This window comes from Leucopleurus acutus, assembly GCF_964270905.1.
Source record: "Leucopleurus acutus genome assembly, chromosome: 16".
NCBI lineage: Eukaryota > Metazoa > Chordata > Mammalia > Artiodactyla > Delphinidae > Leucopleurus > Leucopleurus acutus.
In genome coordinates this window covers 63,665,282-63,808,037 of record NC_139158.1, presented here as the reverse complement: position 1 = coordinate 63,808,037, position 142,756 = coordinate 63,665,282, and the positions used below count along the sequence as shown (strand labels likewise).

At 45.5% G+C, this 142,756-nt stretch overlaps 4 protein-coding genes across 9 annotated transcripts in view; 2 read left to right on the top strand and 2 right to left on the bottom strand.

Annotated features, from left to right (window-relative positions):
• The window catches only part of MYH7B (myosin heavy chain 7B), a gene marked incomplete at its 5' end in the record, with an annotated part of 23,311 nt that extends 12,054 nt beyond the window's left edge, over positions 1–11,257 (bottom strand). The window contains 16 exons of one of the 2 annotated variants that reach the window (XM_082857483.1): positions 1–94; positions 187–366; positions 1,442–1,612; positions 1,795–1,944; positions 2,036–2,154; positions 2,456–2,594; positions 2,708–2,811; positions 3,483–3,581; positions 4,635–4,698; positions 4,833–4,946; positions 7,325–7,421; positions 8,498–8,525; positions 8,816–8,972; positions 9,479–9,622; positions 9,788–9,894; positions 11,149–11,257. The exon at positions 1–94 is cut by the window's left edge and continues 39 nt beyond it. In XM_082857483.1, the coding sequence (XP_082713609.1) occupies positions 1–94; positions 187–366; positions 1,442–1,612; positions 1,795–1,944; positions 2,036–2,154; positions 2,456–2,594; positions 2,708–2,811; positions 3,483–3,581; positions 4,635–4,698; positions 4,833–4,946; positions 7,325–7,421; positions 8,498–8,525; positions 8,816–8,972; positions 9,479–9,622; positions 9,788–9,894; positions 11,149–11,239 (1,858 nt within the window). The remainder of the gene's footprint in view (positions 95–186; positions 367–1,441; positions 1,613–1,794; positions 1,945–2,035; positions 2,155–2,455; positions 2,595–2,707; positions 2,812–3,482; positions 3,582–4,634; positions 4,699–4,832; positions 4,947–7,324; positions 7,422–8,497; positions 8,526–8,815; positions 8,973–9,478; positions 9,623–9,787; positions 9,895–11,148) is intronic. The other variant, XM_082857482.1, reaches the window with a different exon arrangement.
• An 18,034-nt stretch (positions 11,258–29,291) lies between these two features.
• Positions 29,292–62,733, top strand: GSS (glutathione synthetase). Of its 2 annotated transcripts, none has more exons than XM_082857484.1 (13): positions 29,292–29,360; positions 32,070–32,204; positions 47,287–47,432; positions 49,729–49,804; positions 50,106–50,245; positions 50,946–51,062; positions 54,416–54,496; positions 54,594–54,671; positions 56,177–56,243; positions 58,898–59,092; positions 59,579–59,660; positions 61,138–61,327; positions 62,217–62,733. In XM_082857484.1, exons 2-13 carry the CDS (start codon positions 32,076–32,078, stop codon positions 62,338–62,340), a joined length of 1,425 nt encoding a protein of 474 aa, XP_082713610.1. In that variant the 5' UTR covers positions 29,292–29,360; positions 32,070–32,075; the 3' UTR covers positions 62,341–62,733. The 2 variants fall into 2 exon arrangements, with proteins under 2 accessions (XP_082713610.1, XP_082713611.1); XM_082857485.1 differs by lacking the exon at positions 61,138–61,327 and adding an exon at positions 61,358–61,467 and having other exon boundaries at positions 62,217–62,294.
• A 512-nt stretch (positions 62,734–63,245) lies between these two features.
• Positions 63,246–110,715, bottom strand: ACSS2 (acyl-CoA synthetase short chain family member 2). 2 transcript variants are annotated; one of them, XM_082858210.1, is made up of 19 exons: positions 110,500–110,715; positions 104,325–104,520; positions 77,493–77,584; positions 77,171–77,274; positions 76,851–76,923; positions 76,494–76,569; positions 76,218–76,332; positions 75,394–75,432; positions 70,866–71,003; positions 69,364–69,534; positions 68,922–69,055; positions 68,592–68,724; positions 68,454–68,510; positions 68,178–68,258; positions 66,940–67,048; positions 65,415–65,483; positions 64,908–65,084; positions 64,250–64,324; positions 63,246–64,109 (listed from the first exon to the last, which is right to left on the bottom strand). In XM_082858210.1, exons 1-19 carry the CDS (start codon positions 110,675–110,677, stop codon positions 63,982–63,984), a joined length of 2,145 nt encoding a protein of 714 aa, XP_082714336.1. In that variant the 5' UTR covers positions 110,678–110,715; the 3' UTR covers positions 63,246–63,981. The 2 variants fall into 2 exon arrangements, with proteins under 2 accessions (XP_082714336.1, XP_082714337.1); XM_082858211.1 differs by lacking the exon at positions 75,394–75,432.
• A 3,179-nt stretch (positions 110,716–113,894) lies between these two features.
• Positions 113,895–136,089, top strand: GGT7 (gamma-glutamyltransferase 7; the record flags this gene model as incomplete). Of its 3 annotated transcripts, none has more annotated exons than XM_082857077.1 (15): positions 113,895–114,063; positions 120,185–120,420; positions 120,798–120,949; positions 122,200–122,317; positions 123,319–123,386; positions 123,602–123,675; positions 124,013–124,209; positions 126,133–126,220; positions 128,154–128,281; positions 128,452–128,540; positions 130,186–130,335; positions 130,461–130,578; positions 131,351–131,488; positions 132,654–132,753; positions 135,879–136,089. In XM_082857077.1, 15 exons carry the CDS (start codon positions 113,895–113,897, stop codon positions 136,040–136,042), a joined length of 1,989 nt encoding a protein of 662 aa, XP_082713203.1. In that variant the 3' UTR covers positions 136,043–136,089. The 3 variants fall into 3 exon arrangements, with proteins under 3 accessions (XP_082713203.1, XP_082713204.1, XP_082713202.1); XM_082857078.1 differs by having other exon boundaries at positions 122,200–122,329; XM_082857076.1 differs by having other exon boundaries at positions 122,155–122,317.
• Positions 136,090–142,756: the final 6,667 nt, after the last annotated feature.

Sequence of the window (142,756 nt, the reverse complement as noted above, 5' to 3'; positions counted from 1 at the left end):
AGAGCTTGTTCTGCGACTTTTGGAAGATGGGGACCACCGTCTCATTCAGTGGATCCTTGTTTTTTTCCAGCCAGCCCACGATGCTGTAAGGCACCTGCCAGAGACCAGACGGGGGCTGAACCGAGGTGGGGGAACCCAGAGGAGGGAGGAGAAAGGTCAAGAGCTGGGGTTTCAACAGGCACCTACCACGCCCGCGTAGTGGACCACCTCAAAGTGGGCCTGGTATTTGCGCTTCTTGTCAGGCCGTGGCTGCTGGAAATTGGACGACTTCCCCGCGTGGTTGTCATAGAGCTTGGCCTGGAAGCTGGCATCTGAGGCCTTGGGGAACATACACTCCTCCTCCAGAAGGGACAGGATGCCCAGTGGCTGGGGACAGGGTCTCCATCAAGCCAGCCCATCCAGGCTGGGCTGGATCCCCACTTCCTGGAGCCCCTCCCTCTGGGAGCTTTCCCAGACCCTCCAACCTCAGCCATCTGCCCTGAGGGACGAAGAACTGACCTGCACCCAGGAGCCCTGTCTTCTAAGAAAGAAAGTTTGTGGTTTGGCTTCCAATCCCTTTCTGCCCAACTTGCAGCTCTGAGTTGTTCTCTTTACTTATAAGAAGTGCGCAAACTCAAACCGGCATCCGTGGTCTCACACTCTCACACATGGTACAGTCAAAAAAGGCAGTTGAGTTCAAATTCTGGCTTCCTCACTTAGTAGCTATGGGGCCTTTAGACCTCTCTAAGCCTCAATTTCCTAACCTGCAAAATGGGGAAATGAATACTTTCATTGCTGTTATAACAGCAAAAGCTGTCAACCACCTAAATGTCCACTAGTAGGAGATTACAGAAATGCATGAAAATCATCTGCTGCGTGAACTACTGTGCCTTCTTCAACAAAGCACCATGCTCAAAATACACTCCCAGAGAAAAGGTAGGACGAGAAATGCGTCTGTGTTCATAAGAGAAAAGAGATGCCCAGGATAAAGGACTGGGAGGAAACAGGTTGTGGTAGGATTGGGGGACACATCTTTTCTCCTTTATTTCTGATTTTTCAAATTTTCTTTGATTTTTCTTTCTTTCTAGTCTTTGTACAATAGGGAAATGTATGTAATGTTTTATAGACAAATAAACAAACGCACCCTACCTTGCCCTGTAGTTCCGGACAGTTTTGAGGGTCCAAAGAAACTGTGGCTGCAACAGTGCTGGGTTGTACGCTCACACACACACACTGCTCACCAACACACAATCACACTCAATCTCCAATACACCTAGTCACACACATGCACACATTTCCATTCATACACACGTTACACACACATGTGCACAGCCACGCTCATACATGCACACACACATGCAGGCTTGCACACGCTCGCTCACACACAAGTGCACATTCATTTCCTCTCACCCACTGCTCCCATGCCTTCCCTTCCTTGCAGTGACCTGGCCCCGGGCCTCACCTTCTCGATGAGGTCAATGCAGGGCTGCAGGTCCAGGCCGAAGTCGATGAAGACCCAGTCGATGCCCTCCCGCTTGTACTCCTCCTGCTCGAGCACAAACATGTGCTGGTTGAAGAACTGCTGCAGCTTCTCGTTGGTGAAGTTGATACACAGCTGTTCAAAGCTGTTAAACTGTAGTGGGAGGCGCCCGGCTCAGCAGACCTCCTTGTAGATGGGGACAAGGAGACCCACAGAGAACAGGGGTGTGCGGGAGCTCACCCCACCTCCAGGCAGACACCCAGGGCTCCTGTCCCCACCCCCATGGTCCTCCACCCCAGAGAGAACAGAGGCTGGGGGTGTGGGCCTGCCTTCACCTCAAAGATCTCAAAACCGGCGATGTCCAGGACGCCGATGAAGAACTGACGGGGCAACTTGGTGTCCAGTGTCTGGTTGATCCGTGACACCAGCCACCGGAACAGCCGGTCATAGGTGGCCTTGGCCAGAGCCCCCACGGCAAACACCACCTGGAGGCGCGGGGAGGCTGCTCTGGGACCTGGCAAGGAGGGGACCCTGCCCCAGCTGTCCCCAGGTGGGCCCCGCCTGCCAGCCGCTCACCTGCTCCACGCTCTGACCCTTGGTCACATACTCGTTCCCCACACGCACTCGGGGGTGCAGAAGGCCTTTGAGGAGGTCCCCACTGCTGACCCCCATCAGGTAGGCAGCCTTGTCAGCACCTGGCGGGGCACATGGGTGAGATGAGGGGGAGGAGGCCAAGAACACGGGTACGTGGGAGCTCTACCGGCCTCGACGTAGGGTTATGAGAGGGAGGTTGGAAGAGGTTAAGTTCAGGGTCAGCGAACTGTACAGCTCAGGAGGGTGAGGGTCTGGAATTGAGAAGTCACGGTTTACAATCAGGGCCAGGTTAAGACTGAGGTCAAAGGCTGTGAACAAGGCTTAGGGTTAATGGTCATGGACTGGATGCTGGGATCAGGGTCAAGAGGATGACCAGGTCAGGCCAGGGTCAGGGCCCCTCACTCTCGGTGCCGTCGGCCTCGGCCTGCTCGTCCCGCTGCTTCTGCTTGAATTTCATGTTGCCGAAGTGCAGGAGAGCCCCCACGACCTTGTAGCAGGCACACTTCTCATCCACGCTGAAGCCCAGGATGTCCATGGCATGCTGGGGGTGGGGTGTGGAAGGCTCAGAGAAGTCTGGGCTCCTCCAGGGTTCAGCTGAGTGAAGGGCACTGGACCTGCTCCCCCAGGTTTCCTCCCCTCCCACCACAGACATACGTCAGTGGCCATGAGCTCCTCCCCGTCATTCATGTGGTCCACAGTGATGACGCCCTGGCTGCAGAAGTGGTAGTCATAGGGGTTCATAGACAGAAGCAGCATGTCTGGGGGTACACGGGGCGGAAAAGGACAGGTCGGCTGTGTTCACCCAGCTCTCCTCCGTCTCCCCATCCCAGCATGGCGGATCCTGGGAGCCAGCCCGGCAGGAGAGTGTAGGGCCCTCCCGAGACTTTGTAGCTTGAGTTTGTCTCCTCGACTCCCACACCCATGGCTTCTCTTTCTTTACAGTTCTGAGAAATGAGCCTCGGTCCCTACGTCTCACTCATCTTTTGACCATTCCGCAAGCCACCCCTATGGCCCAGACCCTGTGCTGGGTGCTGCGGCCCAGCGAGGACCAGATTCTGCCCTTGAGTGGCTTGCAAGAGAGGGGAGCTGGGCCTAGACAGAGCCATTGCTCCCCACTGGTGCTAGGTGGGGCCTCTCTAGTGTCAGGACAGCAGGAGAGACAACCTTGCCAGCGCAATGGTGCTAAGGGGCCCATTTCCTAGCATGAGGAGGAGAGGGCTCAGCAAGAACTGGAAGTCCCAGGAAGGGGGTGGGTGGATAGAAGGGGCTCTGGGCCTCCAGGAAAGAAGGGATGTCACAGACCCCAGAACAGTGGGGGAACAGGTAGCCCAGGGCCTGATCTGATGGGGGCCGGAACAGGGCTGGGCAGCCCAACTGCCACCCAGACCTGTGGGCTCTGATTCCCACCCCATCTGCTGCTGGCCCTCACCCTGCAGCTCTGGCTTCTTCCCCGAGAGGATCTGGTAGTAGACGTGGTAGCCTCGCTCACCAGGCAGCTGGAAGATCACCCTTGACTTCTCCAGGAGATCTGGGGAAAAGGGAGGTGCTGGCCTAGTTTCCTGAGTGGGTCACCCCACTATGGCTGAGGGGCAGGGAGGAGATGTCAGCAAGGGGCCGGGGTGTGTGTAGAGGTGCCGTGTCTGCACACATGCCCGCATGTGCTGAAGGGTGTCTCTCCATCAGCACACGTGTCACGGTGTGGGAATGCATATGTTTGTACATCTGTGTGTCTCTGTGTGTGGGTGTATTAACGTAGCTGTCTGTGTATGGGTCTTGATTTGTCTATTCTTTCATCTGTGCTTTCATTCCACCATCCACAGACCACACTCCTTTCCTCCAGAGCACTGCTGGTGTGTCAGTGTGTCCACCGAGCAGAGCCTCTGTGTGTTTGTGCATGGGTCGGTCGGGGCATGAATTATGACGTTCCCGCCTATCACCACCTGCCCATGCTTATCCATCAGCATCTGGCCATGCACCCCAAGATGGGGAGCAGTCAGCGTGGGGGCCCCTCTATGCATGCAGCCTGGGTACCTGGTGTCTATGCAGCAGGTCTGGGCCAGGTGGGATGGGCAATGACCCCAGAGAGGCATTTGGGGAGGCTTCCAGGAAGAATGGGGACTCGAGGTGTAGAGATGAGGCCACGGCAGGAGGGGCACAGGCCTGCCCTATCGAGCACCAGAGAGAAGACTGGGATGGTGGGTGAGGGGAAGGGCCCAGTCACAAGGAGCCTGACTGGCCAAATAAAGATTTGGGTCTCCATCTTAAGGCGATGGGATCTGGAAAAGGTTTTTAAGCAGGAATGCGATGTGGTCAGATTAGTCTCTAAGAAAAGATCACTCTGGCTGAAAGGAGATCCAGCAGAAGAATGGAGAATGGAAGACTACATGGGGGCTGGGGGAATGTTCCAGGTGAGAGGTGAGGTGGCCTGAGCTGGGCTGTAGCCAGGGGATGAAGAGAAGCGACTGGGATAGGTGGGAGCCCCAAGGACTTGATGACAGACACTCAGTCTGTCTGAGCGGAAAGACTCAGGCCTGGGCCTGTTTCCCCATCCTCACCCTCCCCCACCCTCTCCTAGACTCACAGCTGTCAATATCCGCGGATGCCAGCTTCCCAGAGGGACCAAAATGAATGCGGATGAACTTGCCCTGTGGGCAGAAAAGCAGCCTCAGTTGGGTGCCCAGCCAGCGCTGCCCTGTTCGTCCAAGGCTCCCACCACCTTGTGTCTCCCCACGACAGACCGGGCTCCACCCACACCCGGCTCTCCCACTGCAGCACTCACGAAGCGGGACGAGTTGTCGTTCCGCAGGGTCTTGGCATTGCCAAAAGCCTCCATGGCAGGGTTAGCCTCAATGATTTGATCCTCGATGGTGCCCTGGTGGTGGCGGGCCAAGGGCTCTGTCAGCCCGTGGTCCCGGGGTCTCGGCCCAGCCCAGACAACCTCTGGTTGGGAAGGGGAGGGGAGGGGGGGGTCCCCAGGACCTCATAATTGTTGCCTGCCCCACTCACACCAGCCCCATACCTACCCTGGTCTTCGTGGCCAGAAACTGCCGGGAGGAGAAGGAAGACAAGTTAGAGGCTGTGAGGTGTCACCAGGCGGGCGCGGGCAGTGGGTGGCTAGCGGGACAGTGAACGTTAGTCACCCAAATGTGTACCCCCCACCCCGACCCCTCATGCCCGACCCTCCAGGGACTGTTAGAAGGAGAAATGCTAGAAAGTAGAGCAAACATGGCCCTAGTCAGGGGCTTGAGGCAGGGGCTGCGTCTGGGGGTCTCCTATTCACAGCCCCCCCAAGCCCTGTCTCTGGCCTCCTCCATATCACTTCATTTCCCATGCCCCAGGAAGCGACCCTGCCCCAAGCCCTAGAGGTTCCTGACTACAGTCTACTCCCCTTTAGAGCCCAGCTCAAATGCCCCTTCCTCTAGGAAGGCTTCCCTGATGCTCTGAGGCTGGAAGAGACCTCTTCCTGCCCAAACCTTCTGACCCCTCCCCTCCCTCTATGACTTCCCTTCTTCACACTACTCCTCTGTACTGTGATGAGGTGCATTTTCATTGTACAGTTGTACACCAACTATTATTCAAAATAGTGCACCCTGTCGGGTGCACATTATTAGCCCTAATCTGCAAATGAGGAAACTAAGACTCAGAGCAAGAAAGTGATCTGCTCCAGATGGCACAGTAAGTCAGGGGCAGAGCAGACACTGAGCCCAGGCATCCTGCTCTCCACGATGCCCGAAGCCACCCATATGTCTCATCTAGAGGGACTTACTGAATGGAGGGGATCCTCCCCCCGTTGCTCTCCTAGCCTCATCCTTGTCTTCCCTCCTTTTCCCTTTCTTTCTCTTCCCTACCCTGGATCCCAGCAGACTGGGAAAAAAGGGAGAAAAAGGAAGGAATAGATTTTGGAGTGACAGGTGCCATGCCACCTGTCCCACGCCAGGGGACTGTGGTTATTATTCACTCACCTCCAGGGAGCCCAAGACTTAAAAATCCCCCTGAGGTATTGCTGGGGAGACGGAGGCAGGAGAGAACTGGCAGGAGCCCCTCCCCCGAGCTCCGCCCCACACATTCGTATCCAGGGCTTTTGAACACGGCTCTCTTTGGAGATGTGGTCAATTTGGGGGCCGAGGGGAGGGAGGTTGATAAGGCTCTTAAGCGCCAGCACCCATGGCCCCTGCGGGGGGCAGCCTTTCTCTCTACCTCCCCTGCCTGACAGCTCCTCCCAACCCCAACTCCACAATGCAGGGCTCCTTTCTGCCCAGGTGCCCCCTACCCCCGCCCCTCCCAGCTGCATCCCTGCCAGCTCCCTGCCCTCCATTCCTGTTCCTGGACCAATACCCGACTTTCTGTAGCATCCTCAGAGACACTTTGGGAGTTGGGAAAATGGGGTGGGGGGGAGGGAGGAAAGAGTACCAAAAAGTCAACAGCAAAAACAAAACAACCACCACCACACCAAAAAAACAAAACTGAAATAAAAAGAAAACACAAGAAAATCAACTGGGAAAATAGGAAGAGGCAAAAAGAAAAAAACTTTAAATGGAAAGAAGAAAGAAAAATGTCCCAGAACAAATGCAAGGCTCCACAGGACCAGGAGTAGGGGCTGTGCAGGAGGAGGCCTTGGGTTTCTGGAAAGAAAAGGCAACTCATTTTGGGGTACGGGAGCACACACAGAGCTCTGAACAGCTGGCCCTGGCGCTAGGAATGAAAGTTGTACCTCGAAAACAAAAACAAAACAAAAAACTGGTTCCCCCATTGTTTCAGAAAATTTCAAAAACCATAAAGAAATCATGGGGTGCAAAACTGCCCCTTAACCTTGGCTGTTGGGAATGCCAGGTGCCCTTGTCTCTGGCTGAACCTGCTTGTTTGATTAACAGCAGGTAACTGTATCTTTGGTGCATGAAAACTAAGAAAACAATTACTTCTTGGTAAAAGCAGCCTACCTGGTAAACTCTTTCAAAATATGAAGGTCATGATGAAAGGGAAAAGATACATAAAATGCTTAGGAATAGCAATGTGGTCCCACCCGCTGTGTTCCAGATGGGAACAGTGAGGCAAGCCTGGGACCACGTCATACAATGTGACAGAGAATGGCCACAGCCTCGCTGGTCGAGCCTTGCTCGGGCCAGAGTCTGCCACCAGGGTGGGAGGCTCAGGCAGGGCTGGAGGCTCTGGGGAATCAACTTTTTAAAAAGAAAAAAAGAAGAAAAAAAAAGGAGAAGAAAGAAAAGAAAAACAGAAGCAGCAGGGAGCAGCGCCCGCGTGGGCGAGTCTTACGGCCTTCTTGCCCAGCCCGTCTCCCAGGGCAGCGACGATGGCAAAGTACTGAATGACCCGCTTGGTGTTAACCGTCTTACCGGCCCCCGACTCTCCCCTTGGACGACACAAACATAAGTCACCAATGTCCATCTGACTACTCTAATTCCTCCCATCCCCCAACACCCTACCCCTCAAGCAGGGCCCCTCTGCCCTCCCCACACCCAGCTCCCAACTCAGGACCCACACCCCAACTCAAAACTCCTGAGATAAATTAGCCCTCAGAATTGTTTACAAAACAAGCGAACATAGACCATCCCAGTGAGATGAGAAAACACATTATGATGCCACTGTTTACTGAACACTAACTTACTGCCAGACACTGGGCCAAGTGCTTTACCTATATTGGCTCATTTAAGCCTCAGAAACCTGTAAGGCAGGCACCATTATCATCCGCTTTCGATAGATAAGGAAATGCGGCTCAGAGAAGTTATGTAGCTGTTTCTGCTGTGTGCCAGGTACAGACATTAACTCACTGACTCCTATAGCTCTGTGTGGTAGGTAAGTAGGATTGTTCTGCCTTTTCTGATGAGACTCAGAGGCCCAAGCACACCAGCAGGAAGTGGACCCGTGAGAACTTGAATACAGGTCTTTCTGGTTTCAAAGGTCTTGATCTTCACCAGCAGGCAGCACACACACACACACACACACACACACACACACACACACACACACACACACACACGAACGATGTCCATATTGGCTTGGCTGGATATAAACTTGGTATGTAAGAATTCTACCACTTACCAGTGAAAGCAAACAAAGGATTAGAAATAAGATTCAGAAATATGGAGACGGTAAGAAGGAGGAAAGGGGTCTCCCCACTCCCCTTGAGCGAGAATCAGAACTCCCAAAAGATCAAGGTGGGAGAAGATTCCAGGCCCTAGGGACAGAGGGTATCAGGGCTGGTGATCAGTCTGGTAGCCCCTTCCTGCCCACCACCCATAACACATCTGCCCAGAATAGGGGGCAAAGAAAATGCTCTAATTTAGTTTCACCTGGGACACTGACTCCAGGCGGTAAAACCCCTGCCCTAAGCACTTTGTATTCAACCTTGGGAAATGATTTTAGTTCCACTCTCTTCCTGCCAGATGGCCAGCATTTCCCACCCCATCCCCAGAGCCCCACACTCACGTGATCAGCATGGACTGGTTCTCTCGGTCTGGAAGAAAGGGGAGGAGATAGACAAGTTAGCCAAAGTGAGGGACCAGCCACAGGTGGAACACCTTGGTTATCCTTGGCGCTGGGGCAGCCCCTCCACCACCCAGGGCCAGAAACGGCAAGGACCAGGTGGGACCTTCAGACTTCAGGCCAGCTCCCACTTAGAGAGACAGAAGGATATGCTAGAGTGTCCAGCAGCATCAAAAGGAGGGCAGTGCAAGTGGAGGGAAGGGGGTCCTGGAGCCGGGGGAGGGGCCTCGGGTGGGGGAGAGGAGTCAAGGCGGCCCTTACTGCGCAGCATGTCATTGTAGGCGTTATCTGCCACCGCATATATGTGGGGCGGGGCCTCCGAGCGGCGCTTTCCCTTGTAAGCGGCTACCACGGAGGCTGTATAGATCGGGAGCCATTTGTAGGGGTTGATGGTGACACAGAAGAGGCCCGAGTATGTCTGAGGAGAGAGTGTATAGATAGGTTGTTGGAGGCCAAGTTCCCATCCCCAGGCTCTAGCCCTCGCAAAACTGTGACCCTTGCAAAATCCCCCAAGGAGCTGCTTAAGGTGCGATGCCACACCCTTTGTGGCCGCCCTAGCCCCGCCCTAGCCCTTACTCCTGCCCACAGCCCTGTGGCCCCTTCACAGCCCCATCGCCCAGCCTCTGTGCTGCTGCAGCTCCGCCCCTACACTGTCGTAGCCAAACCTCCAGCCCTACCTCTAGCCCCGCCCCAGCCAGTGGCCCCGCCTCCACAGGCCCATGACATCACCCTACCCTGCCTCTAGCCCTGCTCCCCCACTGCACACAGCCCCGCCCCCCATTGCACACAGCCCCGCCCCTTCCCCCCGTTCTGTCCCCACCAAGCTGTGCCTCTTGCCTTAGCCCCGCCCCTGCTACTATGGCCCCGCCCCCACCACACACAGCCCCCATCCCACCCGTGGCCCCTCCCCGGCCCATGGCTCACATAGATCATCCAGCGAGCATAACGCTGGCGCAGGTTGTGCAGTACGGCTGCCTCGTTGAGGTGCGTCATCATGGCCATGTCCTCCAGCAAGTCGAAGCGGGGCGGGTTCATGGGCTGCAGTTCAGCTTCACGAACCGTCAGCACCTGCCAGGAAGGTCGTATAGTGGGGTGACAGGTGGGCAGGAACAAACTGACCTCAGCCTCACTCCTGTACGCTCCCAGACACCCTTTCATCATCCAGAGCACACTGGCCAGGAGCTACACCCGGGAAGGCAGAGGAGCTAATTCCGGGAAAAGGGGGAGCCAAACCTTCTGGTCTTTGGTCTCCACGTTGACTCTGCCCCCAGTAGTCTCGGATTTGACCTCAGCCTCCACGTAAGCATCCTGTTCATCAGGTACCCAGACCCGCTTCTTCCCTGAGTTTTGGGGAGAGCATGGGGGTTTTGAGAAAGGCTGATGCACATCCAGGGGTTGGGGACCCGGCTGGGGTTCCCAGATCGTGTCTACACAGCTGTGCCCCTCCTAGGAGCCCCTCTGTCAGGATGCAGGAGTACCCAGAAAAGATCCTTCCAGACACAGACTCCCGGAAGGGCAGAGCTGGGAGGGTCCCTAGAGATCTCCTCAAAGGATCCCCTGACTGAGGTTACAGTCCCTCACAGCCCTGGATTACACACTTGGATTCAGATTCCTGCTTCTGTTTTATTTGCCCTGTGACCTCAGGAAAATCCCTCATTCTCTATGGGCCTGTCCCTCAAAGGTAAAACATTATGGGCATGTCCTTAGTTCCCATATGGAGCAGCCCTCAATATCAGGCACTTAATTCTCAGTGGGTTCTGCCTCCCCCATTTCACTGAAGACTCAAACCCAGGTCTTGTAAGTCTGTCTTATGCTCCTTCCTGCCTGGTCAGCTGGCCCCAGAGCTACAGGGAGCCCATATTTCATGGCAGTTAAAGGCACAGACTCAGGTGTCCTGCCACTTACTAGTCAAGTGCCTTAGTCAGGACCAGCTCCATAACTTGCAGGCCCCAGTGTTAAAATGCAGATCCTCTTGTTAAGAAATTATTTACAGTTTCAAGATGGTGATAACAGAGTGTTAAATCGAGCATGAGGCCCCTCTGTGGCTGCAGAGGTTGCACACCCACGAAGCTGGCCCTGGCCCTGGTCTCCATCTCCCCAGGTTGTTGAGATGATGCATGGAAAGTCATCTGCTCTGGGCCTGGCACACAATAAGCACTTGATACACATTGCCTATTGTTATTATTGTCCTATGAGCAAACTGGGTCATAAATAGTAGCCTTTATTCCTGTCCCTGATAAACAGAGGCTTTGGCTCTATGGAAAGCACTAAAAATAACTCCAGCACAGGTTTTATGGACATGTGGAGGCAGCCTGCACACATACCAATCACTCTCATCTCAGAAGCTTCAGGCTCCAGCCACAGACGGCAGCTCCAGGAGGTGGGTGATACTGTCCCATTTCACAGAGGAGCAAACCGAGGCTTGCTCACAGACATACAGTGATGTACACAGGCTCCCTGGGATTTTATCCTCAAGGCTAAAGCTTTCTGGCCAGAGTGCTCCTTCAGACCCGAGCTGAGTGCCCCCCTCCCCACTCCTGGTCTGAGTCCATAAGGGCTTCTCTGTAGCTGTGCCCCACTCTGCCCTCACTTACCATCCCACAGGACAGTGTGCACCTTCATCTGCTCCTGGTAGCCCTGGCGGAGGTAGCGGGCAGACTCCCCAAGTTCACTCACATCCATCATGGTAGTGGCACTGAGAGGTGGAGGATGAGATCTTAGAGGTTCAAGGCAATCCAAGGCAGCAGGCACTGGAAGATGGCAGTGACAGGGGAACTGAGGGACCAGGGGCCCCAAACTGGGGCATGATCGAAAAACCCACAAGACCTAATAGTAGGTGATTCCGTGGGGCTCCCCACTTCAGCCTCCCTGGTGAGGCAACACACACACACACACACACACACACACTCTCTCTCTCTCTCTCTCTCTCTCTCTCTCTCTAACACCAGAGTATCCTCTCCCACAGAAATGGAGAGACTTGTGCCAGCCCATAGGCACCCTCACCCATCAGCCTGTCTGCCCTCCCTTGGGCTCCAACTCCAGCCCTGATCACCCACCTCAGCACCACGGTGAGGGCTGGGAGCTGGGCTACCCCTTTTATTGCCACCGTCAAGGTCAGCGGAGGAGAGCTATGTCAGCAATCTCCACGTGTCACAGCCCCCCCTGCCTGGCCACAGGACACAAAAGGCAAATTCCCTTTTATCTCCACCAGCACGGCCCCTGGGCTATTTTTACCTCCCATTGTCAGGGGATCACAAAGGCAGATAGAGACACTCACTCCACTCAGAGGTTGAGATTCAGACCGACAGGGGCAGGGACAAGGCAGGGAGAGATTTGGGAAGACTGAGGTGCTGGGAGAGAGAAACTGAGTCACAGGGAGTCTGATACACCCAGAAAAAGGTCCACACCCCCAGAAGTGGAGAGCAAGGAGACTCAGGGAGGGCGACCACAAAATGTACTCTGGGACTATTTGGTCCAACCCTCTTTACACATCCAGAGAAACTGAGGCCCAGGGAAAGGAAAGCGCTAGCCAAACCTCACAGATAAACAGTGGCAGAGACCGACTCAAAAAGAGAAGCAGAGACACTAAGGCATCCCTCTCCAAGCACCTGGATGCTGTCTCTTCCCCACTTCCCCTCACCTCTATCCCTAGTTCTCTGAGGTCCCCTGGGGAAATTACACAAGAAGAAAACCAGACCTACGACCATAGGCATAAAGGAATAATTTAGCTGAAGAGGAAGCAAATTGAGGAAATTTAGACCAATCAGGAGCCCCCTTCATAATGACGTTTAAGATTCACAGGAAGCCAAGTTCCCACTCTTAGCCCCCTCCTGCACCCTACTCACATCAGGGGTTCGGGGTGCTGACACTCGGTCTGCCTTCAGAATGTGTCAAGGCACTTCCAGGCTCTACTTTTCTGTCACCCCATTCAGGGCCTGGTGACGCCACAGAATCTTGGAGTCAGAATATCAAAGGATCCTGGAACCTTCAACACTGGACACAAAGAGGTCCAGAGCCAGGATTCCAGCCAGACATTAGGCTGAGCTCACAAAGAGAAATCCTCTGCACCAACAGGTTACCAATTCCAAATATACAGACATATCTATATTCTATAGGAATACTTTCAAAGATACATTTTCAACCATAAATAGTTCAAAACAGGCAAAACTAACGAATGATGATAAAGTGAAAGATTGGTCCTTTGAGGGAAAGTAACAATGAGAGGAGGCACAAGAGAAGCTTCTGGAATGCAGGAAACACTCTATATACTGAGCTGGGCTGTGGTTACACAGGTGTGTTCACTTTGTAAAACTAATCGTGCTATATGCTTAAGATGTAGGCACTTCACAGTATGTATGTTACATGAAAACTTTGTTAAAAATGCATGGCCAAATTTGGCAATATCTATCAAAATTACAAATGCCCAGAACGTTTTAGTAATTAATCCTACAGATATTTCCCCATGTTACAAAATGATACAGGTGTCCTTTGGGTGGACAGTTAGATTGTTCTCTTTTTGCCATTACAATCAGGGCTGCGGTGAATATCCTTGTACAGTCTGATGAATTTTCACAAAGTAAACACACTCTGTTCAAGAACCCAAAATTACCAGCAACCCCATCAACCCTCTTTCAGTTATCACTCCCTCACCTACTATCCTGACTTCTAATATCACAGATGGTTTTGAAATTTATATGAATGGAGTCCTACATTATGTATTCCTTTCTTTTTCCTCTCCACATCATATTTGTGACAACATCATTCTGGTATTTTTTGTTTTGTTTTGTTTTGTTTTGTTTTGTTTTGTGGTACGCGGGCCTCTCACTGTTGTGGCCTCCCCCGTCGCGGAGCACAGGCTCTGGACATGCAGGCCCAGCGGCCATGGCTCATGGGCCCAGCCGCTCCGCGGCATGTGGGATCCTCCCGGACCGGGGCATGAACCCGCGTCCCCTGCATCGGCAGGCGGACTCTCAACCACTGCGCCACCAGGGAAGCCCCATCATTCTGTTTTAGTTATCTTCACAGAACTTAGATTGTTTCTTCCCTGCCTCCACCTCCCACCCACACCCACACCCAGTAAAGGGCAAGAGCTTGGTCTAGGCCCCCAGCACCTTGCAGAGTAGCTACACATAGTAGAAAGTCAATAAATATCTATGAAGTAAGAGAATGAAGCAAACTTGATTGATAGTTTAGATTACAGAGTTTTAATATCCATATGGGGTCAGAGGCTAAGGAGCTGGGCTTGAGCAATTTAGAAAGCCCAGAGGGTAGGGAAAACTCTGCTCCTGTTCAAAGATGCTCAGAAAGCAGGGCTTTGTGCCTAAGGCCCGAACAATAGAACTGGCCTGGAGAATCAGAATCTCTAACAAGCCTAGCCTATACCAAATATAATGGGGGTCTGAATTCTAGAATTACCTGCTCAGTGTAGAAACCTGGGGCTGAAAAACCAACCCAAAGAAGTGGGTCTAGAACTGCCCTGTAAGTTCGCTTCTACTACACCGGACACTCCTTCCTGCTGAGATGAGCTCACAGACAAACATGATAAAGCAGTGAGGAAACCCAAGATGCACCTGAGAGATGCAACAAATGCTACAATCTGCAAGGACTTAAGGTACCAACTTTAAACACCTGAAGAGCCATGCTGGAACAGAGGGAGCCTGTGTGATTTGTGTGGCCCCAAGAGCAGAACAACAGTGCAGTTACAAGGAAGCAGAGTTTGAAGATACACACAAAAAAGGACTTTTTCACACTTGGAGCCAATTAGCAATGGAAGAGGCTGCCTTGGAAGAAAGTGAGCCTGCCAAAAGCAAGGAAGAATCAAGTAGAGTCTGCACAGGGCTTGAGGCTTTGGACTGGATGACCTCTGAGGTCTACTCCAACCTCAGGACTCCAGGATTCCAGGATTTTAGACCCTCTGGAAGCTTTGTTTCTTAACAACCACCCTCTCAACCCAACAAATCCACCCACTGCGTAGCCAGTATAGACAGTCCAAAGTCTTTCTTCTTGCCTTCTCTTCCCAATGTTATAAGTACAGAGACAAGACATATATGCACCTCAGTTTCAGAATGCTGGGGTGTTAGAACCCAGGGTCATTAGAACTCTGAAGTGCTAGAATCCTGGCGCAAAAGACTTGAAGCAAATATGACAAAAGGTACAATGGTTTGTTATTATTTGTACTTCCCTGTATCTTTTACATTTGTCCCTCCTTTGGGTTTTTTGTTTGTTTGTTGTTGTTTTATTTTTATTTTTTAAGATTCTTTTGATGTGGACCATTTTTAGAGTCTTTCATTGAATTTGTTACAATATTGCTTCGTTTTATATCTTGGTTTTTTGTCTGCAAGGCATGTGGGATCTTAGCTCCCTGACCAGGGATCGAACCCACACCCCCTGCATTGGAAGGCAAAGTCTTAACCACTGGACCGCCAGGGAAGTCCCCTGTTGTTTTTTTAAATTAAAGACTCCTAGGGCATTAGGAATCAGGAGCATCAGGGCTGGAGGGCTGGAAGGGAAATCAGCTTAGCTAAGCACACCAAGACCCTGATGGGGACAGAGGGAAGCCCAGGCCAGACTCCAGGATCCCACTCCGAAGGCAAGCTCTCTACCCCCGCACATGAAAACTGGGAAAGGAGAAAGCAACTTCAGGCAGGACCAGCATGAGGGCAGCTGGGTCACCTGCAGCCTGGCCAGCAGTGTGTCCACCCTCCTGGGCTAGAGGGACTCTCCCTGGAAATCACTCAAAGAAACACCATCTTCAAGGGACTTAGGGTACTGACAGCCCCAGAAAAGGCTGTTGGGGAGGGCTGGACCTCAGGCTTTCTAGTCTGTGTCTCCAGGCCTCCAGAGCCAGGTGGCCCTGAATAGGTCTACCACTGCCCTCAAAAACTGATATGCTGTCCATCAGCCCCCACTTACACCAGGGAACCTTGGGCCTGGCTAGGAAGAGAGTTGGAGGGGAGAAGCAGGAGTCAGGGAAGAGAGTAAAGTGGCCAGAGATAGAGATTGGAAGTCTTAGTATGTAGGGGGCGAGAGCCAAGCTGGGCACCAGGGTCTAGGTGTCCCCGATTCCTCTCCACCAAAGACCTCAGATCGGCAGTTGCCAAGAGTCCTGGAACCCACAGCTTAGTAGCAGCCAGACTGATTAGGCAAAGACTGAAAGGGGCATAGGATCTCTGGCGTCTCCTCTTCCAGCCCAAAATGCCAGTAGAGGAGCTGAGCATTGGAGAAAGCAAGGGCAGGCAGGTAGGCAGAGAGGATGTAATTTGGGAGCCACCCCAGCCCCAAATATATCTGCCAACAATGCACCCCAGTGCCTGGAAGTCCTTCTTTGGATAAAGATATTGAAGGACTCTGTGAAGGAGGGAGGGACACATGAATTCAATTCAATATGCATCTGACAGCTTCTCTTATGTGTCCAGGATGGGAACACAACACTCATTGTCCAGAAAAAAAAGTGATGCTCAAGGAGGATGTCAGAATGGAGGAGTTTGAAGGTTAAAAGATCGTGGCACGTGCTATGAAGGCACCACGCAAAGTAGTGCTGTGGAGGGTAACGGGGGTGTAACTCTATTTAGGTTAGTCAGAGAGGGCCTCTCTGAAGAGGTGACATTTAAGGCAAGACCTGAAGGATAAGAGGGAGCCGGTTAGGTGAAGAGCTGGGGGAAGGATATTCCAACCAGGAGGAACAGTAAATACAAAAGCCGTGAGGCAGAGCATAGCTTGGTGTGTCTGAGGCCCTGTCACAGTGCTAGTGCCGCTGGGGTAGGAAGGTGGGGAAAGTTTTGCAAGGTGACGTTAGACAGGTAGGCAGGGGCTGGGTCACCGGGACTCTTGGAGGACTTTATTCCAAGTGCGAAGGGGAGCTGTTAGGGCAGGAGAGTAAGTGGTGAAGGTTAATAATGATCACTCTGGCTGCCATGTAGAGAATGGACTGGAAAGAGCAAGAGATGCCACAGGCAGACCAGTGAGCAGGCTGTGGCCATCCAGGGAGAGGCACTGAAGGTAGAGGACAGGGGACGGACAGCGTGAACCTGAACTCCAAGCCCAGAGCAGCCACACGGGCGTAAAGGGAGGTGAGGCTGGACGGAGCAGTTGGGACTGGATTGTGAAGGGCTTCAAAAGCCAGATTAGGATTTGGTTCTTTATCCTGCGGGAGCTGGGGAGCCATCAAAGACATTTTTATTTTATTTTTTTCATCAAAAAGCTTGGAGCAAGGGCATTTGACAGTGTGTTCAGATTTATGTGTTCACAAGAGCCCCATGACAGCTGGTGTGGAGGATGGACTGCAGGGGCGAGACCGGGGCAGGAAGACTTAGGAGGCGGCTGCCATAAGGGTCTAAATGCGAGGTGGTGAGGCCCAAAGAGGGGCCTCCACGCTGGCACCCCGGGGGGGTGCCCCTGCTCGTCCAAGGCTTGTCCCCCTCCTGGGGCCGTGGGCAGCTGCAGAGGGCCCGAGTGGGCCCCGGCTCTGATGCTTCAAGCAGAAAATAGGATGAGTGCAGCCAAAAGGCATCAGGGCTGTTTATCCGGTGGAGAGACGCCTCAGCATGGATTTATGGCTGAAAGGTTACTGGGGGGAGGGGATGGGGGGACCAGCTGTCCCCCATCCTCACAAAGGGCAAACAAAGGAGGTGACTATGGCCTCCACTGCAGCAAGAGGGAGAGAGGTTAGACACATGAGGAATATGTCCTGACAGGCATCAGAGGATGAAAGGGCCCTTCAGGGATCATGCAAACCAACTCTCTCATTGGGCAGCTGGGGAAACGGAGGCACAGAGGAAGAAGCAGGTCCATGCCCAAGGTCACATACTGAATTAAAGCTACAACTAGACACAGCAGCACAACGTCTTCCTTTCAAAGATCTCAGGAGTCTCCCAGAGCACTCCCCAAAGCATGTTCCTTCAACTGCCTCGGAAGGATCTGGGATGTGGCTCTCCCAGAAAGAAGTGTGCTTGTGTAGCCCTCCCAGAGCCCCAACCAGTCACTGGGTTTATGGCGTTTGGTGGGAGCCTCCTGTGTCTCTCAAGGGTCTTGGTCTTTCTGTGTTACCCTGTCTCTCTCTGCCCTCCGAGACTCTATTTCTTTGTCTTGGCCTCTGACTCAGTCTCTGTAGAGCTGAGCTAGGCTGGACCAATCTCCCACCCCCAGGGGGCCCTCACTGGTAAAGTACCCCCACGTAGACAACGCTTGGGCCCAGTGCCCAGGCTGGAACAGGTGACAGCAGCTGTGGATCTATCTATAGCTCCCTTGCCCTTCAATTGTTCCCAACATCAAACAATGGTTGGGCCCTGGATTAGAGGCACCCCCCAGCAGCCCTGCTGAAATGGATCCCGGGGGCAGGGGATGAGGCTTACGAGGGCCACACTGTGATCTCTCGTGTCTACTTCTGTCTGGATCTCCATTTTCCTACCTATAGCTCTGGGCTCTAAGGCCTTCCAGCTCAGAGGCTGAGTGAGTAAAGGACCAGTGGATAAGGGACAGGGTGTGTGTGAACAGCAGACGGTATACAGGCATGTGAGTGACACGTGGGTTTCCCTCCTCCTACCTTGGTTGACAGACACTCATGGGCACTGGGATGCCAGTTCCATGAGGGCAGAGACCTAGTCTTTTTTATTCTTTGCTGCAGACCAGCCTGAGCCTGGCCATGGCACATGTTCAATATATAGTACATCTCTGACCTTGGCCCTTAGGAAGAGCAAGGGTGTGCTGTGTAGTGGCATGACATAAGTGTGAGCAGCAGTACGGAGCAGTGATGAAGAATACGTTATCTAACGTCAGACTGCCTGAGACTGAATCCTGGCTCTGCCAATTCCCAGCCATGAAATCGTGGAAAATCATTTAACCTCTTAACAATGGAGATTCGTACAAAGTACCCACCACACAGGATTCTGATGAGCACTATATGGGTTAAAACATCCGAAGTGCTTAGAACAGTGCCTGGCACATAGCAGAGACTCATGATGTAACGTGGGTTTCCCTCATATTATATTATTATTTATATTATTGTTGTTACTTTCAAGATATCTCATTAAATGAAAAAAGGGAGGAGCAGAGAGGAATAGGTGGCTGGAGGCTAGGAAAGGGACAGACTGATATTTTTTCCTTGTGTATCCTTTTATACCTTTGAATTTTGAATCATGTGTATGTATTACCTATTTCTTAAGTGTTTGCTAAATGAATAAAGCTTCCAACATATCGACCCTTGAAAAAGCAAGCCCCTACTCTGTGCCAGAGGGGAGGGCCTGGAGGAGGGCGGGTCCTCAGGGTGTGGGCTCAGTGCCCTCAGCCCTGGGTCTGACTCCCTGGGACACCCTCTGTCCTCCAACCCAAAGGTGGACAAGATGTGTCCATGCGAAATCATCCCAGAGCAAATTGTAAGCCAGAAGGAAGGCTTCCCAGTTTCTAGGCCAAGCAGCAGGGGTGGAAGGGGCAGTGGAAAAAGGCTCCTGCCCTCTTCCCTGGCCCCAGCCCCCAACTCTTCAGCCCAAGCTATTCTTAGAACCCAGATAATGCCAGCAGTTGCTGCTGTTCATATCAGCTTCCAGAGCCACCGGGTCCTGAGAGGCTCAGTGCTGCCCCCACCCCCAGAACGCTGGCCTCTCTGCAAGGTATGGGCGTCCTGCTCTCTCTATCCACCGTATCCCGCAGGCCACTGCAGGTAGGTAAGAGGACTGGGTGGTGGGCCCCTCCAAGACTTCCCTTGCCAGGCAGCCGAGTAGAAATAGGAAGGGCTAAAGGACACCCTAGGGCATGGGCTGACCCCTGGAGGTCACCACCCAGATAGTCTGACCCGGCCTCAGCCTCCAAACTATGCTCAGAATATGAATGAAAGGGCTGGGGGCTCCGGACACGGGTTAGCCTGGGGACCTGGGGTGGGGGAGAGTGGAAACAGCAGCAGGAGGAAAGCCTGGGAGGGTCAGTGTATAGGGGAGGGAGGACGCTAAAAAAAAAGGAGGAAGAGATGGCAGAAGAGGGTCTGATAGCTCTGGCTCCAGAGTCAGACTGTCCAGCTCTGCCCCTTACTTGCTATGTGACCTTGACCTTTTCCTGTTGGAGCTTCAATTTCCATCATAAAATGAGCATAACCTTATTCCATTGGGTTGTTAAGCAGAGTCAAGGAAATAATGTATGTAAAGAGCTTAGCCTGTGCCTGATACCTACAAGCCCTATGTAAATGTCTGACGACATTACCGTTGACTGTTTGAGCAGGCAATGGTTCTTTTTTAGCTTTGCACCTGCAGGGACTAGGCTGGGCACATGTTAGGACTGCCTCTTGGAGTCCTTGCTCTGCCATTTACAAGCTAAGTGACCGCGAGTTAGTTACTTAACCTCTCTGAGCCTTGGGTCCTTCGCTGCAAAATGGATATACGAAGAGTACCTGCCTCATAATGTTGCTGAGAGATATAAATGAACCAGAGTGCTTAGCCCATGGTAAGAGATCAACAGTGTGAACACGCCAGCCCTGTGGTGATGTGTATGTTGGGGTAGTCTGGAGAGGAGGCCTTGGGTCTGCCACTCTGGGGATGGAATTTGAGGTAGTGCCCAGGGCAGCCAACATTCTGGAAGAGACATCCTTGTGGGCATACGTGGGAGGAAAGTCCCAGGGTCTTAAAAGACCACAGCCACCCCACTGCCAAAATCCTGTGCCAAAACCTTGGCCCTGCCTGGGGTCTCAGGATCAAGACAGGCTTGTCCCAGCCTCTGTCAGCATCCCGTTTTGTTGAGTTCAACAAACACTCTCTGATGCCACCCAGATTGGGACTGGTTGTAGGCTTGCTCCTAAGGAGGAGTCTGTCTGGTAGAGTGGAGACTGGGGGAAGAACTCTCAGAAGACCAATTAGAGGTAGAGTGGGACGGTGGGGTGAGGTTGTGTCTCTGCCCTTGTGATCATGGTCAGTCAGCTTGGTAGGTGAAGGGCAGAGAGAGGCTCAATGAGTTGGGATTGGAAACCAACCCAAACAGTCTACCCTGGGTATCTTGAGGTGTGCAGGGTGACCCTGCACTCTCCCACATCTCAGGTTATACTGCAAGCCTCTCTGCGAATCTGCACTTTGCTAACTTAAGGGTGAGAGGTCTCCCTGAGCACAGCCCTCAGTGTTTTTTTTTTTAATGGGTTGAAAATGTTGTTATTACAAATATCTCTATTTTCCTACCTAATTCTTTGGGCCTTAAATTTCATTTCCCAATCATTTTCCAATTGAAATTTTTCAGATAATTGTATAGTTACAATAATTTATAAGAAATAATACAGGACTTCCCTGGTGGCACAGTGGTTAAGAATCCACCTGCCAATGCAGGGGACACGGGTTCAAGCCCTGGTCCGGGAAGATCCCACATGCTGCGGAGCCACAAAGGCCATGCACCACAACTACTGAGCCTGTGCTCTAGAGCCTGAGAGCCACAGCTACTGAGCCCACACGCCACAACTACTGAAGCCCGTGCGCTTAGAGCCTGTGCTCCGCAACAAGAGAGGCCACCACAATGAGAAGCCCACGCACCACAACAGAAGAGTAGCCCCCGCTCGCCGCAGCTAGAGAAAGCCTGCGCACCGCAATGAAGACCCAATGCAGCCAAAAATAACTAAATAAAATAAATTTATAACAACAAAAGAAAACGTAAACTGGAATCACACTATATTAAAAAAAAAAAAAAAAAAAAGAACCATCTTCCCCAGGGGCCTCTCACTCTGCTCCCTGCTGCCTTCTCCATGCCAGGCCCAGTGGATATTGCGACTTGCGTTTCTCACCTACCCAAGCCTGGGCAAGCTTCTCCTTTCTTTGCTGTCCTGGGTTTAGCTGAGCCAGGCTAACAATACAGCACAGTGCTTAAGAGTTCTGGAGTCAGACTGCCTGGGTACAAACCTTCAGTTACTCTGCCCCTTTGATCCTCTGTTCCTCATCTATAAAGCAGGAGTAATAACAGCACCGACTCCACAGGGAATTAAATAATACCTATATAAAAAGAAAAAGGTACAATGCCTCGCATGTGTTCAATACACAATCCTTACTATTATTTTTCTTATTATGGTTATCATCACCCCCAAACTCAGTGAATAAATAAGGGAAATACAGGGACTTCCCTGGCAGTCCAGTGGTTAAGATTCTGAGCTTCCACTGAAGGGGGCACATGTCCGATCCCTGGTCAGGGAACAAAGATCCCCCATGCCGTGAGGTGCAGCCAAAAAATAATAAAAATTAAAAACAAACAAAACAAAAAACCAAGGGAAATACATCCCACCAATACAGAGACCATGAGAAGGTCCTCAAGAAAGGGTCATTCCTAAGACCGTGGGACCCCATTCTCATCATTACACAATTCCCTTCTGGCTTCTCTCTAGCTCCCTCCCTTCTCGGTGAAAGTGTGGGGAGATGGAAGGGCAAGACTATAGCCTCTCCCTGGGGTAAGGCTCCCATTGCTGGTTTCAAGGTGACAACTGCCTTTCCCCATATATATAGAGTTGTTGGTCTCACCCAGTGCTTCCTAGCTCCAGGGTCTCCCTACAAACAGCTGGCAGTCTAGGCCCAGAGCCCTGCCATCCTCCAGCCACAGGAAGCATAGAGGGTCATCTCCTCATCAAAGAGCTGAATCCATTCTACTTTCATGCCATCCACCCACCCATGCAAATATTTACTGAAAAATAAACTTTGCTATTAATCTGGGAAATCCTAATGAGATATCATTTCACACCCACTAGCCTGGCACAATCAAAAAAGCCCAACAATACTGAGTCTTGGTGAGGATGCCGAATAAGGGCAATTCTAATACATTGCTGGCAGGAGTGCAAATTTGTAAAACCACTTATGAGAGTAATTTTGTATTATCTAGTAAATCTGAATATGCCCATGACCTTCAACATACTGCACGAGGAGGCACATATTAGACTGTTTACCCTTTGTAACAGCAAAATAGTAGAGACAACCCCAAAGGATCATTCATAGGAGAAAAGTTAAATGAAATGTGGTATTTTTATGCAATGAAACCTATAGAGCAGTGAAAACAAATGAACTAGTTACTCTTATCAACAGGGATGAATCTGCCAGCATAAGGCTGAATGAGAAAATCAAACTGCACAAGAACACACGTTACCATGTAAAGTCCCCCAAACAGGAAAAACAGTATCATATATTTTTTTAGAAACACACACCTAGTAAAAGGACTAAAAATGCATACGACCTACCTCGCACCATGAATCAAAGACATAAATGTAACAGCAAAACCCATAAATCTCACAGAAGACAGGTGTGAGTCTTCATGATTTTGGATTAGGCAATGGTTTCGTAGATATGACACTCTAAACATAAGCAACCTAAGAAAAAAAATAGATGAATTAGATTACATCAAAATTAAAAACGTTTGTGCTTCAAAGGACACTATCAAGGGGTGGGATAGGGAGGGTGGGAGGGAGACGCAAGAGAGAGGGGACATGGGCATGTATGTATACATATAGCTGATTCACTTTGTTATACAGCAGCAACTAACACAACAATGTAAAGCAATTATACTCCAATAAAGATATTTTAAAACACCCCAATTTCTTCAATATAAAGAGGCTGCATAAAATATATAGATATTTACCAAAAAAAAAAGGACAACATCAAGAAACTGAAAAGAAAACCCACAGAATGGGAGAAAATATTTGCAAATCATATATCTGATAAGGGTCTGGTATCCAGAATATATAAAGAATTCTTAAAACTCAATAATATTTTTGCCCTTAAAATGGGTAAAAGGTTTTAATAGACATTTCCCCAAAGGATATATACAAATGGCCAATAAGCACACGAAAACACACTCAATATCATTAGTCATTAGGGAAATGCAAATTGAAACCATAATGAGATACCACTTCACACCCATTAGGATGGTCATAATCAAAGAGATAAGTGTTGGTGAAGATGTAAAAATTGAAACTCTCATACATTGCTGGTGGGAATGGAAAACAGTGCAGCCACTTTAGAAAACAGTCTGGCAGTTCCTCAAAAAGTTAAACATAGAGTTACCATATGACCCAGCAAGTCCACTTATATAACCAAGAGAATTGAAAACATATATCCACACAAAAACTTGTTCATAGCAGCATTATTTATAGCAAAGAGCAGAAACAACCCAAATGTCCACCAAGTGATGGATAAACAAAACGTGCTGTATTCACACAATGGAATACCATACCATAAAAAGGAATGAAATATTGATTCATACTACAACATGGATGAACCTTGAAAACATTATGGTAAGTGAAAGAAGCCAGACACAAAAGACCACATACAGGATTCCATTTATAGTAAATGTCCAGAATGGGCAAATCCATAGAGACTGAAAGCAGATTAGTGATTGCCGGGGCTGGAGACAGGGAGGAATGGGGGAGTGGTTGATAAGGAGTATGGGGTTCCTTTTGGGGGTGAAAATGTTCTAGAATTAGATAGTGGCGATGGTTGCACAATCTTGTGAACACACTAAATAAAAGCCACTAAACTGTACACTTAAGCAGGTTGAATTTTATGGTATATGAATAAAAAAATGGCATAGGGGCTTCCCTGGTGGCGCAGTGGTTGAGAGTCCGCCTGCCGATGCAGGGGACAAGGGTTCGTGCCCCGGTCCGGGAAGATCCCACATGCCGCGGAGCGGCTGGGCCCGTGAGCCACAGCCGCTGAGCCTGCGCGTCCGGAGCCTGTGCTCCACAATGGGAGAGGCCACCACAGTGAGAGGCCCACATACCGCAAAAAAAAGAAAAAAAAATGGCATAGAATAATAAACACCAAATTCAGGAGACTCTTAACTTCGCCAGGGGTTGGGGAGGTGCAGTTGTAGAGGGGCACACAGGGGGCCTTCAGCTATATTAGCAGTTTTTATTTCACAAGTGGGGTGGTGGGTATATGGTTGTCTGTTATACTAACATTTATACTTTTCTCAATGTTTTTATAATAAATAAAATTTAAAAGCATTTACTGAGTGTCAAGTAGGACCAGGCACTGGGCTACCTGGGTGGTATAATGGTGAGTAAAAGTGGATCTCACCCTTCCCAAAAGGTAGATAAAGATAAGTAGTGGGACTTCCCTGGTGGTCCAGTGATTAAGAAGCTGTCTTGAGGGTGTCCCTGGTGGCGCAGTGGTTAAGAATCCGCCTGCCAATGCAGGGGACACGGGTTCGAGCCCTGGTCCAGGAGGATCCCACATGCCGCGGAGCAACTAAGCCTGTGTGCCACAACTACTGAGCCTGTGCTCTAGAGCCCGCGAGCCACAACTACTGAGCCCATGTGCCACAACTACTGAAGCCCACGTGCCTAGAGCCCATGCTCCACAACAAGAGAAGACACCACAATGAGAAGCCCGCGCACCGCAACGAAGACCCAACACAGCCAAAAATAAATAAATTAAAAAAAAATCTGTCTTGCAATGCAGGGGATGCCAGTTCAATCCCTGGTCAGGGAACTAAGATCCCACATGCCACAGAGCAACTAAGCCCTCGTGCTGCAAATACTGAGCCCACATGCCACAACTACAAAGCCCATTCCCTCTGGAGCCCGCAAGCCACAACTAGAGAGCCCATGCACCACAACTAGTGAGCCCACACGCTCTGGAGCTCCCGAGCCACAACTATAAAGAAGCCCGTGCACCACAACGAACAGCCCGAGCACTGCAATGAAAGATCCCGTGTGCCGCAACTAAGACCCAATGCAGCCAATAAATAAATAAATAAATAATTTTTTAGAAAAACAATGGATAAGTAGTAAGCGGAAAAGAGGGGCTATAAGTAAGTCATCGCTCCTTTCTGGGCTCCTGTTTCCTCATGGATGAAATGAGAGCTGGACTAGAAGCTTGTTGATAGAAAGTCTCTGAGGATCCTGGGTGCTGAGGAGTGTATCCCCTTTATCAGCTTCAAGAATTCATCATGCACGATGAGCACACAAGCCCTAGAGTCAGTCCTGGTGCCATCAATCACCCCAAGTGGGCCTAAGGTAAAGTCCAACTGAGTCTGTTTCTTCTCAGTAAAATAGAGACAGTAACTTCTCCCTCCCAGGATTACTGGGGCATGTAAATGAGATAACACATGTAAAGTGTCCGGGACAGGCCTGGCACACAGTAAATCCTCAACACATGGAAGAGCCCTCCCTTTGATTCCAAAGGCATTTCCTGAGCAGCATGGCTGGGCCAGGCCTGTGGTAGGTAGGGGCTGGAAGACACAGGAATTCCACTCTGAACGACCAAGCAGTGGCCCCCAGTCAGGCGTGGAGACAGCCTCATAATTCCAGGCAGAGTGATGTCATTGCTAAAAAGAGACAGCAGCCACGTGCACAAATGCAGACCTCCGTGCAATGCAGACCCTGGGACTACACAGGTGTCCCAGTCAAGAGGCCCAGTCTAGGCTTGGCCAGAGGCCCTTACAGGGGGAAAGGCAACATACAAAGAGATTGGCCTCCATTCACACTGCAGTGCAGCCCTCCTTGCCTTTTCCTTAAACTAATTTAGACTCAAATGTTCCCACAAACCCAACAGAGTTTGCAGTGGATTCAGAAGTCAGCTTTGGGAAGCCTGAGCTCGTGGCACATCCCAAGGTACGTGTGTAGGTGCACAATGGCTAAGACTGTAAAGCTGCGTGATCTTCGGCAAGTCAGGGCATTTCTTCAAGCCTCCAAGTCCCCAGCTGTAAAATGGACATGATAACAGTACTCACCTCATAGGTTTGTGGTGAAAGTGAGACAACAACTGTAAAGCCAGCAGCCAAGTACCCGGCACTTAACGAGCAGATCAAATAAAGATTAGTCATTGTTAGAAAAAAACCAAAACACAGATTCCATTTTGAAAGTGAGGGAAGTGGGATTCAGAGAGGTGAGAAGTCTTGCCCATAGTCACACTGATAGTTTGTGGAGTCAGGATTTGAACTCAGGTCGGAGACATGAAAGGCTCAAGACATCATAAACTCGCTCTGCTCCAAAATCTTCAGCAGGTTCCCTGATGTCCACTAAAGGGAACCTATCCTTGCCATGGAGGGAGGAACCAGCAAAGGCTTGAGGCCAGAAGGACCTCGGGCAAGTTCCCTAATCCTGGGTTCCTTGATCTGGGATCCCTGAGTAGGCCTGAAGAGGTCTCTGAATTCCTCCACATGGTCTGCTAAAAGTTTGTGTCTAATGGAGATTCTCAAAGGAGCCTATGGCCTCAAAAGTAACAAACGACTGCCTTGACCTCACTTCCCATGTTTTCTTATCACCCAATGGAGATATAGTACCCACCTGGAAAGGCTGTGAGGGGATCAAATGAGATAGTTTATGAGAAGCACCTGAAACATCCCAAGCTTTCACTTAATGTTGGTTTTCTTCCCTTCCTCCCTCCCCAGCTTATTTCCATCAGTTGGCAAATATTATTGAGTATCTACTATTCCAGGTGCTAGGGGTAAAGTGGTGACCAAGACAGATATTGCCCCTGTTTTCATGGAGCTCACATTCTAGTGGAGGGAAACACATAAAATTAATAATTTCAGATACTAGTAAGTGCTATGTAGAAAATACACAGGAAAATGTGACACAGGCTGATCAGGTGGGGATGTCATCTGAGAAGGAAACATCTGAATGACAAGAAGGAGCCACTTATGCCAAGATTTAAAGGAAAAGCATCTGAGCAGAGGGAGCAAGAAAGGCAAAGACTTGCTGGAAACATCTTTGGCCAAGAGCCCCTCACTTCCAGTCCCACCACAAACTGGATCCCCTTGAACAAGTCACATAACTTCTGAGGCTCAACTGCCACATCTACAAAATGGGAATGAAAATACCTTACCTGCCACAATGTGAGAGGACACAACCAAAGGGGTGTTAAGGTCTGGGATCCTCCCCAAATCTCACAAATAGGCACATGATACACGTCATTCGGCACCCATCTTGGAAGAGGAGAACCTGCACAGAGAACCCTGCGTCATGATTTTTTAATTTCATGCTGCCCTAGAAATAGCTTCCTTTGTTCCTTGTTAGCCCGGTGGACTTTTTCTGGCACCTGGGGCCTATTATAGTAACTGCTGCTTCAGACTCTCCCTTAGGTACAAAAGCAGACAAAAGAGAGACATCATGAAATCACAGTTGTGGCAATAAACAGACCACCTATCCCTTCCTTCCCACCAACAAGATTGGAAAGCTCAGTCTGTCCTGTAGGTAATGTACATACTTTATTATTTTTTTTAATATTTATGTATTTATTTATTTTGGCTGCACTGGATCTTAGTTGCAGCACGTGGGATCTTCGTTGTGGCATGTGGGCTTCTTAGTTGAGGCATGCATGCAGGAGGATCTAGTTCCCCAACCAGGGATCCAGCCTGGTTCGCCTGCATTGGGAGCAAGCAGTCTTACCCACTGGACCACCAGGGAAGTCCCACATACTTTATTTAAGGAGTTGGAACCATCCTGTACCCTGGATTGGGCCGCTGATTTATAATCAGTCGGAGTTCTCTCTCCTAAATATCTCTTTAATCTGTCCCCTTCTCTCCATCTTCTCGGCCCCGCCTCATCATCACACACCTTAACTACCTCTGAGATCTCTCTCTGGCCTTGGTCTCCCCACTTACAAACCATTTGCCATGCTGTAACCAGAACCTAACACACCATGTCTCCCTCTTCCTTAATATCCTTAGACAACTCATTGGACAAATGCTAAACTTCTTAACCTAGCATCCAAGGCTCCCTCCCCAAGACTGAGCTCCTAAAAGCCTGCTCCAACCCCCAGACCCTCCTCAGTATCTACACCAAACTCCTCATTGTCTCTAAAACAAGACTAGCCACATTCAGGATTATTTGCCTTTGCTGTTTCTGCTCCTGCTACTTGGTACACTAGCCCCTTTCCTGCCTCTAACCTCAACCCCTACTTCCTTCACTGTTTACACACGCTTACCTGTCCTTCAAGACCCCAAAAGCCTTCCCTACTTCCCCAGAAAAACACTGTTTACCTGTCTACCTTTTTAATCAGAGGTGAAAGCCGGGGCTCTGTCTTATTCATGGTTAATTCCCCAGAGCCCAGACTGATAAATTCAGTTTAATTAAAATTCATATCAGGTGCTTCAGACTGAGAAGAATCCTATCACAATCCAGAAAGAAGGCACAGTTAAAGAACTGGGGAGCTGCCAAGGGGTGAGATGGAGGTAGGGATAAAAAAAACCTGCATTAAAAAAAAAAAAAACTGCACCAGATCCTGATGCGAGTGATATTGGACATTTTGTGAAACACTGGATCACCCTCAAACGTTCCTAACTTTAAAACTGCTGGAAAAATGAAATTACTTTCCTTTTGCCATTAAGGCTTTTCCTGCAGCTGTCCCAGGGTTGGAGAAATCAGGTGTTCTTTTCTGGGACCCAGCTGGGTTCCAACACTGGTTCAGCCTTTAACGTGTTATGGGACCCTGCGCTGGGCTCTGTCTCTGTCTCTGGGCCTCTATTACCACACCCACTACCACCAACTGTGTGTCCCCAAGGTAGTGACTGTCCCATTCTGAGTATCAGTTTCCCCATCTTGCGTCGGAAGTCAGCAGTTGCGACGCCCTACGAGCTTTAGCTTTTCAAACCCGTAGCTCCCGGCTGCCCCAACACGACTCCTCCCTTTCTTCCCAAGGTGCTGTTCCAAAGCTGTCCTCACACGGACCGCCCCTTCCCAGCCACCGTCCAGCTCCGCTGCTCTTTAAGCCCTGCCTGGGGTGGGGTGGGGGGCGGATTGTGTGGGGGGTGGTGGTGGTGGGAGGGGACGCGCAAGCGCGTTGGATCACATCGAGGCCCCGCCCCCTGAAGCTCCGGTGAAGGCGCGAGGGGGTCTGAGTACAGAGAGCGGCGGGACGACGAACGAGTAGGTTGGGGCACGGCAACGGCGGCCGGCAAGGGTCACGTTTCTTCGGGAGGAAGGCCATGAGGGAGGGGTCTGTCAGCGATTGGAGCCCCGGAGACCAGGAGATGTCGCAGCTCATACCCATGGCAGGGACCTAGAAGCTGGTGTCCAGTGAGGGGGTGGGGTTGGTGCTTCTCGATTGCAGATTTCCTAGATCTCCTGACTCCAGATTGTGCTGGTGTCGGGCGCTCGGTGCCGGTGAGACTAGAGCCGGAGTTTTTTTTTTTTTTAAACAACAAAAGTGGAAGCGATTGGAACCAAACTTTGCCTCTGGTGGGAGCGAGCGGGCCGTGAGGTGGGGCAGGCCTGGGCAGGAGACCGTGTTGTTGCCCCGGGCCTCACGCAGGCATTGGCCTCGCGCTTGGCTTTTAAGTCCGACCGGGGTTTTCTTGTGGGCGTGTTAAGGCTTTTGGTGATCTGGCTCCAGTATGTCATTCATTCATCATTCTTTCATTTAACATTCATTGAATACTGTAGTAGGCGCTGGAGCTAGAGAAGTGATCAAGACACACTATTCCCAATGATACAGGGGAAATTAATGGGTCGTAGAAAGAAGCCCTGGGCGGGGAACAGGGACGGCTTCTGAAACTAAGTCGTGAGCGGTGGGGATTGTCCCAAAGAGAGACGACAGCAAATGCCAAGGCCTGGAAGCGGGAGACTAGCCGGTGTGTCCTGAAGATACATCACTCCGAATCTGTTTCGTGCCTAGGGAAGAGATGGTGGTAGCCGGAACCACGCCTCCTAACGGTGAAGGTGGAGAGAAATTAAGGAATTCAGAGTACTGTATACTGAGATAGAATCCACAGGATTTGGGGAGAATGGGGTGTAGGAAAGACGTATGTACAAGGCTTGGGTGCCTGGGTCGGGTTCATCAAGAGTAGGAGCAGATTTATGGGGAGACAACAACACATTCTATTCTGGTTCTATGGAGACGCTCAGTAAGCAGTTGGATATTCTCCGTTGAAGGTCAGGAAAAGCACTGCAGTGAAGTTATAGATTCGAGTGTCATCAGCAAAACAGAAATAAAGCCACAAGAAGGATTGAGACTGTAGAATGAGAAAAACAAAGGGCCCAATTAGCACTTCTCATAGTAATTATTTTTGTCTTATCTTTCTCTGCGTCCTCAGTCAGGGTCCTGGCATTAGATGCCAATCAGTAAAAACCCAACAGCAGGGGGAGATAATAGAATCCCAGAGTTGTGAAGAGATGGGGGCTAATGGAGGGTTCCATTGCTCTAATGTCAGAGTCACAGGTTCTAGTCTTGGCTCTGCCACCAGGCTGCTGGTTGACCTCTGACAAGTCTTCTACCTGTAAAGTAGGTACAGCCAAAAAAAGAAGCTCCCATGTATAGAGCTTCAAACACTGCTAAGGAACTACACACAGGTTTCTTTTTTTTCCATTTAATCCACATGGTGACCTTATTTATAAAGGAAGTAATTATTATGGATTCAAACCCAGGTCTGACTGACCTCAGAGCTTTGTTCTCTACTACGACTGACCTCATCTATGTCTCACCTGACAGGGTTGTTGTCAGGACCCTCTTGAAATCACATGCTCATTCTTTCAAAACATTGTGCTGAGGCCGACAGACTATCATTATTGGTCTAGCACCAGTTCTGTCATGGGGAGTGGGGGATGGAGCTGACTGTGACGGAGGTTACTTGTCATTCTCCAGCTCTCTTCCTGGGACCACTGAGCTGGGCAGCCATGTTCTCATGACTGGTGTTTCCAGATTTTTATCCAGATTTTCTTACACCCCTGGGGCCTGCTGCAAAATCAGTGAGTGTCAAAGTGTGAGTTGGTTCACCCTGTGTGTCTCTGGCAGCCAGTTGGACTCCTCCTATTACATTGGGCACTTGGGTTTCAATTATTTCTATCCTGCTAATATGATTTCTCAAGAATATTTTCTGTCTTTTGGTTCTATGATGATAGCTGTCCATACAAGGAAGGTAATCATTTCCTGCTAGTGAGTTTGCCTCTGGTTAGCATGAGGGAGGAGTTCACCTTATTTGCATTTAATAGTATTCCACAAAGAGCTCCTTTTCCCCACTCCCACATAATTTATTTGAAACCTGCCGACATGGGTTGTTGGAGCTAGAAGGGAAATTAATAATATATTGCAGCAGTTCCCGTCCCAGGAAAATTTATTAAAAATACAGAGCTTCAGCCCTTCCCTCCCCTCAGACCTCTTGAATCAGAATCTCCAGTAGGGCCCAGGAATCTGTATTCTTTTCCAAGCTCTCCAGAATATTCAGCCGGTTTGGAAACCATGGTCTACCCCAGACCCCTTGTTTCACAGGTAGAGAACCTGCAGCTCTGAGAGGAGAAAGAACTTGCCACGATCACATATGTTTTTAGTGCCTCTTTCTCCAATGGAAAGCATTGGGCTGGGAGTCCAGAGACCCGAGTTCAAGTCCAGGTTTTACTAGTCATTACCTTGGGCAAGTCATTTCATCTCTCTGAGCCTCTGCTTCCTTACTGTGAGAATAAGGTCATCATTGGATTAGGACTCAAAAGAAGGAGTGTCAGTGGAAATGCTTTGTTAAGCTTTCCATTTTGTGCTCATGGAAATTGTTAAGAACTGCCAGCCAGTGTTCGCTCCCCCGTACCACACTGCCAGTTGCGGGGCCCCAGGCCATCTGTCAGCCCTTCTCTCTCCTTCTGTTGCAGGTCGGGATGGCCACCGGCTGGGGGAGCCTCTTGCAGGATGAACAGCAGCTGGAGGAGCTAGCAAGGCAGGCTGTGGACCGGGCCCTGGCGGAGGGAGTGTTGCTGAGGACCTCACAAGAGCCCAGCTCCTCGGAGGTAAGCCCCTGACCCCTCCTCACAGCACTGACCACACTGCTTGGATCCTACTAGGCCCCTGCCAGGCTGGAGGCAGCTCCTTTGGATTATCTTTTTTTTTCAATAACTAAAATTGATCTCTAGAAGTATGTAAAGTTAAAAAGCACCATGCTAGAGTAGTCAAATTTAAGCCTGGGGCTTGACGTGTGACTTAGGCAAGTTACATAGCCTCTCTCAGCTACAGTTTCTTCAAATATAAAAAGGAATAATAATGGGGACTACCTCATGGAGTTGGTAAGAGAATTAGAAGGTAATTCATGTGAAGCACCTTGCCCAGTAAACTGTAATTTTTTAAGGGCCCCTAGTCACACTGCCTTCCCTGTAATTAGTTTGTGGTATATCCTTCCAGGTCTTTCTCTGTGCATTTACATACATATATATGTATATAAAGAAATATAGTTGACCCTTGAACAGTGCTGTGGTTAGGGGTGCCAGCCTTCTGCGCAGTTGAAAATCTGCATATAACTTATAGTCGGCCCTCCATATGTGCGGTTCCTCTGTATCAGAGGTTCAGCATCCGTGGATTCAACCAGCCTCAGATTGCGTAGTACTGTAGTATCCACTATTGAAAAACATCTGCGTATAAGTGGACTTGTGCAGTTCAAACCCATGTTGTTCCAGGGTCAACTGTATATAGTTTTTAAAAGACAAATTGGATGATATATATTATGCTGTGATATATTTTTGCTTTCTTTTCATTTAACAGTCTGTCTTGAACTCTTTCCAACTCCCTCCATAAAGGTCAGCTTCATTCTGATGCATAGGATTCCAAGTGTGAATGGATCACAGTTTAGCTTTCCTCTACTGATGGCTATTCTGGTAATTTCTAACGTTTTATGACTACAAATAGCCCTACAGGGAACGTCCACGTACATGCCTGTTTGGGCACCTGTATGTTTCTCTAGGGTTGATACATAAAAGTAGAACTGCTTAGTCTAAACAACATCTTTAAAAAATCTCATCCTTTAAAAAAGAAAAACTTTTAATTTGGTGACTAAGTAAGACATTTTCAGGCTTCAAAATTCAAAGGGTATAAGAGTTTACAGTTTAACCCTCCCTTCCACATTCCCTAGCCACTCAGTTCTCCCTCCCTGAAGGCAACCGTGTTTCAGTATTCTTATTTATTCTTTTAGTTAGTTTACTCATAACAAGAAAATACGTATATATTCCTTTTCCCCATTTTTTACACAAAGAAGCATATTAGACAAGCTCTTCTAGCCTTAACATATACCTTATGATTATCCACATTAGTAACTAAGCCACATACTTTTTTTTTAAAACCAATTTGTAGATTTATTTATTTATGGCTGCTTTGGGTCTTCGTTGCTGCACGCAGGCTTTCTCTAGTTGCTGTGACTGGGGGCTACTCTTCGTTGTGGCACGCGGGCTTCTCATTATGGTGGCTTCTCTTGTTGCGGAGCATGGGCTCTAGGCGCGTGGGCTTCAGTAGTTGTGATACACAGGCTCAGTAGTTGTGGCTTGCGGGCTCTAGAGCACAGGCCCGGTAGTTGTAGTGCACGGGCTTAGTTGCTCTGCGGCATGTGGGATGTGGGATCCTCCCGGACCAGGGGTCGAACCCGTGTCCCCTGCATTGGCAGGTGGATTCTTAACCACTGCGCCACCAGGGAAGTCCCAAGCCACATACTTTTTTTACCAAGCCACATGCTCTTTTGTCTCTGTGTGCCCAGAACCTAGTTAAGGGCCTGATAGAGAGTCCAAATTCAATAACTTTACTGAGGCCCAAGTGAATAAGAATGGCTGTCACCTAAGGTAGGCTGATACTATAAAAAGTCTGCCTCTGGCTTTGGGAATATAATTGCATGGTTTGTGAACTTCAGATTTTGTGAACTTCTTGTGTGAACCCATGATGAAGTACCTTCCACTCCGAGATTTTATTTCTTCTGTTAATCAATAGGTATTGTGTGCAGGTCCAACAGCTGGTCCTTCTGGAAGTCAATGGAGCCTAGAAAAGGCACAGTCCTCAGTGAGATTTCCAGTCCAGAGAAAAAAGACAGGAAATGTGTGTATGTGTATGTATGTGTGGGGGATTTCATTCCAAATCTTTACCAGGTGCCTGTTCTATGCCTGGCCATTCTAGGCACTGAAGACACAGGTGAGTCAGCCAGAGGCTCTGACCTCTGGAGCTCATGGTCTAGTTGGAGAATGTACCACAAGACAAAATTAAATAATATCAGTTCTGGAGACTTCCATGGTGGTCCACTGGTTAAGACTTCACCTTCCAATGTAGGGGGTACAGGTTCGATCCCTGGTCGGGGAGCTAAGATACCATATGCCTCATGGCCAAAAAAACAAAACATAAAACAGAAGCAATATTGTAACAAATTCAATAAAGACTTTAAAAATGGTCCACATCAGGGGCTTCCCTGGTGGCTCAGCGGTTGAGAGTCCGCCTGCCGATGCAGGGGACACGGGTTCGTGTTCCGGTCCAGGAGGATCCCATATGCCGTGGAGCGGCTGGGCTCGTGAGCCATGGCCGCTGAGCCTGCGCATCCGGAGCCTGTGCTCCACGGTGGGAGGGGCCACAGCAGTGAGAGGCCCATGTACCGGAAAAAAAAAAAAGGTCCACATCAAAAAAAGTCTTTAAAAAAATAATAATGTCAGTTCTATGACTGAGTATTTACTACCTGCCAGGCACTATTCTAAACATTTTGGAATCTCTAACTCATTTAATCCTCACCACAGCAGAGATGAGGAAACCAAGGCCCAGAGAAGTTAAGTAACTTCCCAGAAGTCATTTAAATGGTGGTATAATTGGCAGAGCCAGAATTCAAATCCAAGGAGTTTGCCTCCTGAGTCCATGCTCTGAAATTACATTTTTTACTGCCTCTCCTAGGATACTGTATAGGACACCTGGAAGAAGGATCAATTCATTAGTAGTATTTGAACTATATCTTAAAAGACAACTCACAGAAAGGAACAGCATAGCAGAGGCCCCAAAGAAGGAAAAGGCAAAACATGTTCAAGAGAATGCAGCTGAATGCAGGGGACATAAGTGGATATAGTGGGAAAGAGTCAGGCCAAAGTCAGACAGCCAAGAGGCTTTGGGTACTGGGCAGAAGAAGAGTGTGAACTTTATCCTGTAGATCAGGCCTACGGACCAGCCACGTGCAGATTAAATAGTTGGCTTCTGCAGTGTTTAGAGAGTTAATTTATTTTTTAAAATACATGACCAGGGTACAAAATTCAAAAGGGTATTCAGTGTAGAATAAGTCCTTCCTCCAGTAATGGTTTTCCCTCCCCAGAGGCAAGCATTGTTAACAGGTTTTTCACTAGATTGTCTTTAAAAAGTCAGAGCCAACATTTTTTTTTATTGAAGTACAGTTGACTTACAATATTGTGTTAGTTTCAGGTGTACAGCATAGTGTTTCAGTATTTTTGCAGATTATACTCCATTATAGGTTATTACAAGGGAATGGGTATAATTACCTCTGCTATACAGTATATTTTTGTTGCTTATCTATTTTATATATAGTAGTTTGTTTCTGTTAATCCCATACCCCTAATTTGTCCCTCCCCACTTTGGTAACCACATATAGAAACCCCTTTGTTTTCTATATCTGTGAATCTGTTTTGCATATACATTCATTTGTATTATTTTTTAGAGTCTATAAATAAGTGACATTATACAGTATGCTGATATCGTATTGACTTATTTCACTAAGCATAATATCTCCACTTTGTTGCAAATGGCAGAATTTCATCCGTTTTATTACTGAGTAGTATTCCATTGAATATATATACCATGTCTTCTTTATCCGTTCATCTGTTGATAGATACTTAGGTTACTTCCATATCTTGGCTATTATAAATAGTGTTGCTGTGAACATTAAGGTGTATGTTTCTGAATTAGTGTTTTCATTTTCTTCGGATATATAGCCAGGAATGGAATTGCTGGATCATATGGTAGTTCTGTTTTCAGTTTTTTGAATAACCTCCATACTGTTTTCTATACTGGCTGAAGCAATTTACATTCCCACCAACACTGTATGAGGGTTCCCTTTTCTCCACATCCTCTCCAACATTTGTTATTTGTAGTCTTTTTGATGATAGCCATTCTGACAGGTGTGAAGTGATATCTCATTGTAGTTTTGATTTGCACTTCTCTAATTAGTGATCTTGAGCATCTTTTCATGTGCCTGTTAGCCATCTGTATGTCTTCTTTGAAGAAATGTCTATTCAGGTTTTCTGCCCATTTTTTGATTGGTTTGTTTGTTTTTTTGATATTGAGTTATATGAGCTGTTTGTATATTTTGGATATTAACCCCATGTCAGTCGCATCATTTGCAAATATCTTCTACCATTCCGTAGGTTGTCTTTTCATTTTGTGTTACATCAAAGAGTGTTCCACCTGTGTTCTCTTCTAGGAATTTTATGGTTTCAGGTCTTACATTTAGGTTTTTAAACCATTTTGAGTTTATTTTTGAATATGGTATGAGGGAATGGTCTAATCTCATTGTTTTACATTTGGCTGTCCAGTTTTCCCAGCACCACTTATTGAAGAGACCGTCTTTTCTTCATTGCATATTCCTGCTTCCTTTGTGGTAGATTAATTGACCATAGGTGCATGGGTTTATTTCTGGCTCTGTATTCTGTTCCATTGATCTATGTGTCTGTTTTTCTAACAATACCATGCTGTTCTGATTACTCTAGCTTTGTAGTATAGTCTGAAGTCTGAGAGGGTTATACCTCCAGCTTTGTTCTTTTTTCTCAGGATTGCTTTGCAATTCAGGGTCTTTTATGGTTCCATATAAATTTTAGGATTATTTGTTCTAGTTCTGTGAAAAATGTCATGGGTGTTTGGATAGGGATTGCATTAAGTCTGTAGGTTGCTTTGGGTAGTATGGCCATTTTAACAATATTAGTTCTTCCAATCTAAGAGGATGGGCTATCTTTCCATTTCTTTGAATCATCTTCAGTTCCCTCCATCAATGTTTTTATAGTTTTTAGAGTATAAGTCTTTTACCTTTTTGGTTAAATTTATTGCTAGGGATTTTATTTTTTTGAGATTTTAAACAAGATTATTTTTTACTTTCTCTTTCTGATATTTCATTATTATTACGTAGAAATGCAACAGATTTCTGTATATTAATCTTGTATCCTGCTATCTTGCTGAATTCATTTATTAGTTCTAATAGTTTTGGGGTGGAGACTTTAGGGTTCTCCATATAACATATCATGTCATCTGCAAATAGTGATAGTTTTACCTCTTCACTTCCAATTTGGATACCTTTTATTTCTTTTTCTTGTCTGATTGCTGTGGGTAGGACTTCCAATACTAGGTTAAATAGAAACAGTGAGAGTGGGCATACTTGTTCCTGAATTTAGCAAGAAGGGTTTCAGCTTTTCATTGTTGAGTATTACGTTGGCTGTGGGTCTGTCATAAATGGCCTTTATTATGTTGACGTATGTTCCCTGTATACCCACTTTGATGAGTTTTTATCATGAATGGATGTTAAATTTTGTGAAATGTGTTTTTTGTGTCTATTGAGATGGTCATGTGATTTTTATCCTTCCTTTTGTTAATGTAGTGTATCACATTGATTGATCTGTGAATGTAGAACCATCCTTGTGACCCTGGAATAAATCCAGCTTGATCATGGGGTATGATCCTTTTCATGTATTGTTGGATCCAGTTTGATAATATTTTGTTGAGAATTTTTGCATCTATATTCATCAAAGATATTGGCCTGTAATTTTCTTTATTTGTAGTATCTTTGTCTGGTTTTGGTATCAGTGTAATGGTGACCTTGTAGAATGAATTTGGGAGTGCTCCAGTCTCTTCAATTTTTTGGAATAGTTTGAGAAAGATAGGTATTTGTTCTTCTTTGTATGTTTGGTGGAATTTCCCTGTGAAGCCATCCAGTCCTGGACTTCTGTTTGCTGGGAGTATTTTTATTACAAATTCAATTTCACTTCTAGTAATTGCTCTGTTCAAGTTGTTTCTTCTTGATTCAGTCTTGGCAGGCTGTATATTTCAAGAAATTTGTCTGTTTCTTCTATGTTGTCCAATTTGTTGGCATATGACTGTTCATAGTATTCTCTTATGATTTTTTTTTTTTTTCCTCAGTACGCAGGCCTCTCATTGTTGTGGCCTCTCCCGTTGTGGAGCACAGGCTCTGGACGCGCAGGCTCAGCAGCCATGGCTCATGGGCCCAGCCGCTCCGCGGCATGTGGGATCTTCCCGGACCGGGGCACGAACCCATGTCCCCTGCATCAGCAGGCGGACTCTCAACCACTGCGCCACCAGGGAAGCCCTATGATTTTTTATATCTCTGTGGTATCAGTTGTTATTTCTCCTCTTTCATTTCTTATTTTGTTTATTCAACATTTTTTAAAATCATGAAATTAAAATAAAAAACTCTAAATACTCAGCTTACCTTGAAAAATCAGGTCATTTGGCAATCCTGGCTCACTTTCCTTCATGGCAGCAATTGGCTAGAGTGGAGTTATGACTGCCCCCTTTAGATAAGGTGGGGTTCTTACTTCTGTCACTCTCTGTTGTATTGTTTTCCTGGCTGTGAAGATGAGTGTTTATTGCCATGCATGTGCTATAGTTTTTCTTATAATAGAAGAATATGACTCTATGTCTGTGTGTCTATCGAAAGTGAAAAGACTGTGTTTCAGCCTTTAGCCTATGGACAGCAGAAAACAACGCTATACTATTGATCCCAAATCCAAGTGGGCATAATGAGTCACGTGGACAGAGGCAGAAGAAGTCTTGACAGAAAAACTCTTTGGGAGTTTTTCATGCCACATGAGATTTGTTGGAGGAGTCAGAGTTCTGAGCTTTAAAACCAAGGAAATACCCCTGCAGTTTTCACACATGCATTCAGTGTATTAAGTCACCCCTTACGTATGTGCAGTATTTCCTACTCTAACTCCTAAAGGCTTCAAGCTGAAAAAAACCTTACTTTCACAAACACCCTTCCTTAATTTTGTCTTAAATTGATGCTGAGGATGGCAATTTAGGAATTATTTTGAAAATTTTAATTGGATTTATATTAATTACCTGACATTTCTACTTTTAGAAATTTATGAACCTTCTCACACACAAAATACCTAGAATGTATATTCTAGGATGTTCATGGAAACATCAAGTTGTAATGGAGGAAACAAAGGAAACCACCTTGATGTTCATAATACAAAGCTAGATTCAATAAATTATGGTATATACAAAGAATGGAATACTATACCACCATTAAAAAGAATGAGAGGGCTCCCCTGGTGGCACAGTGGTTGAGAGTCCGCCTGCCGATGCAGGGGACATGGGTTCGTGCCCCGGTCCGGGAAGATCCCACATGCCGCGGAGTGGCTGGGCCCGTGAGCCATGGCCGCTGAGCCTGCGCATCCGGAGCCTGTGCTCCGCAACGGGAGAGGCCACAACAGTGAGAGGCCCGCATACCACAAAAAAAAAAAAAAGAAAGAAAAAGAATGAGAGAGACCTTCGATATGGCGGAGGAGTAAGACGTGCAGATCACCTCCCTCCCCACAAATACATCAGAAATACATCTACATGTGGAACAACTCCCACAAAACACCTACTGAACACTGGCAGAAGACCTCAGACTTCCCAAAAGATATATATATTTTTTTCCTTTTTCTCATTTTGTGAGTGTGTATGCTTCTTTGTGTGATTTTGTCTGTATAGCTTTGCTTTTACCATTTGTCCTAGGGTTCTGTCTGTTCGTTTTTGTTTTTCATTTTTTTTTCTTAGTATAGTTTTTAGCGCTTGTTATCATTGGTGGATTTGCTTTTTGATTTAGTTCTCTTCTTTCTTCCTTTTTTTTCTTTTTTTGAAATTTTTTTAATTTTTAATATATTTTTTTATTTTAATAACTTTATTTCATTTTATTTTATTTTATTTTCTCTTTCTTTTTTCTCCCTTTTCTTCTGAGCCATGTGGCTGACAGGGTCTTGGTGCTCCGACCAGGTGTCAGGCCTGTGCCTCTGAGGTGGGAGAGCCGAGTTCAGGACATTGGTCCACCAGAGACCTCCTGGCTCCACGTAATATCAAACGGCGAAAGCTCTCCCAGAGTTCTCCATCTCAATGCTAAGACCCAGCTCCACTCAATGACCAGCAAGCTACAGTGCTGGACACCCTATGCCAAACAACTAGCAAGACAGGAACACAACCCCACCCATTAGCAGAGAGGCTGCCTAAAATTATAGTAAGGTCACAGACACTCCAAAACACACCACCGGACGTGGTCCTGACCATCAGAAAGACAAGATCAAGCCTCATCCACCAGAACACAGGCACCAGTCCCCTCCACCAGGAAGCCTACACAACCCATTGAACCAACCTTAGCCACTGGGAGAAGACACCAAAAACAACAGGAAGTATGAACCTGCAGCCTGCGAAAAGGAGACCCCAAACACCGTAAATTAAGCAAAATGAGAAGACAGAGAAACACACAGAAGATGAAGAAGCAGTGTAAAATCCCACCAGACCAAACAAATGAAGAGGAAATAGGCAGTCTACCTGAAAAAGAATCCAGAGTAATGATAGTAAAGATGATCCAAAATCTTGGAAATAGAATGGAGAAAATACAAGAAACGTTTAACAAGGACCTAGAAGAACTAAAGAGCAAACAAACAATGATGAACAACACAATAAATGAAATTAAAAATTCTCTAGAAGGAGTCAATACCAGAATAACTGAGGCAGAAGAATGGATAAGTGACCTGGAAGATAAAATAGTGGAAAGGGACTTCCCTGGTGGTGCAGTGGTTGGGAATCCACCTGCCAATGCGGGGGACATGGGTTCAAGCCCTGGTCTGGGAGGATCCCACATGCTGCGGAGCAGCTGGGCCCATGCACCACTACTACTGAGCCCGTGCACCACAAAAGAGAGTAGCCCCTGCTTGCTACAACTGGAGAGAGCCTGCGCGAAGCAATGAAGCCCCAATGCAGCCAAAAATAAATAAATAAATAAATTTATTTTTTTAAAAAATAGTGGAAATAACTACGACAGAGCAGAATAAAGAAAAAAGAATGAAAAGAATTGAGGACAGTCTCAGAGACCTCTGGGACAACATTAAACACACTAACATTCGAATTATAAGGGTCACAGAAGAAGAAGAGAAAAAGAAAGGGACTGAGAAAATATTTGAACAGATTATAGTTGAAAACTTCCCTAATATGGGAAAGGAAATAGTCAATCAAGTCTGGGAAGCCCAGAGAGTCCCATACAGGATAAATCCAAGGAGAAACATGCCAAGAAACATATTAATGAAACTATCAAAAATTAAATACAAAGAAAAAATATTAAAAGCAGCAAGGGAAAAACAACAAATAACATACAAGAGAATCTCCATAAGGTTAACAGCTGATCTTTCAGCAGAAACTCTGCAAGCCAGAGGGAGTAGCAGGACATATTTAAAGTGATGAAAGAGAAAAACCTACAACTAAGATTACTCTACCCAGCAAGGATCTCATTCAGATTCAGTGAAGAAATTAAAACTTTACAGACAAGCAAAAGCTAAGAAAATTCAGCACCACCAAACCAGCTTTACAACAAATGCTAAAGGAACTTCTCTAGGAAACACAAGAGAAGGAAAAGACCTACAATAACAAACCCAAAACAATTAAGAAAATGGTAATAGGAACATACATATCAATAATTACCTTAAATGTAAATGGATTAAATGCTCCAACCAAAAGACACAGACTGGCTAAATGGATTTAAAAACAAGACCCATATATATACTGTCTACAAGAGACCCACTTCAGACCTAGGGACACATACAGACTGAAAGTGAGGGGATAGAAAAAGATATTCCATGCAAATGGAAATCAAAAGAAAGCTGCAGTAGTGATTCTCATATCAGACAAAATAGACTTTAAAATAAAGATGATTACAAGAGACAAAGAAGGACACTACATAATGATCAAGGGGTCAATCCAAGAAGAAGACATAACAATTATAAATATTTATGCACCCAACATAGGAGCACCTCAATACATAAGGCAAATGCTAACAGCCATAAAAGGGGAAATCAACAGTACCACAATCATAGTAGGGGACTTTAACACCCCACTTTCACCAATGGACAGATCATCCAAAAGGAAAATAAATAAGGAAACACAAGCTTTAAGTAATACATTAAACAAGATGGACTTAATTGATATTTATAGGACATTCCATCCAAAAACAACAGAATACACTTTCTTCTCAAGTGCTCATGGGAAATCCTCCAGGATAGATCATATCTTGGGTCACAAATCAAGCCTTGGTAAATTTAAGAAAATTGAAATCGTATCAAGTATCTTTTCCAACCACAGCACTATGAGACTAGATATCAATTACAGGAAAAAAATCTGTAAAAAATACAAAAACATGGAGGCTAAACAACACACTACTAAATAACCAAGAGATCACTGAAGAAATCAAAGAAGAAATCAAAAAATACCTAGAAACGAATGACAATGAAAGCATGACGACCCAAAACCTATGGAATGAAGCAAAAGCAGTTCTAAGAGGGAAGTTTATAGCAATACAATCCTACCTCAAGGAATAAGAAACATCTCAAGTAAACAACCTAACCTTACACCTAAAGCAATTAGAGAAAGAAGAACAAAAAGCCCCCAAAGTTAGCAGAAGGAAAGAAATCATAAAGATCAGATCAGAAATAAATGAAATAGAAACAAAGAAAACAGTAGCAAAGGTCAATAAAACTAAAAGCTGGTTCTTTGAGAAGATAAACGAAATTGATAAGCCATTAGCCAGACTCATCAAGAAAAAAAGGGAGAAGACTCAAATCAATAGAATTAGAAATGAAAAAGGAGAAGTAACAACTGACACTGCAGAAATACAAAGGATCATGAGAGATTACTACAAGCAACTATATGCCAATAAAATGGACAACCTGGAAGAAATGGACAAATTCTTAGAAAAACACAACCTTCTGAGACTGAACCAGGAAGAAATAGAAAAATATAAACAGACCAATTGCAAGCACTGAAATTGAGACAGTGATTAAAAATCTTCCAAAAAACAAAAGCCCAGGACCAGATGGCTTCACAGGCAAATTCTATCAAACATTTAGAGAAGATCTAACACCTATCCTTCTCAAACTCTTCCAAAATATAGCAGAGGGAGGAGCACTCCCAAACTCATTCTACGATGTCACCATCACCCTGATACCAAAACCAGACAAAGATACTACAAAAAAAGAAAATTACAGACCAATATTTCTGATGAATATAGATGCAAAAATCCTCAACAAAATACTAGCAAACAGAATCCAAAAATACATTAAAAGGATCATACACCATGATCAAGTGAGATTTATCCCAGGGATGCAAGGTTTCTTCAATATATGCAAATCAATCAATGTGATACACCATATTAACGAATTGAAGAATAAAAACCATATGATCATCTCAACAGATACAGAAAAAGCTTTTGGCAAAATTCAACACCATTTATTGTAAAAAACACTCTCCAGAAAGTGGGCATAGAGGGAACCTACCTCAATATAATGAAGGCCATATACGACAAACCCACAGCAAACATCATTCTCAATGGTGGAAAAATGAAAACATTTCCTCTAAGATCAGGAACAACAGAAGGATGCCCACTCTCAACACTATTATTCAACATGGTTTTGGAAGTCCTAGCCACAGCAATCAGAGAAGAAAAAGAAATAAAAGAAATCCAAATCAGAAAAGAAGATGTAAAGATGTCACTGTTTGCAGATGACATGCTACTATGCATAGAGAATCCTAAAGACTCTACCAGAAAACTGCTAGAGCTAATCAATGAATTTGGTAAAGTAGCAGGATACAAAATTAATGCACAGAAATCTCTTGCATTCCTATACACTAATGATGAAAAATCTGAAAGAGAAATTAAGGAAACACTCCCATTTACCATTGCAACAAAAAGAATAAAATACCTAGGAATAAACCTACCTAAGAAGACAAAAGACCTCTATGCAGCAAACTATAAGACACTGATGAAACAAATTAAAGATGACACAAACAGGTGGAGAGATATACCATGTTCTTGGATTGGAAGAGTCAACATTGTGGAAATGACTATACTACCTAAAGCAATCTACTGATTCAGTGCAATCCCTGTCAAACTACCAATGGCATTTTTCACAGAACTAGAACAAAAAATTTCACAATTTGTATGGAAACACAAAAGACCCTGAATAACCAAAGCAATTTTGAGAAAGAAAAATGGAGCTGGAGGAATCAGGCTCCCAGACTTCAGACTACTACAAAGCTACAGTAATCAAGACAATATGGTACTGGCACAAAAACAGAAATATAGATCAATGGAAGAGGATAGAAAGGCCGGAGATAAACCCACACACATATGGTCACCGTATTTTTGATAAAATATACAAAATGAATATACAGTGGAGAAAAGACAGCCTCTTCAATAAGTTGTGCTGGGAAAACTGGACAGCTACATGTAAAAGAATGAAATTAGAACACTTCCTAACACCACACATAAAAATAAACTCATAATGGATTGAAGACCTAAATATAAGGCCAGACAGTATAAAACTCTCAGAGGAAAACATAGGCAGAACACTCTATGACATAAATCACAGCAAGATCCTTTTTGACCCACCTCCTAGAGAAATGGAAATAAAAACAGAAATAAACAAATGGGACCTAATGAAAATTAAAAGCTTTTGCACTGCAAAGGAGAACATAAATAAGATGAAAAGACAAACCTCAGAATGGGAGAAAATATTTGCAAATGAAGCAACTGACAAAGGATAAATCTCCAAGATTTACAAGCAACTCATACAGCTCAATATCAAAAAAACAAACAACCCAATCCAAAAATGGGCAGAAGACCTGAATAGACATTTCTCCAAAGAAGATATACAGATTGCCAACAAACACATGAAAGGATGCTCAACATCACTAACCATTAGAGAAATGCAAATCCAAACTACAATGAGGTATCACCTTGCACCTGTCAGAATGGCCATCATCAAAAAATCTACAAACAATAAATGCTGGACAGGGTGTGGAGAAAAGGGAACCCGCTTGCACTGTTGGTGGGAATGTAAATTGATAACAGCCACTATGGAGAACAGTATGGAGGTTCCTTAAAAAACTAAAAATAGAGCTACCATATGACCCAGAAATCCCACTACTGGGCATATACCCTGAGAAAACCATAATTCAAAAAGCAACCTAAGTGTCCATCGACAGATGAATGGATAAAGAAGATGTGGCACATATATACAATGGAATATTACTCAGCCATAAAAAGAAACGAAATTGAGTTATTTGTAGTGAGGTGGATGGACCTAGAGTCTGTCATACAGAGTAAAGTAAGTCAAAAAGAGAAAAACAAATATCGTATGCTAACACATATATATGGAATCTAAAAAAAAAAAAAAAAAAGGTTCTGAAGAACCTAGGGGCAGGACAGGAATAAAGACACAGACGTAGAGAATGGATTTGAGGACACAGGGAGTGGGAAGGGTAAGCTGGGACGAAGTGAGAGAGTGGCATGGACATATTTACACTACCAAATGTAAAATAGATAGCTAGTGGGAAGCAGCCGCATATCACAGGGAGATCAGCTTGGTGCTTTGTGTCCACATAGAGGGATTGGGACAGGGAGGGTGGGAGGGAGAAGCAAGAAGGAGCTGATATGGGGATATATGTATATGTATAGCTGATTCACGTTGTTATAAAGCAGAAGCTAACACACCATTGTAAAGCAATTATACCCCAATAAAGATGTTAAAAAAATAAAATAAAAAGAATGAGAGTGCTCTATTTGAATGTATTCGGAAATGTCTCTGAAATATTTATAAAGCTAAGGACAGAACAATGTATGTATTATATGCTTGTGTGTGTGTAAAAAGAGAAAATATGTATGTATACGTATACATTAGTCTAGAAGGATATGTGAGACACTAGTATACCATTTGCCTCTGGGGAGGAGAACTGGGTCATTGGGGCTAGGGTGGGAGTGAGATGTACTTTTCACTATGCATCCTTGTGTCTTTTTTGATTTTATATCATGTGTTTGTATTATCCATTCAAATTAATAATTTTTTAAAAAATAAATATATAAATGCCAAGTTCTAACACCCTTAACTCATACTATAATAATGACAAGCATATTAACTCAGAGGTTAGACTCAGGAATGCTTCATAATATAAGCACAAAGTCATAATATAAGTCACAAAATCATCTTACCTTCTGTTACCCAAGTTCTAGTTCATTTGTTGTTGGAAATCTCAGAATGCATTATCCCCTTCTAAAAATAGTATTCTAGATGGTATTTGGGTTTCCTGGCTCTGCCAAAGTCCAGAGAACTCAGAATGCAGCTGAACTCCAGGTCTGACAACCTGGGTCACCATCTCCAATACTGGGGGGAAACCACTCCTGGCTCCTTCTCTGGAGACCAGAGTCCACTTCTGCTGCAGCCCTACCTGCAGGACTCTCCCTCTCCCCCAACCAGAAGGCAAGGGGACTGGGCTTGGATATGAACTGGCTAAGAGTATGTGTGTGTGTGTGCATGTGCATGTGTGTGTATGGTGGTTGTTGTTTAGTAACATTCATGGTTCAAATCCCAGTGTCACCTATTAGCTTTATATAATTTTGGACACATTACTTAACCTCTCTGAGACTTAGTTCCCTTATTTATTTATTAGGTACAGATAATAATAGTATCTTTCTCATAGGGTTAAATGATGAATCCACGTAAAGTATTTAAAACAGTGCTGAGCACACAGTCAGTGCTCAATAATTTTTTGGTTTATTTGTCTTCTAGACTTTGTAATATTTTATCTCTTTACATTAAAAAGAAAAAAAAATGATCAGAAGCAAAATGGCCAAAAACAAAGTCTGCAAGTTCTCTTTATACCCATTCCTCGTCCTGTTCTCCTCCCTCCCTTCCCAGAGGTAACCACTATTCTGTAGTTTGTGTGTCCTCAGTAAATGTAGGGCACCCTTTCCATGGGGTTATGTTTGCAGGAAGACAACCCATTCACAGGTGTTCTACCCATGCGCACTCTTTCCTCAATCAGGTGGTGAGCTACGCCCCATTCACACTCTTCCCCTCACTGGTCCCGAGTGCCTTGCTGGAGCAGGCCTATGCTGTACAAATGGACTTCAACCTGCTGGTGGATGCTGTCAGCCAGAACGCTGCCTTTCTGGAGCAAACTCTCTCCAGGTACAGGGCAGTGGGGCTTCGGGGGCTGTGAGGTGCTAGAACCAAGAGATTGGAAGACTGGGGAGTCATGAGCTATTAGGCAGGTGACTTAGTGGGGTGGGGGACAGGTACTCCCCAGGAGAAACAAACATTTGTAGAATAGAAGTTAGGAGACCTGGCTTCTAACCCTGGCTCTACCACTTATTTATATGGCCTCAAGCAAGTTCCTCTCTTTCTCTGGGCCTCAATTTCTTCATCTGTAAAATGGGGGGTTGGCCTAAATCTATGGTCCCTTCCAACACTGACATTCTGTGATTCTCTGACCCTCGACCCCCCTGCTTTGAAGACTGAAATTTCCATTTGTAATTAGGGAGAGTCAACCTAGTTTGAGAGAAAACAGAGGGCAGGAGGGGTTATGGGTTTAAAGTCAGATTTCCTACTTCTCTTAAGCAGTGGCCCTTTCTTGTCACTTCAGGCCTCTTATCTCTGGGTGGGACGGGGTGCAGACTGGGCCACACCCAGTTCACGAGGATACAGAACCCCTGAAATGACTCACTCTATCCCCCCCTCTCTGTCTCTTCTCCCTTGATCTTTTTTCCCCTTGAGGCCCTGGGGCAAGGGAAATTTCTTTATTTTAGAATTAAGTTAGAATTAAATATATGTGTGTGTGTGTGTGTGTGTGTATATATATATATATATGATTGCATGTCTCATTAATTTTTCAAAATCTTTCTTAAAAAAATATTTATTTATTTGTCTGCACTGGGTCTTCGTTGCGGCATGCGGGATCCAGTTCCCCAACCAGAGATCAAACCCGGGCCCCCTGCATTGGGAGCTCGGAATCTCAACCACTGGCCCACCAGCGAAGTCCCCACAAAATCTTTTAAAAATGTGCACATTGGTGTGAGGGTGAAAACGAGAAGGGTTCATAATGGTAAGAAGTTTGGAAACCTTGACTTGGAGCTAAAAACCCACTGAGTCCTGAATGTACAAACCTTTCCACCACCTTTTCTTCAGATCTTTCTCGGGATGGGCCCAGCTTTTGTACCTGTGATTCTAGATTGTGGGAAATATGAGCAGCCTGATTTATGACCTTTATCCTAAAGCTGCAGTTATGTGTAAGACCTTCCCTGCAGCCCATCTCTGCAACCCCTGTCTTCCCTATTACCCTCTCCTCTGAAATACACACAAACCCTAGCTTGTAAGGGTGAAAAGGCCCAGGGTCACATGAGCTAGAATAGCAGCCTAGGAGAGTCCCAGCTTAGGGACTCTCCTCTTCACCAAGGGCTGCGGAACCCCATGAGAGCTGACTGGGGAGAGAGGAACTTCAGGGCAGGCCTGAGCTACATGGGCTCAGTGGGGTCCCTGTAACAAGGTGAGCCTGAGAGTTAGGCTTGAGCAGGCATGCAGAGACCACCCTGAATCTTGAGAGGCAACAAGTTAGTTACCTGTGGGTGTTTCTTCCTAAGGCTCCAGAAAACCATACTGGCTGGGTCCTACCTCATGCCACATGTCACAGTAGCACACTGGGCCATGATGATGAGCTAGCAGAGACATGGTCCCCATCCTCATGTGGTTTATAGTCAAATAGGAGAGACAATACTAGTCATCACACAAATAAAATGGAAAATTACAACTGCAATCAGTGCTATAAAGGAGAGGTCCACAGTGCTATGAGAGTGCACACCAGGGGGATCTGACCCAGGTAGGGAAGGCTTCCTTGAGGAAATCACATCATATAAGGACTGGTTGAAGAAAAAAATTAGGATATTTAGCTAGAGTCAGAAAAACCTTTTGGGGCACAGGGCATAACTGCTGTCTTCTAATCTCTGAGTGCTGCCATGGAAGAGGTGGAAAAGACTTGTCCTGGGAGGTCCCAGAACATAGGGGAAGCTACGGAGAGTTAATGTTAGGTCAACTAGAAAGCTTACCAACTACACAATGGTCATATCGTATGCCAGTTTTGAATTCTTCTTGGGAGCACACACTATGTTCAATTCTGTACATGTAATATCTCATTTACTCTTCACTACAACTCTCTGTTATAAATATAATTATATTCCTCTTCATTTTACAGATGAGCAAACTGAAGCATAGAGGTGATATGATTGAGGTTGCCCAATAGTGAGTGGTAGAGCTGGGATTTGAACCCAAGCCATCTGGCTCTAAAGCTGGGTTCTAAACCACTGTTCTCTACAGGGTTGGTGTGGGTGTTCAATTTTGAGCCAGTAGACCCAGAGAGGATTCAGGAGACAATGGAAATCCTTGACCTTTAATGTTTGATGTAGCCTAGAAAATACTCTCTTTCCTCTTTCAGCACCATCAAAAGGGACAACTTTACTGCTCATCTCTTTGACATCCACAAGCAAGTCCTGAAAGAGGGCATTGCCCAGGTAACCATTCCCCACTTCACCCCAGTCTGGGACCTACCCCTCCCATCTCGTTCTCTTTTTTTTTTTTTTAACCAGAAGAATTTGGCCTAGTCCCTGAGCTCATGGGAATCTGCCTCTCACTGGTCCCCACTGGGTTTATACATTAGTGGCCATCCTGGAATGTCCCAAAGAATGATTCCACTGGGTTTGGGAGTGTTAGCTGGCACCTTTGCATAGAGTTCATGGTACCTGTCTGCTCTGTGGCTAGGCCCTCAGAGTCAGCCCCTGGGCAAATGTCCTCAGCCTTCAGTTTTCCCCACAGACGGTGTTCCTGGGCCTGAATCGCTCAGACTACATGTTCCAGCGCAACGCAGATGGCTCTGCAGCCCTGAAACAGATTGAAATCAACACCATCTCTGCCAGCTTTGGGGGCCTAGCCTCCCGGACCCCTGCTGTGCATCGGTGGGTCCCTTGGGCAATCCTGGGCACACTAGTGAGATGTCAGCCTGATGAGCCTACAATCATAGGTGGGGGCAGGGATCTCCAATGCTGACTGTGCCTTCCTGGGCCTTGGGTCATGTGTTTCCACCTCGTAGCAGTTTCCACTTGTAATTAAGTCTTGGTGTGTCAATAAAAGAAGGAACCTCAGGGTTCATCTGGTCCTGCCCCTTCATTGTACCAGTTAGTATTCCAGGCAGAAGGAACAGTATCTGTGAGGGTCCTGAGGTAAGAAAGAAGCCTGAAAGGAGGTCAGAATCCAAGGCAGAGAGGGAACAGGGGCTTCCCTTCTGAGCGCTGGACCCTAGCAACATCCACTTCTAGTCAGTAGTGATGCTCCAGGTTGCTGTGATTCCAGATGGTCTGTAGCTGGATTCCAGACAGTACCTGGGTCTCAGGTAAAGTGGTTTCAGTTCATTGGGAGGCTTGTGTGGAGTGGAAACACAGGGTCTCAGGGCTCCTCTGGGCATGTACACCAGGGGCCAGGCTTAGGGCAGCCCAACACATTCCAGCCTGAGGTGGATCCTACAAGAGCATGATGGTAGGATGCTTTTTAGTGCTCAGCTGACTCTCAAAGTGATGTTCCTATAATTGTCTATGAGTCACAGGCAGAAGGGTCTTCCAGGTCCATCCAGTTACTAAGTAGGCATCTCTCTTTCAACAGACATGTTCTCAATGTCCTGGGTAAGACCAAAGAAGCTGCCAAGATCCTCTCCAATAATCCCAGCAAGGGATTGGCCATGGGGATTGCCAAAGCCTGGGAACTCTACGGCTCAGCCAAGTAAGGGGAAGAGAAAGTGTCAGCAGAATCCTGCTTTAGATTCAGCATTCATGGATGCAGCAACTTCTTTGCCTGACATCATTAGGAAATCATGAGGGAATTTTTCTTGAAATAGAAGCTTATACTTTGAAGTACCAAAATTATTTTAATGGAGTTTTGGGCTTCCTTCTTAAATAAGAGATGCTGATAATAATTTAATCTTTTCTCATTGGCTACAGGTGATGGTTATGACAGTCAGTGATTGCATCTTGATGTAATGCAGGGGTGCTACCTGGAGTGAGAGAGGCATGTGAGGTTGTTTGCCTGCACTAATGGCCCCAGTTATTAGGCTTTATGCTCTTATTCTTTTTTTCATAGTTTTTCTGTCTGTTTTCCTACTAACAGCTCTTCTTACTGCTGTCACTTTGCTTGAATTTAGAATCTCCACTGCCATCCTTATACCTCCTTTTTGATTTGTAGTTTGGGAAAGCAAATGATCTGTTATATTTGTGTCTAATGAGTGTGAGGGCCTTTTTGATGAGTAAATGCATAAACTTTGATTTAGGGATTTTATAGTATCTGTTCAGAGGCATTTTTTTGCTTCCTTCCTATTTCTCAACCATGTTCCAGATGTGTAAAGATGCTAGATGTTCCAGATATGACTTCTGGATAAGTGAGCGGCCACTGTACTAACAGTTATTGCTATGTTAATATAGCATTAATAGTTTACCCTTAATGAGCATCTACTAGTGCCACACTTTGTGCTAAGCTCTTCACATACAGGATCTCATTGAATCCTAAATTCAAACACTCTGAGGTAGATATTATTCATCTCCCCCATTTTAAAGATGAGGAAACTGAGATTCAGAGAAGTGAAGTGCATTGTTCAAGGTCAAGTGGTGAGTTGGTGGTAGAGCCCAGAGTCCATCTCCCTCTAGAACCTGCATTCTTAATCACTTTATTGCCTCCAAGAGAGCCTCTCTGGGCTTATTAAGCCTCACTAAGACTCAAGAAACCTCAGACTCTGAGCATTTGGAAGTCATCAGACAAATATTTTTTCAAGTAGAACTCTTGGCTAGGTTGTATTTTAAGAGTGAAGCCAGGAGATGGGTCACCTAGGGAACCTGCTGATAGACGAATGCTGCAGAGGGTTTCTCTAGCCAGGCTGTGAATAACATGGAGAGAAAAGACTTGTGTGCTCAGAATTAGGCACTGGTAGGTAGGAGCTATGGGGTCCCTGAGCCAGCAGTGGATTCCCTCATTTTGAGAGTCAAATAGGCACTTCTGCTGACCCAAATATGACCTTTGCTAAAGTCTGTTTTTTTCCCTGAACATCAGTTTCTGAACTTGTAAAACGGGGGTAATAATAATACCTAAAAGGGTGGTAGTAAGAATTAAATGAAATCATAGATTTGAAAAATGCTTTAAAAAATTCAGTGAGGGTCATTATATGATACTTTCAATAATAACGATAATGATAGTAATAATTACTACCATTTAAAGAGTTTTGTTTTACAGAAGAGCAAATGGAGGGCTCAGAGAGGTTGAATAACTTGCCCAAAGTCACACAGCTAGTAAGTTTAGAATTCACGTTTATCTGCCCCTAAAGCCTGTGTTCTCTCTACTACACTGTTCTTCTGAAAGGAATGGTCCCATAGTATAGACTGAAAAACTGAGGTGCGAGCATTTGTAGAGCAGATGAATTTTCATCAATTATCTCATACATTTTAAAAGAATTTTTAAAAATTAAGCCAGGAAAATGAATTATGATTTCAATTTAGACATTTATTCAAACTCTTTCAAAATATAGTGTCTGTGGTTAGAATGAGTAGGGATAAGAAAAGAGGATTCTTGATATAAAAGGTTGGAAACTATGATTTATTTAACACCCTTATCTTATACATGGGGAAATCAGGGCCCAAGGAAAGGAACTGACTTACCCAAGGGTATACCATAGATCACTGGCAAAGCCAGCACTGGGACTCTGGAGTCCTCATTCCCAGTCAGCATGCTACTGCTACTTCACCTTCCTTAGCTGATAACTTTCCTAGACCTGCTGTCAAGAGACTGCTCAGAATTAAAGGCAGGAGGAGGTAGAATATGTTTTCCGAGTCTGAGTCCGATTATTTGGCAGGAGGCTTCATTAACCAGAGCATGCAGTTCCACTTTAACCTACAGCCTCTCCTCCACCTTTTCTTGGAGGTGGGCCAGCCTGGGCCAAGTGCCACCTCCCACTCATGAGCAGAGCAGATCAGGCTACAAAGTAAAGAGCAAGGTCATTGGCCCTCGGGACTCTCTCAGGGCAAGATGGCTTGTGAGATTTCAGGCAGGCCAGGAGAAGGGGCATACTAGGACCTGTGTTTTAGCTAAGTGGAAAGGAGTCAGGCAGAGTGTAGTCCAAGAGGTTCAGCTGAGGGAGGGAGAAGCAAAGATAGACAAGAGGCCAAGTATGGGAGGTCAGGAATCCACACTTAAAATCCTAAGCCAAGTCTGCCCACCCAGGAGCTCAGCAAGAAGCCTTGGGCACAGAGCAATACAGCTACAGCAAAAATGGAGTTTGGTACTGCTGAGCAGTGACACTAAGAGAGTCTGGTGGGAGACACCTCGACCTGTTTTTGACAACTGAAAACAGCTTGGTCGGTAGCCAAACAGACAATTCTTTGACATTAGCATTTCCCTGAGTCCTCGAGCTCTTGCTCCTTTAAGAAACATGTGGATAAGCAGAAAGGAAGAGGCCAGGTAAGCCCCAGTGATCCCTTTAATACGGTGGGACCAAACGTGGCCCTGTGTACCTCACAGAAATGTTGGGAGGCCCCAGGAGATAATGCCTTATTCATAGTTTTCTCTATAGTGTTTCTGTTGGATTCCATTGAGGATTCCATTGAGCTATTCTTTTTTTTCTTTTTCTTTTTGAAAGAATCACACACTCTTTTATTATATGATTCACAATCTAGCAATAGGGTCATTATCCCCTAACTCCCAGCATTGTTCTTTTACAAAATATTCTTCAGTACTCTCACTTCTTTATTCTTCCAGAAGAACTTGGAATCATTATGTTAAATTCTAAGAAAAAGTCCTCTTGGGTTTTTGAGATGGTTTTAAATCTAAATTTTAATTTGCACAGAAGATTGACATCATTACAATATTTCATCTACCTACTGGAGAAGGGGCAGAGACATGTCCATTTTTTCAAGTTTTCTATATTCAGGAAATAATGTGTTGTAGCCTCAGGTGTCTATGCCTGAGGCAGTCCTGAGTAGAGAGAATATCTACTCTTTCAGGGAAGCCGTGTTCTCATTCTCACTTCTGAGGGGGTGGGATGAAGGGAAGACAAGATTTGTAGCCACTTTGGGCCACCTGTGCTCTTTCCCCAGTGCTCGGGTGCTCCTGATTGCCCAAGAGAAGGAAAGGAATATATTTGACCAGCGTGCCATAGAGAATGAGCTACTGGCCAGGTAAGTAAAGGAGGGGAGACCTCCAGATGTAGCCCCAGGACTGGCGAGAGCCACTCAGAACAGAGCATCCACTCTGAGCCTTGCCCATCTTTCCCAGGAATATCCATGTAATCCGGCGAAAGTTTGAAGATGTCTCTGAAAAGGGGTCTCTAGACCAGGACCGAAGACTGTTTATGTAAGTGTCCAGGGAGCATTCCCCAAGGATCCAATAGAGGGCTGATTTAGGAAACTCATCCTGCTGCCCACTTCCCCTAAATAATCCTTTCTTCTGGGAGATGTGATGGCTTGCTTCCTTCTCTCTGAACTTTAGGGTGAACTCTGAAAATATCCCACCATCCCAGGAAATTTTGGACATGCCAAGTTCTGCTTCTAACGGGTTGTATCAGAACTATTGACATTCTGGATAACCTTGGTTTTCATATGCCTCTGGGCTCCCAAAAGTTTTCTTGCCCTTCTTGGCTAGTCAAGTCAGACCTGGGCAGTTGGGTTGGGCAGTCAAGGAGGAAGAGGAGTAGCCAGCTCATTCTTTGATTGGTCTGGCAGTTGCTCTCTGAGGTCTCATGCAAGACCTCAAAGGGCCTGGATTTGTGTTCCAAGCCAGGCCCTGTGCTTCCCTTCAGGGGCCACCACCAAGTGGCTTCAGTATCACATATTTGGGTAGCATTGCTTACAGCACACATATTTAGACCTGGAAATGTGTGATTCTTAAAATTAAGAACCTCCTGGTGTTTCACAATACCACTTACTATTTTCAAAGTGCGCTTCTATCTTAACAAAACAAAGTCATTAATTTACTTTCCAGATAAATCAAACAATATCAAATAAATCAAAGAAAAGGGGAAGAAGTTCAAAAAGACAGTATGTGGCTTAACTAGATTCATATTTTGCATCTCCCCACCCTCACCCCCTACCATTTAAAAAAATCAGCTACTTTAAGCAGTGTAAATACAAGTGTGTTTTGCTACCAGTATGATTATATATAGCAATATGATTCTTCTGCTCAGTAATTTTGAGCCCACTTTTTAAAAATTTACCTAATTTGATTCTGGTTGCCTTCGGCCTTACTAGAATGACTCTAGATCTGGAATATTAGAAGGCATTCCCCACTGCATACCTCCATTTTTTAGTGGAAGCATTGATGGTGTGTGGGTGTCTACTTTCATACTTCCAATGAATCCCTGTTCAGGCTACCCCTGTGCACTGACTTTCAAAGAAAGAAGCCAAATGCATTTTGATGCACCCTGAAATAGATTGAGCCACTGAATACATCAGTTTTATTTTATTTTTTATCTCTTATAAATTTATTTATTTTATTTTATTTATTTTTGGCTGTGTTGGGTCTTCGTTGCTGCACGCAGGCTTTCTCTAGTTGGGACGAGCGGGGGCTACTCTTCATTGCGGTGTGGGGGCTTCTCATTGTGGTGGCTTCTCTTGTTGCGGAGCACGGGCTCTAGGCACACGGGCTTCAGTAGTTGTGGCTCGTGGGCTCTAGAGCGCAGGCTCAGTAGTTGTGGCGCACAGGCTTAGTTGCTCCACGGCATGTGAGATCTTCCTGGACCAGCGCTCGAACCCATGTCCCCTGCATTGGCAGGCAGATTCTCAACCACTGTGCCACTAGGGAAGTCCCTGAACACATCAGTTTTAATTTAACACAACAGCTTTCTCCATCCTGTGTTCTAGGGACGACCAGGAAGTTGCTGTGGTTTACTTCCGGGATGGCTACATGCCAAGTCATTACAGTCTACAGGTTGGTACTTTCTGTTAGACCATTCTTTGCCTCTGGGACCTACCATCGTTCTTCAGAGATTCAACTCAGGTGTCACAACAACCTAGGTTATTTCCTGAGCTCTGACTTCAGTTCTTCCTGAGGGAACTTGCTGCTGGAACTTCCTGTCCTCCCACAAGCTTTTTGCTACCTCTCACTCTCTACACACAATTTTCTAGAATCTGAATCCTCAGGAAACCACAATGCACCAGCCATTCACACTGTTTTGCTGGTAAATGTGTAACAATCTTTCTGTGGAGACAAGCCCCTATTTGTAGCATTTTCTGATTTCTAGGTTGTAAATACTCCCATCCTGGCCAGTTTCAAAGCTACCCATCTTAACATCTCTGAACAGAGCTGGGAAGAGATGGATTCAGTCAGCTCTCACTAGCCAATGCAAACCAGTGCCACTACACCACTGACCATTTCCTTCTTGCCAACTCTTACTTCTCTTTTATCTGCATCAGAAAGTTTTTATCTGCTGTCCATTCATGTTAATGACAGTAATGATAATATCACCTTAGCTTGCTATCCTACCAGGTAGTTTCAAAATTACATTCCACATCCACTATTTCATTTAATCCTTATAACCACTCTGTGAGGTGTGTAATTATCCCCATTATATAGATGGAGAAACTAAGGTTTGAGAGATGCAGGTGCTTATCTAAGGTCCCACAGAGAGCTCCCAAACTTTCTGACTCTCAGTCCAGTGGCTTTCCTAGTATATCATTCTCCTCCCCCTGCCCCTAATCCACAGCATGGAGAAGCTAAGAAGCCCTGCTTTCAGTTGGGAGAAGGTAAAGGAGAAAATAAGTTAGAAAATACCATAAGCAGTAGTCTAGGGGTCATGAGCATTTGGCTCTGCCTCTGTGTGACCAGGGGCAGGTTCCTGACCCTTTCTGGGCTCAGTTTCTGTAAGGTGAGGAACTACACTAGAAAATTGAGGGAGCTCCTCCCAGATTGATAATTCTTTGAATGTAAGATCCTCCCTAAGGCCCAGCTGTATAGGGATCTGCCTCTTGTCTCCTTTTCAACCTCATTGCATGCCATCCCTCCACCTCACTCCCACCTTGCAGCCCCACAGGTTTGTCAATCCCACTGTCTATTGGGAAAATGTCCTGGTTCCAGGACAAGGGGTTTGGGAAAAGGGCCAAAGAAAACTTTATTGAGTTAACAAGGAGGGAAATTAGTGCATAAGGGGGAGAACATTTTTAGGGAACTGAGAAACTCAGACCAGTTTTAGACATGGAGGTGAATCTGCTAGGCTTAGTGAATTGCCAGGTGACCATGAGCAAGGCCCTGCTCATCTCTGAGTTTTGCTTTCCCTACTTTCCACAATGGGGTACTTTTCTGGGTTTTTCTCTGATATTCAGGGTACCTTTAACTCTACCCAGAACACTAGCCTAGTTGTTAGGTGGCTGGGGTTATTGGTGAAGACCAGGCAGAGATGCTGCAGGTGGACTGACTACATCAAAGAAAGGACAGCATGTGTGGGGGGTGAGAGTGGGATGGGGGGGCGGTGGTGTTCCTCAGGCCATAGCCCTGATCCTGCTGTGGGCAGTTTGATGTGGTCTGGAGTCAAGGACAGACTGTCCCTCTAGTGCCTGAGAATGGGGACTAGAGCTGGGAGGCATGATCCTCTGCTGTTTTCCTGCCTCTCACACCCTAAATTCCTGGCCCACCAGACTACTCATCCTGCGATTACTCACCAGCAGACCTTCACTCATATTATTTTGTTAACCTTAATACCTCTTCCCTGTTGAGTCTCACCTGTCAGGCTCTACCTGTCCACTCAATTTCACCTCATTAAACAACAATAACAACTATTTATTGAGCACCTACAAAGCTTCAGGCACTGTGTTAGACACTAGGGATACAACAGGAAATAAGACAGACAAGGGTCCTTATGGAGCTCACAGTTTGGTCAGGGAGATGGTCATCAGAAAGCAAACAAAAGTAGAAAAAATGGTTTTTTCTAGCTGGGGGAAACTCTTTGAAACAACAGGGTGAAAACAGAGAATTATGGGGAAACCCACATTAAATAGGGTGGTTTGAGAAGATGACTTTGAGCCAAGATTTAAGGATGAGAGGGATCCAGCCATCCATCAGAAAAGCCAAAATGACAAGAATTCCAGGCAGAGGGAAATGCAGCAAATGCAAAGGCCCTGAGGTGGAAATGACATTTGTGTTTGAGGATTGACAAACCTGTGTGGCTGCAAGGTGGGAGTGAGGTGGAGGGATGGCATGGAATGAGGTTGAAAAGGAGACAAGAAGCAGATCCTTACAGGATCTTATAGGCCGTGGTAAGGAGTTTGTATTTTATCTGTAGTACAGTAGGAAGCTGAGCTCATAAACAAGTGTCCCACCCCTTTCAAACCTCTTCATCAACTGTTCTACACCTTTTCACCTTTTGTCATTTTCCCTTTTAATTATAGTCATGTGTCACTGTGCTAGACCATAAGCTCCATAAGGGCAAGAATCCTGCATAATAGGAGGGGCCGTACCTGCCTCACAAGGATGTTGCAATGACCCTGGGAGATAATGAATGTGAGGATACCTGGCACCTGAAGGATGCTCATTAAAGGCCAGCCAAAGTAAAATAAAGTAGAATTCCTTTTGGTTTCTTCTCTCTGCAGAACTGGGGAGCACGGCTGCTGCTGGAGAGGTCATGTGCTGTGAAGTGCCCGGACATTGCCACGCAGCTGGCTGGGACTAAGAAGGTGCAACAGGAGCTGAGCAGATCAGGCATGCTGGAGGTGTTGCTCCCCGGCCAGCCTGAGGCCGTGGCCCGCCTCCGTGCCACCTTTGCTGGCCTCTACTCACTGGACATGGTGCGTGGACAGCCCGCTTCTCCCACCACAGGCCCCCTAGGTATCAGGGACCCAGAGCCCAATGTGTTGCAGAGGCTGGAACTGGCACTGGGCTGGACTTGGGTCAGTGATGCTCTGAGAAAACCCCTAGAGCCCTGGGAAGGAGGGCTGGAATCCATTGTAAGCTCCCACAGCAAAGGTGGAGATGGGGATGGTAACCAGGGAAAGGGGCTGAGGTAGACAGCAAGAATTGAGGAATATCTGTACCCGCTTTCCAGACCTCCTGCTGCTCCTGAACTGTTGCCCAAGAAAGCTTGTTGTCACTGTACTCACTGCTACAGGGGGCTTGCTGGGGTCATATCCAGATAGTAGCATCCAGCCTAAAGGGGCTTATGGCTCTTCCTCCTCCTGCTCTTCCTCTGATGCTGCTCTACACAACCAGCAGGACCTTGGCTCCTGCCTCTTTGGCCCAAGACTGCTAGTGACTGCTTTCTTGCCTCCTGCCAGGGTGAAGAAGGGGACCAGGCTATCACTGAGGCCATTGCTGCCCCTAGCTGCTTCGTGCTAAAGCCCCAGAGAGAGGGTGGAGGTAGGTGGTTCCCCCTTTGCAGGGCTGCTCAGTGAAAGGGGGCCAGCAGGCTGTTACCAGTGCTGATCTGCACTTGCTATGGGCATGGTCCCAGGCTCTGGGGGATACAAGAGGAACTGACACATGTCCCCACCTTGGACAGTGTCCCAGGAGACCCTTTGGTCAAGTGCAGTGGAGCACAAGGGAATGTGTGAGGCGAACGTGATAACCACTACACTGCAGAAATGCCCGTGCACAAGGGAATGTGATTAACCAGCACTGGAGGGTTTGGGCAAGTGTAGTCTGAGGTGCCTGAGGGTGAATTGTGGGGAAGCAGGATGGGGGCATATCAGGAGGTTGGATATCTTCCTGCTTAATTTGAACTCCTTGAGGGCAGGGATCATGTCTGTCTCCTGACCCAGAGGAGATGGTTTTTGATCTTGGCCTTAAGGGTTAGGTACCAGTTTCCCAGGTGGAAAAGGGGGAAGAGTATTCCATACAGAAGAAGCAACCTCGGGCATAGGCACTGGTCCATGAAAGTGTGATATGTTTGGAGATTAATGAGTAACTGGTCAGGCTGGAATGCAGTGTGGGAGGTGAGAGAAGGCAGGGATTTGGGTTGGAAAAGATGGTTTGGGACCTGATTATAAAGGACGTTGAATATATGTAGGAAATTGGATTTTATCCTAAGGGTAGCAGGAAGCCATTAGAAAGTTTTAAGGAGGGAAGGGACACATGATTGATCTAGGATCCATGTTTCAGCCATGGTAGAGTGTGTCCTGGAATGTAGGGAGACACTGGTGGCAGAGAGACCATAGAGGAGATGGGTATAGTTGTCCAGAGAGCAATGTAGAAGGCTGGGCTAGGGCTTATGACAGTGTGGAGTACAAACTGAAGAGACATGTCCAAGTTCATGACAGGTAATGGAGAGAGAGGAGTTAAATGACTCAAGAATGCGTTTCACTTGATTGAGGGTAGGAAGTTCCAGGAGAAGCAGAGTCAGGCAGAAGTAATGAGTTCTGTTTGGACATATTGAGTTTATTTTGGGAGCCCATGGGATATCTGTGATGTCTAGAGCAGGGAGCTTTAGTTAGAGATTTGGGAGTAAACAAGTTATAGGATATAGATGAAGCCTTGGAAGAGATCTCCCTGAAAAAAAAAGTGTATACGTGGAGGAGAGAACAGGGTGAAGGACTGATTCCTTGGAAACCCCAATATTTAAAAGGGGCAGGAGCCAGTCAGGAAGGCTGAGAAGGAACAGCCATAAACAGATACGAAGAGAACCAGGGCAGGATGGTTTGGTGGAAGGTGTGTTCGCTTGTGTAAGAGCTCTCCTGTTAAGGTGACATTTCTTCCTTGGAAGCCAGGCCTGCCCCGGGTTCACTGAGCTGGTATCAGGAACTGAGGTTCCTGACTTGCCCACGTGGCCCTGGAAGTGGGAGCATAGGGTGGAGAAGGTGGGGAGAGGGTCCAGGGTGACTGCTTAGTGGAATTGCAGGTAACAACCTATACGGGGAGGAGATGGTACAGGCCCTGGAGCGGCTGAAGGACAGTGAGGAGAGAGCCTCCTACATCCTCATGGAGAAGATAGAACCTGAACCTTTTGGGAATTGTCTGCTACGACCTGGCAGCCCTGCCCGAGTGGTCCAATGCATTTCAGAGCTGGGCATCTTCGGGGTCTATGTCAGGTGAGCCAAGCAGTGTGTTTCCTTATCTAGTAAATGAGGCCAAGGATCCAAGATCTGCCCACCTCACAAGGCTATCAAATGAAGCCCAGATGAGAAGTGCTTTGAAACTATAAAGGAAATTCCAAGTAGTATCAAGATGGGTGAGAAAATAACCCTGGACTGGGAAACCCCAGGGAAGGAAAGAATTTGGGTCCAGTCCCAGGCCACTGGGGATTCTGGGAAAAGGTGGGATGGGCCAGCTAGAGGATACTCAGTGGCTTTGAAAAGCTGAGTGGCCCCTGGGTTTGGATTTAAGCACTAAAGAATCAGGAAGAGGAAGACTGGGGAATTTGTAAGGAACAGTTCCTGGTCCCTCATACCACTTCCTGCAAAATACTCACACCACGATCAGCGCAAGGAAGGAATTCCAGATCCTACCATGCTCCCCACCAGAGCCTGCCCTCTCTATTATCTTCCCCTGCAAGCACTCTCCTTACAGCATCTCTGCTGGCAATTTCCTCCCCAGCCCCCCACCCCACCCCCACCACAGCCATTTTGAGAGGTAGGAAGGAAATTTACAGCTACAGAACATGAAATGTGAGCCTGGCATCATGCTAAGTGCTGTTCCTGCTTTATTCATTCCTCGTGACCATCTTGCAAAGTGAGAGGTATTATCCCTGTTTTAAACTGAGGAAATTGATATTTAGAAAGGCTGAGTAACTTGCTCAAAGACACAGAGCTAATAATATCCAAGCTAGGATGCAAACCCAAATCTGATTCAAAAATCCTAGCACTTTCTCAGGTGTAGTCAGTCACCCACGTACAGCTCAGCTGGGACGAGTGAAGGTCTTGGGTTTGAGGGCTGAGTCCAGGTGATGGAGTTGTGTGTCTCCTGCTCCCATTTCTATAGGCAGGGAAAGACACTTGTGATGAACAAGCACGTGGGACATCTGCTTCGAACCAAAGCCATCGAGCATGCTGATGGTGGTGTGGCAGCAGGAGTGGCAGTCCTAGACAACCCATACCCTGTGTGAGGACACAGCGAGGCCTGCCCAGACTTTACTCGAAAGACCTTCTATCCTTTGTACTTATCATTCCTCTCCTAGCCCTCCTGAGGGGCTGCCCTCCCCTTACCTTGGGAAGGTTGATCTCTTCTAGAGATTTCCAGGGTCTTCATGGAAGGGTCAGCTGAGTACCTTCCCCACAGCTTTCCCATCTGAGAACCAGAAAAGCTGTGTTTCCCTTAGGTGCAATCTAGAGGCCCCTAAATCCTCAGGGTGTGGGTACAGCTGAAAAGAAGCTGATCTGAGGTAAGGGACCATAACACTGCCACCCTCCTGTTAGCCCATTGTCAGCCTTTCCAGCAAGTTCCAGTGTCTGACTTGGGATAGGACTGAGGGGTAGGAGGAAAAGGGTAGAGGGGCACAGCCTTTTCCCACCTCTGCCTTAAATAAAACTACTTTGTTGATTCTGTGATTCCTTGGTTTGTACATTTAGGGGAGGGAGAAGCTATAATCCGAGTCGGGCCACTTCAGGTAGACTGGAGCAGGGGAAGTAACTTGGCTGTAATCAGAGTCTCCCTAGCTCCTGACCCTATGGATAGGACCCTGAAATTTCAATCCTTAGTCACTCACTAATGCTCCCACAGGATCATAGGGAAGAGAGAAGGTCTCTAGCAGGAGCCCAGGAGGGAAGGCAACCATGATGGGACATCACAGTTGTAATCCTGCTTCATTTGCTTTCCTGATTAGCTCAGGAGCTTGTCAAAGGGCCTGGAAGCCCTGCCTAGCTCTGCCTAAACCAAAAGTTCTAGAAGGTGAATATTGGGGTATTCCTAAGGAAAACCACTCCCCTTCCCCACACAAGTCATAACAGCTAGCAAGTACACAGCCTGTAAGATAACCAAGAAAGCAAGTCACCACCTTCTTGAGGTCACAGACTTTATTCCTACAACCACAGCGCTTGAGTACAACAGGCAAGAAAAGAGAGCTTCATCTGAGAGTCTCCCATGGGCAAGACTCTGTTCAGGGGAGGGTGGGAAAAGAGGACAAGAAAATCAAGCTCCTCTGGTCCTAGGAACATAACACATTTACTCCTGCTAAGACACAAATGATCTGAAAACCCTCTGGAAACTGAGCCTGCCTGCACAGCCTCTGGAACAAATGGCAGACAAGCCATCTAGCACAAAAGGGAATTCAGACGCATAACAGAAGCAGCAAAGTGTTTAAAAAATAATGATCAATTGTTCCAGGACTCACAAACAGGCATTTCTAAGGGCAAGTGCATGCCCAAAATAAGTACTGATGCTTCCTGAGAGAGCTGACATAGCATTACAGAGTTGCTTCCCTGCTTCAGTCTATGCCCTCACTTGCCCACTGAACACTTAACTTGGGTTTGAGATATGACCTTCAGGTCGCTGTTCTGGGCGCTAATGGCTCTTTGCAGTCTAGGGGCACAGCAGCCTGAGGTTGACCTGGGCCCTGTCCCATCTGCCTGGCGGTCGCAGGAAGTTGCCTGCACCCAGAGGCAAAGCTCGTCCTCAGTTCCAGACAGCTCGTCGGGGAGGTGGTGTGGGTCAGCACAGGCCCTGAGTACTCCTGGATGGGGGCAGGGAGGGTGGGCAAAACTTTGGAAAGCCAAGCAGGGAGAATCCTGGGTAATGGGCAGGGTCCTGTTCACTGGATGGTCAGGCAACGGTGGTTGAAGAGCTGGGTGATGACGGATGGGTCAGCCACGGTGGACACGTCCCCCAGGTCGTGGTCATTCTGAGCGATCTTCCGAAGCACCCGCCTCATGATTTTCCCTGGGGGACCACAGGCTTCTGGTTACCTGGTGACAACACTGACCCATTCCAGCCCTGCCGAACACTTCCATCCACACACATTCCACCACCACTGGGCCTTGGTAAATCCAGTCCCAATCCCTCAAGGCCTCTGGACATACCTGAGCGGGTTTTAGGCAAGCTGGGTGCATTCTGGATGTAATCCGGTGTGGCAATGGGGCCAATCTTTTCTCTAACTGTAACCAACAAATCATTATGCATTTTTTCAGTACCCTTAGCCAGGCCGCCCAAAACCAAGGCAGAGATGGCTTTGTTTCCAACCTATTTCCTCTTCAAGGTTTTGCCCACAATCATTCTCAGGCTCATTTCTGTCTTTCTCTCTTTTAACACATTGTCTCTTTACACTCTCATTTTATATTAATTCACCTTCATGGAACTCAAGCTCTAGAATCAGCCTGCTAGAGTTGAAATTCCGCTTTACTAGCAGTATGGCCTTGGACAAGAGATTTAACTTCTCTGAGCCTCAATTTCTTCATCTTTAAAGTGAGAGCAACAATAGGATCTATTTCATGGAGGTGATTATAGAGATTAAATAGATTAATGCACTTAAAGCACTTAGCTCAGTGGTGGCACAGAGAAAGAATTCTATAAATGTCAATCATTATTAACCTAGTAGAGACTGGGTGGGAAGAGGGTAGTTAGCCCCTAAGGCCCCCTGGGGTCTGTTTGTGGTTTGAGAAGCAGCTCACTATAGCCCTTCCCCAGCAACCTGGGCCATCAGGACAGACCTGGAAATCCCTGCCCAGGGAAGCTCCTTACTCTGTTTCTTGAGCTCCTCAGTGAGGGTGGAGCTGAAGGTGTGGCCATCGCACAGGGTGACAAAACAGTAGAGGCATTCGCCCTTCACAGGATGAGGGTGGCCAACCACGGCTGCCTCTGCGACAGCCTCATGTTCCACAAGTGCTGACTCTACCTCTGCCGTGCTCAGCAGGTGTCCTTGTCAAGGGAAAGGAAGTGCCATGAGAGAGATCCCAGCCCCTGTTCCATCTGTCCCAGTAAGGCAGTCCTGGTCTGGTCAAATGGGGAAGGCCTTTCATTCATTCCTCATAGGACATACTTCAGTTGTCCCACCATCCTGGTTCCACTCCTCCAGGTACATTTCAATGTTTATCACTCTTCTTCCAAAACCTGGGTCCAGAACTGAATGCTTGCTGTACTCCAGGCATGGTCTGGCCAAAGGATATCCTGGCTCTCTCAGAAGGCTTTGGCTGGGAGTTGCTGGGAAAGCAGGGTAAATAAGAAGGGAAAATGGTCCCTGGCCCTCACCAGATACATTCAGCATGTCATCAATCCTGCCAGTGATCCAGTAATAGCCATCCTGATCCCGCCGGCAGCCTGGGAAGAGAAGAAATGTGCAACATAATAAGTACCCCACAGTAGGATACAAGATCCACGTTACCAAACTGCTACACCCACAGCAATAGCCTCCTAACAAGTCTTCCTGCTTCTGCTCTTGCCTGCTGTGGTAGCAGGCTCCAAGATGGCCACACTGATCTCTACCTCCTGGTATTCATACCCCTGTGTAGTCCTCTTTCTCAGTGTACTAGGGTTTGTCTTGTGATCAGTCGAGTTTGGCAGAAATGATAGGATGTCATTTCTGAGATTAGATTATAGAAGACTGTGGCTTCTGTGTTGGTTGCATTCTCTCAGATTACTTGCTCTGGGGGAAGCCAGCTGTCATGAGTAGCCCTATGGAAAGGTCCATGTGGCAAAGAACTGAAGGTTCCTGCCAAAAGCCACTTGAGTGAGCTTGGACGTGTGTCTTCCAGGCTCAGTCAAACCTTCAGATGACTACAGCCCCGACCACAGGTTGACTGCAACCCACGAGAAACTCTGAATGACAACCACCAGCTAAGCCACTCACAGATTCCTGGTCCTCAGAAACTGTATGAGATAATACAATATTTGTTGTTTTAAGCTGCCAGGTTTGAGGGTAATTTGTTCCATGGCAATAGATAACTAACATACTGACCTGAAGTCTATTCTCCATAAAACAAGCAAGGTTATTAAATAATAAATAAATTCTTATCACTTCTCTGCTTAAAACCCCTGATGGTCTCCCACTGTACACTGGATAAAATCCAAACTCCTCACCATGGCTCACGAGGCCCTATCTTATCTCCCTCTCCAACTTGATATGAAATTCTTCCCCTTGCTCACTACATTCCAGCTACACAAGCTTCAGTCTGTTCCTCAGACATTCTAAGCTTGTGTCTCACTGGTACAGAACATTCATTCTTACTCCAGATTTTCCCATGCCTGCCTCCTTCTCACCCTTCAGGTCTCTGGTCAAATGTCACTTCAGAGAAACCTCTCACCATCCCATCTATGGTGGCCATCCCTGCAGTATTTATTTGCTGAATTATTTGCCTGTCTCCCCTTACTTGAATGTAAGCCCCATGAGAGCTGTACTGTGCTTAGATAAGTACATGGACATAGTAGGTGGTCAATAAATATTTATGGAAGAATGGATTGGTGGGTGGACACATGGGCAAACATAGGCTCCAGACATGAGGATACACATGACATAGTAATACATACTGCCATATGCCCCATCTCTTTCAGCCTAGCAGCAAGGGAAATAAGAACTTCTTCCCTCATACATCAAATCTCAGATGGCACCATGCTGAGTGCCTTCCTGCAACACTCGTTCTTATAATCTTCTCTGTAGTTCTGACTGAATATTAGACACTGATACATAAGACACATCCCTAACCAAGTCTTCTTGGAAATGAAAGGGGACAGTACGTATCTCGGTGGGAGGTTTGGGAAGGGGATAGCCAAGGCTCACCATCTCCTGTCACATAGTACCCGGGAAACTTCTTAAAGTAGGTGGTCTCAAAGCGTTCATGGTTCCCATAGACTGTGCGCATGATCCCTGGCCAGGGCTGCTTGAACACCTGGAAAGTGAGGAAGACACAGTGGTAACATCTGCTACACTGTCTTACAGGAAGACAATTACAGCTTTGTCAAACCTTAGGAGAAACAGCCTGAATGCCATTCCTGAGAAGTAGGACAAAGTACAGGCTTTGGAGATACACAATCCAGGCTTGGAATCCCAGCTCTGCCACTTACTAGCTATGTGACCCCAGGTAGGTAATGTTATCTCTCTGAACTTCAGGATCCTTATCTGTAAATTAGAGAAAATAATCTCTACCTCCCAAAGTTATTGTGAGGATTAAATTAATAGTATGTGGAAGCTGCCTGGCACAATGTTCTGTTAGTAATAAGCATTTAGTAAATTTGAGTCTCCTTTTAGGTAATCCCTCAGGGATGCCAGTCCAGTTTGATGCAAATGAAACAGTTATATAAAAATGTGGGACCCACACATAAGTAAGTAATCATTGCCCCAATCAATAATATCCTGTGGCAGCAGATTGACAGGATGGATGAAATTCTAGGCTAAGAGTCAGAAGACCTGGATTCAAGTCTTGCCCTTGTTACTAACTTGCTCTTAATAAAAATGAAGTGAGGTGGAGGGTGGGGGCTGATGATCTCCCCACAACTGTTAATAAAACAATCACAACAGCTAACATTTATCAAGCACTAACTGTTAGGTTCTGTGCTAAGTAAAACCTTCACATGGATTATCTAATCAATCCAGCAACCACAGGAGACACAGGTACTATTATAACCCTGTTGTACAAGTGAGAACATTTAGGTTCAGAGGGGTTGGGTAACTTAACTAAGGTCACAGAAGAGGCAGAGCCAGGATTTGAACCCAGGCAGGTTGACTCTGGAGCCTATATGATTTTCCACAATGTCTTCCAGACCCGAAAAGGCACCATCAGGTATCTTTGAGCAGAGCCCTTAAGAACTTTGTGGGCCAAAAGGCAGGGAGGCAGGCAAAGTATCCAGAAGGATTCTCCCCTAGGGTCTCTCTGCAGATGATAAACCCTCAACCATGGAGCTTTAGCCAAAAGCAGCTACCGGGAAAGATTAGGTTCTAAGCTCTAAAGGAGAGTCCAGTACCCCTTTGTGGACCCTCCCCCGCGCGTCCTCCTCACTGAGCAAGGGCCAGGATCTCACCAGATAACCTTCAGCTTCACCTTCCAACTCTTCCCCAGACTCATTCAGGACTGCAGGAGCTACACCAAAGAATGGGAAGGTCTAGAAGCAAACAGGAGACAGGACCCACAGAGAGGAATGAGGCAACTCTGACTCAACTCTCTACCTCTCCTAAGGAGCCTCAGAGCCCCAAATTCCTCACACATATCAGTCCAGTCCCCCACTCTCTACCTAGGCCAAATGCCCCAAGACTCTACTTCTGCCCAGCCCAGGACCAGCCAAGGGAGCCTCACTCACAGCAGAACCAGGCTTCATGGGTGTGGCACCAGGGAGGGGGGTCAGCATATGGCCACCCTGTAGAAGTCAGAGATCAGGGGTTTGAGTCAGTCTTCCCACACTGTCCCTGAGCCCCAGCCTTCTGAACCCCTTACTCACTGTCTCTGTCTGCCAGAAGGTGTCCACAATGGGGCAGCGCTGGGCACCTACCACCCGGTGGTACCACAGCCAGGCCTCAGGGTTGATGGGTTCGCCCACTGTGCCTAGCACCTGTAAGGATGCCCGGCTATGCCTTGGGCAGGGGAATGGGGAGAAAGGAAGGCTCTGAGCACCACTGGGAGCCAGGAAGACATGCACAGGCTCTTCTCCTGCCCCCTCCCCTATTCCAAGCCAGGGTGTTAGAACAATGGAATGGAAAAGACTGTGCACGAAAGGCCAGCACCAGCTCTGAGGGACACCTATGGGGCAGCAGTTGGGAAGGGGTCTCACCTGGTAACAGGCTCATCTCCAAACTTCATGAGCAGGCGGATAGCTGTAGGTGCTGTGTAGAACTTGGTCACCTTGTACTTGTCCACAATACTCCATAGGCGGCTCATGTCCGGGTATGTGGGAATCCCCTCAAACTGACCCCAGTAATGGCTGGTCAGTTTTGGTCCTTCTCAATAGTCCCTCCATTCCCCTGCCATCCCCTCAGGCTCAGCATTTTGCCCTTTCTGACAAATCCATGGCTTCACTCCCTTACCAGACAAGCCAAGAGACCTTCCCAGTCAGGATATACAACCCCCTAAGAACTCCTCTTTCTCCAGGAAACAGGTCATTGTATAAGTTCCTCTGCCTCTAGACCAAGTGGCTTTGGGAGGTTGTCACCCAGGATCATCTTGTCCATCCCCTAAATAAACCAAGTAGCCCTGAGTCCCAGCACCCTGCTTACCAAAACACTGGTGGCACCGTTGGCCAGTGGCCCATAGGTGACATAGGAATGGCCAGTGATCCAGCCAATGTCTGCTGTGCACCAGAACACATCCTCCGCATGGAAGTCAAACACATACTTGAAGGTTGTGGCCACATAGAGCATGTAGCCCCCAACTGTGTGTACCACACCCTGGGGAGAAAACAGGGCCTCAGGTTGGGGACTTGGGCTCACCCCCACTGACTACCAAATAGGCTGGACAGAACTAGAGGAAAAGCCTTCTCAGGGATTCTGGTCCTGACAGCATCCCTCTCACAGCATCCATCTCTCTTCCACCCTCTTTGCATGTTCCCATCTCACACTCCACATGTATTTATAGTCAGTCCATCATTCACACCCACACCCTAAGATGGTATTTCTGAACCACCCACATTACTCTCACATACATGAACAGTTCTAGTACACTCACATCTAATAGTGTCTCTATTGTGTGTTTGTGCACACACACTCAATTATATGTTGACACAGTGTGAGTGGAAAAAAAAAAGATAATCTTCTTTGCTTACTCCATCAATACACCATCCCTAGGAAAGAGAGGCCCAAATTGTGTCTCTAAAGGTCCATTGAGGAATATGCAAAGCATGTGGAGAGAATAATTTATGGATGGGTGAGTGGATGGTAGAGTAACATATCTTTCAAGTCAACAGACGAGTCAGAGTTTTAAGTGTTTCCAGCTCCCACACTGTGCCCTGGGAGGTACTAGATGTTAATAGTGTGGCAAGTGGAAGGGACTGAACTCTAAGAGCTGTAGTCTAGAAGGCCAAGAGTGATCCCTGTGCCTACTCTGGGCCTCGACTTTACAGGCAGCTTTTCTTCAACCAAACCATGTGGGTATGGGCAGGGAACATAGATGTCAGCCACATGGATTGATCCTTTCCTCCTTTTCTGGGCACCATGAAAGCTTCCACCTGAATGTCTCACCCTGGGCCTCACCATCAGTGATTGAGGATTTATGTCAATTTGATTTAGAAAAGGTAACATGCCATTTCTTTTTTTTTTAAGATTTATTATTTATTTATTTTACTTTCTGTCTGCATCGGGTCTTATTTGCAACATGTGGGATCTTCATTGAGGCATGCAGGATCTTTCACTGTGGCACGTGGGCTTCTGTCTAGCTGTGGTGCATGAGTTCCAGAGCACGTGGGCTCTGTAGATTGCAGCACGAGAGCTCTGGTTGCAGCACAAGGGTTCTAGTTGAGGCATGCGAGCTCAGTAGTTGTGGCATGCGGTCTTAGTTGCCCCGTGGCATATGGGATCTTAGTTCGAACCCACGTACCCTGCATTGAAAGGTGAATTCTTTACCACTGGACCACCAGGGAAGTCCCTAACATGACATTTCTGAAACTCAGGGCTGTACAGTAAAATTCATGTCATTACATGCTTCCTCAGAAACTCACTTCTCACCCCTACACAGTACATGTGTACACACACACACACACACACACACACACACACACACTTGCCTTGGGTTTGCCTGTGGAGCCACTAGTATATAGGATGAAGAGTGGGTCTTCAGCATCACACCACTCAGGCTCACACTCATCCCCTGCCTCTTGCATGAGTTCATGCCACCACATGTCAACCCCCTCATTCCAGGAGATCTGCAGGGGGAAGAAGACAGGAATGGGCAGGGAGGAACTGTGAACAGCTCAAGCTGGGTGTAAAAGACATCCCTACTTAGCACCTGGAGGGGCAGGGTGGGACTGGCAGATGGGGGTCCTGGGAGGGAGGAAGGGCCCTGCAAGGGTGGAATTGGGCAGAGAGAATAGAAGTGGAACAGGAGGCTTCTTTGGTACTTCCAGCACCCTGCTCCAGAGCTACTCTCACCCGGCCTCAGGCTAAGGAGGGCCCCTCAGCTGGTCCTTTCTCATTCTTCAATTCCTAGCTTAAATGTCACCTTCTTGGAAAGGCTTTCCCTGAACAGTATCTGATAGGTTCCCATCCCCACCCTCACCCCTGCTATTATTCTTTTTTTTTTTTTTTTTTTTTTGGCCACGCAGTGCAGCTTATGGGATCTTAGTTCCCTGACCAGGGATCGAACCCCGGCCCTTAGCAGTGAAAGCGGGGAGTCTTAACCACTGGACCACCAGGGAATTCCCACCCCTGCTATTATTCTTGATCACAGCACCTTATTTCTTTCCCACACAGCACATATTTCCAGTTATTTTATTTAGCTGCTACTTTATTTTGCTTGATTAGTGTCTCCCCAAGTAGATAGTAACCTCTATGAGTGCAGTGGCATGTCTGTCTTTCCCACCCCTCCCACCAAATCCCCAACACCTAGTAAAATGCCTAGAACTCAAAAGGCACTCAGTAAATTTTGTTGGATGAGTGAATACGCAAACACAAGCCTACATACACACGTATGTACTTATGGGACTAGTGGCTCATCAGCAGGAATGTGGACACCACACAATTCAGAAATGCAGAATTAGTCAGAGCCACAGGTAAGGCGGGTACCTGGCCCCATTAGTTAGTAGCAAAAGAAGTCAACAGATCTTAGTCCAAGCATCTTTTTCTGCATGTCTAGACATCATCCACATCTGGAGGTTCCTACCCCAGCTCTGCTCCTGCCTTTACACCACTGGTACCAATGGGTTTCTCATAAAGACACTTGCTTGAGGTTCCATTCAGCAGGAAACCTTGTCTTAAGTTGGTGGAAAAGGACCAAGGTGAATTTCTCCCAGTAGAGGGATGTCCCCCTATACTGGCGTGTGTTTGATAACTACTTCTGGATCTGTCATCCTGACATTTTTCTAAACTCTCTTTGAAACTGCTTTACTTTCCCAGTTATATCACCTGTTTGAAAAAAACGGTCTTCTGAGTCTACTCTTTCCTGAGTGAAGTGTGTTCCCTGAATTTGTCCAAAAGTTGCACTGGATTTAGATTCCCAGTTCTGCCACTTCCTGCTGTATATGACCTTGGGTAAGCCACTCTACCTCAAGCCACTCATTTTTAAAATGAGGATAGTCATTCTTGCCCTAATAGTCACAGGATTTGGGGAACCTCAGAAGAGAACCGTATTACCTAGCAAACATGAAGCCTTGGATTGTCTTGGGGTGTAGGGAAGACTGATGAATGTCATGAAGGTGAGAAGTTATTTCAGTTCCGCTGAACTCCTCTGGGAGGTGAAATAAGAATGTGATGATGGGAACTACTGGGGGTTTGCTTCAGCTGTCACGAAACTCTTTCATATTCATTAGCTTCTTGTTCTATGGCCCTGGCTGGCAGGTAGACATGATAGTGTAAGAGAAACACCCTACTCCCATTATATGGCTCTATGGTAATTTACTGTGTCCATATTTAAAAACCCCAAAGTTTTAGACAACACATACTTTGATAAATTATAAAATTACAACTCCCCTCTCTCTGTACTATCTGCCCCTTACTCTGGAGAATTTGAAGCTTCTGGCACATAAGGATCACAACAATCACAAGTCCAGGCCAAGAGAGGCACCATTAAGAAGAAAAAGAAAGAAGAGAGAGAGGCTGCCCACAGCTAGGAAACACAAAAATACACCCTATTTTTTTTTACTGGAATAGCCATATGGGTCTACACATACATTGTCACATGGATAATTTTTTTCCCACCAGATGATCTGCTTGAGATGAGGACATTAATGTATTTAAGCAGAAGTGCGTCAAGAATGCTTGGGCAGGGGCTTCCCTGGTGGCGCAATGGTTGAGAGTCCGCCTGCCGATGCAGGGGACACGGGTTCGTGCCCCAGTCCGGAAGGATCCCACATGCCGCGGAGCGGCTGGGCCCGTGAGCCATGGCTGCTGAGTCTGCGCGTCCGGAGCCTGTGCTCCGCGACGGGAGAGCCACAACAGCGAGCGGCCCGCGTACCGCAAAAAAAAAAAAAGAAAAAAAAAAAGAATGCTTGGGCAAATGGCGCTGGTCTACAGTGCTGGTGTGAGTTGTCATAGAAAAGGCACTAGGTACAAGTAAGAGCAAAGCACAGTTACACTGTGGCAGCGAGGGGACTCTTGTAATCTTGTAAAACTGTTTCTTTTGTGGGTGTGGGTAAGAAGGGGTGGGGTGGGTACTCCAGGTGTGGAGCTGATAACCAGCACCAGGAAGCAGGGTGAGCTCAATTAGTGGCACATATGTTGGTTGTGAATTAGGTGTGTACTTATGAGGGCCCAGTGCTTTGAACCAGGAAAAGGTTTGAATTTTCTGAAATAAGAATCGAGGAGTTGGCCTTTGTTATTGGACCAGAATAACCTTAGGGAGGGCAGCCGCCAGGTGTGAGAGAAAAATACGAGGAAGCTCATAGGTAACATGGTTGAGGAAGGTACCTGCCAACTGTACCAGGCTCTCCCTTGAAGATTGCTTAAGGATGAAGGGGTTTGGAGCTCTGCCAAGATTTCTGCAGCTTTGACTGCAGTCCTCAGACCTAGACTTTGTAAGCCAATTTTTATGCTCTTTGGTTTTTTGGTAACTGGCTATTTTCACCTTCAAGAAACAAAAATCCAGGAGCCTGTGACCTGAGGGTCTCTGGTATTAAGAATTATAAGAGTCTATTTCTTTTCTAGATTCCCTTTTAGAAATGCCAGACTGGGCTTCCCTGGTGGCGCAGTGGTTGAGAGTCCGCCTGCCGATGCAGGGGACATGGGTTCGTGCCCCGGTCCGGGAATATCCCACATGCCGCGGAGCGGCTGGGCCCGTGAGCCATGGCCGGCCGCTGGGCCTGCGCGTCCGGAGCCTGTGCTTTGCAACGGGAGAGACCACAGCAGTGAGAGGCCCACGTACCGCAAAAAAAAAAAAAAAGAAAAAGAAAGAAATGCCAGCCTGTCTGCTATATTAGAAATGATAAAAGCTAACATTTATGGAGTAGTTACTATGTGCCAAACACCTTACCTACATTGACAAAACCCTATCAGGTAGCTACAGTTTTATCCTTATTTTAGAGGCGGGGACACTGAAGCAAGGGAGCCTAAGTAACTTGCCCAAGTTCCCACAATAGCAGGTGACAGAGCCAAGATTTGAACCCAAGTAGTCTGGCTCCAGAGCCTATACTCTAACCACTAAGTTTGTTTCCTTTTTCAAGAGAAAAGTCTTAGGTCTCTGCCTGAATTTTAAGATGGAAGCATTGTCTCCTGGGAATCAGATCTGTCTCCACCATGCTAATGAGAATAGAGAAAAGGGGGATTATATTTACCATTAGCCTAAGAGGTAGATCATAGCAGATTTAGAGTAAGACACCCTAGGAGGATGGTAAAACTCAGAGGAATAGTGGCTCTTATGTTTTGTTTTAGTAAGGGAGGTGGGTTCCTTTAAAGCATATACTCTCATCTCTCCATTACTGATAAGGGAATTGAAGCCCAGAGAGAAGAGGTGACTTATTCAAGGTCATACAGCTAAAACTTGGTCTCTGGACTCCAAGCCCAGTCTCTCCCCTATACTAATTGGCTTTGAGTTCCCACTTAGAGATCTCCCTTCTTAGAACCACCTACAATGTAACTTTTGTTCAATTTAGCATTTAATTATATCAGAGTTTATAAATCCCCAAGTAGTTTATAAATATATTTAGGAAGCTTCTCTGCTGCCCTATGTAAAACTTAGGTTTTCATTTGTAATACACATCTAACTGCCCAACTTGATGGTGAATTCCCAAGGTCAAGGTCTGTACCTCCTCTACCTGTTCCTCCTCCTGTCTCTCCTGGTTCTGTCTCAACTAAGTGCACAGTAAAAACTTTCTGACAAGTTTACTTGGTCCTCTCTCCCACAGTGGTCCTAAGCAGGAGGAGTGAAATGGAATGTCTGTTGCTACCTCTCTGAGATCCATGCTCTACGCCAACTCAGAGAGGTAGCAACAAGCATTTGGTTTCATGACCCTTCAGAGTGACTTAGATAGCAAAGGACCTAGAAGCAGAGAGAAGGGGGTTAGGTCTGGCAGCCACCTCAATGGGGCAAACAGGCAAAGAGCAGATGGACACACAAACAAGCATGTAGGGAAGCAGTGCCCAAGGCAGTGCAGAGGTGGATACCTGGGGCCAGATGCGCTTGGGTTTCTCTTTCAGCTTACCCTGTTAAGAGCCCATGGAAAGGGTGGTGAGCAGAGTCTGAGGATAGGGGAGTGGGAGGGAAGGGTCACTGTGCCCCAAACCTCTGGCTGCCTCTTTTCCCTCAGGCCCCTCTCTCACTGGTCCTCCCAGCCTCCATTTTCCTGATCCTCTACACAGCCCCTATACACTCAGAACCCCTAATGCGGACAGGGGTCTCCAATCTTCCTAGACTAGACTGAAGTCTCTCTAGCCCTAAGACCACTCGGAGCCCCTCAAGTCACAGAGTCTCAGGAACCCTCTGTCCTTCTGGACCCTTCATCCTTCATGCCCCTTAGACCTGGAGGCCACCATTGGGCTTTTCCATCAGAAGCGTGTATCCAAAGCTAATGAGGGCCATATCTTGAGGGGCAGATCCTGGTCCTTCCATGGTGGGACCACACAGGTAGCCCACCCCAAACCACAGCCCAGCAATCAAGATGACTACAGATAGTCACCCAAGTCAGCCCATTTCTAACCCAAGCCCAAGCCCTGAACATCCCTTGTGCCTATTAGAATACCCCAACGAGCACAGGAGTCTTCCTCACAATCTCTCATGCTAAGTTCCCAAGGTACAAGGGGCTCCCTACCTACGTCCAAGATCAAAGTCCCCCAGCTCCCAGTCAGCCCTGCCAGAGGAGCCATTCCTAGGATTGCTCCCAGATCCTCAGCATTATGTTGAGGAAACAAAGAAGGACATCGGGAACTTCCTGGGCAGGAAGAGGGAGCCACTTTGAGCCCAGAGGAGGACATAGAAGTACCAGACTCACCTGCACATCCGGGCATGGCCTCTTAATCGGGGGGGACTGGCTGGGAGAGTCAGCTGTGCCCAGTTCTGCCCGCCCCAGGTGCTTGACCACAATGCAGCATCTCACTGGGAAACCCCTGGAGGAAAGAAAAGCCTGAAGTGGTGGGCTGGTTGGCTCCAAAGAGAATTTGGCAAGACCCACCCATGTCCATCTAGGGTAGGAGGGACAAAAGGGACCTGGCACTGGGGAAATGCCTAGTCAACTCAAAGCAGTAGCCAGCAGACCAAACACACTTACTTCTCCCGACACTTCTCCAGGGCCTCGTCAGCCAGCTCCTTCAGGTTCACAAGCTTTTCCCCCCTGTAGAAGGCATCTTTGGGGAGCAACAGACATTCCAAGCCTTAGGAAGGCACCACACTCCTAGCCCTTTATCCCTAGTGAGCACAATGTCCACAGTCCTCCTGGGTAGGCCTCTTGTCTCTGGCTCTTCCAGCTGATTTGAGCTGACAGAGGGTAGGCTGAGGTGGAACCAGGAGACGAAGGGTAGGCTGCCCCTACCCTTTATGCCGAGCAGTCCCAAATACCAACTAGCTGACTGAAGACCAAGACTTTGGGTGTGGGGGGTTTTGGAGAAGGGGTGAGAGAAGTAGTCACCTGTAGTGATGAGAAGGCTGCAGCTGGAATCCAGGATCCGTTCACAAAGAGACTCTGAAGAGAAGCCCGCAAACTAGGGAAGGGAAGAAAGACTGAAGGAGAGGGCGACCCAGGGATCGAGTGAACAAGGAAAGGAGTCACTTATAAAACCTTCAGGGTCTCTAAGCCAAGGTCATAGAAGAAACTGGATAACTGATAAGGAAGCTATGATATTCTAAACTCCTTAGTCTGGTTCTTAAGACCCTCCATCATCCAGGCCCAACCTACTTCTCCTGAGCCCTATCCCCCACCAGGCCCCTTTTTCCAGCCCAAATTCCTACCACAATGGAGTGCAGAGCCCCAAGGCGGGCACACGCCAGCATGGCCACCACGAGCTCCAGTATCATGGGCATGTAGATGGCCACTCGGTCGCCCTTGCAAATGCCTGCAGGTAAAGGACACAGACCATGGACCATGGTGGACCCCACCTGCTGCTACGTGCTCCCTCTCATCCAGTTACCCACTGTCACACCCCCGTCCCTGCAGGTGACCTTTTCGGTTCCTCTGTTACCAGATTCCTTCTATTCCTTGTCTACTTCTCCCAAGTCCTCAGATACCCCAAGGCTGGGCTTTCCAGTCCTTTCCCCATATCCCCACACTCACCCTGTTTTCGGAGAACATTGCTGAAATGACACACTTGGACCAGAAGCTCACGGTATGTGATCTGGGTGGTCTCCTCTGGCTCATTGCCCTCCCTGAGATACATCAGAAAGAGCCAGTCATTACGGAGTATGACCTCTTCCCCAAACAAAAAAATAGGAACAGTCATAAAATCCATTCAGTAACACCAAGGCCTGGGAATGTCCCATGAGGGTGAGCCATCTGCCACCACACCTTGAGCTGACTGGTCAGATACATTGACTTTACAAGGTGTACTTTATTCACAAGCTGTGTGTCACAGGAAAATGCACTGCCATCTCTGAACCTCATTTAATTTGATAAAATGGGATGATGGTTTTCTCTCTTCCATCCTAGGCATGTATTAAGGAGAACTTATATCATGGATGTGATTCTTCCTGAAAGTGATGTCAACACTGCACTGGTGTTACTCAAGTGGGGTCTCCAGATCACTTGTACCCAAGTCACCTAGGGAACTTGTTAAAATGTAGATTCCTGAGCCCAAACTTAGAATCACAATCACAAAGTCCAAGAATCTGCTTCTTTACTACAAGCTGGTATAAATAATCAGTAGGTTATATATAAAATAGATAACTAATAAGGACCTACTGTATAGCACAGGGAACTCTACTCAGTACTCTGTAATGGCCTACATGGGAAAAGAATCTAAAAAAGAGTGGATATATGTATATGTATAACAGATTCACTTTGCTGTACACCTGAAACTAACACAACATTGTAAATCAACTATACTCCAAAAAGAATTTAAAAAAAAAAGAATCAGTAGGTAATTCTGATGCACATTTAAAGTTAAGACTCACTACCCTCTATCAGCTGATTTCTACCTCCTCAGCCTTGCCTCCTACTCCTGTCTAGGCTTCAGCCTGGTTTCTTTCAGTCATTCTTTCATTTATTCATTTGCTTATTCAACTCCTATGTGCTATATATATGTATAGAAATAAGGCACTGATGAACAAGATAAGCAAGATCCCTGACAACATGGAGCTTATATTCCAATGATAGTGCAGGAAATATACAAGTAAAAAATATAACCAAGATAATTTCAGATTATGATAAGCATTATGAAGAATATAAAGAATGACATAATAATGACTGAGAAATAATTTTCAAAAAGACATCTTAAGGAACTTTCAGACTGTATGCAAAGATTTAACTATAAGAATATTCCCCTCAGTATTATTTTTCAATTTTATGATTTTCAAATAAGTAATACATATAAATCGTACTGCATAAAAAGATATGTAATGAGAAGTGTCCCTCCCACCCCTAACCTCCAATCACCCTGCCTCCTGGCAACCATTGTAACTACTATGTTGTGTAACTTTCCAGAAATAGTCAGTATGCAGACAGGGCCACTCCTAGTAAGATGAAGGGTATAGGGCAACTGAACTAGTGAGGAGTAACCAAGAAATCACTTTGGAAGAAGGCTACACCGTTAGCATCTTTCATAAGGTCCTTGGGATATCGTTGAAGATGGAAATTTTAAAAATGAATTTAAAAAACTGAATTTTAATCCTGTTCAGAAGAGAAATAAGTACTTCACAGTCCCCAACCAAGCATGGAATGGGGATGTGGGAAAAAGCTGCTTCAACGATAGGACAGGCCTATTAGACAAGCATATATACATGCATTTATGTTTATGTATTCTTTTTTTCTATACAAATGATGGCATACAATACACACTACTCTGTATCTTGTTTTTTATTAAATATAATACACATCCAATAAACTGCACAAATCTTAAGTATAGAGCTTGATCATCTCGCTTTATTTTGAAATTTAACAATATATCTTGACATTATTTTCCATTAAGACTTACAGTGCTATTCCATTTTCTTTGTCATCTGCATAATGTTCCACTGTTTGTGTATGCCATAATTTATATTTAACAAATAAATATTTCAGTGAATATCTTTTTTAATATGTCATTTACTCACTTGAAAATATACCTGTAGGATGAATTAGTAGAACTGAAATCGTTGAGTCAAAGGATATGTACATTTCAAATATTCATAAATATTAGAGGATAGCTACTTTAAGTAAGATGGTCAGGGAAGGCCTCTCTCTTTTTTTTTTTTTTGGCCGTACGCGGGCCTCTCACTGTCGTGGCCTCTCCCGTTGCGGAGCACAGGCTCCGGATGCGCAGGCTCAGCGGCCATGGCTCACGGGCGCAGCCGCTCCGCGGCATGTGGGATCTTCCCAGACAGGGGCACAAACCCGTGTCCCCTGCATCAGCAGGCGGACTCTCAACCACTGCGCCACCAGGGAAGCCCCCAAGGGCCTCTCTCTGGAGAGATGATATTTGAGCTAAGACCCAAGTAATGAAAAGTAGGCAACTATGTAAGGTCTTGGGAAGAGGATCCTGGGCAAAGAGAACATCAAAATTTGGAAAGGCACTGAGGTGGTAAAGAGCTTGGCCTATTCAAAGAACAGAAAGGAAGCCAGTATGGCTGGAGCATAGTGAGCAAGAAGCGGGGTAAGAATCAGAGGTAGGCAGCAGCCCGATCACATAGGGCCTTGTCGGCATGGTAAGCAGTCTGAATTTTATTCTAAGTAGGTTCCGCCTGGCTTCCCTTATACACAAAGTCCCACGTCCACACTCTTAATCATGCCATTGCCCCTGCTCAGAATGCCTTCCCACCTCCTTCAGGCTCCAGCACCACGTAGCCCCCCCATAAAGGTCATTTTGTTCCCTCTTCCTTACTACCCAGGGTACTTACGAAGGAGGTAACTGAAACTCAGAGAGATGTAGTAACTTGGTCCAGGTCACACAATAATAGGTGGCAGAGCCAAGAATAGATCCTCAGGTCTTCTGATTTCAAGTCAGGACTCTTTCTCCTCATGCTGTGAAGGACAGCGACTAGCAGGGAAGCTAGGCCTTTGGAGATTTCACAGAAGATTATCAGCTTCTTTCCAGTTCCTGGCTAGATGAGTTAGTTACTATCCTCTCCTTGGCTTAGCCCTCCTAGGGCTGAGAGGAGACAAGCACAGAGAGCTATCTAAAGTGGGAAGGAACGGGGAGAGAGGAAGCTGGCAAATGGCCCTGAAGGCCAGATGGGAAAAAGCCATTTCCAAAACTGGCTCACTGACGAGTGGCACACCAGAACATCTCTAGTTACAGCTAAATGCCAACATATACAACACACCCATGCAAACCAGCTGACCTGTATGCATTCACATACATAAAATCATATATACTAATATAAAAACACTGGAGGGCTTCCCTGGTGGCGCAGTGGTTGAGAGTCTGCCTGCCGATGCAGGGGACACGGGTTCGTGCCCTGGTCCGGGAAGATCCCACATGCCGTGGAGCGGCTGGGCCCGTGAGCCATGGCCGCTGAGCCTGCGCATCCAGAGCCTGTGCTCTGCAACGGGAGAGGCCACAACAGTGAGAGGCCCGCATACCACAAAAAAAAAAAGAAAAAAGAAAAAAAACACTGTAGAAATACAAGCTGCTCATTTGCACACATAGGCACAAATAGCATAAGCATATGGACCTTGGCAAGTGTATGTATGTACCACACATTTATATACCCACGTATGTGTACAGCTTGCCCCACCAGAAACTCTCTATCACATTATTCTGTTTCATTTTCTTCATGGAACTTTCTATTACTTGAAATTATCTCATGTATTTTATTCACTTGTATATTATCTGCATCTTTCACTGGAATATAAACTCCATGAAAACAAAAACCTTGTCTGTTTTGTTCATTGCTACATCCCTAGCACTTAGAATAGAGCCTGGTACATAGAAGGTGCCCAGGAATATATAAGCACAAACCTATACAAGAACAGCTTACTTGAGCCCACTTCCAGTTACACACACAGAGTGTACATCCCTCTCCCTGGCCCTGGGCTTAAGTTATACATTATTGATATAGGCACCTTACTCCTTCCAGTGTCTTCTTTCTCTGACATACACACCCAGCTAGGGCCCCTGGCTGGTTGGGAGAGGGGAGGGGACAAAGTACTAGTCTCAGCCCTCTAGGATGTTAACAGATTTTTGCTTTGTGACCACCTAGAGGCGTGGAATAGGAAGGGTGGGAGGGAGACGCAAGAGGGAGGGGATATGGGGATATATGTATACATATAGCTGATTCACTTTGTTATACAGCAGAAACTAACACAACATTGTAAAGCAGTGATACTCCAATAAAGATGTTAAAAAAATAAAAGAACATCCAATTTAGTCTCCTAACTCGAAAGAAATCCAAAGAGTCCATTTGCTGTGCTCAAGGTCACATTGTACAATAGGTTGTGGCAGATCAGGGACCAAGACTCAGGGTCCAGGCCTCTTTTTTCTACACTAGGAGCTGCAAACTCAAAAATCAATAGGGTTCAGGGGCTTCCCTGGTGGCGCAGTGGTTAAGAATCCGCCTGCCAATGCAGGGAACATGGGTTTGAGCCCTGGTCCGGGAAGATCCCACATGCCACGGAGCAACTAAGCCCGTGCGCCACAACTACTGAGCCTGCGCTCTAGAGCCCGCGAGCCTCAACTACTGAGCCCATGTGCCACAACTACTGAAGCCCGCACACCTAGAGCCTGTGCTCCGCAACAAGAGAAGCCACTGCGATGAGAAGCCTGTGCACCGCATCGAAGAGTAGCCCCCGCTCGCCGCAGCTAGAGAAAGCCTGCGTGCAGCAACGAAGACCCAATGCAGCCAAAAATAAATAGATTAATTAATTTTAAAAAAAGAAAGTGAAAAGACAACCCACAGAATGGGAGAAATATTTGGGAAAAAAAAAAGAACGAAATTTCGCCATTTGTGATAACATGGATGGACCTAGAGGGTATTATGCTAAATGAAGTAAGTCAAACAGAGAAAGACAAATACCATATGATTTCACTTACATGTGGACTCTAAAAACAAAATAAACAAACATAATGAAACAAACAGATTCATAGATACAGAGAAAAAACTAAAGGTTGCTGGGGGTTGCTGGGCAGGGGGGAAGGATGGGTGAAACAGGCAAAGGAGCTTAAGAGGTACAAACTTCCAGTTATAAAATAAAAAAGTCTTGGGGATGTAATGTACAGCATAGGGAATATAGTCAATAATACTATAACTTTGTATGATGACAGATGGTAGCTAGACTTATTGTGGTGATCATTTTTGTAATGTATAAAACTATCGAATCACTATGTTATACACCTGAAACCAATATAATATTGTAAGTAAATTATACTTCAATTAAAAAAGCCTAGGTGAAATATCAATATGTGTCAAGTGTAGAAAATTATATGTTTGGAATGTTCCATAATTTTAAAATTTGAATCATAAGTAAATAAAACCTTTTAATATATCCAAAAAAGAAAATAGCAGCATATGTGCAATGACACTTAGTTTTGGGGGACCAATAGGGAGAGGCAGGGACTGGAAAACTGGAGAATACATGCTCTGGCAAGAAGAGGCATCTAGTACTTAAACTTAGTGTCTATTAACTTTGCCCTCTGGGAATAAGGTCTCAATGTTGCCAATTTTTTCAGTTTTTCAAAGAGGCCTGAAACCTGTTTCTAAATTTTTAAGTGTTGACAATTAATTTTTTTAAATTAATTTTTATTGGAGTATAGTTGCTTTACAATGTTGTGTTAGTTTCTTCAGTACAGCAAAGTGAATCAGTTATACATATACATATATCCCCTCTTTTTTCGATTTCCTTCCCATTTAGGTCACCATAGAGCACTGAGTAGAGTTCCCTGTGCTATACAGCAGGTCCTCATTAGTTATCTATTTTATGACAATTAATTTTTAAAAGTTTTAAACACTGTGGTCAAACAAAACTATTAATGAGAGATTTAGCTGATGGGCTACAGATTGGGAACACTTGCTGTGGACCCAACTACTTCCCTCTCACCTGGAGGCCATATGGTATGGAACAACTCAAAGTATATAATCTTCTCATATTTTTCTTCCAGGAAAACTTCTGCAACTACCTTACCCTTATACTCTCCAAATTTTACTGTAATCCATTACTGATTCAAAACATATGTAGAATTAGACTACTTCCCTTCACATCTACTTCTACTATCATAGTCCAAAATCACCATTAGGTAAGTCAGATCATGTCATTCCTCTGCTCAAAATGCAAGTCCTCACACTGGCCTGCTAGTTCCTACATGGTCTATTCCCTCATTACCTCTTTGTCCTCAAGTACTCCCATTCTCTCTTCCTCTCCCTCTCTCTCTGTTCCAGCCACACAGCCTCCACACTGTTTGGCAAGAACACCAAGCACACTTTGCCTCAGAGCTTTTGCCCTCTACTTGAGCATTCTTCCCCCAGATGGCCACATGACTTATTCCCTAGTTTTGAGTTATTGCTCAAATGTTGGCTTCTCAGTGAGGCCATCCTTGACCACTCCATATAAAAGGGCACTTCTTGTCCACCCCGCAGCCCCAGGTGCTCCAAGGTAACATCTTCCATGAAGTCTTCCCTAGTTTCTCTTTTCCCCCCACCTACCTCAAAGCTGAAAGTTCTTTCTTCCTTCCAAGTCCCTTTATCTCACTTTCCTTGTGATCTACTGGTTTACCTTGTATTGCATTTATTGGGGCCTTATCTTTCCCCTTATACCCTGGGTTCTTGGAGGGCAGGAATCATGTCTTCGTTTCTGTCTCCTCTGAGCGCAGTAGGCACAGTAAGTACTTAAGGTTCGTGGTCAAATCATTGAAAAACTTATAATTGATTAATGACAGGGAAGACTAGAGCTCTCCTCTTAATATGAGAAGGATAGTCATTAGATTGGAGATTTTAGTTCCCTAGACTAGCAGAAAAGTAAGGCACAAGATAGGAGGAAAGAGCTGAGGAAAAAAATAGGTGGGGAAAACTGGGTTCTTCACAGAAGCATCAGATGGCAGGATCTAACGTAGTGGGTTAGGTCTTCCAGAGGAGAAACATCCTGATGAGAGTAGTCAAACCTGTTATAAGAGGAAGACTGGACTGATCTGTTTAGCCTGGAGGTGAGAAGATACTGAGAGGCATGATAGTAAGTCTCAAATATCTGTATCTCTGTTGCCTCCACCCTAGCAGAAGCCACCTTCATCTCTTGCCTGGATGACCACAATGGCCCCAAACTGGTCTTCCACTTCACTCTTGCCCCCTTCCAATCCATACATAAACCAAAATGACCTATTATAAACACAAACCAGACTACAGCACCTCCTGCTTAAAACCCTTTAGTGTCTTCCATTGCATGTAGAAGAAAATCCAAACTTTACTATGCCTTGTATCTTCTCCAACTCATCTTATGTCATTGTCCCATTCTGCTTAATAGACTCCAAACACATTAGCCTTCTGACCGACAGAACATGCCATGTTCTTTTCCTATCTTTCTTGAACTCTTTGAATGGTTTTCTCTACCTCATGTTTCAGATCTCAGTTTAACTGTCACTTCCTAGTGAGGCTTTCCATGACCACCCCAAGTAGCATTAGTCCTTCCTGTTATTCTTCATCACAAAACTGTATATTTTTTTCGTAGCATTTTTCTCAAGCTGTAATTATTTTATTTACTTATTTACTTTTTTTTTTTGCTAATTGTCTGTCTCCCCTACTAGACTGTAAGCTTCCTGAAGGCAGAGACCATGTTAGTCTTGTTCACTGCTGAATCCCCCGTACCTTGCAAGGAACCCTGTATATAGTAGATGCTCAATAAATACTTGCTGAATGAATGAATGAACCTGAAGGATAATTATGGGAAAGAAGCAGACTAGCATTTTGTAATTATAAATGGAAGAGCTATGTCAATTGGGAGAGTTCAATATAAGGAAAGCCTTTCTAAATGTCAGAGCTGTCCAGAAGCATAGGAGTGTGCAGGTTGGACCAGGGAAACCCTGACATCTACTTGATCATTCTTGAGGGAGTGGGGTCCTTGGAATTTTCATTTTATAAGCAACCACGTGATTCATGTTCAGTGAAGTTTGAGATGACCTTTAAGGCCCTTCCAACTTTGAAATTCTTTGATTCTGTAAAATTAAGAAATAATGTGTTCTATGATCCATAAAGCACTGCACAAATGTGAAGCACTTAGATACACGTATACCCTCAAGTCACTTTCCCTTTCACCAAGGGAGCAGGGAGTGGGAGCAACATAACTTGACCAATTAGCAGCTTAATATTCCCTCTGGGTACTCCTGGATGAACAGGGAAAACGTCTGGAGGAGGAGGTGGGAGGAGGCAAATACAAAAGACTGAATCCTAAATCACTTAGAATGCCAGAGGAGGATAGGGCTTTTGATGTTCACCACCCTTATTTACAGATGAGAAACCTAATGCACAGATGGGAAGTGATGGCCTCGAGGTTACTTAGCACATTAGTAGCAGCATTATTCTAAAGCAGAGTTATCCAATATGGTAGCCACATATAGCTATTGAACACTTGAAATGTGGTGGAAGAACTGAATTTTAATTTAATTTAATCTATTTTAAATATTAACAGTCACCCGTGGCTAGCTCTAGAGTCTATATGTCTCTAGTTCAGGGCATTCTCCTGCTAAATGACATGGCCTCCAAAAGGGCAATGTTGTTTCCAAAACCAGAATCAGCATAAAGAAGAAAATCAAAGTGTAGGAGTCCTGAGAACTGTGGGGTTAAAGTCCACCAAATGTGGATTTTAGTACAGCTATGATCACCCAAGAGAATTGAAAACATACATCCATACAAAACCTTGTTCACAAAGTTCGTAGCAGCATTATTGAAGATATCAAAAAGTGAAAACAATCCAAATATACATCAACTAAAGAATGGATAAATAAAATATGGTATGTCCATACAATGGAGTATTATTCTGCATAAAAAGTAATGAAGTACTGATACATGCTACAACGTGTGAACCTTGACAAGATTATGCTAAGTGAAAGAAGCTAGACACAAAAGACCACATACTATATGATTCTATTCATGTGAAATGTGCAGAAGAGCGAAAGCCATAGAGACAAAAAGTAGATTAGTGGTTGCCTAGGGCTGAGGCAAGGAAAGTTGGAAGAAAATGAAGAGTGATTGTTAATGAGTATGGGGTTTCTTTTTGCAGTGGTGAAAATGTTCTAAAATTGATTGCGATGATGGTTACACAACTCTTTGAATATGCCAAAAGTCACTGAATTGTACTTTAAATGGGTAAACTATATGCTATGAATTATATCTGAAAAATTTTTGAACTTACTGTGGTTTTGATTAGAACTGCAAAAAGCACACGGATTAATTTGGGGAAAAAAGCAGACATCTATACAAATCTTCCTTTCCTGAAAGATTGTACCTTAGCACTATTAGCACTTAGCACTATTCATTCACACTGTTCATTCATGCGTATTGTTTCTTTCTATTTGCCTAAAGACTTGCTACTTATTTGTTTTATTTTTAACATTATAGTCATATGTATACACCTGTTTCCCTCACTGGATTGTGAGTTCCTTAAAGGCAGGCAGGACATCGTTTTATCTGTTTCCTCCTCAGTGCCTAGCAAACAAAGTTTGACACGCAGTGGGCACTTAATACATAATTGTGAAATGAATGGATAAAAATATGAACAAATAAACTCTGCTCACATGATCAGCCAGATCTAGGCTAATCAGAGTGAGAAAACATGGAAGGAAAGAGGGGATAATAGAGGATACAAATGAAGAAGACAGATGCTAAACAGGCAGCGGGAAACAGACACAGAGGAAAAATATTTAAAACTTATGGAATGGGATTTGGAAACATATCAAGAAGAGTTTCTTGAGCCCCTACAGTGGGCTCAGTTCTGGACTCTATGCCATGGAAGAGACTGGAAGAAGCCCTTGGATGTGCAGTTCAGGTTGTGAGACACATGCTTCGCAGTTTGAGCTATAATTACACCCTGTTCTCCTGCCAGCTATTTTCAGGCTTTGCTCCAGAGACCTTGTGCCTGTTCCCCCTGCCCAAAGTGGCTTTGGTGACAGTTGGATTCCACATGTCTTCTCTGTTGAGAAGGCAGACCTGGGCCAGTATAGAAGTTAACCCTTTTCCCACTGCCTACATGCCTGCTTACAGGAGGGAAATCATACACATTCATTCCTACCATCCAGTTGTTCCTGGATGGAACAACTATGCTAGCCTTCCTCAAAACAAGTGAATGAGGGCAGCTCTCTTAGCTCCTTTATTATCACAGCATTTGGAATGCTGCCTTAAACAGGAATATGCCTGGGTTAGAAAAAGAAAGTGGGAAGAACAGCCAGGAACAACATACTACATGTACATCAAGTCTCTCAAGTATAACAGACACATGCAAAAATATTCACTTCAATGGTTCTTTGTTATTTAGGTAGATATCATAGTTTAAATCAGTAGTTTTCAAGCTAGAGTACTCTATTCCTGTATGTACCTGAGCAGGAAAAGTTGTAAGAGAGTAAGTGTCCAGAGACTCAACTTTCATATGTAATCTTTCCTAACATTGATCTAAGTTGGCTCTCCTTTCCCACTTTCTTTCTCCCACTTTATAAAACAATGCCATCTCTCTCTCTTATCCCAAACCTTATTATGCCTATACAATGCTGAGGTTAAAAAAAACCCTCCAGAGTGCCAAACAAAGGGGCAGTTTGAAAATGCATAACTTCAGAGGGAGAGCCCCAAGAAAGCAAATCAGAGAGCTTCCATAAGAAATCAATATTGAAAGGAGTAACATCTTAATTGACAAACTCATGGCAAGTCTACTTGCCTTATTTCTCCTAGAATTATAATTCAGAAGTTAAATAGTTATCACAGGTCATATATTAGCATAACTGCTTTAACTGAAAAAGAAGTTAGACATTTTCTAACAAAGTAAATCTGATTTGGCTATGTTGACAGTGAGAACTAGCTGTTCAAATTAGGTAATATGATAAACATTTTCTGTAAATTATATGAGCTAAATTTGCAGTTTCAAGATTTTGAAAAAGATATATAAAATATATACATGTATACAATAAAAAACACATTGGAAATTAAATTCTTTGCAATTATTTAATATTACAATAAAATGTTTAAATGTGAACTTTAAAATGTGTGAAGAGCTACATAATTTTTCAAAATTCTTTTAGGCATTAGATTACTAATCTAACTAATTATTTTTCAAAGACACCCTGCCACTGCCCACCACATCAGAAACATCTGAGGAGGTTTTAAAAATACAAGTCAGGGGCTTCCCTGGTGGCGCAGTGGTTGAGAGTCCGCCTGCTGATGCAGGGGACGCGGGTTCATGCCCCCGTCCGGGAAGATCCCACATGCCGCGGAGTGGCTGGGCCCGTGAGCCATGGCCACTGAGCCTGCGCGTCCGGAGCCTGTGCTCCGCAATGGGAGAGACCACAACAGTGAGAGGCCTGCATACCGCAAAAAAAAAAAAAAAAAAAAAAAAAAAATACAAGTCAGAAGTCTTACCCTCTGAAAATTGATTCAATAGGCTGGGTGGGGTACACGGATCTGGATTATTAACAAGATCCTCAGGTAATTATTTGGAGTCACCAGACCTAGATTATTGTTTACCCCTAATTCAATGTATGAATTTGCACAAAATTTCCCCTCTTTTCTGAGCCTCTGTTTTCTTCTCTGTAAAGTATGAGATGGGAGGAAGGAGTCAAGAAGAGGAGGATAATCACTAATGTATCTTAGACTCCTTGATTATCATTTCTTCCTTTCAGAGGCAGGAGAATGGGTCTTAAAAGTCAGTTTCAGAGAAATGAGATTATACTTAGGAAAAAAAAAAAGAACAAACTTAGCTGAGGTAGATAACAAATAAATAAAAATAATGAAACCTGTATGCCTGCCTCGCCGGTTTTTGTGTACATCAAATAAGAATCCAGCTAATTCATTACACGAGTACAGTTCCCTCACCTGATCTTCACAGCTACTTTTGCAGTAGGTAGAACATGTATTATTATCCCTGTTTTAAAGATACAAGAAATCCAGAGGACACGGATTGCCAAGGCCACACAAGGAGAATTCAGGAGAAATCTGTAACGAGGTTCCAGGTTTCTGACTTCCAGGCTAGTGTTTGTTCCACTATACCAATTTGGATTATACCTAAATGAACATGGAGAAGCCTCTCTCCTAAGAATCTCCAGGAGTACTGTAAAGAAGCTGAGAAGACTCCCATCCACTTTGAGCTTTAGCCTATGGTCAAGATCATACCCACCAAGACCTCTTCAGTATTCTGAAGATTTTGAAAGATCCAAAACCTCAGGCAAGGGAACCCACATATGTCTATATTCACAATCCTTGGCAATCAATGCTCAAGTGTCACAGGAGCACTTGTACACCCATTTGCTCCTAGAGACATGTCCCCACTCCCCCTGGAAATAAGGAAAAACACATTATCCCCAACATTTCCTTCCTAAATAAAATTCTGGCTCACAAGTAAAAATCTTGCCCCCATCAGGTTGTGAGCTCCGTGAGGACAAGGACCAGATTTCTCATGCTTATTGCTACATTCTTTGTACTTTGTACAGTGCCTGACAAATTTCTATAAATATCTACAAAATTAATTATTTTTAAACCTGCTGTTAGAAGCTAATGGATTGTCCATGGAGCATGACTATCCATAAGTTGAACCCTTACCTGACCATAAGTTGCATTTACCTGGCATATATGAAAATTAACTCAAAATGGATCAAGGACCTAAATGTAAGACCTAAAACAATAAAAGTCAAAGGAAAAAAGAATCTAACAACAACAACAACAACTCTGCTGCTAGAAGCTAATGGATTGTCTGCGGAGCACAGCTGTCCATACAAAAAAATTAGGTTTCTGTCAGTTTGGATGTCATATAAGACAAAAGAGAAACAGACTCACACATGCAGAGAACAAACTAGTGTTACCTTGGGGGGAAAGGGGTGAGGAGAGGAGCAAAATATGTGAAGGGGATTAAGAGGTACAAACTACTAGATATGAAATAAATAAGGTACAAGGATGTAATGTTCAGCACAGGGAATACAGTCAATATTTTAATAACTTTATTTGGAGTATAATCCATAAAAATATCAAACTACAAGATTGTAGTTTGAACACTTGAAACTAATATAAGTCAACTACGCCTCAATAATAATAAGAAGAATAAAAAAGATAAAACAGTAATCCTCAAGAGTAGCTGAAACTAAAGTTCAACAAAAGGCCTGTCTGACTGCTCATTTGGATAGATTTCCATGTATTAAAATATGGTCAGGGCGGGCTTCCCTGGTGGCGCAGTGGTTGAGAGTCCGCCTGCCGATGCAGGGGACACGGGTTCGTGCCCCGGTCGAGGAAGATCCCACATGCGGCAGAGTGGCTGGGCCCGTGAGCCATGGCAGCTGAGCCTGCGCGTCCGGAGCCTGTGCTCCGCAACGGGAGAGGCCACAACAGTGAGAGGCCCGTGTACCACAAAAAAAAAAAAAATGGTCAAAAAAGAAACAAACACTGGTTTCAAAAATAAGCCTCTCATCAAAAATCAGTCAGAGGACTTCACTGGTGGCACAGTGGTTAAGAATCCGCCTGTCAATGCAGGGGAAATGGGTTCAAGCCCTGGTCCAGGAAGATCCCACATGCCGCGGAGCAACTAAGCCCATAAGCCACAACTACTGAGCCCGTGTGCCACAACTACTGAAGCCCGTGTGCCTAGAGCCCGTGCTCCGCAACGAGAAGCAACCACAATGAGAAGCCCCCGCACCGCAATGAAGAGTAGCCCCTGCTCGCCGCAACTAGAGAAAGCCCGCGTGCAGCAACAAAGACCCAAAACATCCAAAAGTAAAAATTAATTAATTTTAAAAATATAAAGTATACAATTCAATTAAAAAAATCAATCAGAAATGCATGTGTTGATATGCTACAGAAACGTTTCCTGCAAGGACAACTCTATGTTATGTATTCCAGGGCAAATAAATAAATAATGATTCTCCAGTAAAACCATAAGGCTTTTAATAAATAGATCAGACCTTAGAACCCTAGATGAGAGCTGTTCTCAAAGCCTTACATCCCAGCTAAAGCTCTCTCATTCCTGGGCAAGAATGCTACAATGACAGGGAAACAAATAGACAGGGAAAGAGCTCTGGATTAGGAGTCAGGAAAACTAGATTTTTAGGTCAAGCTTCACTACCTTTCACAGTGTGAGAGCTTTTGCAAATTACTTCACTTCTCTGGGTCTCAGTTGCCTCAACTGTAAATGAGTGGAATATTTCATTAAATGTGCTTTCTAAGTCCGGATTTTATTATTCATTCTGCCTGAGAGCAAGAAAGAGAGTCGGAAAGGGAGAATCGGGAAAAGCTTCACAAAGAAGATAGCATTTCAAATGGTTCTTAAAGAATAAGCAAGGTTTAGATTGGCCCAGAAAAGGAACAGACCAATTCAGGAAGAAAGGAACAAGGGTGGCTTAGATGCAGAAGTGGGAAAACACAGGCCAGTCTACAGGCCAGTAACAATCCTAAATACTAGTATTTTCATCTATCAGTTGTGTTTTTTCATAAAGCTAAATTTATTTGATATAAAGGACTATACTTTTTGCTATGTATATTCTCATGCAGTTATTTTTAATTGAGTGATAGTGACATAAGTTGATATTTGTGGTTTGAAAAATATCCTTACTTCATAAAATTTTAAATTGGCAACTCTTTGGGGGTCTCTGCTGAAAAATTCATTAAATTTTAAAAAATCTCAGACTTCCCCAGTGGCGCAGTCGTTAAGTATCCACCTGCCAATGCAGGGGACACGGGTTTGAGCCCTGGCCCAGGAAGATCCTACATGCCGCAGAGCAACTAAGCCCATGCCCCACAACTGCTGAGCCTGTGCTCTAGAGCCCGCAAGCCACAACTACTGAGCCCGCGTGCCACAACTACTGAAGCCCGTGTGCCTAGAGCCCGTGCTCTACAACAAAGAGAAGCCATCGCAATGAGAAGCCCGCGAACTGCAACGAAGAGAAGTCCCTACTCCGCAACGAAGAGAAGCCCCCACTCGCTGCAACTAGAGAAAGCCCGCGCGCAGCAATGAAGACCCAACACAAAAATAAAATTAAATAAATTTTTAAAAAATTATATTAAAAAATTATTTTAAAAAAAGATTGAAAAGATAGAATGTCAAGGCCATGAAAATCAAGAAAAGACTAAGGGACTATTCTAGATTGAAGAAGACTAAAAAGAAAAAAAAAAGACTAAAAAGACATGACAACCACATGTCATGTGTAATTGTGAACTGGATCCTTCTGCCATTAAGGACATTATTAGGACAACTGGTAAAACTTCAGTGGAGTGGAGTCTGAGGATTAGATAGTAGTGGTGTATTAGTGTTGATTTCCTGATTTTGATAGTTGTATTATGGTTATATAGGAGAAAGTCCTTGTTGGAAATACACACTATTCAGGGTCTGCATCTTACTCTCAAATGGTTCAAGAAAAAAGTTATTTGTATTGTACTTGCAACTTGCCTTTTTTTTTCTTTAAGTGTTGATCCTGTTTTATTATCTGACTAGAAAATTAGACAATCCACCAGTCAGAGGGGATGGAGGAGCTTAAACTTGCTCATTATTGCCAGCTCCAGCCCCACCCTGGCCCTTCTTGGCATTTCTTCCTCTTTGTGAGGCCTCACGGTAAGGCGAGAAGAGGGAAAAGACAGAAGTCCTTCTGGGAGTCCTGGCAGACAATGAAGGACTCATGTTCACTACCTGCTTACAAACCCTGATATGGTGCTGGCAGATCAGCACTCAGGCATGGTGAATACACTTGGCCAAGGCAAGCTTGAAGACCTCTCCAAAATATCCTTGATTTTCAGACCCAGGTAATCCAGCTTTACCTTGCCCTCGTACAGCACCTGGATGCAGGCGAGTCACTGCAGCAGGGTGTTGCTTTCAAATAGAGGCGTTCAGTAGCGGCTCTTGGCCAGAGTAAAGTTGACCCTCCAGGCCTCATGTTTCTTCAGAGCCCATATTCGCTGATTAGCTTCAGCTCTTGGTTGAAGTGGGATTTAAAAGGTCTCGGGGGGGGGTCACACACACTTTGCTACAGACGCAGCACCAGGCCACTGGCATGTCAGCTCCACTCTCCTGTCTCTACCTAAGCTCAGACCCCAGTAACTGAGGAAGAGCTATACTTGTAACTTTTCTATAAATTTAAGAATGTTTCAAAACTTTAAAGATTCAAAATATAGACTAGAGAGGGCTCATACATATAGGGCCGCAAATGCTTAGTTTAAATTTTATTCTGTAGGTCAGGAAAAGTCAGAGAGGTTCCTAGACTAAAGGCTCTTCCTCCACCTCAAAACATTTTACCTACTAAACTCCCAATCCACGGAGGACTGGAAATGGACGATCTTTGCCAGAGTGGCCACCCAATGATCAGTGCCTACTGCTTGCCAAATTAGGAAAGTAAGGGAATGAGAGGCTAGTCCTTACTCTCATAAACTTAAAATCTTTAATTGGAGAGATCTAAATCACCCACCACATCAGGCCAACATTGGGAAAGAGCAATCAAGAACAAGAAAATGCAGAAGTAGAAAATCACCAAAGGAATGCAAAAGAAATAACTTAAGTGTGGTCAATTACGAAACACTTCCTAGAAATGGAGGATTTTGAGCCAAGTTTGAGAAAAGAAGTTAAGTTCATTAGAGGAAAGAAGGACATTTTGTAAAGTATAGAAAAGTCATATGTGGCTGCCAGTCTTGAATCCTTCTGCCTTACAGTGCCCTTAGACATGTGTAATATGTATGAGTATTAGCACCACCTCATAGTAATAAATCTTTTCAGTGTGTTTTCTTGTCTTTCATCTCAGCTAATCCTTGTAGCAATTTTTTGAGATTGGCAAAACAAGATTTGCTATCCCCATTTGAAAGGTCAGAAAACTGAGGCTCAGAAGGATGTCATCACTTGCTGAAGGTCATAAAGCAATGGTTGGGACCTCTGCCTGCGGATCCTCAGGTAGGCTTTCTGGGTTTTGGTTTTTGTTTTTTCTAATATATACATGATCAAGAGAGTGATCTTTTCAAAATGTAACTCTGATATGTCACATCTCTACTTGAAATTCTTCATTGTCTACCTAGCACTTGTCACAATTGCAATTTTACATCTCTGTGTATGAAACACAAATTTCTGATCCTCCCCCAAAACTTCTCCTTCCAGTTTCTTCTCCAACTCAACTAATGGAAATTCCATCTCTCCAGTGCTCAGACAAAAAAACCTTTGTTTCTTGACTCCATTCTCTTATACCCCACATCAAGTTCATCAGCAAATCCTATTGGCTCTGCCTTCAGAATATTCCAAAACCTGGGGAATTCCCTGGTGGTCCAGTGGTTAGGACTCCACACTCTCACTTACAAGGGCCCAGGTTCAATTCCTGGTGTCTCACGGAACTAAGATCCCATGAGTCACACAGTGCGGCCAAAAAAATAGAAATAAAAAATCTGACCACTTTTCACAGCTTCTACTGTTCTCTCCATTATCATATCTTATCTGAACTGTTGTCAGTGCCCCCTTATTGGTCCCCTTGCTATTGCCCTGTGCCTCCCACCCACTATTCTCAAGGTAGTATGCAGACTATATATAGTAGATATTCAGTTTAAAAAAATTGTTTAATGAATGGATGAATGAACACATCTCAGCTAGAAAAGGATGTTATTTCTTTGAGGTTTGCCCTTTAATGTGTTAAGCCTTATAAATTATCATTATAAATTGTAGTCAACATTTCTAAAGCCAGCCCTAAACCATCTAAGTAAACTACTGGCTAGATAAGTGACAGATTGTCAAAGAAGCTAAGTCTGTGAAGTAGAAGCATAGTGTCTATAACAAAGAATGTAAGCGTTCTTCTGTCCAAAACAAGTTACAACTGCTATGTGACCTGGCAAAGTCACTTCTACTCTCTGAGCCTCAAGCTCCTCATCTGCCAAGTGTTCTTGTGAACCATACCTAGGTTCAAAAAAACAAGGGAACAATTATACACGTACAACACAGAGGAGACATAGTTTATTATTAGAATAAATAGAAAACTCTTAGGCATTATGGGAGATTGTAAATAATTCCCTGTCCAGGGCATACCATAGGTAGAGTACTTAATAAATGATATTGGCCAACTAGAGTATGTATACAGGAGACCAACATGCATGATGAAGGAGTTGTTCAAGAAACTATATCATACAAGGAACCTGGGAATGTGGACTCAGGACTACCTCATCCATAAAACAAGAGCACTGACTAGGTCAGGGGTTTTCAAACTGACTTCTGCAAATCCATGGAGGTTCCACACATATATCTCACAGGGACCACAGTGACAAGGTAAAGAAGCCAACAGAATGTAGCTCTGGTCCTCCAATCTATGCTTCAACCAGATCAGCTCTGCTTTTTTCCCGTTTTAGGAATGAGGCTTTGGCATAATGATAAAAATAGCTAACATACTGTTTGCCAAGCACTAAGCCCTTTACACAGATTATTCCAATTATTCCTCACACCAATCTAGGAACCGTTATTTTATTTTTTTGGTTGTGTTGGGTCTTTGTTGCTGTGTGCAGGCTTTCTCTAGTTGCGGCGAGAGGGGGCTACTCTTTGTTGGGGTGCGCGGGCTTCTCATGCGGTGGCTTCTCTTGTTGAGGAGCATGGGCTCTAGGCACGCAAGCTTCAGTAGTTGCAGCACACAGGCTTCAGTAGTTGTGGTGGTGGGCTCAGTATTTGCAGTGCACAGGCTTCAGCAGTTGTGGCTCGCAGGCTCTAGAGCGCAGGCTCAGTAGTTGTGGTGCACAGGCTTAGCTGCTCCGCAGCATGTGGTATCTTCCCCGACCAGGGATCAAACTCGTGTCCCCTGCGTTGGCAGGCAGATTCTTAACCATTGCACCACCAGGGAAGTCCCTGGGAAATATTATTGTTCCCATTTTACACATGGGAAAACTTAGGTTTAAAAAGGTGAGGCAATTTGCTCAATTTGTGGGAGTAGTTACTGAAACCCAAGCATAGACCAGATCCTGTCAATCACTATACATATAATATTATATTTGAATAAAAGGATTGTAATGTTTTTAGAAAATCGAAAATTACTGAACTAGATGATCTTCAAGGCATCTTCTAGATTTAGATATCTATAATTCTACATTCAGCCTGGCAAAGGGATACTGCCCTCAAATACCTGAAGGGATGTCTTGTGGAGAAAAGAATGGGATTATTCTATGTGGCCCCAGAGCAGAGAACTAAGACCAAGGGAAGAGGAGAGAATGGGAATAAAGTTATACGGAGGTAATATATCTAAGAACTTTGTAACAGAGCTGCCTAACAATGGGATAGGTATTGTGTGAACTCTGTGGTCTTGGTAGTGTTCCAGAATCAGAATGATCACTTATGAGAATTGTTGGGGATGGAGATACTGGGGCTACATCTCCTGCTTTGTACAGGAAGTGGACCTCAAAGGTCTGGGAGTGAGAGTCTCAAATTCTCACAGAGGTTCAAGGTATCAGACGCTAGGGATCATTACCAGTGACCAAACTCTCCCATACCAAATCCAGGAAAAGGGAGAAGGCCCATCTTCAGCTCCAAGCCTTCTGTATTTACTGTTGTAAATGTGAGGCTTCCCTAAGGCAAGAACCCATGCTCCCACCTAACTACCTGCTCTCTTCAAAGGACAAGAGGCCAGTATTGGGTTCCTCCCCTTCCCCCAACCTCTCCTAGCTGCCTTGCCACTGCCGTTCCCTACACTTGTGATAGAAATTCTGAAGGTCAGTGACAGAAGTAACTTTAGCAAATATCCTGTTCACCCCAGACAGTTTACCAGTGAGATAAAGAAGGCTCAGAAAAAGGTCATTATCTAAAGCCATTCTCCTCATTAAATATTTACTTAATACACTGGTATAAGAAGTCAGCCCAGACACAAACTCAGGTAGCTGACATGGCTCAGGACACTGAGTCAGGCCTCAAGACAGTCTCCATTTATTACACACTTATTATTACATATGTTAGTACATATATTAATGTATAACATATACTATTATTATTATAATACATTTATTATTCATTTCCCACCTACTTCCAAAAAGTGACTAGTGACTTGGACAGCACATCTACTTGTTTCATTTTTATCACTTTAGGGAGTGGCTCTTTAAGGCATCAAGAGTCTGAAACTCAGGGGAAGTGAGAGACGAAAATTAGAGATCCACCTTAAACATGAAATCCTCCAGTCCTCCTCCACAATCTGCCCGCCTGATTCAAATGGAGAAAGACTGTTCCCAGCAATAGTTATTTCCCCACATATCTCCCGTTAGATTAAAGCATTTATGCTAAAGTGTTCATATTACCAGACAAGGGGATCAGATTCTCTTCCTCAGCTTCTTCATCCCTTCTAAAATCCTCCTCTTCTTTCATCATCTCAACAGAAGCCCAGCCTGCCTACTGAGTCACCATAGAGTCACTACAGGTTGCAACAGAACTTCTAAAACAACTTCCTCTTCAGAAACAATCACAGAATCCTGAAACGTCAGTGTTGGAAGGGACCTTGCAGAGTATCAGTAGTTCATCTCCCACCACTCCCACAAAGGGAAGGCCCAGAGAGGGGAAGAGAATGGTCTGAGGCCATCTTCTTTCTCAAATGAGTGTTTTTCCTTAGCAAGTACAGTAGACCCTAGAACAACACAGGGGTTAATCTGCATATAACTTACAGTTGCCTCTCCAGATCCTTGATTCCTCCATATCTGCTGATTTAACCAACCACAGACCATGCAGTACCGTAGTATTTACTGTTGAAAAATATCTGCGTATAAGTGGACCCATGCAGTTCAAACCCACATTGTTCAAGGGTCAAATGGTATATCTGAATAAGTAAATACACTATTGTGAAACCAGTGGAGATATAGATGGAGGACAAAAAAGTCCCTCCCTTCCCATAGTGATCATCTAGTTTACTGAACTAGTGATCAACTAGTGATCATCTAGTTCACTGAAATGAACTCCAGAACATGGACCTAGATAATTAACAGAGTCCTTGGACATGAATGCTAAGACAACACACTCTAGGGCTCTGGTTTTCCATGTCACCTTGACAATCTTCTCCTTGTCAGACCATGGTCTTATCTCACCTTCCCAACCATCCCCACCTCCTCAAATACACACACTCACACATACCCCACCAGGATCTGGACAGTTCTAAGTATCATATTTTGGAACTCATACTCAGGAACATACAGGGATCCTGAGAGCAGAGCTTCTGTCCTAAAGTCACCTGCTTCTCAGAAGTTTCTAAGGAAGGACTGAATAATAGAGCCTGTGGAGAGATATTTCAGTGATTTCAGCTGAGGCTGAAGGGGAAGATGGTATAGAGATAATGGTAGCCATAGGCAACCCAAAGCAAAAAGTAGAAGGAATGGACTATACCAAATATTTTGGGCTTTGGAGATTGGGTTCCTCTCCTGGAATAACCTAGAGACTGAGCAGCTCATATAAATCACCAGAATAATAGCCATCAACCACTCTTTCCACCCACTCCCCATAATCTCCCACTGCTTACTTAATCCCCCAATCTCCCACTGTTTGCCAGTATCCCTTTAACTCCTTGAGCTACCTCTAATATCCCTCACCGACTATCTCTCCCTGAATTACTTTTCTAATAACTTTGTTACTGATTTCCTTCTCACACGTACACATATAAATCCCCACGAACCTGCCATGTTAGGGGGAAGAAAGTGCAAGAGAGGTTAAAACCAAAGTCTTAAGGGCAAATTTAGCCTCTGGATCAGATGACTGTGTGCCTCTGAAAGAGGTAAAGTGTTATATAGACTAAGGGGACCCTTGACTCCTCTCTCACTTTCTCTGTCCGTGCGCCCACCATCTACACACCCAGTTACCTATGTTGGTTTCTTTCCTCTAAATTACTCTAACATTTCATTGTTCAATTCCATTCCCACCAGCAATATCCCAGTTCAGGCATCTCTACCTTGGATAACAAAACTCTCAGTTCTCTGACTTTCCACTCTCACTTCCATATGAATCCAGATTAATCTTCTTAAACCCAGCTGTGACTGCATCATTCCCCTGCATAAAATCTTTCCTAGGTCTCCAAAAATAGTCAAGATGTCCCATTCCTGGACCTCATCCACTGCTGAAGATAACCTTGACTCCTCTCTCTCTCACTCCTCAAATCCAGTCCAAGTCAGCAAATTCCATGGGCTCTTCACTCAAAATAGATCCAGATTTTGACCACTTTTAACCACCTTCAAGCTACTACTAAAGTCTAAATCACCATCATTGTTCAGCTGGATTTCCATAATAGCCTCATAATTGATCTCCGTGCTTCTATTCTTGCCCTTCTACAGTCTATTCTCAAAACAAAGACAGATTCTAAACATAATTCTAAACATAAGTCAAATCATGTTTACTTCTATGCTCAAGATTGTCCAGTGGTTCCCCATTTCACTGTGAATAAAACCCAAAAGTCTTTCAAGGTTCTATACAATCTAGTGTCCTGCTGACCTCATTCCCTACTACTCTGTTTTTCTAGCTAATACTGCTTCAGCTACACTAACTTCCTAGCTAGTATTCAAATACCCCAGGTAGCAGAACACTCCCATCTCAGGGCCTTTGCACGGCTCCTCCATGTACCTGGAATATTTCCCTTTCCCAACCCAGCTATGGGCATAACACTCTCCATTTCCTTCATATCTCTGCTCAAATGTCACCTTTATCAGAGAGTGCTTCCCTTATCAATCCCCATTCTTCATCGTCATTCCTTTTTCCTTAAACTGCTCTGTATTTTTCTATAGCACTTATCACTACCTGTCACATATTTATTGGTTGGTTTGTTTATTGTCTGTCTCCTTAAGCTGGAATATAACCTCCACGAGGGCAGAGAGTTTGTCTGTTTGTTCAAAATACTGGTACATAGTAAGTTCTTAATAAGTATTGAATGAATAAATTGTTCCCTACATAAACCCTTTACTCTAGACAGACTTGGTCATCTCACTGTCCCGATAATAATAATAATGGCGGCTAATATTTGAGTGCTTTCAATGTGCCAGGAATTGGACACATGGGTTTGTTATCCTTTTCAATCCTGTTCAGCTGACAACTCCATGAGATAAAAACTATTTTTATCTACATTTCACAGTTGAGAAAACTGAGGCTCAAAGAGGTTAAGTAACTTGTGCAAAATCGTAAAGCTAGTTAGTGGCAGAAACAGGACTCAAATTAGGTTAGTTTGACACCAAAACACATTCTCCTAATTTTATGTTATACTGCCTCCCTGCAATGCTTTCTCCCTTCTGTGAACTATTAGTAAAAGTGGCTCTGTGCAATTTGACCCATAATTGCTTTCAGGCTGTTTCATGTAGGCCTGTCTGGTCTTCCCCAATAGAATGTAAATCTATTTTACATTCATTAAAGGGTCTGGGCCATTTAAACCTGGTGACACCATTTATTTTACATTTTTAAGCAAATTAATTTAAAGTTAATTTAACTAATATTTAACTATAATTTCTCTTTTCACTGGTCACAGCCAAGTACTGCACAGCTAGAATAACGAAGTACTGTTGACCCTTGAACAACACGGGTTTGAAATGCATGAATACATTTATATGCTGACTTTTTTCAATTGTAAATACTACAGTACTACATGATCCACTGTTGGCTGAATCCGCAAATGTGGAACCTCGGATACAGAGGCTATGGAGGGCCAGCTATAAATTACATGCAGATTGGATTGTGCAAGTGTTGGCACCTCTAACCCTCGAGTTGTTCAAGGGTCCACTGTAGTATCATATGGTAAAAAGAGAAGTTGACCAGGAGTGAGGGTATCTGGAGATTAGTCTCAGCTCTGTCTCCAAGCAGGTTTATCACCCTTAAGCAAATCACTTAGCTTCTCTGATCCTTAATCTACCCATCTGTAAAGAGAGCTGGCCTAGATGGACTCTAAAACAGTCACTTCAAATTCTAAAACTACTGTTCTTCCGTGAGTATTTACAATGTGTCAAGCCAAAAGTAAAAGGCTAAATTCTTCCTTAATATTGTTCTATTTTGGCTTATTGGAGTACTTTCCTAAGAGCACTATTTCCTTTGTGGATTATTTCAGTATGTACATAAGATATGCCCTAAAACAAGAAGTGACCTACAAATGTGGTTTTCTAATGCCATTATAGCTATCTAAATGCCTAGGTTGAAAAGAAAGTCATACTATGGCTCCATAAGAAGTATATCAACTGGAACAAATCACTGAAAAGATGTCACTTTAAAAGCATTAATAGAAATTAGAGCGGGAAGAAGGTGGGCTCCAAGACAAAGGACAAAGGAGAAAAACAGCACTTCAGAGAATAAATTATATGATACAGAGTTTGAAAAATATTGAGTATATGAGAAAGGCAAATAGTGCAAGAAAAATGGCAGGTGATTTTTAACTTCTGTGGAAAAAAAATCTTTACATAAAAGGAACTGCAACTGTGATAGATTATTCTAACATAAACATTGATTTTTAAATCAACTAAAAAACAGAGGCATAATTATATTGAGATAAGAGAAGGAAGCTGGAGGAGTATACAAGAACTGAATTCTCATCTATCATAAAAGGAAGTCAATACTTTCTAAAAAAAAAGATGAAGAAATAGCAGTGTAAGCATATTATTTTTAAAATATGGAGGTAGAAAAGGGAAGTAACCAAGTATCTCGCATGTTTGCACTCTACTTTCTTTTAACAAATGTGATTTATTTGTAGCTTGAGAATTGAATAATAATGGCCAGTGTGGTACTTGTCTCCACTCTTCTTACCCTTGTACCATAACACCTAACATAGGGCTGTGTACCCAATATCTTTAAAAATTCTTATTGGTTGAGTGACCAATGTAAAAATGGAGTGAAAATGTCTTGTTATAGAGTTATAGAATTTTGCACTGGAAGTAAATGTAGAGACTATATAATCAAGTGCTTCCCAAATTGGTGTTCCATGGAATACTGCTTCTTTTGATGTTAATAGCATGCTACGAAATGTGTTTGGGGCTCAAGTAAACTTTAGAAATCCCATGTTAAAATTAATCAGGTGTCTTTACTGTAGGACTTCTTGGAGTCTTTACTATATTAATATACATTGGGAATCCCACAAAGGTAATTTATTATGTAGTGCTTCTCAGTCTCATTTGTTTCATGAATCAAGAAGCCACTGCTAATATGTCTAGTAGTTAGTGAGTGGTTCCTAGAGCATTCTTGGCAGAACACTGATCTAATCTACTCCTTTCATTTTACAAATGTGGAGACAGGCTCTGTTCAGGTATGGATGGTAGGGGAACTAAAAGAAGGGCCTCAGCATTCTGCAGCAATATCCAGTGATTGGACAACTCTGGCCTGTGTTTTTCAGTCTTTCATCTTGCACCTGAATTATTTCAAACCAGGTAACAAATTTAGACAAAAGCATCTCCTCTGCAAATCTTTAAAGGTTTTTTGATCCCTAAGGAACCTAGGAGGTGGGCCCAAGTGTCAGCTGGAGCTCAAGCATAAAGTCCCAGGGCAGGAGCTAAACAAAGTCTCAACAGGCATAATAGGCCATGACTTTCATTGGCAAAGTGACCCCAAACTGAACAATGGTAATGTGATAACAGACCACTCACATCTGTATGTTGTTTTCCAATGAACAAATAAATGCTTTTACAATATCATATTTGATTCTCATAACAATCTAGAGATAAATACAAGGGTAGAAATATTACCCCCATTTTATGAATGAGGAAACTGACTTTCAGAGAGTTAAATGCCTTGCCTAGGGTTACAAAGCAAGTGAATGGCACAGTTGGAATAAGAATCTGAGTTTCCTATCTCTCAGGTTAGGGCTTTTCTCAATATATCACACAAACTGGGCAAATTTTTACTGACTACCAATTTAATTCTTCCATGAAATACCAACGTGCTCCAATTGGCTTACTTAAAAAGAAATAGATCAATTCCAAAGTGCTCATGGTTGGTGGCAGAAGCAACACTCCAATAACTGGAACTTCAAGATCCTATATCAGGTTCAGTGTTGTAACACCTCCTCTAAGCTATGTTGCTAGGAGGAGGGGGGTCTCAGTTTCAGTTGGGGAGGCAGTGTGGCCTAGTGTTAAAAGCAAGGAATCAGACAGACTTGGGTTTGAATCCTGGCTCTACCAGTTACTCATGCTATGACCTTATTCACTATGAAGCACAGATGTGTGCTTCATTTCTTCAGCTACAAAATGGAGCAAAGAATACCTACTTTGCAAAGCTAAGTTGGGAGGCTAGTATAAGAAATTAAAAGGATAGTATAGTGTCATGGTTAAGAGTATAAACTCTGGAATTGTGCTACTGGGGTTTGAATCTTAGCCCTGCTTCTTACTAGTTGTATGACTTCAGATAAGTCATTTATCTACATCTCAGAATTTCAGTTTTCACATATGTAAAATGAGGAAAATAAATAATGTATTCTTAGTTGCTGTGAGCATCAAATATGATATTTGCTAAGCACTTGAGCACAGTGTCTGGCATATATCTCAATCAAAGGTAATGATGATAACAGTGGTAGTGGTAGTAAAAAATCCAATATCCATTTTTCTCCCAAAGCAAGAATGAGAAAGAAAGCTACTTAGTACTGTTTGCTTCCATTTACCCTCTCACCTTGTTCCTCTCCAAGTTGAGAACACGAGACTAGAAGTCAGGACACTTGGCTTTGAATGTCAATTCTGTCACATTCTAGTTATGTGATTTTAGGGAAGTCATTAACTTACTTGAGGTATTTTTCCTCACCTGAGACATTAAGTTAATGATACTTTGCTTATTCTTCTGGGTCGTTGTAAGTATCAAATGAATTCATGGATTTTTAAGGTACTTTGTGAACTATAAAACACTATATAAATGTGAGGATGACTTTTTATCTGCCACAGGCTATAAAATAGATGTTTTTACCAGTAAAAAGCAACTTTATCGCCAAGTTTTTTCTCGTAGACAATTCGATCCAGTACATTGTAGCAGACGTTGGTAGTTGCTCCTTTCATCCACTCAATAAAGATTTTCCCTTTAGTCATATCAAAGTTGTACTGGAGGAATGGACCAGGACATGGGGTCTTCCAGTAAAATTCCTTGGCAATGTCTCCCCAAAACTCTGCAACAGAAAAGGAAGCCCAGACATCACTTAGCTTCTCAGACATATTTATCCTCAGATGGCTTACCAGTCTATGCACAGGACCAAGTCACAACTCCGCCCTGAACTCTAGGACCTACCACCTGGGTCCCTCCTCTACCTATCTATCATATCTTAACACACACCACACTCCTAAACCACCTTCTATTCCCATGGGCTGAATCTTGACTCAAATTTCTTCCCTCCCTTCTCAAAACTGCCACTCCATTTTTCACCTCTATTTAAATTGTAGCCACAATGCCTAGTACGTTGTAGTCAATCAGTAATTTTTTAAATGAACTAATTAGTGAAAGGAAGAAATCCTTTACCCTCAGAGGCTTCCATGACATAGGAGGCTTAATTTGTTCATTCACTCTCAGCAATTATTTAATGAGCATCTCTTTCTCCTACTACTACTTGCCCAAGTGTTACTTGCTAAGTGCCAGATGTTGCTTTAAGCTCCTTAAATGCATTATCTTATTTAGTTCTTACTACAACCCTAGGAGGTAGGCCTTATTTTCATTCTTATTTTATTGATTTGAAAATCGAGGCTCAGAGAGGTTAAATAATTTGCCCAAGGTTATACATTTACTAAGTCACCATTTGAACTGCCCTGAGGAAGACATTGTTGCTAAAATCTGAAAGATGAATAGGAGTTTTTCTCCACGCCCCCACCAAGAAAGACATTATTATGGGACAGAAAAGAACCAAGGGTATGCGTTAAGAGGAACTCCCTTAGGCCGAAGCACTGAGAATTACAGAAAGAACAGCAGGAATTGATGCATAAACTCGGCAGATAAAGCAATCCTTCTAAGGAAGAATTCTAAGGAAGCTAAGGATTCTAAGGATTCTAAGGAATGCTTCTAAGGAAGCATAAAGAATTTGCTATTTACCCTAAGAGCAATGGAGAGCCATCATAGGAGTTTAATCAGGAGAAGGACATGATCAGATTTACAATCTTGAAATATTTGCCTGGCTACTTTGGAGAAAAGGTACTCAACAGATTAAACATACAACTGCAGAACACCTAGGATAATCTCAGTACTGGATCAGGAGCTAGAGGAGAGAGAGACACTTAGAACCATAATAATGGAAGGAACTTTAGAGGTTATCACCCCCTCATTTTACTGACAAGAAATCAAATTTATAGAGGTAAAGTGACTTGTTCAAGGTTAGATGATTTAGCTTATATAATCTGATTAAAGAGATAAGACTAACATAAAATATTTTTGAATATACAAGACAGAATATAATTGAAAGCTAAATCACATGGAGTACAATTTGCAATGAATTAAAGAAATCCAAATTAAATCAACCCCAAGGTGCCATTATATGCCAATAAAACTAGCAAAGACTAAAAGAAAGATTAAACTCAATGCTTGAGTGGCCCTAGAAAACAGATACTCTTATATGATAATAGCATTATAAGAAATTAGCACAATTTACTGAACAGCAGGGCAATGCCTGACAAGAATCATAACATTTTTAATACCCTTTCATCTGCTAACTTAACTTTGGGGAACCCACTCTAAGAAAATAATACCAAAGAAAAAAAGAGATTACTCAAGAGATGTTTATACTAACACTATTTATAATAGTGAAACTAGAAACAACCCTAAAGCCCAATAATGAAAAAACTGATAAAAACTAGCAATACTGGTAGTGATAACAATAGAATACTAAATGGCCATTAAAGAGGGAACAAATGGGTCTAACTCTAAAGTCCATGTTGTTACAACTACACTGAGTATGTGTGTATACTCAAAAATATTTTAAAGTGATAATTAGTAGGCATAAACTACGTAAAACTATATATGAACCACATTTATGTCCATCAACAAGGAGTGAAGAAAACTGAGTTTTATGATCACTTATTTTTGTTTTGCTTTGCTTTGTTTTGTTTTGTTTTTTTGGCCACGCCACGCTGCATATGGGATCTTAGTTCCCCAACCAGGGATCAAACCCGTGCGCCCTGCAGTGGAAGCTCAGAGTCTTAAACACTGGACCGCCAGGGAAATCCATGATCACTTAGTTTTAGTTTTTGTTTATTTCTGGTGGAGCTGTTGAACTCTGGATGTTTCTTTGGCACACATTCTAAGTACTGAAGAAGTTTAGAAGAGGAAAAGATGAAAATGGTCTGGGATGATCAGGGAATGCTCTGTGGAATTGTTGGGGTTTGACTAGGTAGAGAGGAACAGAAGGGAATGGGCAAAGGCTAGGAGATGGGAAAGGGACTTTTGTGTATCCAGTATATCAACAAGAATGACCTGTGGTAGAATGAGGGGTATATGGTAGGGAGTAGCGGAAGATAAGAATAGAAAGGTGGGGTGGGCTAGTTATCCAGAGACTCTGAAAGAAAGGCAGAATTTTAATTTGAAGCTGTAGGAAATAGGGAACTATTACAAGTTTTTGAAGTGACATATGAAAGCAGTGTTTCCATAATATCAGGCTAACAGTGTTTAGATAAATCTAAATCTAAATCTACCAGAAATATTGGAAATGAGTGAGACTAGTGGAGAGAGAAGCAATTAGGAGGCTGCTCCCTTGAATTAAAAGAGTCTATGGGAATGGAAGAAAAGGTAACCTGAGAGAGATTTTGAAAGAGTATTTGACAGAATTTGGTGAAAGGCAGCCTGTGGATCAGGGAAGAGGAATAGCATAGCTATTGGGAGAACAGGTTCTGCAATCAAAACTACCTTGGTTCAAATCACAGCTCCACCACTAAGTACCTGTGTGACCTTGTGCAATTAAGTTAACCTCTCTAAGCTTCAGTTTCCTTCTCCATAAAATGGGGATAATAGTCTCTACATCAAATCAAACAGAATTTGTGCTTAGTAAGCAGTAAGCAATCTATAAATAAATAAGATATACAGATAGATAGGATCTGGGATGGTGCCATTGACAGGGATTAGAAAATTAGGGAGGAAAGCAGGTTTGGAAGGGAAAATTGGTAAATATGAGTCACAGTCATATTAAATATTGTATAACAACAGGGTGTGTGAATAAAATGCTCTACAGACCTATGAAATTTGAGACTAGAGCAAAAGTGAGATCCTGGATACAGAGCTAAATATGTAGAAAAGGAGTTCTTGTGACAGTAATAGCTCACCCCTGGGGAGAAGATATTTGCAAATCATATATCCAATAAAGGGTTAGTATTCAAAATATATAAAGAACTCATACAACTCAACAACAAAAAAACAAACAACCCAATTAAAACATGAGCATAGGTGCTGAATAGACATTTTTCCAAAGAAGACATACAGATGGGCAACAGGCACATGAAAAAATGCTCAATATTACTAATTATTAGGGAAATGCAAATCAAAACCACAATGAGATATCACCTCCACCCGTTTGAATGGCTATTATCAAAAAGGCAAGAAATAACACGTTTTGGAAAGGATATGGAGAGACGAAACCCTCATACATTGTTGGTGGGAATGTATATTGGTGCGGCCACTTTGGAATATGGCGATTCCTCAAAAAATTAAGAATAGAACTATTATACAATCCATTATTCCACTTCTGAGTATTTTTCTGAAGAAAACAGAAACACTATTTTGAAAAGATATATGTACTCCTATGTTCATTGTAGTAGTATTTACAATAAATAGCCAAGATATGAAAGCAACCTAAGTGTCTATTGATAGATGAATGATAAAGACGATGTGATATATAGAGATATATATTTATTATATGGATATATGAATATTACTCAACCATAAAAAGAATGAAATCTCACCATTTCAGACAGTTAGACAAAGACAAATACCATATGCTTTCCCTCCTATGTGGTATATAAAAAACAAACAAAACAAAATAAATGAACAAACCAAACTAAACAAAAACAAACACGTAGATACAGAGAACAGATCAGTGGTTACCAGAGAGGAAGGTTGGGGAGGGGAAAATGAGTAAAGAGGGTAACTATATGGTAATGGATGGAAACTAAATTTTTGGTGGTGATCACACTGTAGTGTATACAGAAGTAGAAATATAACACTGTACACAGGGAACTTAAATAATGTTACCTCAATTAAAAAAAAAATAGCTCACCCCTGGGAAACAGAACTCATGACAGGAGAAAATAGAGAGGGAAGAGAAGTGAAAAGGGGTCTGAGGTAGGAGGGGAGGGATAAATTAGGAGTTTAGGATTAACGTATACACACTACTATATGTAAAATAGATAACCAATAAGGACCTACTGTGTAGCACAGGGAACTATACTCAATATTTTTTAATAACCTATAAGGGAAAAGAGTCTAAAAAAGGATATACATAAATAACTGAATGACTTTGCTGTATACTTAAAACTAACACAACATTGTAAATCAACTATACTTCAATAAAAAAAAAAAAAGAAAGAAAAGAAAAGAAAAGAAACAAGCTGGGGACATCTAACCTGAAAGTGAACTTAGATTAGGGGGTGAGACTATAGATTAGATCACCTCTCTGAGAGCCAACCAGGCAGTCTCCATTGGAAAAATGAAGATATTATTATAGGACCAGTATATCAATTGGTCTTTATATTTTATTCCTAGAGAATCCCAACAAAAACATGGTGTTATCCCAAGAAGTCAGAATCCTGGAATGGCTGGTGGATACAGGTGTGTGATATAAGTGTGTTTTATGAAAGTTCCATGTGATTGTGTTTTTATTTAAAGATATTGGCTCATTTCCCTATTAAAGGAAGCCTACTGTGAATTCTTTTATAAAGCATAGAAACTTGTGGCAAGGAAAGAATTACCAACCAGTTGACTCTTTTAAGTGTAATATTTGTCTAAGGTGTGGTATACATTAATGAGCAGTAAGACACTCTTTATGTAGGCAAATTTAGTCAATAAATATCTATACGAACACCTTAAAAAAATAAGAGGTCTGAGGACTCAAACTTGGACACTGCATGCAGCAATCAACCACTCTACACTTGATTCAGTCTCATCTTGCATTACTCAATAATTGCTTCATCCACTTTGTTCCTATTGTTATCAGACTAACCGACGCTACTGTGCATCAGGCACTCTATAATGCACACTTCACTTATTACTCATTTTTGCCCTCAAACGAAACTGTGAGGCAGGTATTATTACCTCTGTCTTATAGATAAAGAAAAGGAATTCCAGACAGGTTTTAAAATCTGCCTAAGGCCACACAGTAAATGAGTGGTAGAGCCAGGATCTAAATCTAGATTTTTCTGAGTTTGATTCGGTGGCTCATGCTTGTCCCACTGCCGACATCATGCTGCCTCCCACCTCAGCTACAGTTGTGACCCCTAACCCAGCTTGAGGGCACAGATGGGGAATTTTCCCCACACGTTCTTAAAGACATGGAACTACCTATCGGAATTTCTGAGTTATCACAATCCCATCCCTAATTTTTTTTAAAAAGACAACATTTTAGTGACTTGTTCAGTCTTATATGGTAGTTTCGATTGGGATTTCTAAAATACTAAAAATAGATCTGGGACTCCATTACTAATTTGGGGACCCTGGGATGGGACCCTACCGCCCCTCAGCAGTGGAGACTAACTCACAGGTTGAAGGTGTCAGGAGGCACTGGGTAGGCTGGTCTGAAAAGCGGCTAAGAAAATTCTCTTTGTGGCCCGCCTCTCCTCAAGGCGCTCTGCGCCCTTAAGAACCCGCCTTTTCACCTGAGGAAGTGTTCTCTTCTTAGGACACTTTCACTCTCCTCACAAAACCTGCATCTCCTCACGAAACCCCCAAGCCGCCAAGGAACCCCCCCAATTCCTAGGGAACCCTCATTTCCTACAGAACCCTCCTTCTCAGAGAACCCCCCTCTCCTCCCGGAACCCCTTTTCCGAAATTCTTCCCTCACAAAACCTCTATCTTCTCACGGACCCCTCAGTTTCCCAAGGGAACCCCAACTCCTCACTCTCCTGTGAGCCCCCCACTTCTCTCCTCCCTGACGTCTCTCAGGCCCTCCCGGGCCCGGCCTCACCTCTCGGCTCCTCCAAGGAGCGCCTGTGCAGCTCGCGGTAGCGCTGCAGCGAGGGGACGTGCGCGGAACGGCTGACCTCGGGCGGCGGAGACCAACTCCGCGCCCGGCTCCGGGCTCCAGCCTCCTCCCGGACTCCGCTCCCACCGCCGCTCCGGCCCCGCTCCTCGGGAAGCCCCATCACCTCAAGTTCCGAACACCGTAGCAGCCTTGGCGGTCTCAGCGGAAGACCAGGAGGGGGAAAACAGGCCGACCGAGGGGCGGGGCCTTCAGAGAAGGGCGGGGCCTGACAGCAGAGGCGTGGCTTAGGCATGTGGCGGGGGAGGTGGCCCGGAGGGGCGGAGCCATGCCTGGTGGAGGTGGGACCAGGGCTAGCAAAGAGACCGATAGGGAAAAGTCGAACATTGCTTGGGGGATGGGGCGGAGCTGACTTGCGGAAGGGGTGGAACCGCAGCGTGAAAGCAGAAGGGGAGGGGCCAGGCGTGACGGGAGAGAGGGTGGGCCCATGGAGTGACGGGGAGTGGCGAGGCTGGCTGTGACAGGGTCTACGAATTTCCATCCAGACCTAAAATGCAAAGACTCATTAAGTAAAGACTGGGAGGCGCCTTCAGTCTTTGCTAGTAAACCCATTTCATTGCATAAATGGTAAACTCAGGGAAAGGGAGGGCTTTGTACAAGATCACAGAAAAAACAACGACCGTAACTTGGGCCAAACCTAGGTCTCCTGACTCCAGGTGTTTTTACCGCCTCATCAGGCTGACGCTAAGGCTTGTGAAATGACAAAGTCTATGCAAGTAGAAGGAATCACACCCTTCTTTCCTTCCCAGTCTCTTACTTCACCAAGAGACCCCTCCCCTGCCACACCTGGGCTCAGATACCTCTGGCTTCTCTCTATGTCTTCCACTCCAGACAGGAAAGACCAGCCAGGACCCTCCATCTCCCACCTGCACTTACCACCAAGAAGGGCCCACTCCTGCCCATCGGTTCACAGAATGGCCATCAAGGCAGGAAGGATCCTTAAGTATCCAACTCCAAGAGTGATTCTGAGGCCCGGAAGCAGGCAGCCCCCACTTCCTGAAGCCTACACAGGACCCCACCTGGCCCAGCCTCCCTTCCCACCTGCTCTCTTGTTCTTTGTCCAGCTAGCTGCAAGGCCAGCACACCCTAAACTGGAAAAAACAAACAAACAAACAAACCTCCCCATGGTCAGACCTTGATCCAGAGCCTACCCAATCCTGAGGAAAGGGTCTCAGGGCTCCCGGAAGGGATACAGACCTCATGGAATAGACATGGACCCCACTGAGAAGACGATACTTCATCGAGGAGGCATTAACTGCACAAAAGGGACACACACTTCACTGAAGGTACATGGACTCCATTAAGGGAACACAGATCTTACTGGGGCATCTCAGATCTCACTGAAAGGGCTGTGGACCCTGCTAATAGGACATGAATGGCATTGAAGGTCACTGACCTTACTGAGGGGACATGGGCTTCCTCCAAAGAGATACAAAATATATAGACTTTACTAAAGAGACATGAACCCCACTGAGAGGACTCAACCCCACTGAAGGGCCTCTTACTACACTGAGGGAATGCACACCACTGAGGGGGCACAGACCTTATTTAGTGGGGACAGACCCTACTTAGGGGATCAGACTTCACTGAAGCATAATAAGCCCTATGGACCTCACTGAGGAGATAGGAACCTCTCTGTGAAGAGAAAGGCACATGCAATTGCACACAGTCCTAGTATAAACGGTCATCTTTCCATCCCACACACAAAGTTCTGGGCAGCCCTCTCCCTTCTCCCCTCTCTTCCCAGCCCTTCTTTCAGGTCCCAGAGCTGTTCCCAACACACTGCTGCCCTCTCCTGTCTACAGGTGGCACTGCAGATGCTGGGCCCATAATGGATTTACAAGCAGTTCAGGTCATCTCTGAGCCTGGAGCCTGGGGTTGGGGAAGGAGGGGATGTGTGGCCAGGGGCTTGACCAGTCCCCTCCCTCTGCCTGTGGACTGTGAAATGGAAGTCTGGACAAGAGGCCTAATAATATAGGGAACCAACACCCCATCCCTGGAAATGGGGTAGTAGTGCAAACTATGGTGTAGTTGGAATTCCTCAGTGAGAAGAGGATGGATCCGGTTGGACAAGATGAGAATCCACGAGATTAAGAAAAAAATGTTAATAATGATTATGGCATTTACTGTATTAAGTAGGTGTCAGGCCATATACTAAAAACTTTCCGTGTGTTATTTAGTCCTCACAACCCAGAGATGGATACAGTCATTCTCTCCATTTTACAAATGAAGAAACCCATACTCAAAGAGATTAAGTGTTTTGCCCAAGATCACACAGTTTGTAAGCTGTAGCAGAGGGAATAGAACCCAGATACCTAGACTTTAGACCCATTCCCTACCCTTTTATCCTCCCCCAACCCAGCCCACTCCTACCATATCACCACCACCATGATTTCTTTCTCAAAGTTTCCTTTCCAGAACCACATAAAATAAAAGCTCTTTAAATAATGGTAAATATGCAAGTTCCAGAGACCCCATTCCAGCCAATTAAATCATGATCGCTAGAGTGGAATCTAGGGATCCGCTTTTAAGATCCTAAGACAAGCTCAAGTTTAGGTTCACTGCCCTATGCTGATAGGTCAGGGGTTCTAGAAGCGGTTGTGATTGAAAGAGGAGTCGACGAAGTGTGGGGGGTCCAGGGAAGGATCTGACGTCCGAGGAGAGATGTCCAAGGAAGGGCCTCGAAATGAAGCAGGTTGCACATGAAGTAGGGGCTGGGGCTGGGGGTCGGGGGTGAAGGCGGAGTCTGAAGTCGAAAGAGGGGTCTGGGGTCGGAGGAAGAGTCTGAGACAGGAGGATAAGGATCTTGGAGTCCAAGGAGGGGTCTCAGGTTCGAGGAGTCTGGCATTAGAGACAGTATCTGGGGTCGACAGGAGGTTTGCAGTCAGTGAAAGGGACTGCGAGCCGAGGAAGGAGCCTGGAGTCTGAGGAGGATCCTAGCTCAAACTGGAAGGAGGAAGGGGTTTGGTCCCTGGCCTACGTAAGGTGCCCCGAGCCACTAAGGTCGCGCTTACCGCGTGCTCTTCCCTCCTGACCCCCGACTGCGCGACCCGGACGCGTCCTGCAGGCTCTGCATCCACACCCACACCCCAACCTGCGCTCTCAATGCAGGCTGACAACGCTAAGCAGGCGGGGCCGAGTCAAACCCCGACACCCTCCAGGGTCTGGGTTTGAGGCGCCCCCTCCCGGCAGTCCAGGAGCTCAGGCCCCGCCCTCCTCCCTCCTCCCTCCTCCCCACCGTCTCCCCCGCCTCAAGCCCCAGCCCGGCCCCCGCCGCCCCACTTCCGGCAGGCGCTGCGCTGCTGGGGGCGCGGGCGAGGATGGCGGCAGAGAACGAGGCCAGTCAGGAGAGCGCCCTAGGCGCCTACTCGCCGGTGGACTACATGAGCATCACCAGCTTCCCGAGGCTGCCGGAGGACGAGCCGGCGCCCGCGGCCCCTCTGAGGAGCCGCAAGGACGAGGACGCCTTCCTGGGAGACCCAGATACCGGTGAGGCCCGCTGGCCCCGTCCCTGCCCCCTGGGACGTCCCCGGTCCTCCTTCATCTACGCGAAGCATCACCTCCAGCTCCAGCTCCCTAATTCATTCCCTTCCTTCTGGACCTCTCCCTTCTCCCTTGTCTCTGTTCATTATCTGGTGGGGCTGGGGATGCATTTCTTCCTTGGAGGCTTAGGATGCGACAAGGGAGAACGATGCTAGGCACTGCAGTAGGAGGGGTTGGGGTTACCCCCTTGGGAAGAACCAACTAATAAGGAAGGAATGTTGGCGGGGAGTTCCTAAGGAACTGCTGTGATCACCTAGAAGATGATTTTCTCTAGTCACAGAGAACAGGATAGGCGAAACCAAGTCAGAGACTGCAGCAGGATGGATAGAAGCTAGGTCTTGAGAAGAACTTCCCCACAGCCAGGGATTGTGGGAAGGAGAGACCATGAGAAGAAGCTGAGAATCTCTTCGTGTCCCGGGAGGGGTAAAGAGAATATGATTCCCATCCATCTGCGAGTGATGGGTACTGGGAGACAGGGGGATGGACTGCATGACCTCTCAAAGTCCTTGGGGACCAGAGCACCTTCACTGCCCTGTGGATACCTCACCCCTCCCAGAGCAGTGGACCAGGCCAGGATGTTAGTAAGGTACCCTGCCCCCTAGGAAGCAGGCTCCAGAATTTTACTGTATTCTCTTCAGCCCTCTGCAGGAACTGCAAGGGTGGGAGTAGGGAGGGAGGAGACGGGGCTTGGGGGACACCTGGGGCTGAGAGCTCTCTGAGCATTTCTTCCCTAATGCTCTTTCTCCTGTCCATGTGGCTCAGCTCTCTGTCCTCCCCTCCATTCTTCATCCTCCATCCTCCATCCCCCATTCCCTCAACGTCACTTCCTGGCATTAGATCTTCCTTCTACTTCACTCTCTCTTCCTCTCAGTGCCTGCACTTGAGCCCTATCCCTCACCAGCCTGGCAGATCCTGCTTCTCTTGCCCAGCCCTCTCTGGCCTGGCCCTTCTGTGGCTACTCCTAGCCTGACAGCCCCAAATTCTTTCCCCCTCCACAATTCTCCAGTCACCTGGCCCTGACCAGCAGCCCCTGCCAACCTATCTTGTACCCTTCCTGGAGGGGGTTTGAGGGGAGGGTGGGGAGGCTTATGGTCATCACATGTCAAAGCTGCAGATTAAAACTTCTTTTCTGAAGGGAGTAGCCCTGGAATCAGGAGGTAGCCGGGAGAGAAGTGGGAGGATGTGTCCTGGTGGATACCAGCCTGAAACCAGGTCCTTTGTTCAGGAGCCAAGAATACCACTTATGGTCCCAGCACTGCCCTGACTCACTGTGTGACAATGGGCACACCTATGCTGACCTAGGTCTTAGTTTCCTCTTCCAGCTCAACTGGGAATGCCTATCTCTCCCAATCTAGAGATTGGAAACCCCTGATATGTTTTATCCTCCTTTCCTACGAATGTCTTAGCATTTATCAAAACCTGTGATTATTTATTTGTGCAACCTTTGATTATTCCATGTCTATAAGCCCTGTGAGGATGGGATCATGACTGTCTTGTTCACCATCCTTTCTGCACCATCGAGCACAGTGCTAAGCTTTCAATAAAAACTGTTGAAGAAATAAATGAATGAATGAGAAGATCTCAGGATGAAAGAATGGCAAGGGAAGGGTTCTCAAACCTCAGGGAGTTCCTTGAGGAGTTAATACAGGCTCTGCCCTCAACTGTATAAAAATCCAGGAGAGACCCTGGTCACCTGAGTTTCTAGGAAGCTGCACCTTATGCCAAGTTGTGCACTAAGGTTCCAAGGACCTTGCAATCCTACCTGTGTAGTCATTTCAATACCATGTCTCCCAGCGCTACTTCCAAGCCCCAAGGCCCCTCTGGCCCAGCTGGACCAGCCTGCTGGCTAACATGACCCCCTGTGTTCTCAACCTGCTGGTGCCACCTGATGCTACTGCCTCATCCTCTTATGCAGGACTTTGGCTGTGCCCAGCTGGCCTCTAGCCTGCCATTCCACAGAACCAAGTGCCAGGCACCCCACAGCAGGCCTTGTGGAAAACAGAGCTAGATGGTGACCACTCCAAGACTGGCGAAAACTTCCTTTGCTCTTTTCTGAGCTCCAAGCCCATGTGTCCTTCTCTCTCCCAGACATCTGCCTCTAGATGTCCTGAAAGTCCCTCACCTTCAACATGCTCCATGCTGTACTCATCCTCTCTTCCCCAGACACCTGTTCTTCCCCCAATGTCATTCTCAATTAATGACACTGCCATCCATCCAGTCCCCAAGGTAGAAGCCTAGGAGCCAGCCATGATTCTCTCCCTTCTGCTCACTTCTAAATAGTGGTCAGATGCTCTCTGTCTTCCTCCTAAGTATCTTCCAAATTCCATCTCACCATCCCTGTCATCACCACTGTAGACTAAGCCACCATCCTCTCTTATCTCTATTACCCATAGGCTTCTAGCTATTCTTCCTGCTTCCTGACTCTCCCCCACCCCCTCCCAACCCAATCCATCCAGCACCCTGCATTTCTGATCATGTCACTCCCTGTTTCAAAAATCTTTAGTGATTCTCCCCTCAGAGGAGTAAGCAAGCCAGGGACCAAGTCAACTCTGTGCAGGGTTCATTTGTCATAAACCCAACTAAAACTGAGCTACATCTAAAAAGAGAATTTTATTGGGTAGCATAACTGAAAAGTTCAGGATATAGGGCTTCAGGCATAGCTGCATTGAGGTACCTGAAAAAGATTTGGATTTTCTCCATCTTTTGCTTTGCCTTCATTTTTATGGGCTTCATCTTCAGAAAACCTCCCATCTTGTGGGAGCAAGATGTCCCCAGTAGCAACAGGCTTACATCTTACCACCTTAGCAACCTAGACAAGAAAGTCTTTCTCTTTCCCAATATTTTAGCAAAAAACAAAACAAAACAGAGTTTGAAAATCATTAGTGCTGGTGCTGGTCACGTGAACGTGAACCAATCACTGTACAGAGGTGCCTGTTCTGATTGGCTAGGCCTAGGTCATATACTCACTCTGACCAGGAATGAGGGAATGAGGAAGGAGAGAGGGGATTTGGTGTTCTCTAAAAGAAAATTGAGTGGGGAATGGTGACTAAGCAGATAAAAATTAGATGCCTACTAAGCCAACTGCCTTCAGACAGCTCCTGCTGTTGTCCCACAAATTCAGGACAGCCAAAATTAAACTCATCCTTTTTCTCCCAAATGACTTGTTTCTTCTCGTCCCAAACTAGCCTTTTCCCAATGTCCTGCTGTTGTCCTTACACATCAGCAAAATCAATGGTATTGCTTCCCCACCACTTACACAGTTGCTACTCAGTAAATATTTTTATTGAATAAATGGAAAACAATATTCATTTATATTTATATTATATATTCATAATAAATTATTGGTAGAATAAGAAGTCTTGAATATATCTAACTCTGATGGAGCCATAGCATCTTCACCTCCTGGCTCCTCATATCTGATTGGAGAAAACAGATTTAAAGACAAGTGCCTGGAAATATCAACTTGAATTAGTTTATCAACTGTAAATCAGTTTTATTTACAGACTCTGGTGCTGGTGCTGAGGGTTAGAAGCAAGCATGATCAACTGAGGGAGGCTTCCAGAAGACAAGTCTCTTTTTTTAAATAGAAATTTTTTAAAAAATTATATGTTCATGGTGAAAAAAAAGAACAGTGAGAAAATGTAAAAGTCCTCTTCTCCATTCTTATCTCCTGCAGTTTTTCCTATTTATTTAAAAATATATGTATTGATTTTCAAAAACAAAAGAAATATATGTAAGTGGTAAAAATTTCAAACAAAAAATTCTCCCACTCCATCTCATTCCCATCTTCAGTATCTTCCCCCAAAAGTAACCACCATGAGGAATTTCTAAAAATTATCTATATATGTATGTGGTTTCTTATTTATACAAAAGAAGGGAGTATGCATTATGGAGGTCCTTGAACACCAGGTTAAGGAGCTTGGATTTTTATCATTTTGGCATTGATGAACCATGATAGTATTTTAAACAGGAAAATATAACAGTCAATTCTTAATATTATCCCACAGACTTTTAAAGGGGTTATACTCCTAGGCCATAGTAGCAAGTGTTCAAAAATATTTTGAATGAATGAACTTTTAAAAACACATTGTGAGTACAGTCACATATTAAGGTTAAGGTATCAGGCTATTTCTTTACTATTCACAAACACCCAGGACCTTTAGACCATTTAGAGACCTGGGTTCAAGGCTAATATATCCCAGAGGAGGGAGACTATGGGATGGAAGAGGGTCTCAGCCCTGGCCAGGGTGGAAAAGAAATGGAAATAACTTTGAGTGAGCACCTACAGAGTGCCTGGTATACATCACCTTTTTGAATCCTTGTACCCATCCAGCCAGTTAGGGATCAGCTCCATTATTAGGATGAGGAAAGTGAGGCTCATGACTTGAAATGACTTGTCCATAGTCACCCAGCAAGTAAGTAGCTTTCAAATGTCCCCTGCCTCTACTTTTATTATCCTTAGATCCGTTCTCCAGATAGCAGCCAGAGGGATCTTTTTAAAACACAGAACAGAAGTCTTCACATTCTTGCTTAAAACTCTCCAGTGGCCTCCTGTGGCTCTCAGGGTAAAATCCAACCTTCTCGCTAAGCCCTCAAGGCCCAGCGCATCTGCCCTAGCCTCCACCTACTACTCTTTCCTTTCCCCTTGCTCACCACACCAGAGCCACCCCAGCCTTGGTTGTTTTCTAATGCACCAAACGTATTCCTACATTAAGGCCTTTGCACCTGCTGTTCCTTCTTTGCGGAACACTCTACACACTCACTCCTTGCTCTACATATGGCTGGCTCCTCATCCCTTAGTTCTCAGCTTAAAAGTCACCTCTGCGAGAGTCCTTGCCTGACTTCCCCAGCTAATTGCCTCCAACATGTACTATTATTCTCTATCATTTCATCCGTTTTTGTTGTTGTTATAATTCTATTCTTTTTTAATTGAAGTATAGTTGATTTACAATGTTGTGTTAATTACTGCTGTACAGCAAAGTGACTCAGTTATACATATATACATTCTTTTTCACATTCTTTTCCATTATGGCTTTTTAAAAATATTTATTTATTTATTTTTGGCTGCGTTGGGTCTTCGTTGCTGCACGCCGGCTTTCTCTAGTTGCAGTGAGCGGGGGCTACTCTTTGTCGTGGTGCGCGTGCTTCTCATTGCGGTGGCTTCTCTTATTGCGGAGCATGGGCTCTAGGCGCGTGGGCTTGAGTAGTTGTGGCCCACAGGCTCAGTAGTTGTGGCTCACGGGCTCTAGAGCGCAGGCTCAGTAGTTGTGGCGCACGGGCTTAGTTGCTCCATGGCATCCCGGCACGGGATCTTCCCGGATGAGGCTCGAACCCATGTCCCCTGCATTGGCAGGCAGATTCTTAACCACAGCACCACCAGGGAAGTCCCTCCATTATGGCTTATCACAGGATATTGAATATAGTTCCCTGTGCTATACAGTAGGACCTTGTCATCCTTCTCTTTCTTCATAGCACCTGCCACAGCTTGTAATGATATACTCCTTTGTTTACTTGTTTATTATCTTCTTCCTCCACTGGTTTTCAAAACCCATGAGGGCAGGAACTGTTTGTTCCTTTCCCCTAGCATCTAGCATGGGACCAGACAAATAGCAGGCCCTCCATATTTGTTGAATGAATGAATGGTTGGATGGATCGTGAAAACAAGGTTGGAAGACAGGGCCCCTCCGCTCAGTTTATGGAGCTGCCTCCTTGCACAGAAGGCTGGGCCCCAGCTGAGGCAAGATCTGGTTTCCAGGGAGACCCAACCCCTGCCTCTCCAGGAAGTGTTCTCAGCCCTGGGTCCTGGGTCCCAGGCGATGTGGCCTAGGGATGGGAATCCAGCCGCCCTGCTGCCCAGTTGGGGGTCCCTGTCTCTTCCAAGCGGGGACCACCCCCCACCCCCCACCGCCCTCCCTGGGGTGCATGGGGAGATGCTGAAAGGGGAGCAGTGCTGTCTAGTGGAGTTTGGGGGGTGGGGGCCGAGAGAGGGGGGGACGCGGAATAGCCCCGCCTAGAGGGCCGGTAGGGCCGGGTAAGAGGCGCCCAGACCGACCCCCGCCGCCCGCAGACCCGGACTCCTTCCTGAAGTCAGCGCGGCTGCAGCGGCTGCCGTCGTCGTCGTCGGAGATGGGCAGCCAGGACGGGTCGCCGTTGCGGGAGACGCGCAAAGACCCGTTCTCCGCGGCAGCGTCCGAGTGCTCCTGCCGCCAGGACGGGCTCACGGTCATCGTCACAGCCTGCCTCACCTTTGCCACCGGTGTCACTGTGGCGCTCATCATGCAGATCTACTTCGGGGACCCCCAGGTGAGGAGGAAGCGGAGGGGGAGAGGAGAGAACCTGGGGAGGAGGGGTGAAGAAGCGCTTAAGGAGACCTTGGGAACTGAGGACTGGCTGAGTGGTGAAAGGGGGCCAGCAAATGGAAAGGGGAGAGGGCGGTGACATGGGATAGGAAGGTCTCAAGAGAGGGCCTCCTGAGCGTGAGGCGGACAGAGCTCAAAGAAGGGAACTGATCAGGTAGGAGGCACTTGAGGTAAGGAAAGAAGACTCTTAGGGGAGAGTCAAGGGGATAAAAGGGCAGGGCTCCCATCCCCACCCTCTGTTGGAGGTTCTGGGGTTAGTGGAGGTGCCTTAGGGAGGCAGGGGGCCCCTTCTGCCCCCACCTAGTCCCCTCCCCCTTCCAGATCTTTCACCAGGGCGCTGTGGTGACTGATGCCGCCCACTGCACATCGCTGGGCATAGAGGTGCTCAGTAAACAGGGATCTTCCGTGGATGCAGCTGTGGCAGCAGCCCTGTGTTTGGGGATCGTGGCTCCTCACAGTTCTGGCCTGGGCGGGTAAGAAGCTCCCAGCTGCGGAGGTTGGGGTGCCCCAGGCCTCCTTCTTTCTCTTGGTCTGTGGGCCTCATGTGCGCTTCTCCAAGTTTGAGCAGAGGGGCAACTGGGCCCCATCTCCTTGCATTTTCTCTTTCTACACCCAATCTTACCCCTTTCTCTTTACATGGAGTCCAAGGAGGTGTTTTCAGAAGATTTTTCTTTAACTGGGAAAAGGATTTCATAAACTCTATAAAGTGAGGTACACAGTTGGAGGTATACTGTCATTAATTAAGGCTGTGATACTTCAACTTTTAGCGTTTACAGATCCTTAAAACACATCCCTGTGAGTCTGATGAAAGCAATGGATCCTCTATCCTCAAAAAATACACCCCAGGGTAAGACCTCTTAAAACAGAGACTGTAAACCGGCCACCCACGGGCCACACCCGGCACACAGCCTGGTTTAGTTTGCACACTTAAACTTTTAAAAATTTGGTTGCTGATGTTAAAAAGTTGAGAATTTTCATAAAAATCCAGATTTCTAACATTTCTTGAACAATCAGGAGACCTAATAACATTGGGCCTACATTCTCACCCGGCTGCAGTTATCTGGAGCTGAATAGAAGCTGTTTCCCATGATGGGGCTTGTACTGTCCACTTGGCCATAGTTCCTACCACTCCCTTTTGTTTAGCTGTCCTGCTTTCCCTATTATGTTAGCTGGCAGCCCAGTTGTCTCAGATGTAACCCCCATCTCAGATGGAAGCAAACCACAGAAAAGGGACAAGCTGACTAAGTCCATATCTTGGCTCCTGAAAGACCAGCCTTCCAGGCCCTACAAAAGAAATTCCACTTTTGGTTGTGTACAGTCTGTCCTTACATAATTCAGTCCTGGGAGAGGGAGAGGGACGTACCACAGAGGCAGGTGCAGGAAGCTGGCAGGGGTCCAACTGTGGTAGGCGGTGGGGGTGGAGGGGGAGCAGAACATCCCGCTCTCCCAGTCTCTGGGTTTTCCCTTGTCAGGGCTTAAAGGCTCCAATAACAGGCTGGAAGAGGTCCATGGACTCTGGGTCCCCCAACCCCTTGATTTCAGTCCCCACCCTGATAGGGTAGCTGAGTCTCTGAATCTCTGCTGGGGAGGGAGCTCAGACACCTGACTCCTGATGACAGACTGAGCCTTTAGCCATCAGCGTGGGGGGCTTGAGGAACAGCAGGTTAATTGTTCAGAGGAGTGGCATCTTATCATCACCCTCCCCCTTCCGTGTCTCTCCTAGTGGGGGTGTGATGCTGGTACATGACATCCGACGGAATAAGAGCCACCTAATTGATTTCCGAGAGTCTGCCCCAGGGGCTCTCAGAGAAGAGGCCCTGCAGAGATCCTGGGAGACCAAGGTGGGGACCCCGGTGAGAAGGTGGGGGGTGTCTCCCTTCACTGCCCTTCTGCTAACCCAAGCATTACCTTGCTGAATATTTACTATGGAGGTGAGGGAAAGAGTTAAGCAGGATGCTCTTAGGCTCTGAGGGAGATAGGCAGCCCCCAAAATAAAATAATGAACCAGGACTTCCCTGGTGGTCCAGTGGTTAAGACTCCACGCTTCCACTGCAGGGGATGCAGGTTCGATCCCGGGTAGGGGAAAGATCCCGCATGCTGCAAGGTGCAGCCAATAATAATAATAATAATAATGAACCAGAAAATCTGATTGTTTGATAACAGGCAGTGCAGCACCACATTACTTCTCTGGTGACCTTGCCTATCTGGCACATAAGAAGGAAGAAAAAGAGCCACTGAGCAGTCTGAGATGTCACAAAGTAGCTGCACTATCACTCACACATCTCATTCTGAGGCTGTTATTGGTAACTTTCCTAGCCCATAACATATTGGAAGATTATAGAGGAACTGCTGGAGGCAAACCCACTATCTACTGAGAGCAAAGGAGGAAATAGAATTACTTGGAAAAATAGATATTTAGTGCAGTGGCAAAAGCCAAACACACCCCTGAATTATCACAGTTCAGAGTAATGGTGGTGTGTTAATGAAAAGGTTAAATGAAGGTCACTTGTCCACTGTTTTAAAAGGCAAGAGTACGTATAATCCAATCTAGACAGGTTTCCATCTAAATTGTTATGTCTTGGCTCTTAAAAGGGTTTGCTTAATTTATAAATCCCTCAGCTATGACAGATAAAGGAGGTCTTTCTGCATTTGCTGATAGGAAGTCAGGGAGGTGGGAGGGATGCCTGCTGGGGACAGCTTGTCCCTCCTCTGGGATACTTGGCCTGTGTCTCTCCCCTGTGCCAGCCCCCATCCCTGGCTTGGGGCTCTGAGGAATTCAGCCCAGCGCCCCCCCTTCCAGTGACCTGGTCTCCTCTCTCCCTCACCTGCCCGCCTTGCCCAGCCTGGGCTCTTGGTGGGGGTTCCCGGAATGGTGAAGGGGCTACACGAAGCTCACCAGCTCTATGGCAGGTAAAGGTTCTCCCCCTGGGGACCAGGGGCCCCTGCCTGCACTCCTTCTTGGGTGGCCTTCTCCTACCTTCCTGGATTCTTCCCTTCCCAACTCCCCCCTCCTAATATCCCCTTCCCTTGCCAGGACTCTCCTTCCCAGGAACCCCCCTCCCCCCCCAGGACCCTTCTTCCTCCCCCCAGGACCTCCTCCACCCCCTGCTCTCCGGCTCCCCCAGGCTGCCATGGTCCCAAGTCCTCGCCTTCGCAGCAGCTGTGGCCCAAGATGGCTTCAACATGACCCATGATCTAGGTCAGTGGGGCCTGGGGGTGGAGGGAAAGGCATGAGTTTGATGGAGAGGGGAGAGGGAACCTCTGCAATTTAGGTCCTAAGCCAGGAAGTGCCTCTCTTCCAGTTTGCTCCTCAGACCCCCTCCCCACACCACCCTACCTTCACTGGGAGGGATCCTCCAATGGGGGGTAGGGATCTGGGATTGGCCCATATACACCACCACTACCCCCCCCCCTCCTCTGTAACAGGCTCCTGGGGGGCCGGAGGGCTTAGGGCTGGCCTCTCAGTCCTCATCCACCCCACCTGTTGCGTGTACAGTCCCGACACCCCCATCCCAGCCTCGTGTCCCTGCCCACAGCCCAAGCCCTGGCTGAACAGCCGCCACCCAATGCATCTGAGCGCTTCCGTGAGACGTTCCTGCCCTCGGGTCACCCGCCACTACCTGGCTCACTGCTGCGACGGCCTGACCTGGCGGCGGTGCTGGATGTGCTTGGCACCTATGGCCCCGCTGCCTTCTATGCCGGTGGCAACCTCACACTGGAGATGGTGGCAGAGGTGAGAGTGTGGGGCACCCCCGGCCCTGTGGCGGAGGACCCTACTGCAGAGAAGTCCTCTTCCCCCTTACTTCCCTGTCTTTCTTTCTGCATATATTTACTGCGGATTCCATTTACTTGAAATTCTAGAATAGACAAAACTAACCTCAGAATCAGATCAGTAGTTTGGGGAATTGGAGGGGTTGACTGGGATGAGGCACAAAGAACCTCCTAGGGTGATGAGAATATTTTGTCTTGATTGTGAGAGGTAACTTTGAGCTCCCCAGGGCTGGTACCAACCTGTATAGTGGCCTGTCCTGGCCCTCCCAGGCCTGGTGGAGACCCAGGATCAGCCTCAGCTTCCCTGAGCCCACAATCCCACCCTGCTCCCTGGATTTTCTAGGGACCGAGGGAGACACCGTCTTCACTGGTGACTCAGGACTGGGGAGGATCGACACAAGGGCTTTACCACCCAACCCCAAAGAGTCTCAGTCTGAGGCAGTAATGGGTTCTGAGAACTATTGTTGATAGTTCGAAACCACTAACGGAAAATTATGTTCAAGATAAAGATACACAGACCAACTCAGTGATTGTCTCATCTGTACAATGCGGGTGGTTATGTCTATCTCTGCCATACAGTTGTGGGAATTAAACAGGTCCATCATTCATTCTGCTTTCATGGAGAACCTGCTCTGTGCCAGCTTCTGTGCTGGGCATTGGAGTTATGGATGTGGTGATAGATGCCTGTCTCAAACAGACATCCCTGGAAAGTCCAGCAGTGTACTGGTTTTAGATCTACTGGGTCCAGGGACTCCTTCCACATTGTAAGGACTTGTTCTGTATCTCTTTCTTTCGGTCTCACAACTCTACTTTCCTCTGTTTGAAATCACTCTGTCAGATCCTTTCCACACCTGCTCTCCAGCAGCCATCCTTCCGGCAAGCCATCCCAGAGAAAGAGACTTTCTCATTCAAATAGTTCCAGCAAAGCCTCAAGGTTATGTCTCATCAGCCCATCATAGGTCTCATGACTATTCCCAAACCAGTCACGGTAGCACTGAAAAGGAATGATCTGATTAGCCAGGCCTGGGTTGCATATCCTCTCCTGGTGGTGGAGAAGGGGATGAAGGAAACTCTAACAAAGACCATCAGAGCTTTAAGAGAGAAAAACCCAAAGCTGAGTTTATTAACTTACCAGACAAAGCCAAGAAATTCAATGTGTAGGTCACTGAGGGTAGATTAGACATCACAGGCTTCAGGTACTTAAAAGTACTAAAAAAAGGAGAGGATTCCTAGTGGTTATGCTAATTTAGAATTAAAAATTAGCATGCTGGATAGAATGAGCCCATCAGTTTGTACAAGATTAGATCATTGGTCAGTAAAGTGCTCAGTTATGTCCCATAAGGGTTGTCCTACGAGGGTCAACCAGAGTTCATGGTTTTGGAGTGGTTTTAGTTGGTTATAGTGAAATGCAGAATTCAGTTTTGGTATCTCCTAGGCAAGTGCTGCTGTAAGTGGAAAATCTTCCTTCTACATAGGCAGAGGGCAGTATGTGCAAAGGCATGTAGTCATGAGTTCAGGACCTGCAGGTCACTCTGGGTCGCTGTACAGAGCTCATTGGGGAATAGCAGGACGTGAAGTGGGAGAGGTAGGCAGGGGCCAGATCACAAAGGGCCTTGAATGCCAAGCTAAGGAGGTCATTCATAGATTGTATCCAGTACAATGTCTGGCACATAGTGGGTGCTTATTGTTAGTGCTTTTCCCCTTCCTTTTTCCTGGGGTACCCACAGCTGATGGGGTCCCTAAAGGCCATGATGGGAACTGCAGAAGGCACAATATTTGTAACCATTTGATCTGTGTATGATCCAAACATATACCTTAGGCTAAACCGCATGCTCACAGTGTGGTGTGTGACTCACAGTGGTGGGGGTCATTCTCTCCCCTCCAGGCTCAGCATGCAGGGGGTGTCATAACTGAGGAGGACTTCAGCAACTACAGTGCCCTCTTGGAGAAGCCTGTGTGTGGCGTGTACAGAGGTGACCTCTCCCCCAGCTCCCAGGGTCCCCACTCAGGAGAGGCCTCCCAGTCCAGGGCCACATCCTTTTGGCCTAGTGGCTCCTCCCCAGTTCACAAGCGAGAAACCGAAGCAATGAGCTGCCTAAACAGCCAACCGTTGAAGCAAGCCAGAGTCAGCCTACTTCTAAAGTAGTTGTGGAGTCAGTTACCCCAAATATTTAGGATATGGGGAGGGAGGTCTGGTCAAAGGCTAAGGCCTGGAATTTGGGGTTCTGGCCATAGGTTTTCTTTTTTTTTTTTTAAATAGATTTATTTATGTATTTATTTATTGGCTGCATTCGGTCTTCCAGTGCTGTGCGCGGGCTTTCTCTAGTTGCAGCGAGCGGAGGCTACTCTTCGTTGCGGTGCAAGGGCCTCTCATTGTGGTGGCTTCTCTTGTTGCGGAGCACAGGCTCCAGGCATGCAGGCTTCAGCAGTTGTGGCTCGCGGGCTCCAGAGCGCAGGCTTAGTAGCTGTGGCGCACGGGCCTAGTTGCTCCGCGGCATGCGGGATCCTCCCGGACCAGGGCTCGAACCCGTGTCCCCTGCATTGGCAGGCGGACTCTCAACCACTGTCCCACCAGGGAAGCCCCATAGGTGTTTGATTCAGGGTCTGTGTTGCCTCAGCCCGCTCCCCAGCCCCACACTCACTGCCCTATGCTTCCTAAGAAGAGTCCATAAGACCAAAATCCATCTTAGCTTCAGGTTAGAACAAACCCTTCAAGACAGTCAGAGACCTGCCCCCTCATTGTGCCAAAAGGAAACTGAGGCCCAGGGGAGGAATGGAACTTAACCTGCCAAACTCAACACCAGTGAAGAACCCGGAAAGCCAAGCATTATGACATGGGTAAACTCCATGTTTGCAAACCCAAAGTGGTAGGTTCCTGAGTCCCTCAGAAGGTTCTCAGGCTTTCTCCCCTCGAGGAGGCCCAGATAACCTCAAGCTCCAGGAGAGGCTGCCTCTGCATTCAGGTTTCCAGGCCTCAATCTCTTAAGCCTGATTCTTCTACCAGAAGTGGTGTTATACTGAGCAGAGGAAGAGCATAGCTTTGGAGCCAGGAAGACCTGGGTTTGAGTACCAGCTGTGCCATTCACCTTGAACAAGCCACTTCCCGCTCAGAGCCTTGTTTCCCTCCTTAAAATGGAGATAATAATAGTGCCTACTGCTCAGGGTGCCCATGAGGAGGTGATGAGATGATGTTGGAAGTTATCCTGATCAGAATGGGTACTGAATGTGTAGTATTTGATTTCCATTTGCCCTCCGCAGCCTGGGTTCTCTTGGCAATGTCAGTACCTTGAGTACTCTGGGCTCCCCTTCCCTCTTGTAACTTTGGACCAGCTTGCCTCTTTGTACCTCAGTTTCCTTACCTATAAAATGGGAATGATAACAGTACCCGTTATGAGGATTAAATGAGTTAATTAGTTAACGTAACTGTCATGTGTCAAGTATTATTATTGTTCCTTTGACATCCAAACATCCAATAACAGGGGCCTCAAATAGAAAGAGAAGTTTGCTGTTTCCAGGAAGTTTCAGGGGTGGGACCAGCAGGAGCCCTGAATAATATCCTGGCCTAAGGGAGGAGCTGAAAGGAGACACATGGTGGACCAGGACACTGGACATCTGGACACCTGTCCCTGCTCTGCCAATGGACTGCAGTGTGACTCTGGGCAAATCACAGTTTTCTTGAGCCTTAGTTTCCTCATATGGACGAGGAAACTAAAGACAAGTGTTCTGGGTTGGAGTCCTGGCCCTGCCCTTGACTTGCCGTGTGAAGTTGGGTGGGTCCCTTTGCCTCCCAGTGTAGTTTTCCTACCTGATGAGGGGGTTCAGTGCAGTGGTTTCAGTATGTGTGATGGAGGGATGTGGAGATGCCTTGACCTCTCCCCTGCCGTCGGTAATTTCCTGTCCTTTCAGGCCACCTGGTTCTCAGTCCCCGACCCCCACACACAGGCCCTGCCCTCATCAGTGCTCTCAACATCCTCGAGGGCTTCAACCTCACCAGCCTGGTATCCCGGGAACAGGCTCTTCACTGGGTGGCAGAGGTAAGGCTGACCCCCTCCACTCCATCCTGGGCCTGGGGACACTAAGAGTTGGGGGATGGGGTAGTGCCAGAAGGCCTGACTAAATCACCTCCAAGTTTTCTCACACAGCACCTGGTGTGGGTGCTGGAAGGGGCTTGGCAACCTCTTCCACACTCCTGCTCTGTTTTCAGACCCTGAAGATCGCATTAGCTCTGGCCAGCAGACTGGGAGATCCCGTCTACGATTCTACCATCACTGAGAGCATGGATGACATGCTCAGGTGGGTCCCGAGGGGCAGGACCCTGGGTACTGCAGAGGCGGTGGCAGGTGTGGGGAAAGAATCAGGTGAAAAGCAGCTGGTGGAGCAATAAGGCCTGAAGGCCCAAGTCAATTTCAGCTCAACCCCAACTCACAGTGTGACACTAGTTGCCTCACCTTGCGCCTTAGTTTCCGCATCTGTACAACAAGGTGGTCTACTTTATATAGCTCTCAAATTTTTTTGACCCTAGCAGGCACCTATATGGACCCATCTGTCCCCCCTTTTGAGTTGAAAAAGAAAGCCTAATAACAATGAAAAGAGCCCCCAAGCAAATACTAGAGGTGGTGGGGATTTTGATTCAAATGTACTTACATCAGCAGCATAACATAGTAAGATTGTGGGCTCTAGTCAGTCTGTCTCAGTTCAAATCCCAGCCTCACCATCCACTAGCTGTGCAGCCTTGGGCAAGTCATTTAAACTCTCTAAGTCTCAGTTTCTACAAGGGCCTGCCATTAACAGTGCCAGCCTCATGAGGTTGTGGTGCGGACTAAACAAGATCATACATGCAAAGCACTTAGCAAGTTGTCTGGCACATAATAAATATTCAACAAATATCATTGTTATTCTCAATTGGCAATAGAGGTAAGATTGATTACTATTTAGCTGCTACTATAACTGACTTAAAGGCTAGCTAAAGGAAAACTCAGAAGCCAAAACTATAGTTCATATAAATTTATACTGATACTCAAACAACCCTCTATGAATTAAGTTGCAAATGATGAGACTAAATGAACAGCTAATAATTAAAAAGCAGAAACAGCAGCAACCAAAAACGAAAACCAGCTCAAGGCCACAAGGATAAAACCTAAAAACCAAGCCTCCCTGCTGCCTGCCCCCAAACCACTTGAAACAAAACCCTCTGTGCCCTCTCTGTGTGGCCACTAGCCCTCGTGGTTGAAAACTGAATGGACGTCCGCAGTAATCCTTGGTAACTTGTCATTCTCTAGTCAGTTAGAATAACTAACTAACCATTATCAGGTAAGAAACCCTCAGTTGAACTTTAAAAATAGAAAATTTCATGTTTTCAAGATCAATGCATATTTAGCTCTAAAACATGAACACTTATGTTAAATTCATTTAACTAATTTATCCAATAAATAGTTATTGCTGTGCCAAGTCCTCCTGTGCCTTGAAGAAAAACTTCTAATAGCAAGTAAAGGTCCCTGTATACAAAACCCTCCTCTAGCTAAACTCTTAATAAAACTTTAGTTCTGGACTACAAACGCTAGGTTAAATGAATTCAGTTTGTTCATTCAAAACAAATATTTTCTGAGCATCCCCTGTGTTCCAGGTACGTTCATAGAAAGGATTAAATAAATATAGTCAAGTAACTAAAAGACTTGATTTAAACATGAAATAAATTCTACATTGCCTCTAGAAGAAAACCTGAAAAACACCTAAGTAAATTCATTCAGTTCAACAACTATTTCCTGTTTATTCCCTATATGCTAGGAATAAATGAGCCTCTGCTCTCATAGACCTAACAGTTCAGTGCGGGGAGGCAGATATTAATCAAATAATTGCACAAACAGACAGCACAAAGTGTGGTAGGTGGGGTGTAATGAGAGCCTATTGTGTGTTCATCTCCTACCTCTTGTCTTTTCAGCAAAGTGGAGGCTGCCTACTTCCGGGGCCAGATCAATGACTCCCAGACAGCCCCTGTCCCGCTCCTGCCCATCTATGAGCTAAATGGGGCTCCCACGGCTGCCCAGGTGCTGATCATGGGCCCTGACGACTTCATTGTAGCCATGGTCAGGTATGCCAGCTCAGACTCAGAACCTGGCACAAGAGATCATCTGGACCAGGAAGGAGGTGTGGGCGGGGGGGGGCGGGGAGTGAGGGCAGATGCAGGGCTCACCTGGCCCTAACCTCGGCCCCCAGCTCCCTGAACCGGCCCTTTGGCAGCGGCCTCATCACCCCCTCGGGGATCCTGCTCAACAGCCAGATGCTGGACTTCTCTTGGCCTAACAGGACTGCTAACCACCCTGCGCCCAGCCTGGTAGGGCCTTGCTTTCCTCCTCCCCTGGGGACCCTGAGGCTAGGTAGAAGATGCAGTAGTATAACTGCTCCTCCCTCCCCACTTCTTCTAGGAAATTATATTATAAAGAAAAACAGCCCAAACAAGGTGTCCACTTCATCCCCAGCCCAAGTCCAGGGCTTGGAGCCTGTTGGGTGCAAAGAAACCTCGTCCCATTCTGCTACCGTCTCACTGTGTGACACAGGGAAAGTCTTCCCCCCTCTCTGGTCCTCAGTTTCTTCACCTACTTTACAGTGAGGATACTGGCCCCCTTTTGATGCTTTGGGTACTTTTCAGCATTAGTAGTTTATGACTGTGTGATGCTGAGCACTATAGGGGCACTGAAGAGGGACCCAAAAAGAAAGGAGATGTGAATTATTGTCTATTGTGAGAGCAGCATTCTTAACTCCCTGCAGGCTGGGACCCCAGCAAGACAAAGACAGATAGAGATGACCAGGGTGGGGATTATTCTGTTCTTTCTCATAGTCATCTTTCTTGGCTTGATCCCTCTCCTGCCACCCATGGTAGCCCCATAGCAGCCCCTTAGCTCAGTGGGCCCATTATCTACCTCAGTTATCCAGGGACCCTGCCCATTTCACAAACAGCAGACTGTGGCCTGGGGATGGGCCAGTCCCCATGAAGACTGCGCCTGTGGAAGATTCAGGAGAGAGAGATGTTGGAAGAGTGGTGGAGTAGCCCTTTCCTGTCTTGTCCCGCCTCTTATTCCCCTGTGGTCTTGGTCCTCTGACAACAGGAGAACTCGGTGCAGCCAGGGAAGCGGCCACTGTCTTTCCTGCTGCCCACTGTGGTCCGGCCAGCAGAAGGACTCTGTGGGACCTACCTTGCTCTGGGGGCCAATGGAGCTGCCCGGGGCCTCAGCGGCCTGACCCAGGTGAGTTTTCCCCCATGATGGGCCTTTTGTGGCCAGGCGGCCAGCTGTGACCTGGGCTGCAGATGCCCCTCATGTCTCTGACTTGTCCTCATCTCCTACTCACGCAGCAAACGTGGGCTGAGGCTGCTTTGTGCCAGGCCCATCCTGAGCACTGGGGACATGAACTACATTGTTCTTAGCAAAAATGGAGCCCTGAATCGCCATGTCTTCTCAGGTTGCAGGGAAATTGCAGGACCAGTAGAATTGAGAGGTGATAGGACATCTGGGCTGCCTGGGTTCTGTCAATCTCTAGTCCCATCATGCCTCTAGTCAACATCTGAGTAACAAGCAGCCTTCTTTAGGGTCTGCTTTTGAAAGGAAGGGCCTGCTACCTTCTAAAACACCTCACAACAGTTCCACGAATGTCTTGAGCATCTGATATATGTGTCAGGCCCGTACTTTGGCAGGTGGTGAGTTAACAAACCTGAGCTTTGGAATCAGACACCTCTGGGTCCCAGCCTAAGTGCTGCCAATTTCCAGCTGTGTGGTGTTGGGGAATTCACTTAACCTCTCTGAACCTCAGTCTCCTCATCTGTAAAATGAAGATAATAACAAATAGCTAACATTTATGGAGATTTTACTAAGTGCCAGGCACAGTGTTACATGTGGTAACCCTTTTAAGCTTCCCAACTTTGGGAGGAATCCTTACTTCTATTTCATAGATGAGGAAACTGAGACCCAGAGAAGTTAAGAAGTTAGGTTCAGTTTAGTAAGAATGGGCAGACAGTTTGGTTACAGAGCCTACCCATACTTCCAGCCACTAAGCTGAAAGTACCCACATTGTGCCCTAGACCAGCCCCAGCTATTAGCCCTCTCCTGGCCAAGAAGAAGGGAGGAGAGCCTTGGGTTGTATTAAAGGAGACTGGGTGCTAGTGATGCCTCTTCCCTAGCGCTCTCCAAACTCTGGAATGAATGGCTTTTCTTCTCTGGCCCGTGGTTTCCCCTCTGTAAAATGGAGACAGTCATCACAGGCCTGCCTGTTTTCTGGGGCTGTTGAGAAACTCAGATGACATCCCTGGTGTAAGTGTTCAAAAGACTAAGGAGTCTGGACCAGGGACGAAGGCTGTGGATTCCTGAACCCACACCTCTGGGACAGCCCTGACTTCTGCCCCTTGGCTGCCTACAGGTCCTGCTGAATGTCCTGACTTTGAACCGGAACCTGAGTGACAGCCTGGCCCGTGGCCGCCTGCACCCCGACCTGCAGACCAACCTCCTGCAGGTGGACAGTGAGTGAAGAGCAAAGGTCCCCATGGGGTGGGCACAGGGCAGGGTGGAGAAAGGGGCTCCTCCCAAGGGTGCCCCTGCCTCTCCCAGCACCAACTCCGTGCCAGTGAAAGTTTGGTTTCTTTTAACCAACTCCTACTGGAACAGTGGAAGATCTGCGGATTGGAACCTGTCCTGCCATTTCCTGGCTGTGGCCTTGGGAAATTCATGTCTCCATTCTGAGCCTCGGTTTTCTCACTTGTAAAATAAGATATAGTTGTTCATTTTGCAAACCATTCATTCAACAGTTTGTATTGAATACCTACTGTGTGCCAGGCATTATCCTAGGTGCTAGGGATACTGCATTTACAGGCAGACAGGAAAAGAAATAAAGAAATATAAAAAAGCAAAACAAATGCTCTGCAGAGCATTAAAGCAGGATGATGTATATGACTAACTCGATGACTGGGGAAGCGTTCACTTTGGTGACATTTAAGCTGAGATCTGGAGAGTGAGAAAGAGCCCACCAAGCAGAGAACTGTGGCAGGCTTTGTAGGCCAAGGGAACAAATGCAAAGAACTCACTGCAGGAATGGGCTTGGTGGTTTAGGAGTAGAAAGGAAACCAGGGTGAGTGAGGGTAAGATCAGATCAGAAAGCAGGCAGGGGTCAGGTCATAGACCTTACAGATTATGGTGAGGAGATAGACTTTCCTCTAAAAAGGACGGGTGCTTAATTTTGGACACAGCTTAATTTCATAACTGGGAAAGTATGTGCACCTTTGAGGAGTTTTTATTAGAACAATGTATTATGCTAGTCCAAAGGGGATACAAAATTTCATGAGACATGGTCCTTGCTTATTCGGTCTCCCCATTTTACAGATAAAGAAACTGATGTTCACAGAGGTTATAAACTAGTCAAAGACAAACCAATAAATGGCAGAATTGATATCAGATACATACCTGGTTGATAACCAAAGACTCAGTTCTTTCCCGCATGGCTCTTGATACCTCCTGGACTGAAGCATGGTAGAAGCCACAGACCTAATTCCTCAATAGTCATACCCTGTGGTTGCTTAGTGACACTTGGATCCCGGCTGATGGGTGATGAGGCCAAGTCCTTGAAAATGAATATTGCTCAACTAACATCTTCAGGTCTCTGTAGAATGTAAGGCTCTGTGCTCAGTTACTGTGGGGGTGAGGGTGCTCATCCCAGCCCTCCCTTGAAGGGCACACAGTCTAAGACAGGCTATGACGAGCGGAGGCTTGGTGAAGGGAAAGTTCACCCACCTGAGGGCTCCGGGAGGCTTAATGGAAGAGGTGACAACTGGCTGGACCTTGATGTATGAGCAGGAATTTGGCATGTGGAGGTAAAGAACACTCTGGACGGGGTCGGGTTGTTGCGGGGAACAGCTTGGGCAAAGCCAGAAAAAATGGCTCAGAGAACAGCCAGGGGGCCAGCTGGACTAGAGACATTGTTTCCCAAACTTCAGAATTTATCCAGTACCTTCATGACTTTTGACAGATTTGCACACCATCTAAAGCATTATTTGCATAATGTGTGTCTACAAGTGGATTTCCTTTTTAACCTGAATGTATTTTAAAACTAAACCTTATAATCACAAATGGAAAAATGGCATCATTTGCCTCAAATAGATGATAAACAGCTACAAAAAAATCAAATGTTTCTAGGTTTTAGTTAGACATTTTTGCCCATAGAATGTTCTGAGGTCTGCTCTCTCTTTTAAAGGAGATTAGAAATGTTGGAGACCAGACTGGAACGTAGTCCTTTCTATTATCAAAAGGATTGAAAGTGAACCACAAAGGGAATATATTTCCAACTTGGTGATGTAATGCTATTTAATGTGTGTCTTTATCTCAAGAACTACCCCAAATCATCCCATTTGGGGAAGTAAGAAGATCAGATTTTTGCTGAGGAGCATTGGGAGGTGAGGTTACAGGGCTTACCATGGAGGTTCATGTTAACAAGTATGGACTTCATCTAGTTGAGCATGGGAGGGATATGACACGATTTGTTTTATGTAGGGGAGGTGGATTGAAGGGAGGAGAACTTAAGTCAGAGAAACACAAGAAGAAACTGGGATAATGGTCCAGGCAAGAGATGATGAAGACCTGAACTTATGCGAGAGAGTGGGGATTTGTTCATTTATCTAGAAAATACTTGTTTAACATTTACTGTGTCCTCACCCTGTTCTAGGCACTGGGACTCAATAGTGAACAAGACAGCATTTTTGCCTTCAAAAAACTTACATTCTAGTGGAGAAAGACACAGTAAATAAATAAACAAGATGCAGGTAGCAGTAAGTACTTTGAAAGAAAATAAAGCAAGGTAAAGATGACAGGGGCTGCTATTTTAGATAGTGGCCAAGGAAGTTCTTGAAGACTAGAATGAAGTAAGGGAGCCAGTTTTGTGATTATCTAGTAGGAGAGCATTCTAGGCAGAGAGAACAGCAAGTGCAAAGGCCCTGAGGTAGGAGCATGTTTGGCCTATTTGAGGGACAGCAAGGAGGCTAGAGCAGAGTTAAGCAAGGGAGAGAGTAGAAGGAAATGAGGAGAGGCGTTTAGAGAGTTACAAGTTTCCAGATGATTTTGGGCATTAGAGGCCTTGGTAAGGACTTTGGATTTTATTCTAAGAGTTATCAAAGTTGTTGGAAGGTTTTGAGCAGGGCAAGTGACATGGGCTGACTAATGGCTGCTGTGTGAATAGGCTGTAAGGAAGCAGGACTGGAAGCAGAAAGACCCGTTAGTGGGCTATGTGGTAATCCTGGCAAGTAATGATGGCAGCTTGGCCTAGGCAGGTGGAATGAAGACCCCCAAAGCCAAGCCCTTTTCCCAATATTAAGAATGACTATACATTATCAATCACTTACTATATGCAAGGCTCTGAGCTTTGTGCATTGTGTGCCTTGTCTTCTTTAATCCCTGCAACAACTTTATGTGGTAGGTTCTCAGATAATACCCATTTTATTATACATGATGAGACTGAGGCTCAGAGTAGTAAAGCAATTTGCCCAAGGTCATACAGCTCCTTAGTAGGGCATCCAGGACCAGGACTCAGGTCTGACCGTCAGACTCCTGAGCCAGTGTTCTAAACTCTCTGAATGTGTATATGTTGGGGAATGGTTTTCAGGTGAGTTCACAGAGGAAGAGATTGAGTTCCTGGAAGCCAGGGGTCACCACGTGGAGAAGGTAGATGTCTTGTCCTGGGTCCATGGCAGCCGGAGAACCAATAACTTCATCATCGGTGTGAAGGACCCTCGGAGCCCAGATGCAGCCGGAGCTACCATCCTGTAGAGCAGCAGGGTGGGGCGGGGGTCTCTTCTCCCCGCCTTTGCATGTTCCTAGAGTCCCTCCTTCTCCCAGGTTTGGTCTCAGAGGGACCCCAGGGATGCCCCAGATCAGGGGCCAGAGGGGATGCTTAGCAAACCCTATCTCAGAGTAACTGGAAAATTCTCCATCTGGAGGCCTGTGGTGGTGGCAGTGGTGGTGAGTGTCAGTGTCCACGACCAGGCAGGCAGGACCTTGAGGAGTCAGACTATCTGTCTGTCTGTCTCCTTTCCCTTAGCCATGCAGGCTCTGAGCTTAGGGCTGTGCTTGCAAACCCTTCTCAAGGGTCCTCGCCACCCCAGCATCTCCAGTTGGGTCTGACCTGGGCTTGTTTTCCAGCTCCCTTCTCCTGTCCCCAGCCTCATTTCTTAAATGACTAGGATTTTTTTTAATGGACCATCCTACGGAGGGGGCGCTCCTCTCCTCCTCCCATCAGGTTGATTTGGAGGCCTTTCATCTGGGGTGGGCCCAAGGTGTGGGGTAGGGGTGGGGGTGGGGACCAGCTCAGGGGCTTCCATTTGCAAAGGGGAATTAAAGAAAGAATATTGCTTAACCATGGCTCTGACCTGATTTATGTTTGGCTGTGTTGGGAGTGGGAGTGAGAGAGGAGACCTTGGCTCACCTTGTCGCAGTAGCCCTGACTCCAGGGCAAGCTGGAGTCAACTTTGTGGGGGTTGTAACAATATCTGCTGTCCATCAAAGACTTGCATTAATAAAAATAATTATAATTATAGATAGAATCTATTGAACACTTAATGTGTACCAGGCTCTATGCTAAATGCTTTATGTAGATAATATTAATTACATTATAAATCTTCATTACACACTTTATGAGGTTGGTACTAATATTATTCCCATTTTACAGATGGGACACTGGCAAAAAAGATTAAGGAGCTTGTCTAATGTTCCTCATGTATTAAGTGGAAGAATTGGGATTCAATCTCAGGATGTTGAACCCCTAATCTATGCTCTTAACCATTTGCACATCTACTAGGTAAAATATTTGTTATAAAGTATACTTTATACAGTATATATCAGACAATAACTACCTTTTACAAATTATATCGTTCATGCATGAATGTACCTATCCATTATATTACAGGTACTTTGTTAGGCACTGGAGATTCAGGATTGAAAAAGACAGACAGTTTTTTTTATGGATTTGCAGTCTATAGGGAGTCAAACATTAAATAAATAAGGGCACAGATAATTAGGGTAATTGCCATCATGATAAACTCTATGAGGAATTCTATGAGAATGTATAACAGGAAAGGTAATCTAGTTCAGTTGTGGGGTGGGATCAGCAAAGGCTTCCCCAAGGTAATGAAGAGATGAGTAATACTGACAGAAAAGGATTAGATGTGGGGTGTGGGAGTGTCATTTTAGGCAAAGGGAACAGTGTGTGTAAAGGTCCCATAGTGAAGAGGAGAAAGAATGCCAGTGTATTCTTCCTAGAGCAGAGGTCAGTCAACAGACTTTTTCTGCAAAGGGCCAGATATGAATATTTCAGTCTTTCAAGCCATATGGTCCTTGTAGTAACTACTCAACTTTGCTGTTGTAGTACAAAAGCAGGCATAGACATGTAACCAGATGGCTGTGGCTGTATTCCCATAAAACTTTATTTTACAAAAACAGGGTCCACTTTGGCTTAAGGGCACTAGTTTGCCAATCCCTATTCTAGAGCATACTAAGAGAATGATGGTATGTGATGAAACTGATGAGGTAGGTACAACATTCTTATGAGGCTGATATTAATTTCTACATTTTATGGATGTGGAAATTGTGGTTCAGAGACATGAAGTAACTTGTCCAAGGTCACCCAGCTGATAGTTGGTAGATCCATGATATAAAAGCACTCTGTTTGACTCCAAAGATCATGTCCCTCTCTTCTTTGAAAAAAAAACTATTACTTTATCTGATTACAGATGTAACCATCATTCAAATATCAGACATTTCATAAGTATATAATAGAGATGATCCATGCCTTCAAAATCTCAACTTTTCAAAAAATCTCATGGGCAATAATTTAGTATGTATTCCTCCAACTACTTTTTTCTGTAGATATAACATATATTATCATTCTATTTAAAAGTAAAAATGGGATTATATTGGTCACAGTGTCTACAACATCCTTTTTTTTTTTTACTTACCAGTATAACATGGACATTCTTCCATGTCAATATCAAGATACATGGATTTACCTAATTATTTATAACAATGCATCCATAGGTCATTAAACAGTTTAACCAGTTTCCTATTGATGGATATTTGGGTGGTTTCCAATGTAACTTTGAATATCCTTGCCTGATATCTTTAGGTGCTTGAGTAACACCTGTGGTCATACCAACTCTCCTATGCTGTCTTTCAAGTGATGTTATAGGACCTTCCACGCAGCAGGCTTTTGGGGGTTACATGGGTATCTTGGGGTCATTTTACTTCTTAAATATATAAATAGGGCTTCCCTGGTGGCGCAGTGGTTGAGAGTCCACCTGCCGATGCAGGGGACATGGGTTCGTGCCCCGGTCCGGGAAGATCCCACATGCCGCAGAGCGGCTGGGCCCGTGAGCCATGGCCGCTGAGCCTGCACGTCTGGAGCCTGTGCTCTGCAACGGGAGAGGCCACAACAGTGAGAGGCCCGTGTACCGCCAAAAAAAAAAATATATATATATATATATATATAATGACAGGACAGCTTTGAATAAAAGATTTGTTCAGTGGAACAATTCTTATTTATCAAAGCAAAATTCTGATATCTTGGAAAACCTGTTTCTCACTCAGTATATGAAATATCATATTTTATTCCACGAATATTTCCTTAAGTGTCTACTCTGTGCCGTGCACTGCCTGATGCACTGGGAACACTGATGAACAAGACAGACAAGGTCCTTGTTCACCTGGACATTATATTCTTAATTACTTTTACTTTGTTTCAGGTTGTACTATCTTGATCTACCATAGAAAATATAAATTTACCTCATATTGAGAAGCTAACTTTAGCTGACTATGAAATAAGGAGATAATAAGCTTAAAAATTTAAAGAGTTTTTATGATATTCTTCTCTCACACCTCAAATAACTCCAGGATATACCTGTTTGCTTCTTAAGTTGGATGTATTTGGTATTTCCTTCATATTTTAGTTAAGATACGAAGCTTCCTAATTTCAAAACTTACTACACTACAAAGTTATAGGAATCAAAACACTGTGGTACTGGCAGGAGGATGAACATATCAATGGAATAGAAACCTATCTATGATCAATTGATGTTTCACAAGGGTGCCAAGATCATTCAATGGAGAAAGAATAGTCTCTTCAGCAAACTATGCTAATACAACTAAATATTCACATACGAAAGAATGAAGTTTGACCCTTAACTCATACCACATACAAAAAGTAACTCATAATGGATCGAAGGCCTAAATGTAAGACCGAAAACTATAGAGCTCTTAGAAAGAAACATTGAAGTAAATCCTCATGATTTTGGATTTGGCAATGGTTTCTTATATATGACACCAAAAACACAAACAACAAAAGAAAAAAATAGATAAACTAAACTGCATCAAAATTTAAAATTTTTGTATATCAAAGGACACTGTCAAGAGAGTGAAAAGACAACCCCAAAAATGAGAAAAATGTTTGCAGCCAAATACCTGATAAGGGTCTAGTACCCCCAAAAAATAAAGAACACTTACAGTTAAAAGATGGGCAAAGGACTTGAAAAGACATTTCTCCAAAGAAGATATACAAATGTCCATCAACAAATGAATTGATAAACAAAATGTGGTATATTCATACAATGAAATATTATTCAGCCATTAAAAGGAATGAAATACTGATATGTGCTACAACATGGATGAACCTTGAAAACATTATGCTAAGTGAAAGACGCCAGACACAAAAGGTCATGTATTGTATGGAGTATCTAGCATAGGCAAATATATAGAGACAGAAGGCAAATTAATGATTGCTTATGGATGGGAAAATGGGGGATTGGGAGGAGGGCGATATCTAGATATCTAAGGCTTTCTTTTTGATGATGAAAATGTTCTAAAAATTTGACTGTGTTGATGGTTGGACCTATCTGGTTGTGACTATACTAAAAACCATTGAACTGTACACTTTAAATTAGTGAATTGGATAGTATGTGAATTGTATCTCAAAAAAGCTGTTTAAGAAGGACAAAGAATATGTCAATATCAACTACAGCTGAACACATGCAAACTCCAAAACCCAGCAATCCTAGCCCTAGGTATATACCTAGCAGAAAATTATACACGTTTACCCAAAGACATGGGCAAGAATGTTCATAACAGTACTATTAAAAATAGAACTAGGGGGCTTCCCTGGTGGCGCAGTGGTTGAGAGTCCGCCTGCCGATGCAGGGGACACGGGTTCGTGCCCCAGTCCGGGAAGATCCCACATGCCGCAGAGCGGCTAGGCCCGTGAGCCACAGCCACTGGGCCTGCGCATCCGGAGCCTGTGCTCCACAACGGGAGAGGCCACAACAGTGAGAGGCCCGTGTACCACAAAAAAAAAAAAAAAAAAAATAGAACTAGGGACTTCCCTGGTGGTCCAATTGTTAAGAATCCACCTTCCAATGCAGGGGACGCGGGTTCAATCCCTGGTCAGGGAACTAAGATCCCGCGTGCCATAGGGCAACTAAACCCACACACGGCAACTAGAGAGAAGCCTGTGCACTGCAACTACTGAACTCCATGTGCTCTGGTTCCTGTGCACCACAACTGGAGAAGCCCACGTGCCACAACTAGAGAGAAGCCTGAAACAAAGAGCCCAGGCAATGAAGACCCAGCACAGCCAAAATTTTTAAAAAAGACCTAAAGTGGAAACTGAAATGCTCATCATCAGTAGAATGGATAAATTGTGACAAATTCAGATAATGAACCATATGAAGCAATGAAAAGGAACAAACTACAACTACATGCAACAATATAGATGAATCTCAAAAACACAAAATTGAGCAAAAGAAGCCAGACTCAAAAGAGCACATTTTGTATGCTTCCGTTTATATAAAGTTTAACACCCAATGAGCCTCATCTATGAAGTTAGACGTCAGAATATTATTTACTTTCAGGGGTGTCGGTAATAACTGGAAAGGGAGAACAAAGGGGTTTTGTGGGGCTGGTAATGTTCTATTTCTTGATTTGGATGTTTGGACATGTGTGTTCATTTTGTGAAAATTCTTCAGGATTTACACTTATGAATTGTGTATTTTCATGTCGTTATGTTATACTCTAATAAAAAGTTTTAAAATTTCAGAATATTTTTGAAATCAGGTTTTTTTGTTTGTTTTTTATTTTTGGCTGCATTGGGTCTTCGTTGCTGCACGTGGGCTTTTCTCTAGTTGCGGAGAGTGGGGGCTACTCTTCGTTGCATTGTGCGGGCTTCTCATTGTGGTGGCTTCTCTTGTTGCAGAGCACGGGCTCTAGGCACGTGGGCTTCAGTAGTTGTGGCACGCGGGCTCTAGAGCACAGGCTCAGTAGTTGTGGTGCACGGGCTTAGTTGCTCCGCAGCATGAGGGATCTTCCTGGGCCGGGGCTTGAACCCATGTCCCCTGAATTGGCAGGTGGATTCTTAACCACTGCACCACCAGGGAAGCCCTGAGATCAGGGTTTTAAGTCCTAAGAATACTTCTCCTTTTTTTGTGGTCATTTCTTGATACTATTCCATTTTTTTCAATTGTGTAGTTACCACTCTATTTCTATTTTTCCATCTTTTCTTCCTAAGAGCAATCTTTTTCCTATTGTCTGAAAATTGTTGAGCTGATTTTGTAATAACAAGGCACTTTACTGCCATCTACTGGTAAATTACCATAATAAAGTTACACATTACAATGTCTACCAGTGAGTGGCACCCATTTACAAGTGATGTCCTCCTGCAAGACACCATTCGCCTAACCAAATGTGATAGCCTTGTCATTTGGCACTGTTGTGATGAATCCCACAGACAGTAGAATGTTATGCTCTCTAAGTGATTTTATTCTTTCTTCATTTTTTTCCTGTTTGATGTTGTTCTTAAAAACATGGTTTTAAGTATTCACTATCAATCTTATCACTGCAAAGCTTAAGCCCATTGGACAAACATATAAAGATAGAAGTTCAATAAATGCCAATCAAATTGTTCACATCAAAGAATAATTGATTTGCTTTTTCTTTATCTATATCTGAATCCAGAATAGTCCTTGATGTCTTAGGACTGCTTCTCTTGCTCAAAACATTTTGTGAAATAGCCTGGTAACCTCTTCAGAGGCCTCTATTAGTCTGCTGCTTGTTGAGGCTATCATAAGTGCTAGGCACTCTTCTAAACATTTTATATCTACTAATTCATTTAATCCACTACTAATTCATTTAATCCACTACTAATTCATTTAATCTTCTAATCCTCATCTGTAAGGTACCCTTATTATCCACACCTTGCAGATGAGGCAACTGCAGCACAAAAAAGTTAAGTTATATTACAGGTGATGATATTACAAAAATACTTTCTTTGGGGAGCTTATAGTCTGTTGGGAACACAAAACAAAATAAAAACCATGTAAGGATTTACAAACAAACAAAATAAAGGAAAAAATACTTTGGACACTATAGGATGAGTCATTTTTCTTCCTTTTGGTCCAAGTTCCCTCATCTGTATGACGAGAACTTTGGATTTGCTCAAGGTCTCAG

What these genes read in the sequence shown, in the direction of transcription:
- GSS (XM_082857484.1), top strand. Translation starts at nt 32,076, where the DNA reads ATGGCCACCGGCTGGGGGAGCCTCTTGCAGGATGAACAGCAGCTGGAG. An exon ending in CAAGTCATTACAGTCTACAG is followed by an intron (nt 56,244 to 58,897) that starts GTTGGTACTTTC and finishes TTCTCTCTGCAG; the next exon opens with AACTGGGGAGCACGGCTGCT. An exon ending in GCCTCTACTCACTGGACATG is followed by an intron (nt 59,093 to 59,578) that starts GTGCGTGGACAG and finishes GCCTCCTGCCAG; the next exon opens with GGTGAAGAAGGGGACCAGGC.
- ACSS2 (XM_082858210.1), bottom strand. Translation starts at nt 110,677, where the DNA reads ATGGGGCTTCCCGAGGAGCGGGGCCGGAGCGGCGGTGGGAGCGGAGTC. An exon ending in GGAGATGAGCCTGTTACCAG is followed by an intron (nt 68,725 to 68,921) that starts GTGAGACCCCTT and finishes CCCCTGCCCAAG; the next exon opens with GCATAGCCGGGCATCCTTAC. An exon ending in GTACTATGTGACAGGAGATG is followed by an intron (nt 65,484 to 66,939) that starts GTGAGCCTTGGC and finishes TTCTCTTCCCAG; the next exon opens with GCTGCCGGCGGGATCAGGAT.